This window comes from Miniopterus natalensis, chromosome X (genome assembly GCF_054644295.1).
Source record: "Miniopterus natalensis isolate mMinNat1 chromosome X, mMinNat1.hap1, whole genome shotgun sequence".
Taxonomy (NCBI): domain Eukaryota; kingdom Metazoa; phylum Chordata; class Mammalia; order Chiroptera; family Miniopteridae; genus Miniopterus; species Miniopterus natalensis.
Window position 1 is genome coordinate 43,558,511 of NC_142103.1, and position 144,179 is coordinate 43,702,689.

At 36.1% G+C, this 144,179-nt stretch overlaps 1 protein-coding gene across 1 annotated transcript; it reads right to left on the bottom strand.

Moving 5' to 3' along the window:
* Positions 1-4,145: 4,145 nt before the first annotated feature.
* Positions 4,146-99,483, bottom strand: APOOL (apolipoprotein O like). The gene is made up of 9 exons (XM_087813636.1): positions 99,454-99,483; positions 41,105-41,209; positions 32,749-32,868; positions 29,605-29,659; positions 28,087-28,185; positions 24,066-24,157; positions 11,610-11,720; positions 11,300-11,417; positions 4,146-4,680 (listed from the first exon to the last, which is right to left on the bottom strand). Exons 1-9 carry the CDS (start codon positions 99,466-99,468, stop codon positions 4,592-4,594), a joined length of 804 nt encoding a protein of 267 aa, XP_087669762.1. The 5' UTR covers positions 99,469-99,483; the 3' UTR covers positions 4,146-4,591.
* Between the last annotated feature and the right edge of the window lie 44,696 nt (positions 99,484-144,179).

Consider the following 144,179-nt stretch of genomic DNA (forward strand, 5'->3'; position numbering starts at 1 on the left):
CAAGAAAATCTCCAAGCAAGTAGAAGGAAGGAAATAATGAAGATCAGATTAGAAATTAATGACATAGAGACTAATAAAACAATACAAAAGATCAAGAAAACCAAGAGGTGTTTCTTTAAAAAGATTGATGCACCTTTAGCCACCCTGATCAAGAAACAAAGAGAGAGGACCCAAATAAATAAAAACAGAAATGAATGAGGCGATATAACAAATGACCAAACAGAAACACAAAGGATCCTGAGAAGAAACTAAGAGCAACTATATGCCAACAAACTAGACAAGATGATTGAAATGGCCAATATCCTAGAAACATTCAACCTTCCAAAGCTGAATCATGCAAGAGTAAGAAAGCCTGAATGAGCTGATAGCTACTCATTAAACTGAAGAAGTAATCAAAAAACTCCCAGCAAACAGAAGTCCAGGACTAGATGGATTTACAGTTGAGTTTTACGAAACATTCAAAGAAGAATTAATACTTATTCTCCTCAAACTATTGCAGAAAATTCAAGAGGAGGGAAAACTCTCACACTTTTTATAAAGCCAGCATCACTGTAATCCCCCAAACAGATAAAAACACTACAAAGAAAGAAAATTACAGGCCAATATCCCTGATGAACATAGATGCTAAAATCCTCATCAAAATACTAGCAAATTGTACCCAGTAATACATTAAAAAGATCATACACCATGAACAGTGGGATTTATTCCAGAGATGCAAGGCTGGTATAATATCCGCAAATCAAAAAATGTGATACATCACATAAACAAAATGATGGACAAAAATCATATGATCATATCAATAGATGCAGAAAAAGTATTTGACAAAATCCAGCCCCCATATTTGATAAAAAATCTCAGCAAAGTGGGAATAGAGGGAACATAACATAATAAAGGTCATATATGACAAACCTACAGCGAACATCATACACAATGTTCAAAAACTAAAACTATTTCACTGAAAACAGGAACAAGAAAGGGATGTCCATTTTCACCACTCTTATTCAACATAGTATTGGAAGTCCTTTCCACAGCCATCAGACAGGAAGAAAACATAAAAGGAATCCAAATTGGAAAGGAGGAAATAAAACTGGCATTATTTGCAGATGACATGATATTGTACATAGAAAACCCTAAAGGCTCCATCAAAGTACCTCTAGATTTAATAAATGAATTTGGCAAGGTAGCTGGATACAAAATTAACATCTGGAAATCGATGGCATTTTTATACACCAACAATGAACTCTCAGAAAGGGAAACTAAACAAAATAATTCCATTTATCGCTGCTAATAAAAAAATAGGATCTCTAGGAATGAACTTAACCAAGGATATAAAAACCTGTACTAGGAAAACTACAGGACACTGGAAAAAAAAATAGAGGAAGATATAAACAAGTGGAAGAATATACCATGTTCATGGATTGGAAGACTATCACTCAAATGTCCATACTACCCAAAGAAATCTATAGATTCAAAGCAATACCCATTAAAATACCAACAGCGTATTTCACAGAGCTAGGACAAATATTTCAAAACTTTATATGGAACCAAAAAAGACCCTGAATAGTCACAGCCACCTTGAGAAAGAAAACCAGAGTTGGAGGGATCATTTTACCGGATATCAAAATGTATTACAAAGCCATTGTAATCCAAACATCCTGGTATTGGTACATCAACAGACATATAGCTCAACTGAACAGAATAGAGACCCCAGAAATAGATACACACAATTATCGTCAGTTAATATTTGACAAAGGAGGCAAGAGCATACAATGGAGTAAAGACAGTCTCTTCAATAAATGGTGCTGGGAAAATTGGACAGTTACGTGCAAAAAAAGAAACTAGACCACCCACTTACACCATACACAAAAATAAACTCAAAATGGATAAAAGACTTAAATGTAAGTAATGAAACCATAAAAATCCTGGAAGGAAACATAGACAGTAAAGTCACAGACATCTCATGTAGTAGAATTTTCGCTGATAGATCTCCCAGGCCAAGAGAAACAAAAGAAAAAATAAACAAATGGGACTACATCAAACTAAAAAGCTGCGCAGCAAAAGAAATGGGCCTCAAAATGCAAAGGAAATCCACCCTATGGAAGAACATATTTGCTAAGGATGTATCTGATAAAAGGCTAATCTCTAAAGTGTATAAAGAACTCATACAACTCAACAAGAGGAAGACAGACAATCCAATTAAAAAATGGGCAAAGGACCTGAATAGATATTTCTCCAAAGAGGATATACAGATAGCCAAGAGACACATAAAAAAATGTTCAATGTTATTAATCATCAAAGATGCAAATGAAAACTACAATGAGGTATCACTTCACACCTGTAAGAATGGCTGCCATCAACAAATCAACAAATGATATGTGCGGGCGAGGATGTGGAGAATGGTGCAGCCACTATCGAAAACAGTATGGAAGTTCTTAAAAAAATTAAAAATGGAACTGCCTTTTGACCCAGGGATCCCACTTCCAGGAATGTAGCCTAAGAATCTTGAAACACTAATGAGAGAGAATATACCCGTACATTCATAGCAGCACAATTTATAATAGGTAAGATCTGGAAACAGCCCAAGTGCCCATCAGTAGATGAGTGGATAAAAAAGCTGTGGGACATTTATACCATGGAATACTATGCAGCTGTAAGGAAGAATGATGATCTCATACAGTTTGGGACAGTATGGATGGACTGGAGAATATTATGCAATGTGAAATAAGCCTGGCAGAGAAAGATAAGCATTACATGATCTCACTTATAAGTGGAATCTAAAGAACTTAATAAACTGATGAACAGAATAGATTCAATGACATAGAGGCATGGATCAGACTGAGGAATCTCAGTGGGAAGGAATGGGGGGGTGGGGGGAGAGATTAACCAAGGAATTCATATGCATATATGCATAACCCAAGGATACAGACAATGGTGGGGTAAGGGACTGGGGAAGGGGGTGAAGGGAAGAAAAACTGACATCTGTAATGTTTTGAACAATAAAAAAAGGACAGAGAAATATTGGCCCTGGCCAGTGTTGTTTCGTGGTTATAGTGCTAGTGACAGTGTAGATTCACACACCAAAGTGTCATGGGTTTCATTCCCAGTTCAGGGCACATAACCTGGGTTGCAGGTTCTGTCCCCAACCCTGGTCAAGGTGCATGGAGGAGGCAATCGATGCGTCTCTCTCACATCCACTTTGATGTTTCTGTCTTTCCCTTTCCCTCCACCCCCTCTCTTTTCCCTTCCCTTCCTCCCTGCCCCCCTTCCACTCTCTCTAAAACTCAATGGAAAAAATATCCTTGGGTGAGATTTAACAAAACAAGAAAATGAGACCAATACCAAATGAGAAAAAGACTAGGAATATAACCTGAAGGACTTAGTCATTTAAGGGATTCAGAGCAAGAGAAGAGTGAAGAATAACAAGAGAAGTAGGAATATGAGAGAGCAAAGTGAAGAAGTGTGTTTCAATGGTCGGTCAATAATGAATAATTACAGAAAATTCAAGAAGGTATAAAGGCCAGGATGTCACAACTTAGGAATTGGTAGTAAGAAAGTAAGAAAGTGACATTAATTGCTTTTATATGAAATATACTTTTTTATGAAATATAACAATTACAGAAAGGAAAAGAAAAGATGGCTCAAGAGATAGAGGCAAGGTTAGGGTAAAGGTTACTGTTGTTTTTAGATATAGGAGATCAGAAGCTATTTAGAGATTAAGGGAGAAATATAGAGTGAAAAGAGAAACCAAAGACTGAAGATATAATATGGTACTGGAAAAAACAGAAAGGAATGAGATCAGGAACACAAATAGAATTAGCCTTAGAAAAGAGGGATGGTGTGGCTGAAAAGAGGTAAGTCTTGAAGATAGATGGGAAGAAGTTGTGAATGATCATGACTAATATGTTTTTTTTCTCTATGTAATAAGATACACAGTCATCTTTGGCAGGTATAAGAGACTTGAGAATAAAAGGACTGTATTAACCTCTCCTGAGGTTAATAGAAAACCAACTAGAACCAGTAGAAGGTCTGCTAAGCAGCACTGGAGGTCCCATAGAGCACATGGTCCCCTTAAATAGTTACAAGTGTTTTTGGACATTTAAGAGGAGTCAACATTAATAAAACAAAGAGACAAAGCCAAGCCCAAGTGTCATAAAATATGGATACTTTATTTCAGCTCTGGGAAATGATAAAAGAGAAGGATAGGGAACATATCCTTCCACAATCCATTCTAATTTAGCTGACATTAATTAGAAAAAGCTAAAGCAAATATATGTGTGTATAAATATTGATATATAGACATATTTTTTCAGATCTTAGCCTCACAAGTGTTCACTCTATTTGTTATTTATAAGTCATTAAATGCATCTTAATACTACTACCTCTGCCTCTTCACCAATCATTTAATATTGTTTAGACTGTATTTGCTGTTTGTGTTTTAATCACATGTAGTTGTCAAACTATACATTAGAAGATGTAAGGGGTAAATTTGCTTTAAGTTATGCTCTATGCATCACAGTTACCCATTATATGATTTTTTTTTTCATTATTATTTGGAACTTCACACATCTTGTAATTCTCTATGTAGACTATTTCAGCTTCTAGTGCTGTACATATCTATATCTTCTGGATGGGACTGCCCGTGATCCATGAGCTTGGGGTCAGGCATAAACTGTGTAGCACCTGATAAAGTATTAAAATGAAAAAAAATTAGTCATTCATTTAACAAATTTGTTATTGGTACTAGGAATACAGCAGTGGAAAAAACGGTAAAAATCTCTGCCAACACGGACATAACATTCAAGTTGGGTGAGGCAGACAATTAATTAAAAGAAATAATATATCAGACAGCGGTAAGTGCTATGCAGAAAAATAAAACAGGGAGGGTCATATGGAGTGCCTGGGTGATTTGCAATCTTAAATAGGGTGGCCAGGAAAAGCATTCTAGAAAAGTGATAATTGAAGGAGGTGAGGGTGTGAGCCCCGTAGATATCTTAGGGAAATGCTTTATAGGAGGAGAACAGAGCAAGTATTACAGATCTGAGGCATAGTTGAGTAACCACAAAATGGCCAATATGGCTGGAACAAAGTTGGCAAGATGTGGTGATGGTGGATGCAGTGAGAGTGATAAGAGGCATGTTCAGAAAACAATGGAATGCTAGGCCACAAAGGGCTATAATAAGGCTTTTCTTTTTTATTTTAAGCAAGAAGAAAAGCTACTAGGCAGTTTTGAGCAGAGGAGTGACATATGTTGTTTTTTTAAAACATCACTCTTGGCTATGGGGAGAAGAGACTATAGGGGAACAAGTGTGAAAGAAGGGAGACCATTTAGGAAGCTATTTCATTACTCCAGGACAAAGATGCTGATGGCTTTAATGAGGGCAGTGGGAGTGGAAGTGGTGAAAAGGGACTGGATTAAGGATAAATTACTAAGGTAGAATGGACAGGATTTCCTAAATGGATTGAATATGTTGTGTGAGAGAGGCTCTAACTTGAGCAACTGCAAGAATGGAGTTGATATTTACTGAGATAGGGAAAAATGTGGGAGAAGCATATTTGGGGGAAGGCAAATGAAGTGTTAAGTTTGGGGGTATGTTAAATTTGAATTCCAAGTAGTCATCTGAGTACATATGTTGACTAAATAGCTAGCAATGTGAATCTGTAGAGTTCAGGGGAGGACTGGGCTGGCTTATAAATTTCGCAGTCCTAGCCTATATGTGGTATTTAAAATTATGGGACTACATGAGATTACCTGATTCTAGAACCTCAGAGAAGAGGTCTAAGGATTCAGCTCTTAGGATACTCCAATTTTTTGAAGTTAAGATTCGGAAAATATAGCAGAGAAGCTTAAAAGAAACAGTCAGTCAGTGAAGTAAGAGAACCAAGTGCAGGTGGTATCCCAAAGGCCAAGTGAAGAGACTGTTTCAAGGAGTAGGAAGTAATCACCTGTGTTAAAAGCTACTGATGGGCTGCATGAGGTGGGATTGAGAATGGATTCCTAGTTTTGGCAATGTGTAGACCACTGTGATTTTGATAAGGTGACTGTGTGCCAGGCAGGATGCTATGTGATTTTCATGCATTGTCTCAGAATACCACCATGAGATAGGTGATATGTTTATATTATCCTTGTTTTGCAGATAGGGAAATTTTAATTTAGAGAAGTTAAGAAACTTGACCAATGTCATTCAGCTGATAAGTGGTGGAGCCATGAATGAATCTGATCCCCAACACAACAACCTTAGCTCTTCAGTAAAATGGGGACTAGAGTAGTGTCATATAATTATTTTTAGTATTCATTATAATAATGTGCACAAAGTCCTGCATATTATACCCTATGCATACTTAGCCAAGACAGAACTTTCATATTTCCTTTTGACATCAGAAAAAAATAATTTCAGAAATTTGTTTTTATTTTAAAGGTTTTTCAAAATTTGATTCATTTTAAAATTATTACATTTGGGAAACACACTTTTCCCCATAGAGAAATTTAATTTTCAGTTTTATGATGAAAACAAAGAAATAGATTTATAGGCAATTATTTATTTTACACCTATCATTTCAGAAAATTTTTCTATTTTATAAAGTGTGATATACCTATATGTAACGTCACCAGCAAATATATTACAAACAACCAGATCATTAGTAATCACTACCCATGTAACTAATAACAGTTTTCTATAGAATACAGTGCTTAACCTTAGGGGGGTCTATGGATAGAATTTGTGTGATCTATGAACTTGGATGGGGGAAATTTATATTTACTTTCATTAACCTCTGACTAAAAATGGGCACTTCCTTCAATAATGAATGTAGGAAACAAAACACAATAGTATTAACAGTACCTTAGATTCTGTCACTAATAGAAATCACAGATATTTTCGTATTATACTGAAGTTGCAGTTATCTTGAAATATTTACACTTACCACCACTTCAAAACTATGGCCTTCATTAGATATTTTGTTAGATATTATTGTTTAAATACATTTAAGGAAGGTCATATATTATTATGTATTTTATTTTACGCATTTAAAAACTATTCTGAGAAGGGGTCCATAGCATACAAAAAACGTTAAATGGTTCTGCCTGTTTCCTTCTCAAATGTATCTTTACTGCCACTTTGTGGCAGTTTTTGCTCAGTGCCAGTGAAAAGTGTACTAGGAAATAGTTTTCTTCTTTGTCAGGCATACTATAATAAGCATGTAACAAATACTTTATATAAGTTTGAATGTGACTGATTTGCTCAAAATGCCATAAACTAAGTTCCTTAACACTTCTACTCACTTTCTTAATTTATGTTCTTGTCCAAAGTCTAGTCAAAGATTCAGCTCACACAAATTTGAAAGGCCCCTTTACCTTTAGATTGCCACTTCTCAAAATTTGTTGAAAGGCTTCGAATTTTTAATTTACCCGAAGCTTATGTCAGACATTATTAAATAGAGGAAAATACACTGAGAATTCCCTGTGGAGCTTTTCCTATAATTACCTGCTTAGAGGCCTCACATCTGGAGATTTTGATTTATAATTCTTAGTTTGAGTGAATTTTAGAAAACAGAAAACAAAAACCTCAAATAATTGTGATGTGGATCCGTCTGGTTTAGAACCACTAAGCCTAGGTAATTTTATTTCTGCCTTTTTAAAATGATTCACATCATGTTTTTCTGAGTAATTAACGCTTATATCTTTTCTTATAAATTTCTTTACCCCTTGAACTGATCAAGGGCTCTCTATCCTCCCAAAGGATTAGCCGTAATAAAACTCTTCTTGAATCTCAATCGCCTAATCATTATAATACATTTCTTTGTACTTTATTTTTTAATCTCTAATAAAAAACACTTTATGCATAAAGTTGTTTTGGAAGACATTTTTAAAAAGCTAGCATTACAACAGGAAAGGAATAAAGATGTTTAAAGTTATAAAACAGCAATGAATTATTGTCTCAAATAGCCATTAGTGGTATCTGTTGACTAATAATTTAGTTCACACATTATCTCATTTATATTACAAGAAATGGGACAGATCAGTAATAAATTACTGAGTGAAGTTAAAATAGGAATTATATTTTTGTTTCTTTTGTATAAAATTGGGATGATATCTAGCATTTAGCTTCTCAGTAACTGGAATACTTAAACATACTAGTCACTGCAAAATAGTTTCTCATACTTTGTTCTATTCTTCCCATTCTTTTTGCTCTCTCTAATTCGGTTGGGCTATTTTCTATTGACCTGTATTTGAGTTCATTACTTCTGTCCTCCCTTGTATGTATGTAGTCTTCTGTGAGTTCTTAATTTCAGGCACACATTTTTTTACTTCTAGAATATCCACTTGATTTTTTAATAGATTCCAATTTTTCTGTGAAATTCTCAATCTTTTTGTCCATTCTGCTCATCATGTTTTTTATTTAAAATATTAATCACAGTTACTTTAGAGTCCTTTTCTGCTAATTTCAACATTTGATCACCTGTGGGTCTGCTGCTATTACTTTTTCCTCTTTTGATTGTCTGACATATCTTCCTGCCTCTTTATATGATTAGCATTTCGTTTGTATGGTGGCTATTGTGTCAAAAAAATATAGAAGCTCCACATGATATCTTCTACCTGCTATGGAACCTTTTTCCTCTTTTAGGAAGGGTGAAGGACTTACCATCTCAATCCAATCAGGCACTGAACTGAGCTGCAGTTTTAGTAACTCAGTAAACCTCTGATTCCTCTCTGTTCCACAGGTATGCACTCCCAAGCTGAACTGAGAACCTGGGGAGTTTCTGTCTGCATCGCACTAAAAATCTGTAGGAAATTCGGTTTTACCCTTCAAAGGTCTTAAGATTGGTTATTTAGTCTCCTGAGCCATAAAAATTCCTGGCAAGTATCATAAGGCGGGAAATGAGTCTTGTATGTATGGCACATTTCATCCCTCTCAATCCGGAATCAGCAAACATTTTCTGCAAAGGCCAGAGCAACTATTTTCAACCATAAGGTCTCCAATGCAATCACACAACTCTTCCATTGCAGTGTGAAAATAGCCAGATAATACATAAATGAACAAATGTGGTTGTGTTCCAGTAAAATTTTATTTATGGAAAATGAGATTTGAATTTCATAGAATTTTAACTTGTCAAGAAATATTTTTGTTTTGAGTTTTCAACCATTTAAATCATATAAAAACCATTTATGGCCTGTGGAATGTACAAAAATAGGTGCTGAGCCATATTTGGCACAAGGGCCAGTTTGCCAACTTGTGCTTTAGAGGGACATTAATCCTGTGAGGTGATGAGAGATTTTACCCTGCTTTCATCAGATTTTGAAGAGGTCCATGTCACCAAATTTCCAAATTAATGATTTCCAAAATAACATAATTTTCACCATAAATGTATATGGATGATAAAAAAAAATAAACTCATATTCAGAGCCATGATATATATATATAGTTTTAGAGTTCACACAATCTATGTTGTAAGTTGATATGTGGTGGCCATAGCTAGGCTCCCCAGCTAAGTAACATGCTCCTAAAGTATGCTCAATGAAAATAAATTTGTTTATTGGAAAATGGCTAATTACTCTAGTCAAATGATAATGATACCTTCTAACAGGAAGGGATTAGTATGTGCTTGATATTGCACTTTGTGTTTTACATGCAATATTGCATTTAATTCTCATAACTATGTGAGAAACACTATTATGGTCCCCAATTTATGGATAAAGAGATTGAGGTTTGAAAATTTCAGACCCATGTCTTATTCTAAAATCTGTGTTCATAATCACTACTGTTTCTCAGGTCATAGATCTTTGGGACTGCATGTGAAAAGTAGAATGGTGAGTCATAAGGGTCTACTCTATAATCAACTTTGAATGATATGTAATAAGGATAAATGGTACTGGCATATCTCTTTCCTCTACATGTCTCCTTAGAATGCTTTTCATATATTTCATTACCCACGAGAGGCTGGTAAACGGTTTCAAAATCCAGATATGTTAAAAAAAAAAAAAGTTATTGGCTAAGGATGGATTGGTCTCACTGTTAAACCATAACATGTTTCATCTTCATAAAATACTCTGGAATTGACATTTAGAAAAATGACTGGATATATTATATACTTGAGGGAACATGGTCCACTGTGGATTACTCAGAGAGAGTGTAAAAACTGTATGTCATCTTGATTAAAAAGGAGAAATGACAGAGGAAAACTAAAAATCAAATCATGTTTGTTAGTAACAGCTTTTATAAAGATTAAATGAGAGAGGAAGAGGCTGAAATTGGAGACTAAACTCTGGTTTTAAATTAGCTACTCTGTACAAAAGGAAAGAGCCTGGACTTTGGTGTCAAGAAGATTTTGTCTATAAACACAACTCTCCTTATAAACTATGATTTTGGGAAAGTTACTTTTAAGTTCCCCGAGTCTCAGTCTCTTCATCATAAACTGATTACAGAGGTTTGTTTTGTTTTGTTTTGCTTTGTTTTTGGGTGAGGATTGACTACCACAATATATTTACAGCTCTTAGAATCACAGAGGAGGTGCTCAATAAAGGCGACCTGAATAATGAAATATTATCATTATTTCCTAATTCTTTACCTCTGAGTTGGTCCTATTTCCTTTTCAGTAAAGACAACTTAATTGGTAGTACCATTGACACTGTACAGATAGATAAATCTATATAAGCCAGTGACTGGTGAGTTTATGTGGATACATATTGAAATGGTATTAAGCACTCTGTTACCTTCTTATTGATCACAGTAAAACTATTACAGTATTTGTGTAGAAAGTATAATTGTCACTAATTGGTACCACAAAGTATTAATTGCCATTATGTAATACCAGCAAAGTTATTAGTATTATAATTGGTGTTATTTTTACAATTTGATGTTAAAAGTTCTCCCAGTATCTAAACTAAATAAAACTGATGGTGGAAGCCAAGACTGCTGATAGCGGTAAACAGAACAAGAAATGGAAAGCTAATACTTCTTCTACGTAGATGTGACTCATATTCACAGCCTGTAAATTGACAGAATACAGAAAGGTACATTTTACTCCACCTGATTAAAAAGCTCACATTTATGAAGTGATATTAAATGCTTCACTCATCCAACCGGCCAGTGTTACTTTATACCCCCATATGAAAAGATCTGTATTATGTACAATATTACAATTAGAAAAGTCCGGGGTACCTGAGTAACTCATAACCTAAAAATATATACAGAACACAGATATGAGAAAGAAAAAAATATGAAAAAAACACATAAATAAGTTCAAACTAATTATAAAATTTTAAAAGAAAGAATAAGAATAAAATTGAATTATCCAAACAAACCTGTATTTAATTCTGATTTGGTCTTCATTTCAGATTTGAGTTCTGTTGGAAAAGCCATTGAGTGTTTCAGGTCATGAGCTGTTTTTGCAGGTATTTCTATTTCAGCAGAGCTTCCGAGCTGTTTACCAAAAAGATTTTCCTCATAAGTGAATCATTTTACTAAAAGAATAAAATATCTTATAAAATTATAGCATGCAAAGGTATTATGTTCCTTCATCTTTTTCTCATTCTGTTCTTGACCTCTGTCCAGGACTCCCATTATAAGCCAACATCCACCCAAACAAACCATTTTGGTCCCTTTAAACTTGACCTTAGTTTTTTCTTTAGGTTCAGGAAGTGACTCTTTGTTGTTTTTTGTCCACAATGATTTAACTGCTTCATAAATTTGCTGGCTTGTAGCATATGCCTTTTTCCCGGTTACCTAATTAAAACAAAAAAATAAAACAAATAACCTACTTTTAAGAGTTAAAAGAACAAGCATTAAAAATTTATGTCAGGTATTTTATATTAACACCCAAATCAGAATCAATAGTAAAGATATGAATGCATTTCTAGATGATAAAACACAAAGCCTTATTTTCTAAATCTTATGTGAAAAACTATTTGCCTCATGTAAAATGCTAAAACATGTATAGTTAGTAAAACACTAAGAGTGGATCCTAATGAAAGCTGTGAATTTTGGGTGATAATGATGTGTCTGTGTAGTTCATCAATTGTAACAAATGTACAGGTCTAGTAGGGGATCAAAGGAGTCTATGCACGTGTGGGAGCAGGGATTGTACTGGAAATCTCTGTAGCTTCCCCTTAATTTTGTTATGAACCTAAAACTGTTCTAAAAAATACTTTTTTTTAAAATTTTAAAATTTTATTTTTGTTTAAAATATTACAGATGTCCCTTTTTCTCCCCAATGACCCGTTCCACCCCGTCCTATCTCCCTCCCCAGTCCCTCTCCCCACCACTGTCTGTGTCCTTGGGTTGTGCATATATGCATATAAATTCTTTGGTTACTCTCTCCCCCTCCACCCACCGGCCCTCCTCCATCACTCTGCCATTCGTCAGTCTGACCTGTGCTTCCATGTCATTGAATCTATTCTGTTCATCAGTTTATTAAGTTCTTTAGATTCCACGTATAAGTGAGATCACGTGATGTTTGTCTTTCTCTGCCTGGCTTATTTCACTTAGCATAATTTTCTCCAGGTCCATCCATAATGTCCCACAGGGTACGAGATTCCTCTTCTTTACAGCTGCGTAGTATTCCATGGTGTAAATGTCCCACAGCTTTTTTATCCACTCATCTACTGATGGGCACTTGGGCTGTTTCCAGATCTTAGCTATTGTAAACTCTGCTGCTGCGAACATACGGGTGCATATATTCTTTCTGATTAGTGTTTCAGGATTCTTAGGATACATTCCTAGGAGTGGAATCACTGGCTCAAAAGGCAGCTCCATTTTTAATTTTTTGAGGAACCTCCATACTGTTTTTCATAGTGGCTGCTCCAGTCTTCATTTCCACCAGCAGTGTACCAAGGTTCCTCTTTCTCCACATCCTCACCAGCACATGTCGTTTGTTGAAAACTGTATAGTTAGCATTCACACTGTGAATTTAAAACTATGTCAATTTAAGAGGAGTTTGAGATAATAAACAGCTGACTGGGAAAACAAGATTTTAAGATGCTACAAAGTTAATGCTTCTCCTTAAATTTTTATGTTGCTTTCTCCAGTCATGAAGAAAAAGCATCAATGTATTTCTACAGAGAACAATATTATTTTTTGTAGAAACATGAAATAAAAAGTGAACTACAAACACTAAATCAGAGTGAATTTAGGTTGCTGACTGAATTCCTGAATGTGTTAAACTTTCATTTATATCTCTTCCTGTTTAAAAATCTGATTCTTTCTTTTTATTCTCTCATCCGTATGTTCCTTATGGTTAAAGTAGTTTCAATAGCTAATGATTATTCAAGTTTTAAAGAGGTTTGGGGGAGCTTTCCAGAATTAAGATTTGTATAAACAAAATTTTAAAAACTATATTTTTCTTCCATTAAGTAGAAATATTTTTATTATGTTTGCTAAGTATATATGACCCTTAAGAAAAATCAATCCACTGGTATAAAGAAAGTCCTCTTTTTCCCCCACCATAATCTTTGTTAACAGTTGTGTGGATATTCTTCCTGAGTTTTTACTTTTATGTGTACATTATATACATACATACATAGCATTTTAAAACAAATGGAATATAGCCCAATCCAAGAAGGCAGCAGAGTAGGTAGAAGTCACACACACCTCCTCCTAGGACCAAACTGGAATTACGACTAAATTATAGAACAATCAACCTGAATAACCAAGTCAGGGTGTGTATGGGAGGCAACCAATTGATGTATCTCTCTCACATCGATGTTTTTCTCTCTCTCCTTTCAACCTCCTCTCTGAAAAGCAATGGAAAAAAAAAATTTGGGTGAGGATTTAAAAAAAAAGACTCCATTACAGCCTGGCCAGCATGGCTCAGTGGTTGAGCATCAACCTCTGATCCAGGAGGTCACAGTTCAATTCTTGGTCAGGTCACATGCCCAGGCTGCATGCTCGACCCCCAGTAGGGGGCATGTAGGAGGCAGCTTGTCAATGACTCTCGACCCCCAGCAGGGGGCATGTAGGAGACAGCTTGTCAATGACTCTCTCATCACTGATGTTTCTACCTCTTTTTTCCTCTCCCTTCCTCTCTCTGAAATCAATAAAAATATATTTTAAAAAATACTCAGTTACAAAAGGAAGGCCCACAAAACCCACACAAGGGGCATGCCTGAAGCATCCAGCTCAGGTGATCAGAGACTGCAACACTGGGTCCCAAATGAAACTTACTATATAAAGCCACCTAGCCAAGACTAAGAAACACAGGAGATCTACCTAATACATAGAAACAAACACAAAGAGGGAACTAAAATGGAAATACAAAAAAATATGCCCCAAATGAAAGAACAAAGGAAATCTCCAGAAAAAGAGCCAAATGAAATGGCAGCAAGCAATTTACCAGATACAGAGGTCAAAAAAATGGTTATTAGGATGCTCAACAAACTTAGAACCTCTGTTATAGAAGAGTAAGAAGTTAGGAAAATTCTATGGCAAGTGAATAGGGAAACTGAGGCAGATGCTTAAACAGCAGTTTGCAGCCACCTAGTAAATCCTATCTTCCCTAAACCAAGGACACTTAAGAACAAATAGTTTGCACTTCTCTCCAACTAGAGAGTAAATAGCTTAAATCACTCTACTCAGCTAATCAGTGAGACAGATAACAGAAATCCAATTAAGTGCCATTTGCCAACTACACCCAAGGACAGACAAATTAAGAGAATTAATCTCATTTTGGCACCTTGGTATACATCTGATGAATATTCTGTTGATCTGCCCCTAAGACCTCCCCTAAACAAGAAGGTACCAGCTCACTTTCCCTCTAGGAAGCAAGTGCATACCATTCCATACCCACTCTTCTTTCTCAACAAGTATGTAACCCCTAACCTCTAAGGGACCTCATGAGACTTGCAACAAGGGGAGCAATGAGCAGCAGCAGCAGCTCATTCCAGGCTAACCCCCTGAACCTATCTCCAAGGTCCCTTTTCTCTGACCTCCCAGGGACCCAACGCAGCCCAGCCCAGGCACCCTTGTTGCTTCTTCTATGTCCTTCCTGTTTCATTGCCCTAAGTGTGCTTTTGCTGTGGCCAATAAATTCTTGCTTGCTTTTATACACTTAGTTTATTGATTGAAATCTTTCCTTCAAGAAGACAAGAACCAGTCTCACTGTCTTCTCTTCCCGATAACGCTTCAACAGCATGAAAAAGGGCATAAAACTCATAAAAAAGAACCAATCAAAAATAAAGAATGCACTTTCTGAAATGAAAAATACACTAGAAGGAATAAACAGAAGATTGGATGAAGGAAAGGAATGAATCAGTGATTTGGAAGACAAGGTAGCAGAAAACACCCAATCAGAGGAGCAAAAATAAAATAAAAATTGGCAGAGGTAACTGGAAATTCAAGAAAAAGGAGAGGACCATAGTATGGCATGGCATCTGCCCCTAATTGTTAGGTTCAGACAAAAACTTAATGTTCCTGAGGGCTCACCTATCCCCTCCATGAGAAAGTAACTTTTAGATGAACTCAACAACCTGTTCGTTAAGCTTGGTGCCTCTCCACTTTCAGAAAAACCACACGCACGTCAAAAATTCCCTCCTTACACCCTATAGAGAGACTTCCTCCCAAATCATTCGGTGCTGATGCCATTTGGAGCTCAGCCCATCTGTATTCAAATGCCCTAATAAAATTGCCTTTACCTTCTCATCTGGCGTCGTGTGTTCTTCTTCGGCAAGCCTAACACTAACTACCCTCTATAAGTGATGTGGAACCCCAAAGGACTTCAGCTTCTAGACGTATTCCTAAGGCAATTCCAAGATGACCACAGGTTAACTGGAAGCTACAATGACTCTCCCAGGATTAAACAGGAGTTACATCTAAAATATATGAAAATCATCCTGAATAACCAACTGAAGACTAGCTGGAGAGAATCTTTATAACCAAGGACATAATGAGGAGGCTATATCAAGACTGATAGGAAATACGGAGGTGCAAGAGGGCTGGCTAGACTCCCACAGACAACAGTTGAAATTCTGGAGGGATATCTCAGCTGTGAGGGGTTCCCTCTGAGAAGTCTGGGGTCTAAACCCAAAGCTGTGCTCCCCAGCTCAGAAAAACAAAACCAGAAAAGGTGCCCACATAACATCTGGCTGTGAAAATGACCAGGGGTTCTGTATGGTGGGAAGAGATGGCTAGAAACACAGGCACCCTCTAACAGGGGAAACACACTAAATTTCGTGTAAAGCCACTCACCTTGGGTTCTGGCAGAGGGATAGCTGAGTGCACTAGAGCTGTGTGAAGAGAGTCTGGAGTTGGTGGCTCTGGGGATAGAGCTAAGAGGACAGCCACCAGGATCCCAATGCTGAGTCATTCCCCTATACTGCAGAAGCTATCTTTCTCAGACAGTGTTTTCCTATTAATGCAGCTTTATCCTCCAGGGAAGCAAGTGTATCACCCATTGGAAACCCTCCCGCCCCATCCTGTGGAGTTTATGCCCTGGAAAGGACTACAGCCTGGGGGTCATTAAGCGAGTGACACTAACAATGAGCTTGCAGGCAGAGGCAGATATCTGAGTTATTTGAGTCTCTGCCTGACCTGCTTCTGGGCCCGGGGCTAGGAAAAGCAGACCTTGTTGGTCAGCTTGGTCTTTTCCTCACACATTTGGCCTCAGCACAGGGAACCACAAGTGATGGATCAGTGATAGATCCAAACAGGGTAGTCAGGGCCAGTTACAAAGAGCATCTAATATTGGCCTGCACCAGAGACCTTCTGATGAAGCCCCACAGCAATAAACCAAGTGGCCAGCTTCAGACAACTACAGAGCAGCACACAAAAAGCTTCACAAGCAGTATATCCACAGGCAAATACTGGCAGGTTCCAAACCCTGCTGAGGTGAAATCCTCTTCAAGTGATAAGCACCTGCAGAGCAGCCTGAAAGCTGTGCTGGGGTTGAGCCTCACTGTCAGTCGGCCTGAGGGTTGAGCCCAAGCATGAATGGGCCAATAGCAATTAAGGCTCCATTAAACAGGAGGGCCTATGCAAACTGCACAAGGTACATTATTAGAGCACCACGGTCTGGTAAACAGGAAAACTGTGGCACTGGGTCACACAGGTTACCTACTATATAAGGCTACCATACCAAGACTGGGAGTCGTAGTAGATCTACCTAATACATATATACAAACCCAAACAGGCAGCCAAAATGGGGATACAAAGAAAGAAGCCCCAAAAGAAAGAAAAAGAGAATTCTCCCGAAGAAGAGCTAAATGATATGGAGATAAGCCATTTATAAGATATAGAGTACAGAGTAATGATTATAAGGATCCTCAACAGCATGGAAAAATTCATAAAAACTATGAAAAGCAACCAGTCAGAAATGAAGAATCTCATAGCAGAAATAAAGAATACACTGGAAGGAATAAACAGCAGATTAGAGGAAGCCTAGGTTTGGATCAGCGAATCAGAAGACAGAGTAGACAAAAATCACTCAATCAGAGAATCTAAAAGAAAAAAACAATTAAAGAAGACAGTTTAAGGGAGCTGTGGGATGTGAAACATAAAAATAACCACATCATAGGAGTGACAGAAGGAGAAGAAAGTGAGCAAGGGATAGAGAACCTATTTTAAAAAAAATAATGGCAGAAAAGTTCCCTAACCTGGTGAAGGAAAATGCCGCACAAGTTCAGAAAGCACAGAGAGTTCCAAACAAGAAGAACCCAAAGAGGCTCACGCCCAGATACATCATAATTAAAATGCCAAAATTCAAGACAAAGCAAGAATCTTAAAGGCAGTAATAGAAAGCAATTTGTTACCTACAAAAGAGCTCCCATAGGCTATCAACTGATTTTTCACAAGAAACTACAGGCCAAAAGGGAATGGCATGAAATATTCAAAGTAATGAAAAGCAAGACCTGAAACCAAGAATATTCTATCCAGCAAGGCAACCACTCAAAATAGAAGGCAAAATAAAGAAATTCACATGCAAAAACAAAACAACAAAACAAAACAAACAATAAGGTTAAAGGAGTTGATTCACACTAAACCACCATTGCAAGAAATGTAATAGGGACTACTGTAATAATAAGAAATAGAGAGAAAGAGAGAAACACAGGCATAAATAATAAAAATAGCAATAAGTGCAATAAAAACCTTATATGTAAATGGATTAAATGCTCCGATTAACAGACACAGGGTTAGCTGAGTGGATAAGAAAACATAACCCATATATATACTGTCTACAAGAGACCCACTTCATAACAAAAGACTCACACAGGATGAAAGTGAAAGGATGAAAAAAAATTTTCCATGCAAATTGAAACGAAAACAATGCAGGGGTAGCAATACTTATATCTGACTAAATAAACTTCAAAGCAAAGGCCATAAAAAGAGACAAAGAATGTCACTACATAATACAAAAGGAATCAATCCAACAAGAAGATATAACCCTGAAAAACATATATGCACCCAACATGGGAATACCTAAATATATACAAAAATCTCTTGGAGGTCTTTAAGGGAGGGAACAATAGCAACACAGTCATAGTTGAAGACTTTAATAACCCACTGACTTCACTGGATTGAATTTCCAGACAAAAAACTCAACGAGGAAGCAGTGACCCCAAATAACACACTAGGGCAGATGGGTTTAATTGACATTTAAAGAGCATTTCATCCCAAAGCTGCAGAACATACATTCTTCTCAAGTGCACATGGGACATTCTCAAAAGCAGACCACGTTAAGACAAAAAATAAATCTCTACAAGTACAAGAAGAATGAAGTCATATCTTGGATCAGTGACATGAAACTAGAAATCAAGTACCATAAAAACACTCAAAAACATTCAAACACATGGAGGCTAAATAGCATGTTATTAAACAATGAATGGATTACCAATAAGATCAAGGAAAAAACAAGAAACTTCCTGGAAAAAAATGCATATGAACACACCACCCAAAATCTATGGGACACAGCAAAAGCAGTCCTGAGAGGGAAGTTCATAGCACTACAGGCCTATGAATCATTAAAAAGTCTAAGAAACAAGAAAATGTCAAGAAACAAGGAAAACTTCTAATAAACTATCTAACTCCACAACTAAAAGAATTAGAATGAGAACAAGAAAAGCCCAAAGTAGAAGGAAGGAAATAATAAAGATCAGAGCAAAAGTAAATGACATAGAAGCTAAAAAACAATACAAAAGATCAATGAAACGATGCGCTGCTTCTTTGAAAAAATAAACAAGATTGATGAACCTTTAACCAGACTCATCAAGAAACAAAGAGAGAGGACCCCCAAAAATAAAATCAGAAACAAAAGAGGTGAAGTAACAACTGACATCACAAAAACACAAAGGTTTGTAAGAAATATTACAAGGAACTATATGCCAACAAGTTGGAACACCTATGTGAAATGGACAAATTCTTAGAAACATACAATCTTCCAAAAGTGAATCAGGAAGAATCAGAAAACCTGAGTAAGAAAATAACTGTTAGTGAAATTGAAGCAGTAAAAACAAAACAAAACAAAACACTAATATTTTTATAGTATATTTTATGACTAGATCTTCATTCCACCTGGTATTTAGTTTTGCACGATATCTGGTAAAGGTTTAAGTATTTTTCCAAAATCCCAATTATTCCAACACATCTCTTAAACATTCCAATCCTTCTTTACACACTGACCTAAAATGCCAGCTTTACCATACCCTCCTTTTCCCTACAATGTATACAAAGATGTATTCAATATAATTGGTTTTGAACATTCTCTTTTGTTCTCTTTATTTCATTGTCTATGCTGTATAGTCACTAATACATGGGAGATGGACAACAAATACTGGTTGAATTAATTTCATATTGACTCCAAATCCAGAAATTTTGTAAGAGGTGTATTAAATTTAAAATTTGGGGAACATCTGCCATTTTCTAATATTGAGTCATTTTATCCAGAAACAAAATATATCTCTAAATGTCAAGTTAAAAAAAAATGCTCTTCAGTTAGGTTTAATAGCTTTAAAAAATGGGTTTTAAAACATTATTTGATAAGTTTATTCCTAAGTGTTTTATAGTTTTCAAAGGCAAATTACTTATTATTTTACTGTGAAGGAAAATATAAACAGCAAAGAGTAATCCAATCTTGAAGTGTACTTCTAAAATGGTGACTAAATGGAGTATTACTTTTATTTCTCAAAGGATCTTCTGGATATTGTTTTGTAACTTTTCAACATCATAGACTCCTCGGAGAATCTCTTGAAAGGCATGGGACGTTTCCTTCAGAAAAATACACATACAGTAGAAGAGCTCTCCCCTGACTTCTGAGGATATTTTTTCCATTGATTTTGCAAAGAGAGTGGAAGGGAATGAGAGGGGGAGAGAGAGAGACACAAACATTGATGTGAGAGAGACACATCAATTGGTTGCTTCCTACACGTGCCCCGACCAGGGCCAAGGATCGAATCTGCGACCCAGGTATGTGCCCTTGATTGGGAATCTAACACAAGGCCTTCTGGTGCATGGGCTGATGCTCTAACCAATGAACAATACCACCTAGGGCTCACCTGACATCCTTTTAAGAGACTCATCTTATTAAAGATGTTTTAAAAATTTATAATAAATGATGTTCATAGAATGCTGAATATTCACTGCTAATGAATACTCTCCATTATGTTCAAATACTGTCTTTCACAGGTCATATGCTTACTGAAAATAAGTTTTATTTGTTTCCAAGTCTCTACATCAGTTTTACTACAATTAAACAATTTAAATGTAACAAAATATGATGAAATATGAGTGTGAAAGAATTGTTGTTGTATGTAGGGAAATTAAGCTAAATACTTTGTAAAGATTCAAAAGTGTATTACTTTCAAGTTTTATATCCCACATATGAGTGAATTCATACGGTTCTTGACTTTTTCCATCTGATTTATTTCTCTGAGCATTCTATTCTCAAGCTCCATCCATGTTGTTGCAAATGGCAGTATTTCATCTTTTCTTATGGCTGAGTAATATTCTATTGTATTTATGTTACACCTTCTTTATCCAATCATCTACTGAAGGACACTTTGGTTGTTTCCATGTCTTGGACACTGTGAATAATGCTGCAGTGAACACAGGATGCATATATTTACAAATAAATGTTTTCAAATTTTTTTGGTAGATACCTAGAAGAGGGGTTGCTGAGTCATATGGTAACTCTGTTTTTAATCTTGTGAGAAACCTCCATTCTGTTTTCCATAGTGGCTGTACCACTTTACGTTCCCACCAGCAGTGAATGAGGGTTCCATTTTTTTTCACAGCCTCTCCAACACTTGTTATTACTTGTTTTATTAATAATAGCCATTCTAGCAGGTGTGAGGTGGTATCTCACTGTAGTTTTGATTTTCATTTCCCTAATAGCTAGTGAAGTTGTTTATCTTCTTATATATCTATTGGCCATTTATATGTGTCTTCTTGAGAGAACTGTCTGTTTAGGTCTTCTGCCCATTTTTTAATTGGGTCATTGTTTTATTTGTTGTTAAGTTGCATCAGTTCTTTACATGTTTTGGATATTAATTCCTTGTTGGAGATGTTGTTTGCAGGTATCTTCTCCCATTTGGTTGGTTGCCTTTTTGTTGGCTTCCTTTATGGTTTCTTTTGCTGTGTAGCTTTTTAGTTTGATATAGTCCCATTCATTTATTTTTGCTTTTGCTTCCCTTGCCTTTAAGGTCAAATTCATGGGATTTAAAATTGAAAGCAACAAATGAACAAAAACAAACAGAAACTCATAGACACAGACAACAGTATGGTGGTTACCAGAGGAAAGGAGAGGTGGGGAATAGCAAAGTTTAAAGGAGGTCAAATATATGGTCATGGAAGGGGAACTGACTGTGGGTGGTAAACAAGCAAGGTAATATACAGATGTATTATAGAATTTTACACTTGAAACTTATATAATTTTATTAACCAATGTCACCTAATAAATCTAATTTAAAAAATTTAAAGTGAATTACTAAAAAAGGTAACTGCTGTCAAATTAGAGGTGACCAAGACAACTATAAAAGGCTAGAGAAAAAATAAAAATCTAACAGGTTTCTACTCTCATATTATTTATAAAATGTTTTAAGTACTCATTCTATTTTTTAAAATCCTAAACTGAAACAGTAGAAGACATATTACAGATATGGCTAACTATAAGAAAGATGCTATTGACCTTCAGCCAGGAGACCCATACTCATAGAAAAGCCCTACTTCAAAGACAGAAAAATGAATATACATTTATGTTTTAATTTGATATATATTTACATTATATATTTATAACTTTTAAAAAACTTCCTGTTGTAACATTTTTAATTCCTAACTACTGATCCTGATAATATCAAATTAGAAAGCATCTATTGTATACATAGAATTTTTCATATGGTCTCAGGTGGCAAGTCACAGGTTCTCTAAACTTCCTTAAAAAGCTCAGGTTAAGAACCCATGTTATATATATATTAGAATCCACCAAATGTTACATATGACATTGTTATATTACAGTTAAAATAAAAACAAGGGTCCCAACTCTAGAAATTTAAGAATTATTATTTAACCACAAAAGAACTTTTAGGAACTCATATTAATAACTCTTTGAACATAGAAATTTTTTATTTCAATATCAGTAATTCTTTTCTTTTTATTTCCTTCTGTCAAAGTAAAATTGAATTTAATACTTTATTTTTTAATTAAAAATAAGGTGCATACTATGATCCTGTTCTTATAAAACTATATCTGCCTATTCACCCATTTATTTTTCTATCTCTATGCTGGCATGCAAAAATGACTAGAATAACATTCTATGAAATTTTAACACTGATATTTTTCTAAATGGAAATATTTCAGGGGGTTAGTCTGATTTTTCCTACACTTTTTTTATAATGCTTAAATTATTTAAGGATGAGTAGGTATCAATTTTATAAAAAAACACCTGAAGTTATTATTGTAAACAAACAAAAGGATCAGTGGCAGTATCATGCACTGGGAACAGCAATGGACAGGAAAGTACAACACCTGAAGCTGAACAGAACCCTAGACAAATTAGTCACTGTGAAACTTCTCTGGGCCACAGTTTTCTTACCGTTAAAAGTTGAATATAATGAGCTCAAAAGTTTCTTTCAGTACAGATATTACATGAATTTAAGTGGCTAATTCTTGCATAAATTTTAAGAAAGATTTAAAAAACTAAATGTATCATTTTACCCAACAATTATCTCAAGTCTAACAAGATTTAATGAATAATGCTCTTTTTATTTGCTATTCGCTGTTATAATTTAATTCCATTACAAACTGCACAGGACACTATATCCTTGACATCCTCAAAATACTAAATACGCAGTTTTATCTACATCAATAATTGAAAAGAGGCCATAATGATAATACAAGTACAGGATGTCCTTTTGGTAATACTACACACTGCTTCAAGTGTGAGGAGCAAGTGTTTGTTAAATGTTAAATGTTGGTAATTAAGGGAAGAAGGAAAGGAAGAAAAAACTGCACATTCCAAAGCTCTCCTTCTCACTCTGAATATGTGTTAAAATAAAGTAAAATAGTGACACAGCTCTTAAAATTACTAGGAAAATATTTGGATTTGTAGGCAAGCTCACAAGAAAACGACAGAACAGCTATAATATGGATTTTCATGGAAAGTGTTACTTAGTTCCAGATGGTTTCAAAATTGAGTTTGTATATGTGTCTGTATTTTTTTTTTCACTTTCAGAAGCTTCTGTTATCTTGTCTGGGTACCTATCAAATGGCTGTTTCTTGCATTATGTTAATCTGTTGAACTGACAGCTGCCAGTAGGTGTAATTTTCTGTTATTTCAATTTTACGTAGCTCTACAATAGAGTGGTACTTATCCCCATAAATTCTAATTCAGTATCTCTGAACTTAATCATCAAAGAGCATGTATAATGTTGAATTACACTGAAACAAATTCATCTTATTTGTGATGGTCATATAGTTGGAAATTGCATTTACCATGCTGAGATGTTAATGTGACTCTGCCAATTTAAGAGTTGATATTAACTTTATTTCTCTGAAAATTAAATTTTGCAGGTACTATATGACATTTAAATATTGCCATACCAAGAGTTTAAATAAATACTGAAATGCAGCTTTCATTTAAAAACAACTTACCTTTGCAATTATTACAGACTGAACTGGGTAACAAACAGTTGTTCCTAAAGTGGCCAGTCCCAATGGATAAGCAATTTTCTTAAATCTAGAACCTAAGAAATTCAAACAAACTATTAAATTCCTAATGGATGCTATCAGAAACTTGATGCTTTTATAATTTTAACATTCTCTTTGTTTCCATTTAGGCCATCACCCAATGTTAAATTACCCATTAGGTAATAATACCAATCAAGATGTCCATAAGGATCACAATTCAATTAATACCCCTTAGTTGTCACATCCAATTTAAGAAAAGTATTCTCAATGTAACATAATTACATACACAAAGGGGATTGATGATTTCTTCTTTTTTTAAACTAGGTATCTTTTCATGTCCTAAGATATATTAAACTGAAATGGACTTTCTTTATATATCCTTTTATGATTAAGTGTTTAAGAAGGTAAAAGATCCAATTAAATAATCAGCTAAGGACTATAAAAAGTATATAACTCCTTCATATCATTAACTTAGGATAGTGGAGTAATAATTTAATAATTGCAAGTAACTTGAGATAATTCATTTGTAAAAGTGTCTTATATAAGCATTTAAGAGTCATTTTTCAAACTATTTTGAACAGTAAAATCCTTTTCAAAATAAATCTTAGAGATAGAATGTCAATAGAAACTTTGTATATAAAACCAATAAACTTGAAACTACTCTGGTTAGCCTGCAGGAGAAAAGCCCAGTGTTGATCCCTACCTGCATAGCTTTTCCCTTTTCCTCATACCACCCCCAAATTCCCATTGAACCCTAGGCTCTGTAGAATAGTTTGAAAGCACCACTCTAAGCCATAGCTTAGTTCCAACAGATCATTGGTACAAAACAATATGTATCTTATCAACAAGACAGGCCATAACAAGTGTTGGAGAGGTGGTGGAGAGAAAAGAGAACCTTTATTCACTGCTGTTGGGAACGTAGACTGGTATAACCACTATGGATAGAAAGCAGTCTGGTGATTCCTTAAAATATTAAGAATAGATTTACCTATGACCCAGCAATTCCTCTCCTGGGTATATACCCCAAAAACTTAAAAACATGTATTTGCAAAGATATATGCACCCCTATGTCCATTGCAGCATTATTCAAGGTAGCCAAGACATGGAAACAACCAAAGTGTCCTGAGATAGAGGACTGGATACAGAAGATGTGGGACATATATACAATGGAATACTACTCAGCCATAAGAAAAGAAGAGATACTACCATTTGTGACAATGTGGATGGACCTTGAGAATATTATGCTAGTGAAATAAGTCAGTCAGAAAAAGCTAAGAACCATATGATTTCACTCATATGTGGAATATAAAACTGAAACTTGTAGACATGAACAGTAGTGTGGTGGCTGCCAGGAGTAAGGGAATGGGGGGTGAAGGGGAACTTAACATATGGTAACAGGAGAAGATATGATTTTGAGTGGTGGGCACACAGAACAATATATAGATCTTGTAACACAGAAACTCACATCTGAAACCTATGTTTATATTGACCATTGTCACCCCTAAAAATTTAATAAAAAAAAAACAGTATGTATCTTTAAATGCTTGTCTGGGTACCTTAAGCTCTTTAAATATGATTTGGGCAATTAGGGGATGGAATTTATAACTGGGGATAAGTACTCTTATTCTCTGGAACTCTTACATTCCTTAATTTAAAAATGAAACAACCTGATATATCAGTAAAGACTAAGGTGAAAAACATCTGGCAATGTTTGCAGGCAACTTTACAGTTTAGGGAAAGTAAAAACAAGTTTAAGGACTAAAGCTAGGCAAATCAACCATAAAGTTACCTGATATCAGATTTCAGACTGGTTCAGAGCTGTGACTTCCAACCCCATGTAATTTAGTTTGGGGACAATGACTGGCAACTTAGTTGTGGACAGAGGATGAATGAAAGGTGACCAAAATGGCTACTGATAAGAGAACTGCATCAGCTTAGAAGAGGCTTGACTGAGGAGAGGAAAGAGTAATGCCTACTGAGAGAGTTTCTATAACCAGAGGTGGATGATGGGCAAATATAAAATTCACCACATACTTATGAAAGAAAGTTATTTAATGATGTGCAGAAAAAGAGTCAACAGAGTATATCCAAGACTGCCATTGTTAGAAAGGCCTGTTTGCAAGGCTGGCTCTTGGCTGGCATCTGGGAACTAAATTGGTAAGCAGTTCCTTACAATGATAGAAAACATTCCCTAATTGATAAGATTGGTACACTGTGCCTAAATTGTCTTTACAAAAAATGTGGTTTTTGATGAACAACTACTTTCCTTCTGGGAGTCTAGAATTTGGGTAGATGCTAGACAGACAGTGTGTACATGACCCGCCCCTACTAATAATCTTGGTCACTCAGTCTCTAATGAGCTTCCCTGGTTGACATCTCAGGCATATTGCCACAAGTCATTAGTGGAGGATTTAAGTGCACCTTTTATGGCTCCACTGCGAAAGGACTCTTGGTAGCTTGTACCTGGTTTCCTCTAAGCTCTGCCTCACGTGCCTTTTCCCTTTGCTGAATTACTTTGCATCCTTTCACTGTAATAAATCTTAGCCATGAATATGTCTGTAGGCTGAGTCTTCTCAGTCTTTCTAGCTAATGGAAAAACCTGGGGGTGGTCTTGGAGACCCTTTACAGAAGAAGTACAATGGGAAAGAAGGACAAATTTGTTTGAGATACAGAGTGCAAAGAGGGGGAAAAGAAATACAATATACCAAGTCTCGTGTGCTAATTGAAAGTAGTGAGTGGTCCACTTTCCAAACTCCATTTTGAGTTGGCTGATGTCAGTTCCAGCCATCTCAAGACCAGGAGGGAATACATTTTTTTCCCCTCATATGTCAGTATCTCTATCTCAAATCCTTAATATAGCTCCCAGAAAATTGGTTGTCATGACTAGGTAAGGAAAAGTAGTTTGAGTGGTTAGTATACATTTTTATATTAATATAAAACTCTCAAGACCTTTTTCTTTTAGATAGCTACTCTTAAGACCTTTAAAAAAATAGTTATCTAGAAGATAAGAAACAAAATAATAAATTACAATATTAATAAGAATAACTATATATTCTTAAAATTTTTATTTTAAAATCATCTTACTGGAACTTCTTTTTTTGGTGTACAGTTCTATCCATTTTAATATACGTATAGAGTTGTGTAACTACCACTACAATCAAGATATGGAACAGCTCTATTGCTCCTAAAAATAGTTCATGGTATTTCTTTGTATTCACACCTTCTCCCTATTCCTAACCCCTGGGAACCACAGACCTATTCTTTGTCACAATAGTTTTGTCTTTTTGAGGAAGTTATATAAACGAAATCATACAATATTAAACTTTTTTGGAATGGCTTCTTTAACTCAGACTCATCAAGATTGTTGCATGTATCAATAGTACATTCTTTTGTTGCCCAAGTCGTATTCCTTTGTATGGATGTCCCATAGTTTAGTTAATTGTTGAAAGACGTTTAGGTTGTTTCCAACTTTCAGGGATTATAAATAGAATTGCTATTAACATTTGTGTACAGGTTTTTCATTTCTCCAGAGTAAATCCCCGAGAGTGGGATTACTGGGTCTCATGGCAAATGTATGTTTAACTTTATGACTAACTTTTGACAAACTATTTTCCAGAATGACTGTACCATTCTGTATTCTCACCAGCAGTGTATGAGAGTTTCTGTTGCACTACATTCTCAAATATACTTGGTATGGTTAGTCTTTTTAATTTTAGACATTCTGATAGGTGTGTGGTGGTATCTCACTGTGGTTTTCATTTGCATTTCTAATAACTAATGATGTTGAACATCTTTTGGAATAGCTATAACCTTAAAAACAAAAAGTTTTTAATAAAAGTAATCATACTGTACTATAGAATCTAAATGTTTGAAGGTAGTCTATCCTAATAATATTCAATAAAGGATATGAGGTTTTCCTATGACAGTAAAATTCAGAATATACTGTAATTGAAAAGGACAATATATATATATTTTTAAATCCTACCTTTTCTTGCTGAAACCAAGCCTGCCAATCCTGAAACTGTAATCACTCCGACTTTTGGAAGAAAATCTCGTGGTGGATTCTTCAAATAAACATATGCATCTCAAGAAATAAGTTAAAAATTAATATAAATGACTTACTACAACTGGGCATTCTATATAGTAAGACAAAGAAAAGTTAGAGATAATAGCAAATGGTTTAAACACTCTTCCAAAGAGCTACACAAAATAATGATTTGAGCAGCAACTTAAAAAGCTAGTTATAACCGTTACAAAATTAAATCTTCCTTCTATAGCTGATTTCATATTTGCTTTCTTAACAATACAAGCTATTATTCCTCTTCAATGAAATATGATGCTAGAATCAATACCTTAATATGGATTACTATTAAAGTAAATTCTTGATTGTGTAAATACTATATATCTATAATAGAAATGATTCTGGCCTTATCTGCTCAAACGTTGGTAGGATCTGGGTAAGAACTGAAACAGATACTTTACTAGGGAACTTTAAATAGTAGTCTAGGGATATATGCAGCCACTAGATCCTGCATGCCACTACTCTCCAGTAACCTTAGAGCCAATGTTGATCTTAGTTAAAATAAAGATGATCGGGATGAGAAGTGAGCCTAGGTAAAAAGTAGATGGAGAGTGGGCACAAGTCTGGATTTCTTGGTTTTTATATATTTAAATTGTATTGGTTCTATGCAGTCCATTCCATCATTGTTCATTATTTAATGGCAATCACTTATTTAATTATATTCTTCAAGATTGATGAGAAATATAATTTGGAATTAATTCCCACAACATATATTAAATAATGATAATACATATACCAGTCGTCAATATCATGGCGACTTTTTTTTAAAATTTTAGTTGATCTTTTTGTCCTCCATACATTTATTTTGACAACTGGGTGAGGAAGATATATCTACTGCCAAACACCATTATCAAACTAAAGACTCAAACACAATTGCTTTCCAACATTAGCTTAAATATTCTAGGGTGTGACTGATTGGTATAGTGTTTCCTAACAATCATTAGCAAAATACTATGTATTTTAACAGTAAGTAGCACTTATTAAAACTAATTGATAACAATGGAGACATGTTTCTAATTTATGCTTTATGAGTATATAATATAAAACAGACCTCAGTTTGAGTGCAGGTGCTGCCACTTACTAGTTATGTGGTCTTGGTAACCTACTTAATCTTTTTAAACTCCAGTTTCCTCATCTGTAAAAGGGGAATAATTGAAATACCAATAGCCGCAAAATTGCTACAATAAAGTAAATTAGATAAATTATGTAAAATGCTTATCATAGTAACTTAGGATATAATAGTAGCCAAATAAATTGTAGATACTATTGTTTTGTTATTATTATCATAAACTGATATGCAGAGCATCTTTACAGTTGGTAAAACATGATAATGGATAACATACCCTGTTTTTCTCACATTTAAATGTTGCAAGTTAAAAAGACAATAGAACATTCTTTATTACAAATGGTTTACTCACCTACCTTTTCCAAACTGAACTGTATCCATTATTCCATTTTTCACAAAGACATAAACACCCTAAGCAAAAAGGGGGGAAAAGGATATCTGCATTTTTGGATATGTTGATAATTAGATCAAATCGTTGACATTTCTGAGATTTTATTAAAATGTTGACTTAGCATTGAACCCAAATCTAAATTTAACTTTCCTATTTATTCACTATGAGGATATTTGTTAAACTTAGCTTCTCTTCATTTCTTGCTTTTCATTCTATTTTACAAGGATAATACTTGTTTACTATTTTCCTCATATGAAATAAGTACTGCCTACAAAATAATCAGAGCAGCTCATATAAAATTTATTGCAAAAATAAAAAGATTTATCATCTGATTTTATAATGGCCTAGAAAATTGAATGGAATTTAAATAAAGCATAAAGAGAGGTATATTTCAGCTTAGAAGCAACATCTGATTAATAAAGATGTAGCAACAACATAATGATGTATGGAGAAAACAACAACAAAAGAAAAGTACTACATCTTCTACTTTTTTTAAGTGGTTAGAATGAGAAAAAAACTAATTAAGACATTTATCTCAGGATAGAAATCATCCTACACAGGCTAGTAGTGTCCATCTTGTTTATAAATAGCAACATAAATTCTCTACAAATCAAGATTAATTAACCCATGGAGGGATTAAAACTTTAAATCAAATTTTTCCTTTTACCTGTTTCCAACTAATTTATCTTAATGCAAGAAATATTGTTACACACATTTACTGAGTGATAGGTACTATCTCAACTACATCAGGAGAAAAATGAAGGCATGAAATGATTTTTCCAGAGTCATGCTGTACTCCATGGAAGGAACCAGAAAACACAATCTAAATATATGGTTTCCTTCTCTAAAGCAGCTGCTATCAAACAATGGAATAAAAACAACAAAAGAGATTTTCAAAGAAAAAAAGTAGAAATGAGTATAATAGATAGGAAAGGAATAAGTTATTGCTATTGAGATATCTTGGTTTTAGTAACTTTGTCTTAGATATTTTCATGGTGCTCAGAGGTGCACAGGTTCATTCTGTTCACCATGGTTTCAAGCTGTACAAACCAACATAGACCCTAACTGCCACCGAGTTACTTCTCTTTAGGAACTGTCCCTTGAGAAAATAACACCTTCGTATAATATCTATTGACTAGTTGACTGGGATATCATGTAACTACTGAAGAAGCAAACTAGTCACTTATTTTAGAAAATTTTCCTTAGCTGAGTTTAGGAATTCACTTTTATCATGGGGGTCACTGCTATCTAAATTTCAAAACATCATCAAGGAGTAGGAGTAGAAATTGAATTTGCCCTATATGATTCAGTTATTAATGCAGAATGTAATTTGAGTCAGAAGTAATTTTTTAAAAATATATCTTTATTGATTCCAGAGAGAGGAAGGGAGAGAGAGAGAGAGAGAGAGAGAGAGAGAGAGAGAAACATCAATGATCAGAGAGCCATTGATCGGCTGCCTCCTGCACGCCCCCAACTGGGGATCAAGCCCACAACCCAGGCATGTGCCCTGACCAGGAATCGAACTGTGATCTCCTGGATCCTAGGTCGATGCTCAACCGCTGAGCCACACCTGGCTGGGCCAGAAGTAATTTTTAAATGATATATTTTTAGAGGAAAATTAGGCAAGAAACATTATTTACATTGAAGATGAAATGCATTCAAAGTGACCTTCTTCAACCTAATTGTTTCAGCATATTAACAGAATATAAAGTTCTTCGAGTCTTAAATTGGGTGATAGTTATAATGGCAATTTAAGTATCTCTCAGGAACAATTTACCTCACTGAAAAAATAACTTTGAGAACACTATTGAAAATTAGGTCTCAGGAGACTAAAGTGTGAATCATCTAGCTGCTGGCATTATTCAGATCCTAACTAGTTAAGATATTTCACTCTGAGATTAAACTATTAAGAGTGTGCAGTACAGTAGTACTATTAGAATTCTTTCACACGTAAACATTTTCAAAAATAACAGCATATATTCATCAGATGTTTTAAATCTCATCTGGAATGACCAGAGTTCACAGATTTGGTAATTCAATCAGATCATTAGAATTTTCTTTTCAAAGAATAGATTAGAAACAAAAAGCATAAAAGTTCACAACTGGCTAGATTTGAAGCAAATCGTTGTAGGTATTAGGTCAGAATGATGCAAACAATGGTAGCAGCATTATCATTATGATACTGACGTTGGAGATGTTGATGCTAACACACCTATGTTGACGCGATGATAATGAAACATCAGTACTATATCAGCTTACTCCATCCTGCTGCTGCTGAGTAATGCTGATTGGAAGCTAAGTATTAAAATAAGGTGAATTCTATTTTGCCCTATAGCTGACTGTAGTCAAATTGGTCTAATGAGCTAAACAAACAAGTGAAAATTTTGCTCAGTCAAATAAGAAACAATTAAAAAGTAATCTCAGAACTTCATGTAAGAGGCCAAACAATGTTTTGTACATGTTAGGTTACATTACATAAATGCTCGTTGAACTACTTTAATCTATGAAGTAGTGGTATAGGAGAATAAATATGGCCACAAATTATTTGCTTCTACTTAAAGGGGTGGCATTTCCCCCGTCCCTTTAAAACTGGACTGTCCTTAGTGACTTGACTTTACAATAGAATGCTGTAGAAGTGACTTTCTTGGACATCTGAGGATAGGTAGGAAACTTGGTAAATTCTGCCTAGGGCCTCTTGTAACATTTTCTTCAGGAGCCCTGAACTGCCCATGTAAGTAATCTGGCCACCTTGCCTGAGAGGCCACATGTAGGTGCTTTAGTCAACATTCCCAGCTGAGCCCAGCCTTCTAGCATCTGTGACAAGTTGCCAGACATGAGAATGAAGCTGTCTTGGACTCTCTAGATCAGCCCATTCACCAGATGAATACCACTGAGTGACCTCTGTGAACACCACATGCAACAGAAGAATCGCCTGTCTGAACTCCAATCCAATTCCTGATTTACAAAATTATGAAATAGAATAGAATGGTTGTTGTTTAAAACCAATACGTTTGGGGGTAGTTTGTTACACATCAATGGGTAACTGGAACAAATGGTACATAATACAAATAAGAAATCCTCCAAAATTGAACTATTAGAATAGACTTACCTTGCACCAGCCAATATAACGACTAGTTGTAGTGCGGATCGAGGCAAAGCTCATTTGTAAATTACCAGGCTTCTCTTCAACATATTTAGACTGGAGAGGTGGTGAAGTATATATGGGGAGCTAGAGGCAAAAAGAAAACAAAAACAAACAAAAAATGTGATGTCAAAAATATAAAAGAGCTGAAATTACTTTTCCAACAATATGGCAGAATAGGAATCTTCATCAATATTCCTGTTAAATACAACTAAAACTACTGATTATATATATTTTTAATTGAATTTATTGGGATGACATTGGTTAATAAAATTATATAGATTTCAGGTGTACAATTCTACAATACATGATCTGTATACTGTGTGTTCGCTACACCAAGTCAAGTCTCTATCACCATTTATCCGCCTTATAACCTCTTCTAACTCCCCCCATTCCCTTTCCCTCTGGTAATCACCATGCAGCTGTGTCTATGAGTTTTGTTTTGTTTTCCTTAATTCCTTCAGTTTTTTCATGTAGCCCCTAAGCCCCCTCACCTCTGACAACTGTAAGTTTGTTTTCTGTACCTATGAGTCTGTTTCTATTTGGTTATTTTATTTTGTTCATTAGATTCCACGTATGTGTGATTCATATGGTACTTGTCTTTCTCTGACTAGCTTATTTCACTTAGCATAATGATTTCCAGGTCCACCCATGCTGTCATAAAAGGGTAAGATATCCTTCTTTTTTATAGCCTAGTAGTACTCCACTGTGTAAATGTACCACAGCCTTTTTATCCACTCATCTACTGATGGACACTTGGGCTGTTTACAGATCTTAGCTAATGTAAATAACACTGCTATGAACATGGGGGTGCACATATTCTTTCTGATTGGTGTTTTGGGCTGCTTCAGATATATTTCTAGAAGTGAAATCACTGGGTTATAAGGTATTTCCATTTTTAATTTTTTGAGGTAATTCCATACTGCTTTCCACAGTGGCTACAACAATCTGCATTTCCACTAACAGTGCATGAAGATCCCCTTTTCTCCACGTCCTCCTCAGCACTATGTTGTTTGTTGATTTATTGATAGCCATTCTGACAGGTGTGAGGTGATATCTCATTGTGATATTAATTTGAATTTCTCTGGTGATTAGAGACAGTGATCATCTTTTCTTATGACTACTGGCAATCTGTATGTCCTCTTAGAGAAGTGTATATTCAGATGCTTGGCCCATTATTTTTTTGTTTGTTAATCCTCACCTGAGGATATTTTTTCCACTGCTCTTTAGAGAAAGTGGAAGGGAGGGAGGGAGAGGGGAGACAGAAAGAGAGAGAGCGAGAGAGAAAACATCAATGTGAGAGAGACACATTGATTGGATGCCCCCTGCACTCACCCTGACCAGGGCCAGGGATCGAATCTGCAATCCAGGTGCGTGCTCTTGACCAGGAATCGAATCTGTGACCCCTCGATGCATGAGCCGACACTCTAACCACTGAGCCACACTGGCCAGGGCAAGTTTTATCCATATTTTAATTGAATTTTTTGGTGTTGAGTTGTATAATAACTTTTTAATGAATTTTGGATATTAACCTCTGATCAGATTTTTCACTGGCAGATATGCTCTCCCATTCAGTGGGTTGTCTTTTCATTTTGTTGATGGTTTTCTTTGCTGTGCAAAAACTTTTTAGTTTGACGTAGTCCCATTTGTTTATTTTTTCTTTTCTTTCCCTTGCACAAGATGATATATCACAAAAAATATTGCTACGAGAAATTCCCGAGATTTTATTGCCTATGTTTTCTTCTAAGATTTTTATGGTTTTGAGCCTAATATTTAAATCTTTAATCCATTTTGAGCTTATCTTGTGTGTGGTATAATAAGGTGGTGTGGCTTCATTTTTTTTGCATATATCTGTCCAATTTTACCAACACCATTTACTGAAGAGACTCTTCCCCATTGTATGTTTTTTCCTCCTATATCTAATATTAATTGACCATAAAGGTGTGGGTTCATTTCTGGGCTCCCCATTCTGTTCCATTGATTTATATGTCTCTTTTTATGCCAGTACCATACTGTTGTAGTATAATTTGACATCAGGTAGCATTTCTCCAACTTTGTACTTCTTTCTCAAGATTGCTATGGATATTCAGGGTCTTTTGTGGTTCCATATAAATTTTTGGAATATTTGTTCTAGTTCTGTAAAATATGCTATTGGTATCTTAATAGGAATTGAGTTGAATCTATAGATTGCTTTGGGTAGTATGGACATTTAAGTCATGTAAAAATTCTTCTTATCAATTAAAACTGTATATGCCTCTATTTATTTGTAATTTCTTTCTTCAGTCTCTTATAAATTTCTGAGTACAGGTCTTTTATATCTTTGGTGAAATATAGTCCTAGTTTTGTTTTGTTTTTTGATGCAATTTTGAATAAGACTGTTTTCTGTTTCCCTGTCTGATAGTTCATTACTGGTGTATGAAAGGAAATTGATTTCTGTATATGTATTTTGTATCCTGCTACCGTACTGAATTCATTTATCAGTTGTAGTTGTTTTCTGGTGTAATTTTTAAGGTTCTCTATGTACCGTATCATGTCATCTGCAGATAACGACAGTTTTATTTCTTCCCTTCCAATCTGGGTGCCTTTTATTTCTTCCTTTTGTCTGATTGCTATGGCAAGGACTTCCAGTACTATGTTGAATAAGGGTGGTGAAAGTGTACACCCCTGTCTTGTTCCTGTTCTTAGGGGAAATGCTTTTAGTTTTTGCCCATTGAGTATGACGTAGGCTGTGTTTGTCATATATGGTCTTTATGTTGAGGTATGATCACTCTATTCCCACCTTGCTGAGAGTTTTTATCATAAATGGGTGCTGGATTTTATCGAACGCTTTTTCTGCATCTATTGATATGATCATGTGATTTTTATGGTTCATTTTGCATATGTGGTGTATCACGTTTATTGATTTGTGGGTATTGTACCAACCCTCCATCCCCAGAATAAATCCCACTTGATCATGGTGTATGATTTTTAAATGTACTGCTGGATCTGGTTTACTAATATTCTGTTGAGGATTTTAGCACCTATTTTAATAAGAGATATTGGCCTCTAATTTTCTATCTTCGTCATGTCTTTGTCTGGTTTTGGAATTAGGATAACACTGGCCACATTAAATAAGCTTGGAAGTCTTCTCTCCTCTTGGATTTTTTTGGACTAGTTTGAGAAGGATAGGTGTTAGTTCTTTTTTGAGTGTTTGGTAAAATTTAGCTGTGAAGCCATCCAGTCCAGTACTTTTGTTTGTTGGGAGGTTATTATTATTATTGCTTCAATTTCATTAGTTGTAATCTGTCTATTCAGATTCTCTGATTCTTCCTGATTCGGTTTTGGAAGATTGTATGTTTCTAGGAATTTATCCATTTTGTCCAAATCGTTGGCCTATAGTTGTTCACAATATTTTCTTACAATCCTTTGTAATTCTTTGGTGTCAGTTCTTACTTCTCTGCTTTCATTTCTGATTTTATTTATTTGGATACTATCCCTTTTTTCTTGATGAGTTTGGTTAAAGGTTGCCAATATTGTGTACCTTTTACAAGCACCAGCTCTTGGTTTCATTAATCTTTTGTACTGATTTTTTAAACTCTACTTTATTCCTCTTCTGATCATTATAAGTTCCTTTCTTCTGTTCACTTTGGGCTTTGTTGTTCTTTTCCCAGTTCCTTTCATTGTAAAGTTAGATTTTTTAATTGAGATTTTCCTTGTTTCTTGAGGTAGGCCTGTAATGCTATGAATTTCCCTCTTAGGACTGTTTTTGCTGTATCCCATATATTTTCGGTTGTTGTATTCTCATTTCCATTTGTTTCAAGGTATCTTTGGATTTCTTGCTTGATCTCATTGTTAAGTCATTCATTGTTTGGTAGCATGTTATTTAGCATCCATGTCTCTGGGTGTTTTTCAGTTTTTTTCTTGTGATTGATTTCTACTTTTATACCACTATGGTCAGAGAAAATGCTTGATATGATTTCAATCTTCTTAAATTTATTGAGGCTTATTTTGTGTCTTAACATGTGGTCTATCTTAGAAAATGTTCCATGTGCCTTTGAAAAGAATGTATATTCTGCAGCTTTAGGGTGAAATGTTCTGAAGACATCAACTAAATCCATTTGATCTAGTGTGTTTTTTAAAGCTGCCCTTTCCTTGTTATTTTCTGTTTGGAAGATCTATTGATGTCAATGGGGTGTAAAAATCCCCTACTATGACTGCATTACTGGCAATCTCTCCCTTTATGTTCATCAAGATTTGCTTTACATATTTAGGTGCTCCTATGTTGTGTGAATAAATGTTTACAAGCGTTATATCTTCTTGTTGGACTGTTGCCTTTATAATTAGTGTCCTTTATCTGTTAGTATAGACTTTGTTTTAAAGTCTTTTTTGTCAGATATAAGTATTGCTAACCTGGCTTTTTTTCCCCTTTCCATTTATGCAAAATATCTTTTTCCATCCCTCTACTTTTAGTCTGTGTGTATCTTTTGTTCTGAGGTGGGTCTCCTGTAGACAGCATATATATGCCTTGCTTTCTTATCCATTCAGCTACACTATGCCTATTGATTGGAGTATTTAGTTCATCTACATTTAAACTGATTATTGATAGGTACATATGTATTGCCCTTTTTTATTTTAACTATGTACCTCTGTTCTTCCTCCTCTTCCTCCTTCTCTTCCTCTTCTTCTTAAAGAAGGCCCTTTACCACTTCTAGGAATATGTCCAAAGGAAATGAAATCTGGATCTCCAAGAGATAGCTGCATTTCCACATTCACTGCAACATTATTCACAGTAGCTAAGATACAGAAACAATCTAAATGCTCGTCAGCAGATTATTTGATGTGTGTGTGTGTGTGTGTGTGTGTGTTTGTATAATAGACTACCACAATTTTCGAGGTTTAAAAATGCATAGTGTATGCGTGTATACACACACAATACACATTTACATACAATGGAATATTATGCACCCTTAACAAAGGGATATCCACCAGTTTTTGAGAACAAAGATGAACCTGAAGGACATTATACTAAGTGAAATAAGCCAGACACAGAAAGAAAAATACTGTATGATCTCACTTATATGTAAAATCTGAAACAGACTCAGAAGAGGAGAGTGGAATAGTGGTTACCATGGGTGGAGTTAGAGGAAAATGAGGAGGTCAAAGAGTATACTTATGCAAGAAGAATAAGTTCCAGAGATCTAATGTACAGTATAGTGACTATAGTTAACAATACAGTATTAAACACTTAAAATTTGCTAACAGGCTAGCTCTAAGTGTTAACACACACACAATGGTAACTATGTGAGGTTACAAATATCTTAATTAGCTTGACTGTGGTGATCATTTCACAATGCATATATATGTATGTCAATGTATATATATGTCAAAATACCAAGTTGTATATACAATTCTTATTTGTCAAATATATCTCTATAAAGCTGAAAAAAAGATTTCAAGACTACTATGAGAATTCTGTCTCCACTGAGGGAAGAATAATCTCATTATATATTGTATAAGTACAACTTGCTTGTACTAGATCAAAAATTACAATTAGATTCAGTAAGCTATGAAACCACATTTAAATTAAATTGAATGAAAGTAACTAGAACTCCAAAATCAATATTCTCCCATTATTTTGGGGTGAAAACAAGCAAGTAAGAAGAAAATGAGTCAAACTCATATCATACAAATATTTTAAAAAGAAACACCCAGTGATGACTGATGAGATCTACACACAGCCTAATTGCCAGTCATTTTACAGACCTGAACACTGCAAATTTCATGGTTTAATAAACTGATCACCCCATGGCTCTCCAGAGTTTTCTAGTAAAGAGATATTCAATTATATTCACTAGATGGTATTTAATAAGGCAGGGGTATATTGATACTTTTTAAAAAAGATGCTTAACAAGAAGAATTGAACTAAAAAAAGACATTGTAGTTAGGCACAAGTTTATCAGAAGAATCAACTAACCAGAACACCTCATTCATACAGTGTTTTGGTTAGTAGAAACTTTATTATAAATAGATACAAATAGTTCCATAACTCACTTTAAACAATAAAGTACCTAGAAAAGTTGCATGCAAATCATATTTTCATTCCTTCAAAAACTGTAAGTTCCTCAAAGAATGGGTCCTGACTTTGTGAATAGTCCCTAGCACTTAGTGCAACTAGCTTTAACAAGTAATTCAATTAAATTCTATTTAAAATGTACTGGGGAAAACACTATATATCAAGGAATTCTGTGTATTCCATAATATAGTAAAGAGCACAAATTTATTTTAAAATTCAGAAATATGCAAATGCAGCTATTAGGGATAAATGCTAGTTACTTATCTTCCTACCTAGATTTTGAGGTTTCCAAAGATGGGAGTGTCAAGGTAGGCTTAAAAGTGTCATCTCTCTAAGACTAAAGGAGGAGAAAGAATACTGAGAGATAGCAAGTTTGTAGGAAAGTGAATCTATTCTAGACTGCTAATCAAAAGAATAAAAGTTTACAGTTTTATTGTTATAATACAATACTTAGAGCACAGCCGCACACACATGCAGAAGCTCAGAAAGTAATTTTTGTTAAATTTTATACATGTCAGTTTTGCAATGTATTGAAACTTTCATGCATTCTGACCTACAATTCAATTTCTAGACATTTATTCTTAGGAAATAGTTATAGATGTACATACAGCTTTATGTATAGAGTATTTCGAAAAAGCACCGTTACAGTAAACAAATTATTGGAAATATGCTAAATTTTAAAAAATTATGAAACTTGTACATTTGATAATGGCACATTCATACAAGAGAATATCTGAGACACCAATAAAAATTCTGTCCAATTTCATCCAAATAGTGGTGGCATCGAGATTCAGATTCAGACCTGTCTGATTCAAGTATAGATTTCTAAGAATGTAGATAAATCTTAGGGTAACTTAAGGCTGGAAAAGGAAAAAGTACAATGGAGACAGAATCAGTTACCACAATTAGATATCAAAAGGCTTACATGATAGACTAGATCAACAAGATGAAAATTAAACAGGTATATATATATAAAACCTGCAACTGAATCCAAAATGTCTATATGCATAAGTACAGATTGGGAAAAGACATAGCTTAGCAGTAGCCTATATAAAATAAATTTTAAGAACTACAAGTTCACTATGTCATGGTTAAAGGTAATAAGCAAGATTGATTGTGAGGACACAAAACAAATATATATATAAAAGCGAATGTGATCTTAGGCAGCTTTAATAGAAATATATTATCTAGAACAGGAGAAGTTACGAGTCTGATTCTATGGAACAGTGGTCAAAATATTTACACCCAAAGAAAACGCTAACCATCTCAAATATGTTTGTCAAAGAATGATCATGAGAGTGAAGGAACCAGCTATGGACATATGAAGAAAGCCTAAAGTTACTAATATACTTATCCAAGAAGCAAAAGTACTTAAAGTTTAATTGACATCTGAAGAGTTGTTTGGTGGAAGAGAGATGAGAATTTTTCTGTATGGTACCAATGCAAGAGATACAGGGTAAATGGGTAGAACTTATTGTGACACAGGTTTGTCTGACCTAAGGAAGGACCTTAAATTAAATGAGAGCTGCCAGTAAAGTGAATGGATTGCCTTAGGTTCTCTTATCCAGAGTTACATTCACATAGAAGATAAATGGCCACATAAGTGTACCTATTGTAGAGGGGATTACAGTAACATACAGAACTAGAAAACATACAAAGTCACTTTAAAAAATGAGAGCGCCCGGCTGGGCATGGCTCAGCGGTTGAGCATTGACCTAGGATCCAGGAGATCATGATTTGATTCCCAGTCAGAGCACATGCCCGGGTTGTGGGCTCGATCCCCAGTCAGGGCATGCAGGAGGCAGCCGATCAATGACAACTCTCTCATCATTGATGTTTCTCTCTCTCTCTCTCTCTGTATTCCTTCCTCTCTCTGAAATCAATAAAGATATATTTTAAAAAATAGCAAAATGAGATCTTAATGAGTTTCTTAAGCTAAAGCTTCCAAATATCAGATGTATCTGTATACATTTTCAAGGAAGAAAAATCAGACTGCTTAAAAGTACTAATACCCTGTACAACTCATTGATTATTCATTGAGAAAAATCACCAATTGTTTTTCCTTGGAATTAGGATGTTAAACGTTTGAGTTAAATATAATACAGTGTTTATTTCAAGACACCTTATAACTCTTTCTCTCAATTTATAAAATGTGCCTAACAAATACTTTAGAGACATTTTTGATGAGTAGGGGTAACAACAACATAATAAAAACTCATTTTATCATATTTATGTCATAAAAAATTTCACAAAAATTTACACACAAGTTACCTGCTCTGGTTTCATTAGCTGCTTTTTGGATTCCTCTTCTTTGGCTGCATGCACACTTACAGATGCAAACATCAGACTTGTAGGCATGGTTGTCAGCTTTCCCATCTGAGAAAGATATATCAAATATATATGTATGTGTATATATACATATATATATATACACACACGCGCACACACACACACATATTTATTTTTACTGTTGAGAGTATTACAGATGTTCCCCATTTTCCCTACTTTGCCCCCTTCCACTTGGCCTCCACCAGGCCTTCACCACACTATTGTCTGTGTCCATGGGCTATACATATAAGCATATAAGTTCTTTGCTTAATTTGTTCCCACCCCCCAATCCTTCCCTCTGAGATTCATCAGTCTGTTCCATGCTTACATGTCTCTGGACCTATTTTGTTCATTAGTTTATTTTGTTCTTTAGATTCCAAATATGAGTGAGATCATGTGACACTTGTCATTTTCTGATTGGCTTATTTCTCTTAGCATAATATTCTCCAGGCCCATCCATGCTGTCTCAATGGGTATGAGATCCTTCTTTTTTACAGCCTTATAGTATTCCATTGTATAAATATACCACATCTTTTTTATTCACTCATCTACTGATGAGCACTTGAGCTATTTCCATATCTTAACTATTGTACATAATGCTGCTACGAACATAGGGGTGCTTAAAAAGTTCCCCATCCTCAATTCCTTAATAAATTTTGTGGGCATCTGTGGAACACTATGGGTTTCATGTAAATTTATTTAAAACTCAAGCATTATAAATTACTTCTTCAAGCATTTTCAAGATATAATTCCTAAAATTCTCTTTTCATACTAGATAGTAGAGTATCACTTTTACCAATAAGTTACCTACCTACTTAATATGGAATATAGCAATGTAATAATTACCAGGAGGAAGTGAATATAAAATTTGAGGGATGAAGTGGGGTAGATCATGGGATTCACCGAGTCCACATTTTTTTCCTTTTTTTAAAAAATTATTCTTGTTGTTAAAAGTATTACAGATGTCCCTTTTCCCCCCACTGACCCACTCCACTCCACTCATGCCCCCCCAGGTCTTCACCATTCTATTGTCTGTGTCCATGGGTTATTGACTGAGTAACTACTATATGCCAGACCTTGGTCTCAGTGCTTAGAATACATCAGTGAACAAAACAAAGATTCCTGCTTTCATGGAGCTGACATTATAGTAGAGCAGAGACAGACAATAAATATAACAAATTGATAAATACTATGAAGAAAGTAAAGGAAAGGGTGATTTGAAGTACTGAGTGAATCAGGATACATCTTGAAATACAAATTTACATTAATAATAAAAATAATTTCCTTCCATTACAAATACTTTCTCCCTAACTTTCCCAATGCCTTCTTTCCCCCCATTTCATGCTTAGTGTAAAGCTAAAGTGATCTGTGTTTTGGATATATCTTGACTTGAATTTAAAATGCAGGAAAATTACTGGCTCTAAGAACAAAGTGTTCCAGTGTTTATTCAAGTACCAAAGTGATTCCCAAATATTATTTATTCAACAGACTAAATGAAAAGCTTTTCAGGGAACAAATTCTTTAGAAGGGAAAGGAGGCTTGCTGAAATCAACAAAAAACCTAGGAAAGAGGTCTCTTTGGCACACATACAAGTGTAGTTATGCAGAACTGGAAGAAATCCTGGCAAAAGAATTCTAAATGTTCTCTAATAGTGCCTTTATTACATTTCTGACACATTTTTCAATATTTTCTGAGCACAGTAAGGAAAGCTACAGGACCTAATTAAGCAATTTCCTGTTTAAACTAAGCATGACTCTAATTTAGATTGAGATTCCAAAATACAGGGTAAAATGAAGAGTCAACACTAATGAGAGAAAATTTGTTCACTGTTTTCCCCAAAAGACATCACTTTTTATTTCTTATACCCAGTAGGTACTCACTAATGAAATAACAAGATTTCCACTCCATACCTATGTCGTCAATAAAAAGCATATTAAAATTGATGCCAGCAAGAATTCCATGAAGCGATTATTTGAACAATGTTAATTCTTACAACATTTAAAAGCTATTTTTAAAACACCTGATTAGACCTTACTCCCTAGATATAATAAAAACACTTCTGACATACACTAATACCTGAAAAATTTTCAACAACCTAATGTTCTCAGAGTATAATCATCTTACTTTGCACAGTGTAATAATAATAAATGTAGACTATAAAAAACTCATAGGTACTGTTTGGTAATTATGATCTAGTGCTCTAGAGTCTGGATTGATTAACTGAACTGTAGCTTAAAACAATAATATAGCTTTAAAATGCCTAAGTATCTTTGCAACATTTTCTACTCAGAAGGACAGGGTTCATTCACCTTGACATTCTTTTTCTGATATTTATTTTTTAAAATAAAATTTACTGGGGTGTCACTGGTTCCAAAAATTATATAGGTTTCAAGTGTACGATTTTATGATACATCATCTGTATATTGTATTATGTGCCTTACTCCCAAAGTTAAATCTTCGGTCACCATATATTCGAACTCTTTTACCCTTTACTATGTCCCTAACTCCCTTCCCTCTGGTAACAACTTACTGTTGTCTGTGCCTATGAGTTTTTGTTTGCTTGTTTATTCGTTGCTTTCAATTATACCACATGAGTGAAATAATATGGTTCTTGACTTTTTCTGTCTGACTTATTTCACTTAGCATAATATTGTCAAGATCCGTTCATGTTGTCGCAAATGGCAGTATTTCACCTTTTCTTATAGATGAGTAGTATTCCACTGTATATATGTACCACTCCTTCTTTATCCAATCATCTATTGAAGGACACTTTGGTTGTTTACATAACCTTCTTAGATTGAATTACAAAGAACTGGAAAATCTAAACAGAAAAATCAACAGTAAGAAAATTGAAACAACCATCAAAAACTTCAGCAAAAGTAAAAGTTTAAGACCAGATGACTTCACTAGTGAATTCTACCAAACACTCAAGAATATTGGACACCTAGCTTTCTCAACACATTCAAAAAATTGAAAAAGAGGCAATATTTCCTAATACATTTTATGAGGCCAACATAAACCCAATACCAAAACCTGGTAAGGATAACACACACACACAAAAAATATCTCTGATGAATACAGATGCAAAATTCCTAAACAACATGCTAGCAAATCGAATACAAAAATATATTAAAAAACAATACATCATGATCAAGAAGGGTTCATTCCAAAGGCACAAGGATGGTTCAACATACGTAAATCAATCAATGTAACACACCATATTAATAAAAGATAAAAATCATATAATGTTATCAACAGATGCAGAAAAAGCATTTTATAAGATACAGCATCCATTTATGATTAAAACACTCAACAAGATAGGTATAAAAGAAAAGTGCCTCAACATAATAAAGGCCATAAGTGACAAACCCTCAGCTAATATCACACTCAATGGTGAAAACTCAAAGTTTTCCTCTAAGATCAAGAACAAGACAAGGACAGTCACTCCCACCACTTTTATTTACCACAGTTCTGGAAATCCTAATGAGAGCAACCAGGCAAGAGAAAGAAATAAAAGGCATCCAAATTGGGAAGAAAGAAATAAAATTGTTAGTTTTTGCAGATGACATGATTCTTTATATAGAAAATCCTCAATACTCCACTAAAAATATTAGAAACAATAAACTAATACAGTAAAGTAACAGGATACAAAATCAATGTACAAAAATCCACTGCATTCTTATATACTAAAAATAAAATTTAAGAAAAAGAAGTGGAAATAACAATTCCTTTTGTAATTGCAACAAAAAGAATAAAATACCTAGGAATAAACATAGCAGAGATGTGAAGGACCTACATACCGAAAATTGCAAAGCATTAAAAGAGATTGAAAAAGACACAATGAAATGAAAAAATATTCCGTGTTCACAGATTGGAAGACTCTAGTCAAAATGGTCATATTACCATTTAAAGTAATTTCCACTAAAATCCTAATAATATTTTTTAAAGAAATAGAACAACAAGAAAACAAAACATTAAATTTGTATGGAACCACAAAAGACCCTGAATAGCCAAAGCAATGCTGAGAAAAAAGAACAAATCCGGAGGTATCATACTACGTGAATTCAAATTATACTACACAGCAACAATAATCAAAACAAGTGTTTTAGGATTCATAGGGTATACTCCTAGAACTGGGATCGCTGGGTCAAATGGCAGTTTCTGTTTTACCATATCATAAAACAGAAACTGCCATTTGACCCATAATCAGTTTTATATTGCCAAAAAACAGACACAGAGAGTCATGGAACAGAATTGAGAGCAGAGAAAAACCCTATATGTATATGGACAATGAATTTTTGACAAAGGAGCCAAAAACACACAATGAAGAAAAGAAAGCCTCTTTAATAAACGGTGCTGGGGTCTAATCATCAGAGAGATGTAAACTGACAGTTAGGTCTCACCTCACACCTGCCAGAATTGCTACCATCAACAAGTCAACAAATGACAAGTGCTATCGAGGATGTGGAGAAAAGGATACACTAATGCACTTTTGGTGGGAATGCAGACTCATGCAGCCACTATGAAAAACAGTATAGAGCTTCCTCAAAAAATAAAAAATGAAACTGCCATTTGATCCAGTGCTCCCATTCCTAGAAATACACCCTATAAATCCTGAAACACCAATCAGAAAAAATATATGCACCTATATGTTCACAGCAGCCCATTTTACAATAGTTAATATCTGGAAACAGCCCATGTGCCCATCAGTAGAGATGAGTGGATAAAAAAGATGTGGTAAATTTACACAATGGAATACTATGCAGCTGTAAAAAAGAAGGATCTCTTACCCTCTGAGACAGCATGGAGGGACCTGGAGATAATTACGCAAAGTGAAATAAGCCAGTCAGAGAAAGACAAATATCATGTGATCTCAATTATATGTGGAATCTAATAAACAAAATAAACTGATGAAAATAGATTCAGAGATGTGGAAGCATGGAACAGACTGACCAATCTCAGAGGGAAAGGAGAGGGGAAGAGATAAACAACTTATATGCATATATGCATAACCCATGGACACAGACAATACTGTGGTGAAGGCCTGGGGTGGGGGGGGGGAGTGGAGTGGATGGGGTTAATGGGGGGAAAAAGAGGACATCTATAATACTTTCAACAATAAAGATAATTTTTTAAAAAAAATAGTGCTGGGGCACTAGTCAGTGTGGCTCAGTTTGTTGAGCATAGTCCCATGCACCAAAAGATCGCCAGTTTGATTTATATTCAGGGAACATGCCCTGGTTGCAGGTTCGGTCCCAACTATGGGTGCATGAAAGAGGCAACAGGTCAGTATTTCTTTCTCACATCTCTCTCTCTCCCTCTCTCCTTTCCCTCTCTCTAAAGTCAATAAAAAAATAAATAAATGGTGCTGGGAAAATTGGAAAGCCATATGCCAAAGAATGAAAGTAGATAACAGTTTGCCTCCATGTAAGAAAATTATCTCAGAAAGGATCAAAGACCTAAATATAAGACCTGAAACTATAAATTACATAGAGGCAAACATAGGTACTAAACTTGTGGACCTTGATCTTAGAGATTATTTTATGAATTTGACCCCAAAAGCAATGGAAGTAAAGGCAAAAATATATGAATGGGACTATATCAAACTAAAAAGTTTCTGCACAGCAAAAGAAACCAACAACAAGACAAAAAGGCAACCAACTGAATGGGAGAAGGTATTTGAAAACAGCTCTGACAAGGGGTTAATATGAAAAATATATAAAGAACTCATACAACTTAGCACCAAACAAACAATCCAATTAAAAAATGGGCAGAGGGCCTAAACACGTACCTTTCCCAAAAAGACAAACCAATGGTCAACAGATAGAAGAAAAGATGTTCAAATTCACTAGCTATTAGGGAAATGCAAATCAAAACTACAATGAGATACCACCTCATACGTTAGAATGGCAATAATCAACAAGACAAGTAGTAACAATTGTTGGAGAGGTTGTGGTGAAAATGAACCTTCATTCACTTTTGGTGGGAATGTAAACTGGTATAGCCACTATGGAAAACAGTACAGAGGCTCTTCAAAATATTAAGAACAGAGCTACCATATGACCCAGCAATCCCTCTTCTGGGTATCTACTTGAAAACTTAAAACATATATTCATAAAGATATATGTTCTCCTATGTTCACTGTAGAATTATTCACAGTGGCCAAGGTACCTTGACTTTTATTGATGAGGCAGTGTGGCACAATGGAAAAAACGAGTTTAGAAGTTGTACAAACCTGGTTTTAATTTCCAATTGTGAAATATACTGTCTAAATCTGGGTAATTTACTTAATCTCTTAGAGTTATGTTGCTCAAAATAGTACCTATTAGTTGCATGTGTTTATTTAAATTTAAATTAATGAAAATGAATAAAATTTAAAACTTAGTTCTTTAGTCAGTCACACTAGCCCCATTTCAAGTGCTCAACAGCATATCATAGAGCACAGATATACAATAATTCCATCACTAAAGAAAGTTCTATGGGACAGTGCTATCTTAGAGTATCAAGTTATATATCTGAAATAAGGGGAAATGCCTTTCTTTTTATGATTATCATGAGGATTAAATTTTTATATGAAAATAGCTCCCATTCCTTCTGATTGCTGAATAAAAATGGTAGGTTGCTGTGTTTATTCTCATTTTTCTTCTCACATGTATTTCATGTTAATCAGGCTCTAGTGAGAATTGTAACTATAAAATATATTCTTAGTGCCTCTAAAAAAAAAAAAAAAAAAAAAAAGCCAAGATTGTTATGAAAAGAAAAACAGGCACTTGGCTCATTCAAGCATTTTCAAAGCACTATTTATACTTAAAAGGAGAGGCCTCTCCCTCTCCCTTCCTTTCTCTGAAATCAATAAAGATATGTTTTAAAAAAAAAAAGCCATCACTATCAAAAGTGAGGCAGCTGATTTTATACGACACTGAAAAACTTTAGAATAGGTATTGGCAAACTACAGCTCTGGGCTAGATCTAGCCTGAAATCTGAGATAAATTTTTTAAAAAATATTTAAATACTTATAAAAACAAAAATAAATATATAAAGAAGAATGTGTGACTTTTTGTGTCCTGCAAAGTCTAATATATTTATATTATCTGGGCCTTTAGAGAAAAAAATTGCCAATCCCTGATTTAGAAAATCAAATCTGATATTTAAAAAGTATCAGATCAGAGGTATTTAAAAAACTCATAGGCTCCTAAGTCCGATAGTTAAGTAGTGTTAAAATTCAGCAGAGATGATCGTACCTTTCACAAGGTAAAACCTCAAGTTAGAATTGTTTGTAAATTCAAAATAATGACTTGACATTTCAAAATATGAATCACATTTAAAATCAATGTTATATAAAATCTGATTTCAGACTTGTAGATATAGAGAATAGACTGATGGATGAGAGAGGGGTAGGGGTTGGGAGACTGGGTTAAAAAAAGTGAAGGGATTGAGAAGTACAGACTGGTAGTTACAGAATAGTCACAGGGATGTAAAATACAGCATAAAGAGTATAGTCAATAATATTGTAATAACTATGTATGGTGCCAAGTGGGTACTGGAAATATCAGGGGCAAATACTTTATGATATATATGATTGTCTAACCACTATGCTGTATGCCTGAATCTAACGCAAAATAAAACTGAATGTAAACTGTAAAACAAGACAAAAAAAACCCCACAAAACATGGTTCTTCCAAACAATAATGTCTTCTATAAACAGAATTGTATCATACAGAGATTTAAAAATAATCAGGTTGAAGCTGAGGATCAGGTCTGCCCAATAAGGTTCAACCCTTCCAAATGCTTCTGTAATCAAAATATACTGGATTTTCATTATTTGCAGGATTTTCATTATTTTATGGAATATTTTATATTTTATGAAATATTTTATATTCCATAATATTTTATATTCCATAAAATACCCATGAATATGGATTTACAGACTATTAAACCACTGTCCCTAGCGAAAATAGAGGGTTAATTTCTTAGAAGCCTCTGGTTACATTTTTATCAACTGATCAATATATAACCTTGTTTTATATGTGTTTCTGTTTAAACACACTTTGTTTAATATGTATTATTGATTCATTAAAACTGAACTCATGTGCGGCTGGCACAGCTCAGCGGTTTGGGCATCAACTTATGATCCAGGAGATCACTGTTCGATTCAAGGTCACGGCACATGCCCCAGTTGCAGGCTTGATCCCCAGGAGGGGGCGTGGAGGAGGGAGAAGATCAATGACTCTCTCACCATTGATGTTTTTATCTTTCTCTCCCTCTCCCTTCTTCTCTCTGAAATCAATAAAGATATATTAAAAAATAAAATTCCAAAAAAAGAAAACTGAACTCACAAGGATTCCAAGATGGCGGTGGATTGAATGGAAGCTACACTGACATTCTCCCAGGACCAGTCTGGAATTACAACTAAAATATAGAAAAACTGTCCTGAATAATCAACTGAAGATTAGATGGAAAGCACCCTCATAACAAAGGACCTAAAGTGGATGTCCCAAAGAGAAGGGTAGGAAGTGTGAAGGCACCAAAGGGCTTGTTGGGCTCCCACAGGCAGCAGCTTAAGGTCAGGAGAGAAATCTCAGCTGTGGGGGATTCCCATTGAGAACTCTGGGGCTTACACCCCAAGCTAGGTTTTCCAGCCCAGAACAGTAGAACTGAGAAAGGTGCCCACACAACATCTGGCTGTGAAAAGCAGCAGGATTTCTGTCTGCCAGGGAGAGATGGTTGGAAATGCAGGTACCATCCTGAAGGGCCAATGCACAAAGTTTTGTGTGCAACCATTCACCTTGGGCTCCAGCAGAGGGAGGGTAGAGTGGACTAGAATGATGTGAAGAGAATCCAGGAGGGCAGGCTCTGAAGATAGAGCTCAGATGGCAGTCATCTGGATTCCTGTGCTGAGTCAATACCCCCATAGAGCAGAGGACATCATTCTCAGGAAGACTTTGCCACCCAGGCAGCTTTTTTCTGCCGGAGGGGGTGAGGGGAAGTAACTGCTTCACCCACTGGAAAAACTCTTGCCCCATCCTGTGGAGTTTACACCTTGCTGTGGTCTACAGCCTGAGGCTTATTAAGAGACTAAGATCAATCAGCCTACAAACAGAGGCAGACCTCTGGGTGCTTTGATGCTTTGCCTGATCTGCTTCTGGACAAAGGTCATGGAAAAGCAGACTTTGGTATGCATCCTGGTCCTGTCCAAAAGCACCCAGGCCCAGCAGAGGGAACAACAAGCCATGGGTTGTTGAAGCTCCAAACAGGGAACACTAAGCCAGTCACAAACAGCATCTAACATTGCCCTGCACAAGATGAAATCCAAAAAGACTGAGATTCCTAGCAGATCTACTTAATACATTGAAACAAACTGAAATAGGCTGCCAAAATAGGGAGACAAAAAAACAAGCCCCAAATGAAAAAACAAGAGAAATCTCCAGAAGAAGAGCTAAATGAAATGAAGATAAGCAACCTATCAGATATAGAGTTCAGAATACTGATGGTAAAGATGCTCAAAAGCATGAGAAAATTTATAAAAAATATGAAGGAAATTAAGAATGACATAGCAGAAATAAAGAATATATTGGAAGGAATAAACAGCAGATTAGAGGAAGGTGAGGACTGGATCAGCAAATTACAAGAAAGGGTAGAAAAAAATCACTCAATGAGAAATCAAAACTAAAAAAAAAAAAAATTTTAAAACAGGAAGAGAGCTAAAGGGAGCTGTGGAACAGCATAAAATACAACAATATTCACATCATAGAAGAACTAGAAGGGGAAGAGAATAAGCAAGGGATAAAGAATCTGTTTGAAGAAATTATGACAGAAAACTCCCCTAACCTGGTCAAGGAAAAAGAATCACAAGTTCATGAGGCACAGAATGTCCCGAGCAAGAAATCCAAAGAGGCTCATGCCTAAACAAATCATAATTAAAATGCCAAGAATTCAAGACAAAGACAGCAAGAGAAAAGCAATCTGTTAACAACAAAGGAGTTCCCATAAGGTTGTCATCTGACTTCTCATCAGAAACTCTACAGCCAGAAGGAAATGACATGAAATATTCAAGGTAAAGAAAAGCAAGGATCTGAAACCAAGATTACTCTATCAAGCAAGACTATCATTCAAAATACATGGTGAAATAAAGAGATTCCTGGACACACAAAAAACAGCTAAAGGAGTTTATCAGCATCAAACCAGCATCCCACGAAATGTTAAAGGGACTGTTGTAAGAACAAGCAGAAATAGAGAGAGAGAGAGAAACATAGGCATATAGAATCAAAATGGCAATAGATGAGTACCTATCAGAAATAACCTTAAATATAAATGGGTTAAATGATCCAATCAAAAACATAGGGTAAAAGGCAGGAAAGGAGGGAATTTGGCCACACTCCGACAAGAAGCAGAGTGCTCTTGCTCCCAGGCTCGGCCCAGATTTACCACTAAAATACTGCGTAACCAGCTTAGAAAAACAAGAGAAATATACCTGAGTGGACATATTTCAAAGAAGGAGCACTGAAGAAACACCATAGAGTTTATTAAGAAGGGGATGTTGAAAAGAGGAGTCCGCCCTGAAGCTAGTGCTAGGCTGAGAGGATGGAGGGTTAAAGGCTGCAGAGCTCCATCCCCCTGTGAGTGTGGACTGCCATCCAAAAGCTAGGATCTCAAACACAGAGCAGAGGAGAAGGGAAGGAGAGCCCATGCAGGGTGGGCAGAGGGAGCTAGGGGAACAGTGTGCCTGCGAGGAGGAAACGGTGCCTTCCCAGTGAAACTATGCATCTAATGGCTGCAGATGGGACAGGACACTTTCACCCTGGGTACTGACCTCAGGAAAGGATGTCCTATAGTGTGTGCCTTCCAAGTAGAAAGGGGTCAGAGGGCTGCACTTAGCAGTGACCTAAAGGAACTCTTTGCTTTCCTGTAAGGCATTGTGTAGAACCCACAAAAGCATTTAGACTGTGTGGCACGGGGAAAGGGAAGAAAGCCTTCTGGCCACCAGACAGGGACCAGAGCCACCAGCAGGGCGAATCAGGTCTGCAGCCTCCAGACCTGCCAGTAGCGCAGAGCGAGACTCCAGCCACAGAGCTGCAGGTGGGGGGAATCAGAAATATTTGACCTGCTCTGAGGGGAGCCAGGATACCAAAAGAGGAGCTGTCCCCGCTTTACTGAGATCAGGTATGCAGGGGACATGCCTGGGGCTGACTTTATGACCACATCTGCTTGGTCCCAAGGAACAAATGCCCCACAGCCTCGCAGGGTGGGATCTCTGCTTGTATGTTGCTTTGTGTTTTTTTGAATGTTGAACTGGCATCCAACTTCCTAGCTTTCATTGAGAAGAGAGACCAGCGAGGGATGGGATTTGTGATAAGTTGTGGAGAGTATGAACTGAGGGCCCTGTGAGATCAGTCAACCAGATATGGGAAAGGAGGGGCAGAGCACGCCTATCTCTCCCACAGGCTAAGAGCACCACCCCCAACAGGAAAGGGGCTAGTTCAGGTCACTGAAGCCTTAGATATCCTCCACAGGGCACAGTCCTGAGGGAGAAGGGAGAACAGCTCACAGGACAACAATACAAGAAGAAGATTCTCAGGAACAACTGTTTGGGAAATGGAGGAAAAGCTTAAAACCCCTGCTGGGGGGTAGGCAGGCAAAGAGGTCACAAAAGTCTCTTTTGATCAAAGCCACTGAGTCCAGGCCGCTGAAACTGCCCATACAGAAAAGGCAACAGACTGAATTCAATCTGAAACTGCAGGAGGATAGGGTAGAGACTGAGGAGCTGGCTGTGAAGCAGAGACTAACTTCCCCACAGTGAGTGACTGACAGAGAAACCTCTAAGTAAGGGGAGCGATAGCCCCAGCTACACCAGCTGGTATGCACCCTAAAGACTCTTCAGAAGACTCTAGAGTAAGACCAGGCAACCACAAGGGGAGGGCAAAATAGCTGACAAGTGGAGGTGGTCCACAGAGAGCCTCAGAACAGCCAACTACCTAAGAATACCAGAGCCAAAACTAGACAGCTCCTGACATTGGCTGACACAGAAGTACCTCCCAGAAGACACAAAATTAGCAAACAAAACAGTGAGTATCAGACAACATAAGCTCCCCAGACAAAACTCACTTGATACACTTTTTTTTTCTTCTTTTTTTTTTGGCAAAATATAGAAGAGAAACAAATTTCTTCTTAAATTTTTGATTTTTTTTTAATATTTTCATTTTATAGTTATTTTTTTTTGAAATTTTTATTGTCTTGCTTTGCTTGTTTTGTTTTGTTTTTTTGTTCTATTATCAAAATTTTCCTAATATTCTCTCCTTTATTGCTGGGATATTATTATTATAACCAATAAGTTTATTGCTTTTCTCTACTGAAAAGCAATATATCTTATTGGACTCCTTCCCTCATATATCTTATTGGACTCCTTCCCTTCACGTGCTTTAACTATCTCTCTCTTCCTCCATTGCTATAACTTCCTTTTTATTTTTTATTTTTCTCCTCTTTTATTTTCTGACTGTCTTTTTTTTATATATAGATATGTGACTGTCTCTTCATTTTATTTTTATTTTTTATTTTTCAACCATTTTCCTATTCTATCTGCCCTTAATTTTTTGGTTGCCCTTCTTTCCTTTCAGAATCTTCTCTCTGCCCCTTTTATCTCCCAGTGGCTTCTCTATTTTTTACATTTTATTTCATTTTACTATTAGGATTATTCTTTTTTACTACTACAAATAATAACCTTATTTCTCTCACTTTTTTTTTGCTATAGGATTTGTGCTCTCACTTCACTGTCCCAATTCTACTTTCTCAGCAGATATTTTCATTGTGGTTGTCACAATATTTTGTAAGTTACTGTTTGTTTCCTGGCAGTTTGGGCGTGTTTTGTTTTGCCCTGTCAGCACCTGTACAACAGCTCACACGATGTGGTTGTGGCTGAGCCTCAGTTAGCCAACCTAAGAGGAGGGTCCTCCCATGAATAGGTCAACAATAATCTAGACCCAATCACAACAGGAGGGCCTAAAGAAGGCCCACAAAAGGGATATACCTAGAGCAAATAACTCAGAAATATAAGGAAAACACACTTCCGTATCTCTCTGGACATACACCACAAAATCCCACACGACAAGATTGGGAAACAACAAATATAATATACAGATACAAACATTAAGAGTCCCTAAAATGGGGAGACAAAGAAACAACCCCCAAACTAAAGAAAAGGAAAAATCGCCAGAAAAAAAAACTTGACAAGAGGGAGTTAAGCAAGTTATCAGAAATAGTGTTCAGAGTAATGGTTATAAAGATGCTCAAGGAAATTAATGAGAACCACAAGACACTTAACATGAAGGTCCAGAAACTTAGTGAAAGCTTCATCAGCATGAAAAAGGATATAATATGATAAATCAGAACTAAGCTGAAATAAAGAATACTATATCTCATATAAAGAATATACTGGAGGTATTAAAAGCAGGCTCATTTAAGCAGAGGACAGAATAAGTGACTTAGAAGATACGGTAGGAAACAACACTCAATCAGAGCAGCAAAAAGAAAAAAACACTTAAAAACCATGAGGATAATTTAAGGGAACTTTGGGAAACCTTTAAACAAAACAACATTTGCATCATAGGGGTGTAGGAAGAGAAGGAAAGTCAGCAAGGGTTAGAGAACCTGGAGGAAGAAATAACGAAAAAATCTTCCCTAACCTTATGAAGGAGGAAGTCACACAAGTTCAGGAAGCACAGAGGTTTCCAAAGAAGAGGAACCCAAAGAGACACACTCCAAGACATATCTTAATTAAAATGGCAAATGCTAAGGACAAAGACAGAATATTAAGAGCAAAGAGAGAGAGACAAACAGTGACCTACAAGGGAGCCCCCATAAGGCAGACAAAAGATTTCTCAACAGAAACACTTCAGGCCAAAAGGGATTGGCATGAAGTACTCAAGGTGAGGAAAAGGAAGAACCTGCAACCAAGACTGCATTATCTGGCAAGGCTATCACTTAAAATTGAAGGTAAAATAAAGAGCTTCCCAGACAAAAGCAGGCTAAAGGAGTTCAGTACCACCAAACCAGCACTGCAAGAAATGATAATAGGACTGCTTTAAGAAAAAGAAGGAACACTGAGAGAAAGGCATAAAGGGGAAAATGGCATTAAATTAGTATATATCAACAATAAACTTAAATGTAAATAGATTAAATGCTCCAATCAAAAGACATAAGGTAGCTGAATGGATAAGAAAACAGGACCCAAAATATGCTGTGTTCAAAAGACCCACCTGAGAGCAAAACATTCACATAGGCTGAAAGTGAAAGAATGGAAAAAAAATATTTCATGCAAATAGAAACAAAAAAATGCTGGAGTAGCAATAATTATTTTGACAAAAAGACTTCAAAATAAAGACTGTAACAAGGACAAAGAAGGTCACTACATAACACTACAGGGATCGATCCAACAGGAGAAAATAAGCCTTATAAATATATATGCACCCAATATAGGAACACCTAAATATATAAAATATATCTTGGTGGACTTTAACGGGGAGATTGTCAGCAACACAATTATAGTGGGGACTTTATCATCCCTCTGACATCACTGGACAGATCATCAAGACAAAAAATCAACAGGGAAACACAGACCTTAAATGACTCAATAGACCCAATGGATGTAATTGGCATTTACAGAAGATTTCACCCCAAAGCAGCAGAATACACATTCTTCTCAAGTGCACATGGAACATTCTCAAAAATAGGCCACATGTTAGGGCACAAATTCAAGAAGACGGAATTCATATCAAGCATCTTCTCAGATCACAATGGCATGAAACTAGAAATCAATCACTATACAAAAATTCAAAAATATTCAAACACATGAAGGCTAAATAGCATGCTATTAAAAAATGAATGGGTTACCAATAACATCAAGGATGAAATAAAAAACTTCCTGGAAAAAAACGAACATGAACAGACAACAACCACAAATCTATGGGACACAGTGAAAGCAGTCCTCAAAGGATAGCTCATAGCAGTGCAGGCATACCTCAAGAAACAAGAAAAACCTCTAATAAACCATCTAACACAACAATTAAAAGAATTAGAAAGAGAACAGCAAGAAAAGCCCAGAGGAAGTACAATAAATGAATTAATAAAGATCAGAGCAGAAATTAAAGATATAGAAACTAAAAAAACAATACAAAAGATCAATAAAACCAAGAGATGGTTCTTTGAAAAGATAAACAAGATTGATGAACCTTTAGCCAGACTCACCAAGAAACAGAGAGGACCCAAATAAATAAAATCAGAAATGAATGAAATAACAACTGACCAACTGAAATACAAAGGAATACAAAAAATACTATGAGAAACTATATGCAGACAAACTAGACAACCTGAGTGAAATGGACAAATTCCTAGAAGCATACAATCTTCCAAATCTGAATCAAGAAGAATCAGAAAACTTGAACAGGCTAATAACAAGTAATTAAACTGGAGTAATAAAAGAAGAACTCCAAGAAAACAAAAGTCTAGGCCAGATGGGTTTACAGGTGAGTTTTACCTAACATTGAAAACAGAATTAACATGTATTCTCAAAATTTTCCAGAAAATTCAAGAGGAAGGAAAACTTCCATGCTCTTTTATGAGGCCAGCATCATACTAATCACAAAATCAAATAAAGACACTACAAAGAAGGAAACTTAGAGGCCAATATCCTTGATGAAAATAGATGTTAAAATCCTCAACAAAATACTGTCATGCTAGATCCAGAAATATATCAAAAAGATCATAAAACATGACCAAGTGGGATTTATGCTGGGGATGTAAGGCTGCTCCAATATTTGCAGATCAATAAATGTGACACATCACATAAACAAAATAAAGAACAGAAATTATATGACTGTATCAATAGATGCAGAAAAAGCATTCAACAAAATCCAGTACCCATTTTTCATAAAAAACTCTCAGGAAAATGGGAATAGAGGGAACACGCCTCACGATAATAAAGACTATATATGACAAGCCGACAGCCAACATCATACTCAGTGGTCAAAAACTAAAACCAATTTCCCTAAAAATCCGAACAAGACAGGGTTGTCTGCTTTCATCACTCTTACTCAACAAAGTACTGGAAGTTGTTGCCATAGCCATCATACAGAAAGAAAACAAAAAATGTACCCAAATTTGAAAGGAGAAAGTAAAACTGTCATTATTTGCAGATGACAATATTGTACATAGAAAACCCTAAACACTCTATTAAAGTAGTACTAGATTTGATAAATGAATTTGACAAGGTATCTGGATACACAATTAACATCCTAAAATCGACTGCATTTTTACACACCAATAATGAACTGTGACAGAAAGAAACTAAAAAAATAATACCATTTACCATTGCAAGTAAAAAAAATAAGATACCTTGGAATAAACTTAACAAAGGATGTAAAAGACCTGTACTCAGAAAACTATAGGATGTTGAATAAAGAGATAGAGGAAGATATAAAAAAATGGAAGAATATAACATGTTCATGGATTTGAAGAATATCTTTAAAATGTCCATACTACCAAAAACAACCTATACATTCAATGCAATTCCTATTAAAATAACAAAAGCATATTTCAAAGAGTTAGAATAAATACTCCAGCCCAGCCCAGGCAGGCATGGCTCAGCAGTTAAGCATCAACCTAGAATCCAGGAGATCGCAGTTCAATTCCTGGTCAGGGCACATGCCCGGGTTTGTGGGCTCCATCCCCAGTCGGTGCTTGCAGGAGGCAACCAGTCATGACTCATCACTGATGTTTCTATTTCTCTCTCCCTCTCCCTTCCTCTCTGTGAAATCAATACAGATATATTTTTTAAAAAAAAGAATAAATATTCCAAAAATTTATATGAAACCAAAAGAGACCCTGAATAGATGCATCAATCTTGAGAAAGAAGAACAGAGTGGGAGGATCACTTTACTGAACATCAAAGTATACTACAAAGCCATTGTATTCAAAACAGCCTGGTACTGCTAAAACCATAGAAATAGAGATCAATGGAATAGAACATAGACCCCAGAAATAGACCCAAGATATTATGGTCAGTTAATATTTGACAAAGGAGGCAAGAGCATAAAATGGAGTAAAGACAATCTCTTCAATAAATGAAGTTGGGAAAATTGGACAGGTATATGCAAAAAACTGAAACTAGATCACCAGATTACTCCATACACAAGAATAAATTCAAAATGGATAAAAGATTTAAATGTAACTTGTGAAACCATAAAAATCCTGGAAACAGCCCAAGTGCCCATCAGTAGATGAGTGGATAAAAAAGCTGTGGGACATTTACACCATGGAATACTACGCAGCTGTAAAGAAGAAGAATCTCGTACCCTTTGGGACAGTATGGATGGACCTGGAGAATATTATGCTAAGTGAAATAAGCCAGGCAGCGAAAGACAAACATCACATGATTTCGCGTATACATGGAATCTAAAGAACTTGATAAACTGATGAACAGAATAGATTCAATGACATGGACGCATAGATGAGACTGATGAATGTCAGAAGGATGGAGGAGGGCGGGTGGGTGGAGGGGGAGAGAGTAACCAAAGAATTTATATGCATATATACACAACCCAAGGACATGGACAATGGTGGGGAGAGGGACTGGGCAGGGGGAAGGAACGGGGTGGAACGGGTCATTGGGGAGAAAAAGGGACATCTGTAATATTTTAAACAATAATAAAACTTAAAAAAAATAAAGTGGATGAAACCTAAAAAAAAAAAAAATCTTGGAAGAAAACATAGGCAGTAAAGTCACAGACATCAAACATATTGGAATTCCCACCAATACGCCTCCTAGGGCAATAGAAACAAAAGAAAATATAAACAACTGGGACTACATCAAACTAAAAAGCTTCTGCACAGAAAAGAAAGCAGCCTCAAAATACAAAAAAACCCCACAGTATGGGAGAATATATATGCAAAGGGTGCATCTGATAATGGGCTATTTTCCAAAGTATACGCAGAACACATACAACTCAACAAGAGGAAGACAATCCAATTAAAAAACGGGAAAAGGACCTCAATAGACACCTCTACAAAGAGAACATACAGATGGCCAAGGGACATATGAAAAAATGCTCAAAATCACTAACCATTAGAGATGCAAATTAAAACCATAATGAGGTTCCACTTCACACCTGTCAGAATGGCTATCATCAAGAAATCAACAAATAATATGTGCTGGTGAGGATGTGAATAAAGGGGCACCCTGGTACACTGCTGGTGGGAATGCAGACTGGTGCAGCCACTATAGAAAACAATATGGAGGTTCCTGAAAATATTAAAAACGGAACTGCCTTTTGACCCAGTGATCCCAGTTCTAGGAATATATCCTAAGAATCCTGAAACACTAATCAGAAAGAATAAATGCACCCCTATGTTTAAAGCAGAGTAGTTTACAATAGCTAAAATCTGGAAGAGTCCATGTGTCCATCAGTAGATGAGTGGATAAAAAAGCTGTGGGACATTTACACCATGGAATACTATGCAGGTATAAATAAGAAGGATCTCATACCCTTTGGGACAGTATGGATAGAACTGGGGAATATTATGCTAACTGAAACTAGCCAGACATAGGAAGACAAACACCACATGATTTCAGTTATATGTGTAATCTAAAGAACTTAATAAACTGATGAACAAAATAGATTCAGTGACATGAAAGCACAGATCAGACTGACAAATATTAGAGGGAAGGTCGGGGTGGTGGATGGGGCGGAAAGATTAACCAAAGAATTTATATGCATATATGCATAACCCTCGGACACAGACAATAGTCTGGTGAAGGCTTGGGGAGAGCAGTGGGTGGAAGGGGTCAATGGGGAAAAAGGGGGACATTTGTAATATTTTGAACAACAACAACAAAAAGATTCCGGATACACATGAGTAGATAAGAAAACATGACCCATATATATGCTGTCTACAAGACACCCACCTCAGAACAAAAGAGTCACATAGGATGAGAGTGAAGGGATGGAAAAAAATTGTCCAAGCAAATAGAAATGAAAATAAACCTGAGATAGCAATATTCATATCAGACAAAATAGACTTCAAAATGAAGACCATAATGAGAGACAAGAAACGGCACTACAGAATACTAAAGGGATTGATCCAACAAAAGGATAAAATGCTGATGAACATATATGCACTCAATATAGGTGCACCCAAATATATATATAAATAAATAAATAACTTATGGAGAACTTTAAGAGAGATCTCATCAGCAATATAGTCATAGTAGGGGACTTTAACACCAATCTGAGTTCACTAGATAAGTTTTCCAGACAAAAAAATCAAGAAGGAAACAGTGACCCTAAATGACACACTAGAGCAGATCGATTTAATTGACATTTACAGAACATTCCACCCCAAAGCTGCGGAATATACATTCTTCTAAAGACCACAGGAGACACTGTCTAAGACAGACCACATGTTAGCAGAAAAAAACAAGTCTCTACAAGTTCAAGAAGACTGATATCATATCAAACATCTCTGATCAGAATGGCATGAAATTAGAAGTTAAATACAATAAAAACACTAAAAAATATTCAAACACATGGAGGCTAAATGACATGTTATTAAACAATGCATAGGTTAAGAGGTCAAGGAAGAAATCAAAAATTGTCCTGGAAACAAATGAAAATGCACACACAACAACCCAAAATCTATGGGACACGATGAACACAGAGGGAAGTTCATAGCACTACAGGCCTACCTCAAAAAACAAGAAAATCTAATACAATACCTAACCTTACAACTTAAAGACTTAGAAAGAGAACAATAAGAAATTCCCAGACTAAGTAAAAGTAAGGACATAATAAAGATCATAGAAGATATAAATTACATAGTGTTGGGAGCCAGTGACGTGTCTGGACATGGTCCACGCCACCTGAGGGTCTGGAGTCAGGGACGCGACCCTCCCCACAATTACCCTTGATATTGAGAGCCCTCTACGTGTCTGGGCATGGTCCACGTAGCCTGAGGCTCTGAAGCCAAGGATTCAATCCTCCCCAAAAGTTCCCATTAGAAGCCGAGATAAGGATAATTACTAAGGTCTGAGCTCACGCAGGAGGCAGGGTGTTTACTCTGAAAGAGCGTTCATGCAGCCTTGAAGGAACTACTTTGTATCACCCTCACCTCATTATTAATTGTTTGTTACTCACTATATAATAAAGGCTTTGAAGCCATTTGGTGCTGCACCTCATTGCAGTGCAGCCCTCCTGATCCCGTAACTTTGTCTGTCTCTTTAATTCCCACCGCTCAAACTCAGGTTTGTTCGTCTTTCAGGCTGGTTCCTGACAACATAGAGACTAAAAAAAAAATACCAAAAAAAAAAATCAATGAAACCAAGAGCTGGTTATTTGAAAAGATAAACAATATTGATGAATCTGTAGCCAGACTCATCAAGAAACAAAGAGAGAGGACACAAAGATACAAAATCAGAAATGAAAAGGGGGAAGTAAGAACTGACCCAACAGAAACACAAAGAAGTGTAAGAAAATAATATGAAAACTGTGTTAACAAGCTGGAAACCTGGACGAAATGGACAAATTCTTAGAAAAATACACATTCCAAAATTCAATCATAAAGACTCAGAAAACCTGAATAGGCCAATAACTACCGATGAAGTGGAAGCAGTACACAAAAAAATCCCAGCACATCAAAGCCCTGGTCTGGAGAGCTTCACAGGGGAGTTTTATCAAGCATTCAAAGAAGAATTAACAGCTATCCTCCTCAAAATATTACAAAAAATCCAAGGGGACAGAAAACCTCCAAGATCTTTTTAGGAGGCTGGCATGACCCTAATTCCGAAACCAGATGAAGAAAGAGAATTAAAAGCCAATAACCCTGATAAACACATGAGCCAAAATCCTCAACAAAATATTAGCAAATTGGATCCAGCAATATATTAAAAAAGATCATACATCATGACTAAGAATATACCGTGTTGATGGATTCATAGAATTAGCATCGTTAAAATGTCCACACTACCAAAAGCAATCTATAAATTCAATGCAATCCCTATTAAAATACCAATGTCATACTTCATAGATCTAGAACACACACTACAAAAATTTACATGGAATCAAAAAAGACCCCAAATAGCCACAGCAATCTTGGGTAAAAAGAACAAAGTTGGAGGGATCACAATACCAGGTATCAAGTTATATTACAAAGCCAGTGTAATCAAAACAGCCTGGTACTGGCACAAGAACAGAAATGTACATCAGTTGAAAAGAACAGAGAATCCAGAAATTGACCCAAGCCATTACACTCAATATTTCACAAAGGAGGCAAGAATATACAATGGAGTAAAGACAGCCTCTTCAACAAATGGTGCTGGGAAAATTGGACAGGTACACCCCAAAAAAGAAACTTGACCACCAACTTACACCATATATAAAAATAAACACAAAATGGATAAAAGACTTAGATGTAAGATATGCAACTATAAAAATCCTAGAGGAATACATAGGCAGCAAAATCTCAGACATCTCTGGTAGCAGTATGTTTGCCAATACATCTCCTAGGGCAAGAGAAACAAAGGAGAAAGTAAAGGGAACTACATCAAAATAAAAAGCTTCTGCACAGCAAAAGAAACCATCAACAAAACAAAAAAGAAGCCCACTGTATGGGAGAACATATTTGCCAACGACGCATCTGATAAAGGGTTAATATCCAAAATATGTAAGGAACTCATACAACTTAATAAAAGGAAGACAAACAATCCAATTAAAAAATGGGCCAAGGACCTGAATAGACACTTCTCCAAAGAGGACATACGGATGGCCAAGAGACATATGAAAAAATGCTCAAAGTCACTAATAATCAAAGAGATGCAAATTAAAATGACAGTGAGGTATCACCTCACTCCTTTCAGAATGGCTACCATCAATAAATCAACAAATGACAAGTGCTGGCGAAGATGTGGAGAATAGGGAACCCTTGTACACTGCTGGTGGGAATGCAGACTGGTACAGTCACTATAGAAAACAGTATGGAGTTTCCTCCAAAAATTAAATATGGAACTACCATTTGACCCAGTGATCCCACTTCTATGAATATGTCCTAAGAAACCCAAAACACCAATCATAAAGAACTTATGCAGCTTTATGTTCAGGGCAGTGCAATTTACAACAGCTAAGATCTGGAAATAGCCCAAAGTACCCATCAGCAGATGAGTGGATAAAAAAGAAGTGGTATATTTACACCATGGAATACTATGCAGCTCTAAAATAGAAAGATCTTATCCTTTTGGACAGCATGGATGGAACTGGAGAGTATTATGCTAAGCGAAATAAGCCAGTCAGAGAAATACGAGTATCACATGATCTCCCTCATATGTGGAATATAATGAACAAAATAAACTCATGAACAAAACAGATCCAGAGATATTGAAACACTCAACAGGTGGACCTATCTCAGACAAAAGTGGGGGAGGGAAGGAAGAGATTTATCAGAGAACTTACATGCATATATGCATAGCCCATGGACATATGATGGTGTGGAGAGGGTTTGGGGTAAGGGTGGGAGTAGGGTGGAGGGGGCTAAAGAGGGGGAAGAGGGACATCTGTGATATTTTCAACAATAAAGATTAAACTTATTTTAAAAAAAAGGAGAGAGGTTTTACCCTTCTACAGGAACGGTTCTGAAAGATGAGCTAAATCTATAAATCAGAGAACACTCATAAAATCATAAAAACAAACTTATAATGTACATTTTATTTACATTTTTCCCATTTGTTAAAGAAATATTTTTCAAACACTATGCTAGGTACTAGGAATAAAAACAAAAATTTTAAACATATGCTCCCACTTCCCCCAAGCCCCATTTGTAAGAAAATTCACCATAACTTTTCTAGCTTGTTTCTGTTTGCTACTCCCCTTCAGGAATTCTTTAATATAGCTAAACTCAACTGGTTGCCTGCCTCCATGTCATTACCCTCTGGAATACCCATCGCCCTACTAAAATCTTGGCCATTCTTAAGAACTACTAGATATAACGCTCTACTTTTAATTTTTTCAATTACAGCTCATGTAATCTTTCCTAACCCTATAATTAATTTGTTTTCTCACTATAATTTGAATTCCACAGATCGCATTTTCCTTGAAGACAATAATTATATCTTGGCAGTGTTATACCCACTTTACGTCTACCTTGTATCAAGTACATGCATTATTATAAATTAATGATAGATCATCAGGTCAAAGTAACCTATCCTTGGACAAATGTAAGAACCAAGGTCTAAAATATGAATTGCTCAGTTGGTGTGGCTCAGCAGTTGAGCATCAACCTATGATCCAGGAGATCACAGTTCAATTCCTGGTCAGGGCACATGCCTGGGTTGCTGGATCGATCCCGGGGAGGGGGGGTGGGGGGGTGCGGGAGGCAGCAGATCAATGACTCTCTCATCACTGATGTTCCTATCTCTCTCTCCCACTACCTTCTTCTCTCTGAAATCAATAATAATATATACATTTTTAAAAAGAAAATTTAAAAAAATAATAAAATAAAATATGAAGTAATCATATCATCTTTATTCATTCTTCAAATTTGCATTTGAACTACAAATCATCACCACTTTTCTGAAGTGTTAAATCTTAGAGAAGGGGTTAAAAATCAGATATTCAGGATAACCTCTCTGTTTCTACAGTATTATGTATTATTCCATAGGCTTAACATTGGAATATGGCCAACTTTATGCCTCAAACAGGTCTTTATGCCTTGAAATCTGATATGGGATGAAACACAAAGCTTACAAAATACAAACATGATTAAATTTATTAATGGTCATTAAAATTCTACAGATTAAACCAAAATCTATTAGAGACCATTTGCTGACTTGACATTAAAACTGTCAAATCATATATTTGCTTATTTTTTCCTCAGCCCTGAACTAACATTTTTATTAAAAACATAAAAAGTACCAACTGGGAAAAATTATGAAGTCTGTTGTTTGTACTATAAACAAGATTGCTTTCTGTGATTGTTATCAACTGTCACCCAGTGTTTTGCAAAAATCATATTTATTAAAATAGCTCATTAGCAGTCTTATTACTTCTAGTCTAACAACATTATGGGGGACACACGATGATCAAGTACAATTCCAAAGTGAAAAAAGGAGGGGGAGACATTCAGCAAAAAACAATTTTTCCCATTGACATCAAACTTGACTAATTATGATTTTTTAAATTTAAATATGTACATGATATTACGGATTGAATATACGTATCCCTCAAATTCGTATGTTGAGGCCTTATCCTCTAATGTAATATGTGATGGTTTTAGAAGCTGGTGCCTTTGGGTGATGATTAGGGTTAGAGAAGTCACACGGATGGATTCTCCATAATAGGATTAATATTTTTATAAAAGAAGAAGAGACATGAGAGCTCTTTTTCTTTCTTCAGTGCAAGCACACAGAAGACTCATGTGAACACACAGCTTGATAGAGGCAGTCTGCAAGCCAGAAAGAGAACCCTCATCAAGAACCAGTTCTGCTAGCACCTTGATCTTAGACTTCCAAGCCTCCAGGACTGGGAGATTTAAATGTCTGTTGTTTAAGCCATCTGGTCTATGGTATTTTATTATAACAGCTGAAGCAAAGACACATGGTGTGACTCCAAAGTAAGAAGATTAATTTTTCTGCTTATTATAAGGTACAATATGATCTTAGCTATCTAGAACTTTTGGGTACCTAGAGGACTTCTAAAACCTGGGGAGGGGGAAAGAAACAAGACTTCATATTTCAGAATCTCTTGTGGCCAAACAGCTGTCCCTGAACATCCAGCAACCAACAAGAAGGAGAACCAAAGAGATGCATATTATAGGCAAGGGTATTCCAATTGACTACCTGTGTTTACAAAAGGTTAGATTTATCATACAAAAGCTAAAAAAGGGAAGAAGTAACAAGAAATACAAGAGATAAGAGAATGAAAGCAGAATGAGAGTAGCAGAACATACACTTATACACTATGGCTGGGAATGAAATAGAACCAGCAATTAAGTTACACATGGATAATAAAACAGTTCTGCAATCTGGTAATGATGCCTGTGCTTTACTTTAATATACTAATGTCACTGAAAACATAGGGATCTCTGAGACAGGGTGTTCTGTGTTTAAGGATCATTTACTATGTGCCAGGTGCCTTATCTACATTGAATCTTTTAATCTTCACAACGATCCAATATAGTAATCATCATTTTGATGCTGTTGGTTAAAATTTTCAAATCCCCAACTCAAACTGGCTTCAACAATGGAAAAGCATTATTCTCTCACATAACAGAAAGTTCAGAAGTAGGCAGAACTTCAAAACTGATTGACTCAGTGACTTATCAAGAACCCAAGTTCTTCCATCTCTCTGCTTTGTTGCACACATTTAAAGTGCTATTTTAAATACTGCATAGCACCTGGTCTTTTCTTGGAAATTAAATATTAAGGAATACAAAGAGAAAGTAGTGACCTGTATGTAGCATGCCTACAAAAGTGAAATAATGTGAAGATGAATGTGGTGACTAAATAATACTTGTGCTCACTACATCACTAACAAGAATAGGGTAAATAATATTTTTGAATGCCTATTATGAATCAGAAAAGTATTTTATATTAATGGTCCAGAAAACATACATAATATTTTCAATGGGGAAGACAAGTAAAAGGACACAAGCATCAGCAGTGACCTTTGCAGGGCAGAAAAACACTTGGAAAAAGGCTGCTTTTGGAGCATGTACATGGCCCACAAAGCAAAGAAGTTAGATATGTTTTATTTCACATTTATGAGAAAAAGCAAATGACACAGGAAACGTGTTCAAGATAGCATATTCTAAGGTTATTTCTGTGTTTAAAATCCTTTCGTTTCGCTATACATAAATATTTGCGTCTTCATTAAAAATAACAGCTACAGCCCGGCCGGCGTGGCTCAGAGGCTGAGCATCAACCTATGATCCAGGAGATTGTGGTTCAACACCTGGTCAGGGCACATGTCCGGGTTGTGGTCTTGATCCCCAGTGGGGGACGTGCAGGAGGCAACCGATCAATGACTCTCTCATCATTGATATTTCCATTTCTCCCTCTCCCTTCCTCTCTCTGAAGTCAATAAAGATACATTTTTAAAAAAAAGAATAACAGCCGAGCCCGGGCATGGCTCAGGGGTTGAGCATCCGCCTAGGGTCCAGGAGATCGCGGTTCGATTCCCGGTCAGGGCACATGCCCAGACTGCGGGCTCCACCCCCAGTCGGGGGCCTGCAGGAGGCAGCCGATCAATGACTCTCTCATCATTGAAGTTTCTATCTCTCCCTCTCCCTTTCTCTTTCTGAAATCAATAAAGATATATTTAAAAATAAATAAAAAAAAAAGAATAACAGCTATAGCATATTACAATTGTCAAAGTTAAATAAATAAAGGCACTGAATGATGAACATTGATTTAAACTCCCTGGTTTAAGATAGATGGTCAGTACATGGTACATCTGAGATATAATCTTCATCAAAATTAAAGCTTCAGCACTTAAAAGGCCAATTTTAAATTAGCCAAAGTAAGTAATTGCCCAGCCCAGTGTGGCTTGGATAGATAGGGTTTTTACTGTATTTTTAAATTAGAGAACATTAATATTAAAGCATTCCAAGCACAAAGTGCATTTATTTATGATATATGAAAGAACAAAATTATTTTGGAATTTCTGAACACTCAACAACTGTGATGTGATTATTACAAACACCAGAAAGTGTCAAAAGTTTATCTTAGATAAGCAAAAATTTAAGAATTAGAAAATTAAAAATAAAAACATATGTATGGAATATAGCAGTTACATAAATAAACATTTTAAAAATCAGAAATGACACAACAGATTGGTATAATTCAACTTTAGACAGTTTATGAGGATCAGGGTCAGACAAAATCAGAAATTGAATTACAAAAACACCTAACAGCTCCCTCTTACACACACAGCTATCTATAGGAAAGAAATTAGGTGATATCTACCGTGTGGGGATATTGAGAGTATTTTATTTACTTGACAAGACAGTAACACTTCAGTAACAGATGATTTTCAAAGTGTTGTCAGTTTAGAATTCAGTTGCTACTGAGTTTCAAAACAGAATTAAACCAACTATACAGGAAAGCTAAATTAATCTTTTTTTTTTCCTTTTAATTGAAATTAATCCTTCTAAAATACTGCTTTGTTGTCCCATCTCAACGAATAATTAACCTCACTCTACTCCTCTCTATACACCCTCTGGCTCTAGCCAAATTAATCTTCCTAGGCCCCAAATATGTAAAGCACATTCCTCTAAAAGTGCCTTCACTCACTTCATTTTCCCTGCTAGATTGTCCTCCCCTTTCCTGCACCTAACAGTGCCTGGAACATAGCAGGTAATCAAAAACTATTTGTTGGATGAATACACTTACCTAAACCGTGCCTTTCATTGAGGGCCTAGCTCAAGTTCCACTACCTCATTCATAGCCATCTCTCTCAATTCATATAGCTCTTATCTGTATGAAGCACTAACTTGGTATTAAACAAGTATAATACTATATCATTATTTACCATTTAAAAAGTATGGTGCCTATTTTTCTACTAAAAGGTAAGCTCCTTGTAAATAAGTTATGCTTCTTAGTATCCAAAGGGCCTTGTAGGACTAAGGACCTCAAAATTAAGTCATAAAATAATCCACAGGTTTAAATAAAGCATATACATAGGTAATGTAACAAGTTCTTCTATGTAACATATTGAATGCCTATGTGCCAAGCATTTGTGGAGGCAAATAACTAAAGGTCCTAAAACTAATTGAAATTGTAAGACATATTCAGTAGTCTTAGCTTTTTGAGAATGTAATGAAAATTATGAACTACAGTTCCCCAAAATATAGTTATTCTGATAATTCTGAACATCCTTGCAGGCTCTTTCATACTCTCTGAAGCATTTGAAGACCCAATTCATCCACATCCACCACAACTAAAATTTATCACAAATACATTTTATCTTGATACACAAATAAATACCTTAGAGAATATTTCTCTTTTTATCAAAAATTCTCACAGGAATGTTCTAAGAATCAAACACTGTAACAGACAAAAAATTTATAAACTGTTTACTGCTAGATAAATAGAAGATAGTATCCTTATAGAACACATTTCTTAATTAAACTTCAACCATCTAAAGACTATATCTGAGAAGAAAACAGAGCAAGCCTGATACTTTCTTGCTAGAAATTGCATTCTACTTGCTTGTACATGACAAAAAATTCTTGGTCAAAGTAATGTGATGGTTATACTGTATGAAACACTTTTAATTTAATGCTTTCTATCTAATTGATGCATTTTTAGCTAAAATGGTCAATAACACCGTGATTAAGGAATCCATTAGGTTAAATATTCCTTTAAATTACAATTGTTTAAATATATATTTTAAAGGCCTCATTTGTAGATATCAGAAGATCTAAAAATAGAAGGAGTTGGAAACATATGAAAAGCAGTTTCCATTTCAGATTGGAGTTGGGGTCTGAAGATCTGTTCAAAAGGAAAATCTTATCATCACAGGGCTGTTTATGACTCTAGATCACTACTCTTGAATGGGGAAGAGAGGAAAGTTATAATCTATCACCCTTGGTAAAGGAAAAAGTAGCATACCCACCTCAAATTGCTTTCAATTTTTCCTCTTTCTTCTCCTCACCTCTTTTCTCCCAACCCTTCATTTTTTTCAGCACTATTTGTGCCAATTAATAGTATTCCATTTTATAATATTGTTATAACTATGTATGGTGCCAATTTTTTTTCAATCCTTATTTTACCTTTACTGTCTTTTTCTTCTTTCTCCTTTTTTTTCCCTTTGGTAGATAAGAAGGGCTAATAGTTTGCCTTACCAGCAGGGAAGGAACTGTGACTGACTACATCAGGACTGTTCTTTCTGGGTGATTGCATTTGTCCACAGACCTTATGTACAAATACTCCTCAGGAAAACAAACACAGTGGAATAAATATGCAACTGATAAAGTTAATCTATTATGAAATTATCAGGTAAGAGTTAGGAGGGATACAAATTGACATGAAAGATCAAGCACTGCTTCTTTTTTATTTATTTATTTATTTTTATTTTTTAAGTTTCTTTCTCCTTATTGTTGAAAATATTACAGATGTCTCCTTTTTATCCCCATTGATCCCCTCAACCCTGCATCCAACCCACCCCCAGGCTTTCGCCATACCAATGTCTGTGTCCATGGGTTATGCTTATAAATATGTAAATTCTTTGATTAATCTCTCCCCACTCCCGCCCCCCTCCCTACCTTACCTCTGAGATCCCTCAGACTTTTCCATGCTTCTATGCCTCTGGATCCATTCTGTTCATCAGTTTATTTTGTTTATTATATTCCACAAATATCCGTGAGATCAAGTGGTATTTGTCTTTCTCTGACTAGCTTATTTCACTTAGCATAAAACTTTCTAGTTCCCTCCATGCTGTGCCAAAGGATAAAAGATCCTTCTTTTTTACAGCCCCATAGTATTCCATGGTGTAAATGTGCCACAGCTTTGTTATCCACTCATCTGATGGGCACTTGGGCTGTTTCCAGATCTTAGCTATTGTAAATTGTGCTGCTATGAACACAGGGGTGCATAAGTTCTTTGTGATGGGTATTTCCGGTTCCTTAGGATATATTCCTAGAAGTGGGATCACTGGGTCAAATGGCAGGTCAATTTTTAATCTTTTGAGGAAACTCCATACTGCTTTCCACAGTGGCTGCACCAGTCTGCATTTCCACCAAAAGTGTACTAGGGTGCCCTTTTCTCCACACCCTAGCCAACAATTGTAGTTCACTGATTTGTTGATGGTAGCCATTCTGAAAGGTGTGAAGTGATACCTGATTGTGGTTTTAATTTGCATCTCTCTGATGATTAGCGATGTTGAGCATTTTTTCATGTCTCTTAGCCATTTCTATGTCCTCTTTGGAGAAATGTTTATCTAAGTCCTTGGCCCATTTTTTATTGGATTGTTTGTCTTCCTTTTGTTAAATTGTATGAGTTCCTTATATATTCTGGATATTAACCCTTTATCAGATGTGTCATTGGCAAATATGTTCTCCCATACAGTGGGCCCCCTTTTTCTTTTGTTGATGGTTTCCTTTGTTGTGCAGAAGCTTTTTTATTTTGATGCAGCCCCATTTGTTTATTTTGTCCTTAGTTTCCTTTTCCCTAGGAGATGTATCAGCAAACATATTGCTATGAGAGATGTCTGAGACTTTGTTGTCTATGTTTTCCTCTAGGATTTTTATGGTTTCATGTCTTACAGTTATGTCGTTTATCCATTTTGAATTTACTTTTTTCTATGGTGTAAGCTGGTGGTCGAGTTTCATTTTTGTTGCATGTACCAGTCCAATTTTCCCAAAATCATTTATTGAAAAGACTATCTTTACTCCATTGTGTGTTCTTGCCTCCTTTGTCAAATATTAATTGACTATAATGGCATGAGTTAATTTCTATGGTCTCTGTTCTATTCCACTGATCTATATGTCAGATTTTATGCCAGTACCAGGCTGTTTTGATTGCAGTGGCTTTGTAGTACAACTTGATATCCGGTATTGTGATCCCTTCAACTTTGTTCTTCTTTCTCATGATTGCTGTGGCTATTCAGGTGTTCTTTGGTTCCATATAAATTTTCGAAGTGTTTGTTCTAGATCTGTGAAATATGCTGTTGGTATTTTAATAGGGATTGCATTGAATTTATAGATTACTTTGGGTAATATGGACATTTTAATGAGGTTAATTCTTTCAATCAGTGAACAAGGTATATTTTTCCACTTGTTTATATCTTCTTCTATTTCTTTTTTCAGTGCCCCGTACTGTTCCGAGTAAAGGTCTTTTACATCTTTAGTTAAGTTTATTCCTAGGTATCTTATTTTTTAGTTGCAATGGTAAATGGGAGTGTTGTTTTAATTTCTCTTTCTGACAGATCATTATTGGTGTATAGAAATGCTATTGATTTCTGGGTGTTAATTTTCTATCCTGCTACATTGCTGAATTCGTTTATTAAATCTAGTACTTTTATGGAGGACTCTTTAGGATTCTCTATGTACAATCTCATGTCATCTGCAAATAATGACAGTTTTGTTTCCTCCTTTCCAATTTGGATGCCTTTTATGTTTTCTTCTTGTCTGATCACTCTAGTTAGGACTTCCAGTACTATGTTGAATGAGTGGTGAAAATGGACACCAGTCTTTTTCCTGTTCTTAGGGGAAATGGTTTTAGTTTTTGCCCATTAAGTATGGTGTTGGCTGTAGGTTTGCCATATGTGGCTTTTATTATGTTGAGGTATGTTCCCTCTACTCCCACTTTAATGGGAAATTTTATCAAAAATGGGTGTTGGATTTTATCAAATGCTTTTTCTGTATCTACTGATATGATCATGTGATTTTTGTCTTTCAATTTGTTTATGTGATATATCATGTTTATTGATTTGCAAATATTGTACCAGTCTTGCATCCACGGACCAAATCCCACTTGGTCATGTGTATGACCTTTTTAATATATTGCTGGATCCGATTTGTTAATATTGTGTTGAGGAGTTTAGCATCTATGTTCACCAGGGATACTGGTTTGCAACTCTCCTTGTAGTGTCTTTATCTGGTTTTGGAATTACAATAATACTGACCTCATAAAAAGAGCTTGGAAGTGTTCCTTCCTCTTCGATTTTTTGAAATAGTGTGAGGAGAATAGGTAAATTCTTCTTTGAATGTTTGGTAAAACTACCCTTTGAAGCCATTTGGCAGGGACTTTGATGTGCTGGGAGCCCTTAGATTACTCCTTCAACTTCATCAGCAGTTACTGGCCTATTCAGGCTTTCTGATTTTTCCTGAGTTTTGGAAGGTTGTATTTTTCTAGGAATTTATCCATTTCATCCAGTTTGTCCAGCTTGGTGGCATATATTTCTTCATAGTATTTTCTTACATACCTTTGTATTTCTGTTAGGTCACTTGTTTCTTCACCTCTTTCATTTCTGATTTTATTTGGGTCCTCTCTCTTTGTTTCTTGATGAGTCTGACTAAAGGTTCATCAATCTTGTTTATCTTTTCAAAGAACCAGCTCTTGGTTTCATTGGCCTTTTGCATTGTTTTTTTAGTCTCTATGTCATTTATTTCTGCTCTGATCTTTATTATTTCATTCCTTCTACTTATTCTTGGCTTTTCTTCTTGTTCTCTAAGTTTTTAAGTTGTAGGGTTAGTGAGTCTATTAGAAGTTTTTCTTGTTTTGGGGGGTAGGCTTGTAGTGATATGAACTTCCCTCTCAGGACTGCTTTCATTGTGTCCCATAAATTTGGAATTGTTGTGTGTTCACTTTCATTCATTTCCGGGAAGTTTTTTCTTTCTTTCTTGATCTCTTCGGTAACCCATTCATTGTTTAAAAACATGCTTTTCAGCCTCCATGTGTTTAAATGTTTTTTAATGTTTTTATTTTAGTTCATTTCTAATTTCGTGCCCCTGTGATCCAAGAAGATGCTTGATATGATTTCAATGTTCTTGAACTTGTAGAGACTTGTTTTGTTTCCTAATATGTGGTCTATCTTTGAGAATGTCCCATGTGCACTTGAGAAGTATGTATATTCTGCAGCATTGGGGTAGAATGTTCTGTAAATGTCAATTAAATCCATCTGATCTAGTGTGTCATTTAGGGTCACTGTTTCCTTGTTGAATATTTTGTCTGGAAGACCTATCTAGTGAAGTCAGTGGGGTATTAAATTCCCCGAGTATGACTGTATTGTTGTCGATCTCTCCCTTAAAGTCCTCTAGAAGGTTTTTTATAAATTTAGGTGCTCTTACATTGGGTGCATATCTCTTTTTCATGGTTATATCTTCTTGTTGGATTGACCCCTTTAGTAAAATGTAATGACCTTTTTGTCTCTTGTTATGGTATTCACTTTGAAGTCTATTTTGTCCAATATGAGTATTGCTACCCCAGCTGGTTTTTCATTTCCATTTCCATGGAAAAATTTTTTCCATCCCTTCACTCTCATCCTGTGTGAGACTTTTGTTCTGAGGTGGGTCTCTTGTAGAGAGCATATATTTGGGTCATGTTTTCTTATCCATTCAGCCACCGTGTTTCTTTTTATTGGGACATTTAATCCATTTACATTTAAGGCTATTATTGAAAGACACTTATCTACTGCCACTTTGTTTCCTTATGCCAATGTTTCTCATTCTCTTTATTTCTACTTCTAATTACAGTAGTCCCTTTAATATTTCCTGTAATGCTCGTTTTGTAGTGATAATGTCTTTTAGCCTTTTTTGTCTGAGAAGCTCTTTATTTCACTATCTATCTTGATTGATCATCTTGCTGGATATATTAGTCTTGGTTTCAGATCCTCGTTTTGCATTACCTTTAATATTTCATGCCATTCCCTTTTGGCCTGTAGAGTTTCTGATGAGAAGTCTGATAACAGCCTTATGGGGGCTCCTTTGTAGGTAACAGATTGTTTTTCTCTAGCTTCCTTTAAGATTCTTTCTTTGTCATGAATTCTTGGCATTTTAATTATGATGTGTCTGCACATGGGCGTCTTTGGATTTTTCTTGCTTGAGACTCTCTGTGTCTCCTGACCTTGTGTGACTGTTTCAAAATATAAGGCTGTGTTTCAGTCATATCACTTTCTTTGTACTTGAGTTTTAGTCTTAGAATGCAAAGGGACCTTAAAGACCTTTTAACCATTCCTGATACGAGAATTCCTTCTATAACACATTACCAAGTAACCCTTGAGTGTATGTAAAATCCCCTTCAACAACGGGAAACTCCACTAATACATCATTCCATCTTTTTTACAACTCTATGACAATCTTCTTCCATAAATTGAACTGAAACACATGTCCACATAATTTTTACTGGTTCTGGTTCCACTTCTTTGGGTCGTATAGCACAGGTCCAGCCACTCTTGCCCATGAAAAAATATTTTACTTCTTCTTTACTGACATGAAATGCACCCCGGTGTCTCCTGTACTACTTACCAATGGTAATAAAGTTTCTGAAACTGTCAACTACCATTAAACCCATCTTCTGCTTTAACAAAAATACTACTGTATTTTTCCCCCACTAAAATCAAAACTAGAAAAGTTGCTAATAACATCATTTTGTAGTTATAGTCTAAGAGCTATTTATTGAAAGCAACATAAAAGTCTTACAAAGAGTGCTCACTTTTAGAGGAATAACCAGTCAGCTACTAAGACAAGATCTGTATATATCATGGTGCTTATTTTCTTCAGAAAATAATGAGTGGGTGAATCAACCCTAAGAGAATAAGCTATCACTAAATATACCGAGAACAGGAGAGTCTACCAGCTATGGCTCTATTTATTATGATGGTACTTGGAAAGCACATACTTTGCTGAAATAGGAAATTTTAAAACTTACCCTATTCTGTTTCACAAATAATAGTGGTACTGAAGAACAAATAATCAAACTACAGAAACATACCTATATAATATGGGTTTTCCATGTCAACATTTCAAATAGTCTATTTCAGAAGACTGAAATGCTAAGATCAAAAATAAAGAACCTGTGGAAAAGCTATAGGAATAAAAGCCTTTAGTATCTCAATCCTCAAAGCTTTAGGACTCTATTATGCCTTATACTCTCTTATCAGTTATGCTTTCACAGAATATCAATGAAAATAGTACTCTCATTCACACTCACTAGAATTTTACCTCTTTCAATTTGAATTATTATTAAACTATTTTTAAGTCATGAAAACTATTTTATGTTTCACAGGATATTTTTCAAGTGAAGAATCTCTACAATAACCTCTGCATTCAAATTTCTAGCTTCCTTGTGTTTGAACAAGGAAGAAAGGGGGAAATTTTATACATAATGGATATGGTTACCAAATGAACACATTATACTTTATATTTTTAAAGATTATTTATGTCATTAAAAATGTGAATAACCACTGAGGGTCTGACAGAAATAAAAATAACTAAGAAGAAACAAGACTGAACATAAATATTAATTTTAATAAAAATTGATAATATAACACATGTTCACTGTCATGAGCAACAGGTTATCAGTTCACTAGCATGAAGGAGGTGTGACTAAAATTGGGATCAGAAGGTCAGAAGTAATATGGCATTACTCTAGATGCTGGAAATATAAAGATTCTTTTAAATATTAAGAATAACAACAATAAATAAAAATTATTGGACTTTTGCTATATATCCTAGGCATAGGGTTGTGCACATATGTTACCTACTTAGTATTTTGTGGTATAAAACCCTAGGAAATAAGTACTATTCTTATCTTAATTGTTCAGATAAGAAAACTGAGGTTTCGACAGGTTAGACAATTTATTGCCCAAAGCCATACAACTAGTATATGGCAGAGCAAGGAAACTCTCACATGAGTCCAAGAAGTCTTGCATATGATTGTTCATAACAGCATTATTTATAATAGCAAAATGAGTGCTGGAAGTGACCACAAGAAACATTGAGAATGGAGAAATAACTGTGCTATATTCATACAACAGAAGAGTATGCACAGTGAAAATGAATTAACTAGAACTACATGTATGAACATGAGTGAATATCACAAACTGCCAATTGATAAAAACAATAGGCAGAAGAAAAATGCAGCAAAAGTAAAATTTACATAAAGCTTAAAAGCAGACAAAGCAGTAGTGTATAAAATTGAGGAACACATGCATATATAATAAAAGTCTAAAATCATGTATAAATGTTAAATACAAAAGTCAGGAGAGTGGCTACAGGCGGTGATTCAGGGAGCAAGGGGAATGCAATTAGAATTAGAGGGATACATAGGAAGTTTCAACTGCATTTGCAGTGTTCATTAATACTTTTTTGTATATCTGTAATATTTTAGATTCAATTTTTTAAAAATCATAAATCATTTTTGGATTTGTTTCAATGGCCTCTGCTGCCTTCAAAATAAAATTTCAATTTATCCTAGCATTCAAACACTTCACCATCTTGCTGTTTCTAATCCAATCTTATCTTCTATAAGTAAAGCCCAAAGTAACCTTTCTGATTTGGCCAGCCTAATTGCCTTAAGTTTCTAGAATACATCACAGTGTTCAACCCTGAACTACTGCTGACAAGCAAACTCTTCATTCTTGATAATCTAAATGCTATCATCAAGGTCTGAGAGGACTTAAGCTATAATAATATACACAGGTCACTTCTTGAATTGCTAAGGATTTATTATTTATATTACATGTTATAATATTTAAATACATGCTTTCTAATAATAGTGTCCATTGCTTGGGAATACATTCTCTTTGTGGATATAAGTTCCTTCAGAGCAGAAATAATGCCATAGAATTTATGTGATTCTGTACTGCACTTGGTGTGTAATCAATACATTTTAAATTGTTGAAAGAGAACTTGAAGCATATTATAGAGTTAGAATCCTCAAATATTTCAGGCCTTACTGCAATAAGGAATTCCTATATACAAGTTAATGAATTCAGGGCAAATCAAACACTGTGTCTTGGAAAGGTATTAAAGATACAATCCTAAAAAAAGTAATTACATGCCACTATTTGAACACAAAAAAGCTGTAGTGTGAATAAAATGATATAAAATCCAGTATAGATCACAATTAAATATTTATTTTACCAGTATAAGGTGAGGATTTTGGAGTTGGATTATTTTTGTTTTTAAAGATGAGAAGCTTTAATTGCTCAAAAGAAAAGCAAGTAAGAAGCATAAATTAACAATTCTGAGTCACAGCTGCAATCACAAAGAATACTCTCCTACAGAAACATTATCTAGTTTATGTAGTTTCTGAGAAATATGCTGCAAGTCTCACCTCTATTCCTCTTTACGTAAAGTGTCTTCTCTGGCTCTTCTACGTTTTTCTCTAAATTTTTCAGCAGTGTGGAAATGATGTGTACAAGTATGTGGGATGCCTATGTGTATGGTATTTAACCTACTTGGCGTTCTCTCGACTTCTCAGAGCTCTGATTTGATATGTGTCATTATTTTTAGAAAATTCTGTCCTTGTTTTTTCAAATATTTATTCTGTCTTGCAGAAATATTATAAATAAGTATGAATAAAGGTTCAAACTTCAAGTCACTAGTAAGAGTCATTTTAAAATGTTTTTATTGATTTCAGAGAGAAATAAGCTGGAGAGGGAGAGATAGAAACGTCAGTGATGACAGAGAATCATCGAATGGCTGCCTCTTGCATGCCCCCTACTGGAGATTGAGCATGGACTCCAGGCGTGTGGCTTTACCAGGAATCGAACCGTAACCTCCAGGTTCATGGGTCGATGCTCAGCAACTAAGAACACCAGCCAGGCAAGAGCCATTTACTTTTCTTATTTATTTATTTATTTTTTTATATCTCTTTATTGATTTCAGAGAGAGGAAAGAAGAGGGAGAGAGAGAGACAGAAACGTCAATGATGAGAGAGCCATTGATTGAGCCCACAACCCGGGCATGTGCCCCGACCGGGAATCGAACCCCGATCGCCTGGATCCTAGGTAGACGCTCAACCACTGAGCCACGCCCGGCCGGGCTACTTTTAAATTTATCTTTACTGTTGACAGTATTACAGATGTTCCCTTTCCACCTCCCACTGACCCCCTCCACCCTGCTCCCGCCCACTCCCAAGGCTTTCACCACATTATTGTCTGAGTCCAAGGGTTTTGCATATACACATAAAAGTACTTTGGTTAAGCTTTTCCCACTCCCTACCATTTCCCTGTGAGATATGTCAATTTGTTGCATGCTTCCATGTCTCTGGGTCTATTTTGTGCAACAGTTTATTTTGTTCATTGGCTTTTTCTTAAAGAAGACCCTTCAACATTTCATGTAATACTGGGTTAGTGATGATGAACTCCTTTAGCTTCTTCTTGTCTGGGAAGCACTTTATCTGACCTTCAATTCTAAATGATAGCTTTGCTGTGTAGAGGAATCTTGCTTGTAAGTCCTTGCTTTTCATCACGTTGAGTATTTCTTGCCACTCCCTTCTGGCCTGCAAAGTTTCTGTTGAGAAATCAGCTGACAGTACTATGGGTGCTCCCTTGTAGGTAACTAACTGCTTTTCTCTTGCTGCTTTTAAGAGTCTTTGTCTTTAACCTTTTGCATTTTAATGATGATGTGTTTTGGTGTGGGCCTCTTTAGGTTCCTCTTGTTTGGAACTCGGAGCTTCCTGAACTTATAAGTCTATTTCTTTCACCAGGTAGGGGAGGTTTTCTGTCATCATTTTTTCAAATAGGTTTTTAATTTCTTGCTCTCTCTCTTCTCCTTCTGGCACCCCAATAATATGAATGTAGGGCCTCTTGAAGTTGTCCCAGAGGCTCCTTACAGTGTATTCATATTTTTGTATTCCTTTTTCTTTTTGCTCTTCTGATTGGGTGTTTTTTGCGTCCTTATATTCCAAATCTCTGATTTGATTCTCGGTGTCCTTTACTGTGGATTCCCTATAAATTATTCTTCACTTCAGTTAGTGTATTCTTCATTTCTAACTGGTCCTTTTTATGTTGTCGATGCTCTCACCAATTTCCCTAAAATTCTCATTAAGTTCCCTGAGCAATCCTTATAAACATTTTTTCTGAACTCTGTATCTAGTAATTTGCTTTCTTTGATTTCACTTAGTTCTTTTTCTGGAGATATCTTGTTCTTTCATTTGTGGAGGTTCTTTTGTCTCCACATTTTGGCTGCTTCTCTGTGTTTGTTTCTATGTATTAGATAGAGCTTCTATGTCTCTTGGAATTGGTAGAGCGGCCTTGTGTAGTACGTGTCCTGTAGGGTTCAATGGCTCAGCCTTCCAGTCACCTGATCTGGGCACTTTAAGTGCTCTCCCATGAGAGTTGTGTGCACTGTCCTGTTATAGTTGAGCTTTGATTGCTGTTGGTGTCACTGAGAGGAGTTGAACCCCAGGCCAATCTGCTGTGAGGACCAGCTGCAACTACAGCTGAAGAGCTGGTGTGCAAGAGCCAACTCTATGGAGCAGGACTTTCTTCAGTAGGGCTTTGGTGTTCACCAAGTCTGCCCCTTGAGTGTGCTACTCATGGATGGGGTAGGGTTGTAATCTAGCATGGTCAAAGCTGACCGCTTGGCACAGTGTCTCTGGGGCCTCCTGGGAGGTGCAAAATCAGCCTCTGCCTGTGCCCTACTCAGGGGCAACCAGCATGAGCTACACAGCAATCTGTAAGTGCCTGCTACTTGTATTGGGCTTGAGGGTGCCCAGGAGAGGCCAAGCTATGATCCAATGCAGGCTGCCACTAGTGCAGGGCCTGAGGCCACTTATGGAGAGGTATAGGGCATCCTGAGGCCAGCTGCTATTTGTTTGAGAGATTTTAGGAAAGTCCAAAGCATGAGGCAAGAGAGGCCAGTTGTACGGAAAAGCCACTGGAAATGGCTTGGATGAGCCTGCAAGTAGGGAGGTGCAGGGTCTCAAGGAATCTCCGGAACAGGGCAAAAAGTGTGAGATGCGTTGATAGATATTCAGATGGCACCTGCCTGTGAGTTCTGTTGCAAGGAAGGCTCAGCAAAGGAGCAATGGCCTCTGCCAGCACTTCTGTCTGTGAGAAAGCTGCCCCTCCAGCTCTAGCCCTGATTTCAGGCAAGTTAGTTCCTCCCTGAATGTCCCAGATTCCTTTCAAGCTGCTGCCCCAACCCTGGGGCTCAGAAGGAGGGAGTCAGAGTAAATCTGTGTGTTGGCCCTTCAAGGAGAACTGCCTATGTCTCCAGCAGCTTCCATGTGACTCAGTCACAATCCCAGCTGGTTTTTATAGCCAGAAGTTGTGGGGACTTGTCTTCAAAGTACTTGAACCATGGGCTGGGGGGCCTGATGTGGGGCTGGGAACCTTCACTCCTTCGAGAAACCTCCACAGCTGATATATCCCTTTTGATTTTAAACAGCCACGCATGGGTGTGGGACCATGATTCCACCCCGGGTCTCTGCCCCTCTACGAGTCTCGATGTACTTCTTCTTTAATTCCCTTGCTGTAGGACTTCCTTTCAGCTAGATTTCAAGAGGTTCTGAATGATGGTTGTTCTTATTTTAGTTGTAATTTTGATATGGGAGGTGGCGAGTACCCCACTTACCTATACTGCCATCTTCAATGATCTCTGAGTCACCTTTAATGGTAGTTGTTTTCAAGTGAAATTTTGAAAAAATATGTATTTCATGCTAACATTACCTTTTCTAGTAATATACTTTAAAATATATTTGATAAATTTCCCTCTAAATATATTTAAATATAAGTACTTAAACATAAAAATTTAAATCTATTTGTGTACATGGGCATCACAAAATGTACTCATTCATTCATTCAACAACCATTCAAGTATCTATTACATACTATATCTCAAGAGACTGTGCAACTTGTGATATAAATGTAAATAAAACACTGTCTTTGTTTTTAAGGAAACTCTCAGTTTAATGAGGGAGGAAAAAAAAAATAAATGCAATGCTTGGTTATAAGCAGTATAGCAGAGGCGTGAATAGTGGGAAGCAGAGATAAGAAATATGTCCTCATTTTCAGGTTTTTCAAAGAGATGGAAAAATTTACCTCCAAAGGACATGAATTATCCAGTCTATAAAACCCGGGATAATTTAAAATTTAACCATGTACTATTTCCAACTATTATTTAATTAACATTTCTCCAACTGGGATACTTTTTTCTTAAGGCAAAAAGTTTAAAAGTTATTCAAAGTTTTAACTTGGTCAACAAACACCTCTGAAACAAACACTATGCTCTAGACAGGTGCTATCTTAGCCCATGAAGAATATAACTACGCAAAGATATTGTTTCTGCCTTTAAGTACTGAATAATCTCTCATGTGGGAGTCAGACAAGGACATGATGGAGGATTTCTTCTTCTGGAAGGATGGAGTAGATATATTTTTCCTAATTCCTTCCATTAAATAAAGCTCAAAACCCTGGATATTATATAAAAATAAGTATAAGAAGACTCTGAAAGATGAAGAGAAGATTGCAGACCAGTTAGGTACCTCAGGACCTGAGGAATAGCATGGCAGTGAGGTCCCTGGGTTTCTTCTTATTTTATATTATCTTGGACTGGGTGCTGGAGAAGCCAGTGACATAGAAATGGCAACTGGTGCAGACAAAGGAAACAAAAGTGTGCTTTCTCCAGTCAAAAGATGAGGAAAGGAGTGTTCTATCAAGACATAAAACTTTTAAGCAGTAGTGACTTGACTATAGCCAAACACAACAGACAAAACTGAGACAATTTACTCTCTCTCTCTCTCTCTCTCTCTCTCACACACACACACACACACACACACACACACACACACACACAAAGCCTCAGGGGAGAGCCAACACTTTTTAACTCTGGCTAGGTTGAAATAAGGCATTCTAACACTCTCTATCCCACCAGTGTGGTGTTAGGGAAAGTGGAAATTTTATCCCCACCAGGCAGTAATGAGGTCTGGCCCCCAAGATATCAGTAGAGGCCACATGCAGAAACTTGATATCTGTCATCACCTGATGGTAAGAAGACACCCCTCCACTTCCCTACCGAGATGATAACCAAAAAGGCCTAGTGAAGAGTCAAGATATTCACCATCATCAGGCGATAACAAGGTCACCCTCCCAATGGTGATGTTACTTGAGGCCATATGGGGAGCAATAACAAGGTGCTCCTACCACACACAGAGTGATAAGAGCAGGGAACCTTAACTTCTACCCGTCACCTGGTAGCAACAAAGCAATACTGCCCTTTCCCTTGCCAAAGTTGTGTTAGAGAAAGCTAACTAAAACTGAAGTTTTGAATATGATCTAGAGCATTATATCATAATACCAAAATATATAGATATCATTTGGAAAGTACTCACCATAACAAGAACCAGGAAATCTCAAATTGAACAAAAAAGGGACAACAGATATCAGTATTGAGTTCAGAGATGTTAGGATTACCTGACAAAGATTTTAAAGCATCCATCACAAAAAATGCTTCAACAAGCAATTCTGAACATACCTGAAGCAAATTAAAAATCAGAAAGTCTCAGCAAAGAAATATAAGACATAAAGAAAAACTAAATGGAAAATTTAGAACTGAATAATATAATGAATGAATTTTTTAAAAATTCAGTGTATGAACCCAACAGCAAGATGGAGGTGACAGAAGAAGTAATGGCTGACAACTTCCCAAATTCGGCAAAATATATAAAACCCACTGATACAAGAATCTGAGCAAGTCCCCAAATATAATAAACCCAAAGAAATTCACAGCAAAACACATCAGATTTGAACTTCTGAAAACTACAGAAAAATAATAATCTTGAAAACAGCAAAAGAGAAGCAACACCTTACTTACAGAGGAAAAACTGATTCAAATGACTGTGTCAGAAAATAAAATGATTATGGTACACTCAATAACATCACCCCTCCCAAAGATTTTGAGATCTGAATACGCAGAAGCTGTGAATATGTCCCCTAACATGGAAAAATAAACTCTACAGATGTGATTAAATTATGGATTTTGAGATAAAGAGATTTTGGTGAATTATCAGGGTGGCCCCAATGCAATCATGACTATCCTTATAAGAAGGCTTAAGGAGGTTTAACTATGGAAGAGGAGTATCAAATACAGCCAGTGAAAGAATTAACCAGCCATTGCTGGGTTTCAATATGAAGCAAGTGGTCATGAGACAAGGAACACAGGTGGTCTCTAGAAGCTAGAAAAGGCAAGAATCTCCAGAAGGAATGTGGGCCTGCCAAAACCTTGATTTCATTCCAGTGAAACTGATTTTGGACTTCTGTGCTCCAGAACTATAAGGTAATAAATTTGTGTTACTTTTACCACTGAGTCTGTGGTAATTTGTTACATTAGCAATAGGCAATCAATACAAGGATCAATCCACTAAGAATTTTTTTTAACTTAACATAATTACCATAGGACCCACAGTCACACATCTGGTAATTTATTCTAGTGAAATGAAAACTTATATTCAAATAAAATACTATACACAGCTGTTCACAGCACCTTTATTTGTAACAGCTCCAAACTGGAAACTTGCATTTGGATTTGAATGGCAGCGTGACAAGCTTGGAGAGAGACATCTATTAAACTAGTCAAATTAGCAAATTCTCTGAATATGAGTCAAAGGGCTTACAACAAATTGAGATGTACGTGTTGAACGAAATCTATAAAGCTTGGTAAGAAAAGTGGGAAGTAGTCGCATTCAAATTAGAACCCTCACCCACCCACCTCCAAGTGTTAATTACCACCTTCCACAGATCCCTGAGCTAAAAAAGGTATTCTAGGTGGATATGGCAGCTGGTGAAAACTGGCAGATACCATATCCACTGAGTTCTAATCCTTAGAGAAGATTCAAGAAAGTAGTGGCTCAAAATTCCAGTATCCTATTCCCTCACATCATTGTGTTGCCCAAGAGCTTAGTTTAGATACTCACAGATACTGACTGAAATCTCCTGTTATTTCCAAGGTTAGTGGTGCAAAAGAGCTATTCCAGGTACATTTCACAGGGCTTGTACTGAGAGAATAATCAACACAAGCCTCAAAGACTGGCAACACCCTACTGCTGCAAGGGCTTATACTTTATCTGGACCACACTGTGGGGTGACTTACTACCCAGGGTGTTGTCAAAAACAACATAACTATCAGCTGGCAATCAGGGGAGATTAACAACTTGGCATGATACCATTGGAAAAAAGAGCCAGAACTTTATTGAAGATATCATAGAAAGAGACAAAGAGAGCCCTGCTAAAACCTAATCATCCCCAGTGGTCCGGTATTCTGGACACATATCTAAGGATGCACTGTCTGAAGAGTGACTGAAAAGTACTGAGCCGGAGTCTCTGCCTGAATACCAAGCAAACTCCTAAACTCCCTGATGTGAAAGTAGTATATAAGTCTCAAACAGGATAACTGGTGAACAGTAAAACACTTAGCAGTTTAAGGTGCTTAAACAAAACTTCTAACCAACTTGGCCTATCATTAAGCAGTGCTGACACAAGGGCATCCTCTAGGAATCTAGGCTTAAAGATAAAAATAGAAAAAGCATCTGGGCAGGGATATCTGAGATTTGCACACTATGGGGGTAAAACAGACATCACAAACTCAGTCCAGAAAAGCCACTAAACAAATAAGTGAACAAACAAGCAACAACAATAAAAAGCACCTCCCAAGGGGGTAGAAATCAAGAGTTCCTATATTACTTAAAATGTACAGTCTACAACAAAAGACTGTAAAAACTGCAAAGAAATAGGAAGAAAAAAAACAGGTATAGACTGTCTTTTTTTGATTCCATTCAAAGTGAGGGGAGGAATAGAGACTGTCTTAGAGTCAACCCGGATGATTGACACAACAAAGAAAAATTTAGAAGCTGCTATTCTAAATCTATTGAGAAAACTACAGGAAACCATTTTGAAGGACTTAAAAGAAGGTATGATACCTCATGAAATAGAGAACATTAGTAAAGATATGGAAATTATTTTTGAAAAACACCCCAAAATCAAAAAGGAATTCTGGAATTGAGATGTACAATAACTGATATTTAAAAAATCATTTGAGTGACTCAACAGTAGATTTGAGAGGGCAGAAGAAAGAATCAGTGAACTTTAAGATAGAGCAATAAGATTGCTATCTTAAGAAGAGAGAAAAAAAATGAAGTAAAAATGAACATAGACTTAGAGAAATGGAGGTCAGCATTAAGTGCACAAACATGCATGATGAGAATACCAGAAAGAAATGAAAGAAGAAATGTTCAAGTACTATAAAATTTTTAAAAACTTCCTAAATTTGATAAAAACTACACATGTAAGAAATCCAATGAACTCTAAGTAAGATAAGAAAAAAGATATCTAAACCCAGACACATTTTACTCAAAATGCTCATAGAAAAAGACAAAGGGAGAGCCTTAAAAACAGCAAGAGAAAAATGACTCATCACATAAAGGAAATTCAACAAGATTAACAGCTGACTTTTAATCAGAAAGAAAGAAGTCAGAAGGCATAGGGATGACATATTCAAAGTGTTGCAAGGAAAAACAACTCAACCAAGAAACATATGCAGGAAAATTACCTTTAAAAAAATGAAAGCAAACCCAACTTACATCATACACAAGAACAAACTCAAAATGGATAAAAAACTTAAATGTAAGTCACGATAACATAAAAATCCTAGAAGAAAATGTAGGAAGCAAAATCTCAGACATCTCTCCTAGCAATGTTTGCGAATACATTACCTAGGGCAAGGGAAACAAAACAGAAAATAAACAAATGGGGCTACAGCAAAGGAAACCATCAACAAAATGCAAAGGGAACCCACTGTATGGGAGAGCATATTTGCCAATGACACATCTGATAAAGGGTTAATATCCAGAATATATAAGGAACTCATACAACTTAACAAAAAGAAGACAATCCAATTAAAAAATGGGCAAATGACCTAAATAGACACTTCTCCAAAGAGGACATACAGATGGCCAAGAGACATATGAAAAAAAATGCTCAAAGTCACTAATCATTAGAGAGATGCAAATTAAAACAACAATGAGGTATCACCTCACTCCTATCAGAACGGCTACCATCAACAAATGACAAGTGCTCTCAAGGATGTGGAGAAAGGGGAACCCTAGTACACTGCTGATGGGAATGCAGACTGGTGCAGCCACTATGGAAAACATGTGGAGTTTCCTTAAAAAATTAAAACTGGAACTGCCATTTGATCCAGTTATCCCACTCCTTAGAATATATCTTAAGAAACCCAAAACACCAGTTTGAAAGAATATATGAATCCCTATGTTCATAGCAGCACAATTTACAATATCTAAGATCTAGAAACAGCCCAAATGCCCATCAATAGATGAGTGGATAAAAAAGACATGATACATTTACACCATGGAATACTATGCAGCTGTGAGAAAGAAGGATCTCTTACCCTTTGGGACAGTATGGATGGACCTAGACAGTATTGTGCTAAGTGAAATAAGCCAGTCAGAGAAAGACAAGTATCACATGATCTCGCTCATATGTGGAATCTAATGAACAAAGTAAACAGATGAACAAAACAGATCCAGAGATATTGGACACAATAGACAGACATATCTCAGAGGGAAGGGAGAAGGACATATTTATTGAAGAACATATATGCATATATGCATAGCCCATGGACAAATGGTGGTATGGGGAGGGTCTGGTGTGGAGGGAGTCAACGGAGAGTGGGGGATATCTGTGATACTTTGAACAATAAAGATTAAATCTATTTAAAAAATAAAAAATAAAATAGATGAAAGCAAAATAAAGACATTCTCAGATAGATAAAAGCAGAGAATTTGTCGTTAGTGTACCAAATTATATTTTACAAAATGAAAGCAAAATACATTCGCAGATCAATAAAAACTGAAAGAATGTGTTGTTAGTGTACTTTATAAGAATAATAAAGGAAGATCTTCAAGCTCAAAGCAGTGACATCAAGACAGAATGCTTAAGCCACAGTGGAAAAAGAAAAGAGCAACAGGTAATTATAAAAGACAACATAATTACATATTTCTTCTTCTTTCTTCTCTTAACTGATTTTTAAAAAAACAATACCTATAAAATTGTTTCCGTGGGTATACAACATATATCAACTTACTATATTTGACAATAAAAACACAAGGGAGGAGTAGAATTAAGATACATTAGAGTAAAAAAATGACACCAGATGGTAACTTGAATCCACAGCAAAAAATTATGAGAATCAAAATGGTTACATAAGAAGATATGTATATGTGTGTGGGGGGGTACATGTTTGTGTATTTATGTACACACTCTATACAAAATATCTGTGCTCTCTTAGCTGCTTTAAAAGACATTAGATAATATAAAACAAAAATGGCGATAAAAAGAAAGGGAAGGAACAGAGCTCTAAAAGAGAATTTCTATATCTCACAGGCATTAAGGTAGTAAAAATGTGAAGTAGAGTCTAATAAATTAAAATGTATGTTGTATGCCCTAGAGCACCTAACAACAGAGCCACAAAATACCTGAAAGAAAACTGACAGAGCTGAAGAGAAAAAAATAATAGAAATAATAATATTCAATAATAATAGAAAGTTCAACACCTCACTTTCAATAATAGATATAACTAAACAGAAAATCAGCAAGAAAATAGAAGACTTGAACAATAGTATAAATTAAGTAGATCTAACAGGCTTCCATGACACACTACACCCAATAATAGTAGAATACATCTTCTCATCAAGTGCATATGGAACATTCTACAGGATAGACCACATAGTAGGCCATAGGATAGGTCCGAAAAGATCTGAAATTGTACAAAAAAAGTATGTTCCCTAACAACAAAAGTAGTAAATCAGATATGAACAACGAAAGCTCTGGGAAATACGCAAATATTTGAAGAGCAGTTAAAAAAAAACCACACACTTCTAAATAACCACAGATCAAAGGAAAAAAAGTCACAAGAAAAATTAGAATATACTTTAAGTTGAATGAAAAAAAAAAAAAAAAAAAGATGCCAAAACTTATGGCTGAAATGAAAACAGTGCTGAGAAGGATATTTTTACATACATACATACATACTGTAAATGTTATACTAAAAAACAGTATCTCAAATCAATAATCTCCTTATTTGCCTTAGGAAACTAGGAAAGCAAACTCAATCCCAAAGCAAGCTGAAGGAAGGAAACAGTAAAGATTAGAAAGAAAAGAAAGTCAATCCAGAAAATCAACACATCCAAAAGTCACTTCTTTAAAATGACCAACAAAACTGACAAAACTCTGATATGGTGACCAAGAAGATAAAAGAAAAAAAAAGACTCAAATTACTAAAATCAATAATTAAAGAGAAAACATCACATATTGGCCTTCTAGAAATAAAAAGCATTATAAATTAATACTATGAACAATAGTACAACAACAATTAGTTAACTCAGACGAAATGGACAAATTCCTAGAAAGATACAAATTACCAAAAAGACTCAAGAGAAATGGAAATTCTGAATATACTTATATAACCTGTATCGAGATTATCTTCCCAAACAGAAAGCCCAGGTACAGGCTGTTTCAGGATAAATTCTACCTAAAGTTTAAAGAAGAATTAACACCAAGCTTTCAAAAATTTTCCAAAAAATAGCAGGCAGAAAATACTTTCCTACTCATTCTATGAGGCCAGTATTTCCCTGGCACCAAAACCAGACAAAGATATCAAAAGAAATCTACAGACCACTATTTCATATGATCAAGTGGGATATATACCAAGAATGCAAGGTTAGTCCAATATATGTAAATTAATTGACATAATATACCATATTAATAAAATGAACAAAAAACATGACTATCTCAATAGACACAGAAAAATCATTTGACAAATACCAATATTCTTCCATGATTTAAAAAAAAAAAAAAAACTCAACTAACTAGGAATAGAAAAGAATTTCCTTAACCTGATAAATGGAGCTACAAAAATCCCACAGCTAATATACTTCATGGTGAAAGGCTGAAAGCTTTCCCACTATTATCAAGAACAAGAACAGAATGTTCGTTACTAATTCTATTCAACATTGTACTATATGTTCTAGCCAGGGAAAATAGACAAATAAAAGAAATAAAAGGCATGCAGATTAGAAAGCAAGAAGTGAAACTCTATATAGATAACATAATCTTCTATGCAGAAAATCCTAAGGAATATACACACATACACATGTACATGTGTGTACTCAATTATTAGGACTAATAAACTCAGCAAGGTTACAAGGAACACAGGATACAGATCAATATACAAAAATATATTTTATTCCTATATGCCAGCAATGAATAAGGTGAAAATGAAATTACAAAAATGACTTCATTTACAATGACATTAAGAATAAAATAGAGATCCAAGGTGGCGGCGGACTGAGTGGAAGCTACACTGACACTCTCCCAGGATCAATCTGGATTTACAACTAAAACATAGAAAACCCATACTGAAAACCAACTGAAGACTAGCTGGAGAGCACCCTCATAACCAAGGAGGAAAAGTGGAGACCACACAGAGGCTGGTAGGAACTGCTGATGTGAGAGGGCTGGCTGGGATCCCACAGACAACAGCTGAAGGTCCAGAGGGATATCTCAGCTGTGGGGGGTTCCCATTGAGGACTCCGGTGCATAAACCCCAGGCTGGGCTTCCCAGCCAAGACCACCAGAACTGAGAAAGGTGCCCACACAACATCTGGCTGTGAAAAGCAACAGGGTTTCTGTCTGCCAGGGAGAAGCAGCTGGAACTGCAGGCACCCTTTTAAAGAGCCAACACACAAAGTTTTGTGTGCAGCCACTCACCTTGGGCTCTGGTACAGGGGGAGTGGAGTGGACTGGAGCTGTGTGGGTAGAGTCTGGGGAGAGTCATTTCCCCAGACTGCGGGGGACATCTTTCTCAGGCTGTGAATTTTGGGCTTTTCCCTGAGGAAGGAAGCCTCTCACCCTGCCCAGAGGAGTTTCTACAGCCTGAGGCTTGTTAAGAGACTGATAACGATCAGTCACCCCACACAGTAGAGATTCTACAGCCCGAGGCTCATTATGAGAATCAGGTTAATCAGTCTGTAGGCAGAGGCAGACCTCAGGGTGCTTTGAGTATTTGCCTGATTTGTTTTGGGACCCCGGCCTCAGCAAAGCAGACTTTGCTGTGAATCTTGGTCCTGTCCAAATGCACCCAACCCCAGCCTCAAGCCTGGGGTTGTTGATAGCCCCAAACAGGGTACTCAGGGCCAGTCACAAACTGCGTCTGACTTTGGCCTGTAGCAGAGACCCTCTAAAAAGACTGAGAATCCTAGCAGATTTACCTAACACTTAAAAACAAAGCTAAAAAAGTAGACAAAATGGGGAGGCCAAAAAACAAGCCCCAAATGAAGCAACAAGAGAAGTCTCTAGAAAAAGAGCCAAATGAAATGGAGATAAGCAATCTCTCAGATATAGAGCTCAGAATACTGAGTATAAGGATGCTCAACAGCATGAAAGATGATATGGAAACTATGAAAAATGACCAGTCAGAAATGAAGAATGACATCAGAAATGAAGAATACATTGGAAGGAATAAGCAGCAGATTAGAGGAAGCTGAGGATCGGATCAGTGAATTAGAAGACAGGGTAGAAAATATCACTCAGTCAGAGATCAAAAAACAAAAAAAAACAATTAAAAAACAGGAGGACAGTCTAAGGGAGCTGGGTGACAGCATAAAACGTAACAATATTCGTATTATAGAAGTGCCAGAGGAGGAGTTAGAGAACCTGTTTGAAGAAATAATGGCAGAAAACTTCCCTAACCTGGTCAAGGGAAAAGGCACACAAGTTCTGGAGGCACAGAGAGTCCTAAGCAAGAAGAATCCAAAGGGACCCACGCCTAGACACATCATAATTAAAATGTCAAGAATCCAAGACAGAGAATCCTAAAGGAAGCTAGAGAAAAGCAATCTGTTACCTACAAAGGAGCCCCCATTAGGCTATCAGCTGACTTCTCATCAGAAACTCTACAGGCCAGAGTGAATGGCATGAAGTATTCCAGGTAATGCAAAACACGGATCTGAAATCAAGACTTTTCTATCCAGCAAGACTATCATTCAAGATAGATGGTGAAATAAAGAGCTTCTCAGACAAAAAAAAGGCTAAAGGAGTTTATCAACACAAAACCAGCATTGCAGGAAATGTTAAAGGAACTGCTGTAATTAGAAGTAGAAATAGAGAAACATAGGTAAAAAGAATTAAAATGGCAAAAGTATCTATTAATAATAACTTTAAATGTAAATGGATTAAATGCCCCAATAAAAAGACATAGTGTGGCTGAATGGATAAGAAAACGTGACCCAAGTATATGCTTTCTACAAAAGACCTACCTCAGAACAAAAGACTCACACAGGATGAGAGTGAAGGGATGGAAAAAAATTTCCATGCAAATGGAAATGAAAAAAACAGCTGGGGTAGCAATACTCATATCAGACAAAACGGACTTTAAAACAAAGACCATAAGAGACAAGAAGGTCATTACATAATACTAAAGGGATTAATCCAACAAGAGGATATAACCCTGATAAACATATATGCACCCAATATAGGAGCACCTAAATTTATAAAAAAAGACTTCTAGAGGACTTTAAGGGACAGATCGACAGCAATAGTCATACTGGTGGACTTTAACACCCCACTGACTTCCCTCTTCCAGACAAAAAATTAACAAGGAAACAGTGACCCTAAATGATACACTAGATCAGATGGATTTAATTGACAAATACAGAACCTTCTACCCCAATGCTGCAGAATATACAATCTCCTAAAGTGCACATGGAACATTCTCAAAGAGAGACCACATGTTAGGAAACAAAACAAGTCTCTAAAAGTTGAAGAAGACTGAAATCATGTCAAGCATCTTCTTAGACCACAATGGCATGAAATTAGAAATCAACTACAATAAAAACAAAAAATACTCAAACACCTGAAGGCTAAATAGCATTTTTTAAAAAAATGAATAGGTTACCAAAGAGATCAAGAAAGAAATAAAAAATTTCCTGGTAACAAATGAAAATGAACACACAACAACTCCAAATCTAAGGGATACAATGAAAGCAGTCCTGAGAGGGAAGTTCACAGCACTTACAAGCCTACCTCAAAAAACAAGGAAAACTTCAAATAGACTCTCTAACCCTACAACTTAAAAACTTAGAAAGAGAACAACAAAAAAGCCCACACTGAGTAGAAGGAAGGAAATAATAAAGATCAGAGCAAAAATAAATTACATCAAGACTAAAAAAATACAAAAGATCAATGAAACCAAGAGCTGGTTCTTTGAAAGATAAACAAGATTGATGAACCTTTAGCCAGACTGATCAAGAAACAAAGAGTGAGGGCCCAAATAAACGAAATCATAAAGGAAAAAGGTGAAATAACAACTGACCCAACAGAAATACAAAATACTATAAGAAAATACTATGAACAACTATATCACCAAGCTGGACAGCCTGGATGAAATGGACAAATTACTAGAAAACTACAACCTTCCAAAGCTCAATCACAACGAGTCAGAAAACCTGAACAGTCCAATAACTGCTGATGAAGTTGAAGCAGTAATCAAAGGGCTCCTAGCACACAAAAGCCCTGGCCTGGATGGCTTCACAGGGGAGTTTTACCAAACATTCAAAGAATTAACTCCTACCCTCCTCAAACCATTTCAAAAAATCCAAGAGGAAGGAATACATCCAAGCTCTTTCTACGAGGCCAGCATTAGCCTAATTCCAAAAGCAGATAAAGATGCTACAAAGGAAAAGAATTACAGGTGAATATCCCTGATGAAGATAGATGCTAAAATCCTCAGCAAAATATTAGCAAATCGGATACAGCAATATATTAAAAAGATCATACGCCATGACCAAGTGAAATTTTTTTCAGAAATGTAAGGCTGGGACAATATTTGCAAATCAATAAACATGATACTTCACAGAAACAAACTGAAAGACAAAAATCACATGATCATATCAGCAGATGCAGAAAAAGCATTTGATAAAATCCAACAACCATTTTTGATAAAAACTCTCAGCAAAGTGGGAATAGATATCTCAACATAATAAAGGCCATATATGACAAACCTACAGCCAACATCATACCCAATGGGCAAAAACTAAAACCATTTCCCCTAAGAACCAGAACAAGACAGGGGTGTCCACTTTCACCACTCTCATTCAACATAGTACTGGAAGTCCTAGCCACAGCGATGAGACAGGAAGAAAACATAAATGGTATCCACATTGGAAAGGAGGAAGTAAAACTGTCATTATTTGCAGATGACATGATATTGTACATAGAGAATCCTAAAGACTCCACCAAAAAACTACTGGATTTAATAAATGAATTAGGCAAGGTAGCAGGATACAAAATTAACACCCAGAAATCAATGGCCTTTTTATACACCAATAATGATCTCTCAGAAAGAGAAACTTAAAAAACAATCCCATTTACCACTGCAAGAAAAAAATTTAGATACTTAGGAATAAAGTTAACAAAGATGGTAAAAGACCTGTACTAGGAAAACTACAGGACGTTGCATAGAGATAGAAAAAGATATAAACAAATGGAAGAATATATCATGTTCATAGATTGGAAGAATTAACTTCATTAAAATGTCCATACTACCAATCTATAAATTCAATTCAATCCCTATTAAAATACCAATAGCATATTTCACAGATCTAGAACAAACACTTCGAAAATTTATATGGAACCAAAAAAGACCCCGAATAGCCATGGCAATCTTGAGAAAGAAAAACAAAGTTGGAGGGATCACAATACCAGATATCAAGTTACACAACAAAGCCATTGTAATCAAAATAGCCTGGTCCTTAAAAATTCCTGGAAGAAAACATAGGCAGTAAAGTCACAGACATTCCATGTAGTGGAATTTTCACTGATACATCTCCTAGGGAAAGAGAAACAAAAGGAAAAATAAACATATAGGACTACATCAAACTAAAAAGCTTCTGCGCAGCAAAAGAAAACAGCCTCAAAATACAAAGGAACCCCACGGTCTGGGAAAACATATTTGCCAAGGATGTATCTGATAAGGGGCTAATTTCCAAAGTGTACAAAGAACTCATAGCACTCAGCAAGAGGAAGACAAACAACCCAATTAAGAAATGGGCAAAGGGCCTAAATAGACACTTCTCCAGAGAAAACATACAGATGGCCAAGAGACATACAAAAAAATGCTCAAAGTCACTAATCATCAGAGAGATGAAAATTAAAACCACAATGAGGTATCACTTCACACCTGTCAGAACGGCTGCCATCAACAAATCAACAAAGGACTTGTGCTGGCGAGGATGTGGAGAAACGGGAACCCTAGTACACTGCTGGTGGGAATGCAGACTGCTGCAGCCACTATGGAAAACAGTATGGAGTGTCCTCAAAAAATTAAAAATTGACCTGTCATTTGACCCAGTGATCCCACTTCTAGGAATATATCCTGAGAAACCCGAGACACCAATTAGAGAGAACTTATGTACCTCTACGTTCATAGCAGCGCAATTTGCAATAGCTAAGATCTGGAAACATCCCAAGTTCCCATCAGTAGATGAGTGGAGAAAAAAGCTGTGGCACATTTACAGCATGGAATACTATGCGGCTGTAAAAAAGAAGGATCTCTTTCTTTTGGGACAGCATGGATGGACCTAGAGAGTATTATGCTGAGCAAAATAAGCCAGTCAGAGAAAGACAATTACCACATTATCTCACTTATATGTGGAATGTAATAAACAAAATAAACTGATGAACAAAATAGATCCAGAGCTGTAGAAGCATGGAACAGACTGAGAGATCTCAGAGGGAACATGGAGATGAGGAAGTGGGTGGGGAAAGATTAATCAAAGACCTTATATGTTTATAACCATAACCCATTGACACAGACATTGGTGTGGGAAGACCTGGGGATGGGGTGGATGTGGGGTGGAAGGGATCCATGGAGGAAAAAAGGGGACATCTGTAATACTTTCAACAATAAAGATAAAATTTTTAAAAAAGACTCACACACAGAGAAAAAAAAAAAAAAAAAAAAATATATATATATATATATATATATACACACACACACACACACATACATATCCTCGGGTGAGGAATAAAAAAAAGAAGAAAATAAAAAAGGGATAGATTCAATTAAAAGAAAAAAAAAAAGATCACCCAGGCAAGTATAGAACCCATCCATCTGGCACCATACATAGTTATTACAATATTATTGACTATATTTCCTATGTTGTACTTTATATCATCACGGCTATTTTGTAACTGCCAATTTGTACTTCTTAATCCTTTCACCTACCTTAAAAATTTTTAAACACTCACATATGTATATAAAAGGAAATACTACGCAGTCATAAAAAAGATGAAATACTGCTATTTGTGTCAACATGGATGGATCTTGAGAGTATTATGCTAAGTAAAATAAGTCAAACAGAAAAAGATAAGATTTCACTCATATGTGGGCTATAAAATGAAAAGCAACAAATGAACAAACAAAACAAATATACAAACAAGGAAACAAACTCATTGATACAGACAATAGAATGGTGGTTACTAAAAGGGAAGGTGGTTAGGGGTGGACAAAGACAGAAAAGGGAGTCAAATACACCGTGAAGGAAGGAGACCAGGTGGTGAGTACACGATTCAGATGTCATGAAGTTGTACACCTTAAATTTATATAATGTTATTAACCAATGATACCCTATTAAATTGAATGAGAAAAATTCTACTAATATCTAATAAGACAACAATTTTTTTTAAAAGAAGTCAGCAGGAGGGATCAGCACAGTTCTTGTTCCTTAACGTTAATTTCACATGAATTTCCACCATCACATGGGCTCAACAATCTCTTTCTTATATTTCAAGCTGTATGTAAACTTTTTTCAAAGTTATCTACCAACCTTCAGGAATCTTCTCTACCTTACTGTTTGTATTAGGTCTTCAAAATTAACACAGATCACCTTTTTGGTACCTTGGCCTCAGAGGTGCTTCCTCAAGCTTAAATCCCATGATCTGGACTCAGATCATGCAACTTCAGATCCAGGTCTACTATATACTACTGTGTGACTGTGGGTAAGTTACTCAACCTTCCTAAGCTTCAGTTTCCTTTAACTGTAAAATGCTCATAATAACAGTACTTACACATGGGGCCATTGTGAAACATAAATGAGAAAATTCACATAAAATGCTTAGCATAATGCTCAGCCTATTAAGTGTTCAATAACATAGCTGAGATTACTATTACTATCTTTCCTCTATACTAGTTCTTGGCACAGTTCCCCTTGTCTCCAAATCTGCTCAGGTCTCCTGACTCCCCCCCCCCCCCCCAGTTTAATTGAGACATAATTGACATACAGTATCCTGACTTTTTTAAATGAAAAGACATTTTTTTTCTGGAATTTGCTACCCCTTCTCAAGATTTCTTTCTTTCCATTCACCACAACACTTCTCTGAGGAGTAATATGTAGACCACCCTTTCAGGAGCAAGATTAGTGGAAATACCATGGATTTTAGAGACAAATATATGTGAGTTTGAACCTAGCTCTTCCACTTACGAGCTGTATGACTTAGAGCAAGCACTTTTTCTAAGCCTAAGTTTTTTTCCTATGTAAAATGGGGATGCTACCCATCTCTTAGGATTATCAAGATAATTAAACTGAAATAACATATGTAAAGCAGCTGGCTGGCGAAAGTAGGTGCTAAATGAATGCCAGTTACCCACACCTTATCCTTTCCTTAACTCCTTACAATTTAGGCCCTCCCTCTACCATTTTACTCATAACTCTTTATCTCACTTCAGCTCTCATTAGCATTATAACTTTGGGCAATTTAATTAACTTTTTTAAGCCTCAGTTTTTCATTTGTAAACTGGTGATCATAATAGCCACAACATAAAGATGTGTTGAGAATTAAGTGAAATAACATATGTAAAGTAATTTAGCATGGTGCCTGGCCTTGTGGTAAGCACTTGATAAATGGAACTAATTAATGGCCAAATCAAAAGACTGTTCAACTCTCTCCTCTAGGCTTCAGTGACAGTGCACTATTTTGGTTTGCTCCTGAGGCAAGGCAATTACCTTACTTCAAATCAGTCATTTGTGTTACATGTTGCATCTTCACTGCTTACTTTAATGTCTCTTATCTTCATTGTCTGGCACTTATTTATTCATGTAGAATTTACTGAGTACCTAATATAAGTCATACATGTGCTAAGTACTAAGGATACAAAAATTAATGTTGTAATTACTGTCCTCAAGCAGCTTATTGTTTAAAAGGATATAACAGACAAGTAAATAGTCTATTACTTGCAATGTGATAAGTCCTAAGGTAAGAGTATTCCCAGGGTCTTCTTGGAGCACAAAGAGGAGTTATTTAAATTAGTCTGGAGGTCCTGGCTGGTGGTTCATTTGGTTAGATTTGGTTAGAGCACTGTCCGGATACACCAAGGTTGTGGATTCGATCTCCGGTCAGGGCACTTAAGAATCAACCAGTGAATGCATAAATAAGTGGAATAACAAATCGATGTCTTGATGTCTCTGTTTCTCTCTCTCCCTCTCCTCTCTCTCAAATCAATCAATAAATAAATTTAAATTAAACTGGAGAGGTTCAGTTCACTATCTTGTAAAAGGCATTTTGCACTTAGCATACGTGGAGGAAACACACAATTATTTGTTAAATGAGTGAATGCACTATGAACAGAAACTACCTAGATGAGGATGGGAAATAGCACGTCAGGCCCAGAGAAAGAGAAGGGGAAAAGGCTTGGAGTACAAATGTTAGGAGAGTTCCTGAGAGACAGGAGGTGAAGCTCTAAAGCCAAGGCAGGGTGCTCTAGACACAGGAGTCTGACCTTGACCCCAGAGGGCAGATAATGGAATGCCAATAACAGTTTTTAAGTAGGGGAGGGATATAATCAGATTTGCATTTTAATGGAAGTACTACTCTGCCAGTGCAGGGGAAAATGGATTCCATGAGACAGAGTAGAGACAGAGTCCAGTTAAAAGGGTGTCCTGACAACTCAGCTAATTATGAGAGACAATTGCAGAAATGGAGTGAGAATGGGGAATCAAGACGGATACTGAGCCAATTTAAACACTGCCTGAAGTGAATTATTCATATTTGTATCTCCTAAAGCAGTTCACTTAACACTACAACCCACTTCAAATCATACATGCATATATATATATTACTCAACTACGTTACTGACACTTAAACCTACTTAGGGAACTGAAGCTAGCAGTCAGCCGAGTCACTTCCTGTACACAGATTCCTAAGTAGTACCATTTCCCACACAGAACTCAAAAGAAAAAGGCTTGTAATTCAAACCTGGAGATCAACAACAGAAATACAAACCCGTGCACTTCAGAAAGACTCTGAGACGTGCCTATCCTGGTCTCTTTCACCCCAAATAAGGTTTGAACAAAGTCCTTCAAAGGGTCATGAGGCCCGGTCCCGTGCACCTAGACAAATGCCCAAGATTCTTTCTTCTTTGTTTCATATCAAGACCCAAACGTCAGCTGCTGCTCGTCGCCCAGCCGGGCATTTTCACCCAGCGGTTCCTCCGTTTTCACTGTGCCGCTGTATAAACAGTCAAACACAGGGGATTCGGGAAACAGTGCTCCCAGGCCGAGGAACCTCTGAAGAGGAGAGGCGGGTGTCTTCCAGCTTCAAACATTAAACATCCCCTGACCTTGCCAATTCTCTCACAACCCCACCTCAACCTCACCTCTTGCTGTGGGGCACCCTTCAGAAATATAGTTACTAGAATGCTATCTGCCCCCAAAGAAACAAAGCAAGCGGGTTTTTTTAACTTACCCTTCCGGCAGCCATGTCTCTAACCCTCTCCACCCAAGTTTTCCTACGGAGAGCAAAGACGGACAAAACACCTCAACTCAGCTACGCCCACTGAGCGCCGCCCGGTTACGCCCCTTGTTTGCCCGCTCCCGCCCTTTCTCCGCCCTCCTAGGGATTCTCCCGGAAGCTGCTGCACAATTGGTCCGCTGTCTTCCGGAGACCGGGTTTATCCCCGTGGGAGACAGTCTGTAACCTCATAAAGCCTTTCAGAATCTTCTCCACAGTCTAGTCTGAAGTTAATTTGTTGAGTACAGAACTTTTCATTATTTTCCTTGTGTCAGGCTTATGTAATTTATCTAGATAAAGATTTAAAACTAAAATCCGGCTGCCTTAGTAAATTACTATAGTCACAAAGAAAACATTACCTCTGCGATAGATGGGCAAGTTCATACGTTTTAAAACTATATCACTGAGCGCCTATGATATGCCAGGCACTTGTTCAAGGTACAGAACAAAGTCAAGAGTACCACAAAATTTGTTTAGAACTTAGACCGATAAAAAGGTTTTCTGTGGGAGGAATATTTTATCACTGACATTGTTTAGAATTGTCAGCACGTGGTGAGAATAAAAAGCTGACTAATTTTATTTTGTTTTAAAATTAATTTTAAATTAGCTAAAGATAATCCGTCTCCTAGTTCCTGCACTCAGATATAACTACTCCCAATCCTGCCCATGGGACACCACAGCCTGTCATTGTTCTATATACTCGATATGAAGCAATGAACAAAACAAACATACTCTCTGGTCTGGTAGAGCTTAATTGTAAATTTTTGATCAAGAAAATTTAAAAAAAGAAAGGAACAAGATCGTTGTGAATAGTGATAAATACTATAGAAGATGAGTGGGATGGAGTGGGAAATTATTTTAATTTGGAAGAACAGAGAATACTTCTGCAAGAAGACATTTGAGCTGAGACTCGAGTAGCACAAGGGTCTGGACAGAGGGAACAACAAATGCAAAAACCTTGAGGTGGAAACAAACTTACTGGAGCACCTTGAGGGAGAAAGAAAGTGGTAGAAGAGTAGGACAGGAGCCAGATCACATGTAAATAATTTTGTTTTTCTTTAAAAAAATAATTCAAATATTATTTAAATATTGTTTGATTTGTTACTATAGATTTACCAATTGCTACTGATTGCTCTGGGCACAAAAGGCAGATTCATGTAATGGAAAGTATTAGTATCAAGATAAAATCTTGGCCTCTGAAATCGAAGTCTTATAAAATAAAGGAGTTGAACTAAGGCAGAGGTTCTGAAAGGTAGTGTACAAAAGAATCATTTGGAAATTTCATGAATGAAGATTACTGCATGTTACTATTCATTTGTTCTGATATAAAGGAATTTTGCAAAAGAAGTACCTCAGTTGTTTCTAATGTGAGTATTCCTTTGGTCCACACTTTGAGAAACTAATCAAGTACAGTTAGATGGACTAGATGACTTACAGTGCTATGTAACTTCTGGCACTGGCATTCTACAATTCTATCAGGGCTTTTATCTAATAGAATTTCATGACTCTGGGTAACTTCGGCATTCTTCTGGATACATGATATCCTCATATCCAGTAAATTTTACTCCCACTCCAAGTCAGCCATCCACAATAATGGCCATACTCTTGACTTTGTTATCATTTTCACCTCTAAATTTTAAATTCAAACATTCTCTTTCCTGACCACAACTATTATCCTTCAAGCTCTTTGACACACACTTTTTTTTGTTTTGTTTTGTTTTATCAAGATCTCTAGGCCTTGATGTCTGTAATATCCCTCTATGGCTACATAACAATTTACCCCAAATTTATAAGTCCAAAAAAACAACAACATTGTCACAGTTTCTGTGGATCAAGAATTTAGAAGTAGCTTAGCTGTGTGATTCTGCCTCTAGGTCTTTTATGAGGCCTTCATTATGTTGAGGTACTTTCTTGCTATACCCATTTTATTAAATGTTTTAATCATAAATGGATGTTGTATCTTGTCAAATGTTTTTCTGCATCTGTTGATATGATCATTTGATTTTTATCCTTTATTTTGTTAATGTGTTTTAACACCTTGATTCATTTGCTTATGTTGAATCATCCTTGTGCCCCTGGAATGAACCCCACTTCATTGTGATGTTTTTTTTTAATCCTCACCCAAAGACATGCTATAGAGGAAGGAAGAGAGACAGAGACAGAGAAACACCGATGAGAGAGAAAAACATCAATAGGTTGCCTTCTGTATACACCTCGACCAGGGACCGAACCCACAACCCAGACATGTGCCCTTACCAGGAAAGGAAACAGCAATTTTTGGTGGACATGATGACACTCAACCAACTGAGCCACTCCAGCCAGACTGTGATGCTTTTTTTTTTTTTTTTTATGTACTGCTTTTTCTACTTGCTAGTATTTTGTTTAAAAGTTTTGCATCTGTATTCATCAGAGATATTGTAGTTTCCTTTTTTTGTGTAATCCTTGACAGGTTTTGTTATCAGGATTATGTTGGCCTCATAAAATGTGTTAGGAAGTATTAGCTCTTCTATTTTTTGGAAGAATTTAAGAAGGATAAGAATCCAATATTCTTTGAACATTTGGTAGAATTCACTAGTGAAGCTATCCAGTCTTGGGCTTTTACTTTTGGGAGGTGTTTGATGGTTGTTTCAATTTCCTGGGTTGGTCAATCTATTTAGATTTTCCAGTTCATGATTCAGTCTAGGAAGATTATATAGTCACTAAGAACCTGTCCATTTCTTCTAGGTTATTGAATTTGGTGGCATATAGTCTTTCATCGTATTCATGTGTGATCCTTTGTAATTCTGTGATGTCTGTGGTAATGTCTCTTTCATTTTTAATTTGTTTATTTCAGTCTTTTCTCTTTTTTCCTTGGTAAGTCCAACAAGGGGTTTGTTAATTTTATTAATCTTTTCAAAGAACCAGCTCTTTGTTGTATTAATTTTTTGTATAGTCTTTTTGTTTTCTATTTCATTCAATTGTGCTCTAATTTTTATGATTTCCTTTCTTCTGCTGACTTTGGGCTGCTTTTGTTCTTCTTTTTGTAACTTGTTAAGATATAATGTTAGGTTGTTTACTTGGGATTTCTCTGGTTTCTTGAGATAGGCCTCTATTGATATAAACTTCCCTCTTATTACTGCTTTTGTGTATCTCAGAAGTTTTGATATGCTGTATTGTCATTCTCATTTGCCTCTTTATATCTTTTGATCTGATCTTTTATTTCTTCTTTGACCCAGTTGCTTTTTAGTAGCATGTTGTTTAATCTCCACATATTTGTGGAGTTTTTTGCTTCCTTGTTGCAGTTGATTTCTAATTTCAAAGCATTGTGGTCAGAGAATATGCCTGGTATAATTTCAGTCTTCTTAAATTTGTCAATGCTAGTTTTGTGTCCCAACATATGGTCTATCCTTGAGAATGTTCCATGTGCCCTTGAGAAGAATGTATAATCTGATGTTCTGGGATGAAAGATTCTGTAAATGTCAATTATGTCCATTTGGCCTAATGTATCATTTCTATTTTTTAGTTTAGTTTTGTTTGGATGATCTATCTAGAGCTGTCAATGGAGTATTAAAATCAACAACTATAATTGTGTTTTTGTTAGTTTCTCCCTTTAGGTCTCTTAGTAGTTGCTTTATAAATTGCAGTGCTCCCTGGTTGAATGAATATATATTGAGAAGTGTTATGTTTTCTTGATGTAGTTCCCCCTTTATAATTATAAAATGTTCATCTTTGTCTCTTGTTACCTTTGTTGTCTTGAAATCTATTTTATCAGATTTAAGTATGGCTACACCTCCCTTTTTTGTGGATGTTATTTGCTTGGAGAATCATTTCCCACCCTTACACTTTGAGTCTATATTTGTCTTTATAGCTTAAATGTGTCTCCTGAAGGCAGCATATGGTTGGGTTTTGCTTGTCTTTTTATCCACTCTGCTCCTCTGTGACTTTTTATTGGTGAATTTAGTACATTTACATTTAAGGCAGTTATTGATGTGTAAGATTTCCAATAGCTATTTTATCTTTTATTTTCTGGTAGCTCTGTGCCTCTATTGGTTCTCTTCTTTTGTGCTTCTGTCTGTTGTTTTTGTTTGGTGGTATTCTATAATTTTTCATTTTGTTTCCTCTGTTTTTAATTTATGGGTCTCAGTTTTGTTTTTCTCACATGTGGTTACTGTTAGATTTATGCAAAAGAATGTTCCATACACACAATATTACTTTTTCTTCTAAATGTTTCTAATTTCCATCCCCCTTTGCAAATTCAGCCCCTGACCCACTCCACTTTTTTATTTTTCATGTGACAAATTATCCCTATATACTCTGTGAGTTCATTTCTGAATTGCATTAGCTATTCTTGTTTTCCTCTTTTTTAATGTTATTTCTCCCTTTAATCTTTATGTGATATTTAAGTGTATAGTACCATATTCTAAAAAAAAAACATTGTAATATCATACCACTGTCTGCTTGTTGGTGATCTTACTCATACTTTGTGACCTTTTAGTCCTTGTTTCAGGTAGAATAACACCGTTAAATATCTCCTGCAGTAGAGGTCTTCTGATAGTAAATTTCCTCAGCCTCTGTATGTCTGGAAAGTCTTTATTTCTCCTTCATATCTAAAGGATAACTTCGCTGGATATATTATAATTGGCTGGTAATTTCTTTCTTTCAATTGTTTGAATATTTGGCTCCACTCTCTCCTAGTTTGTAGGCTTTCTGCTGAGAAATTCGAACATATTCTAATCCTTTGAAAATTACTGTCCTCTTTTCCTGGGCTGTCTTGAGAATTCTTTCTTTGTTGTTAATTTTTGAAAGTTTTAATACAATGTACCTGGAGAAAGCCTTTTGGATTAAGAGAATTAGGCATTCTTTTTGCTTCTTCAATTACAAGATCTAGGTCTTTCCATAGGTTTGGGAAGTTCTCATCAACTATTTGTTTGAATAGGTTCTCTGTTCCTTTCTCCTTCTTTTCTTGTTCTGGCATGCCTATTATTCTTACATTGCTCTTTGTGATGGAGTCAGATAGTTTTTGTAGAGTTATTTTTTTCATGCTCAAGTCTCTTCTTCTCTCTGTGTCATTAGTAGATTTCTATCTTTGATATCTCTAATTATTTCCTTCACCTGGTTTGCTCTATTTCCTAGAGTCACTAGTTTATTCTTTATCTCTTGTAATGAGTTCTCCACCTCCAGAATTTCTATTTGGTTCTTTTTTAAAGTTTCAATACCTTCGTAAAGTACTCATTTTGTTAACTGATTTTATTCTGAGTTTATTAAACTGCCTATCTGTGTTTTCTTGTAACTTGGTGAGTTTTTTCGGAACTGCAATCTTGAATTCTCTGTCAAGTCACATATTTCCATGTCTTTAAACTTACTTTCTGGAGATTTTTCATTTTGATTATGAGCTGCCTTGTTACCTTGATTGTTCATGTTATTTGATGGATTTCTTCTCTGTCTAGGCATCTATATGTGAGTGGACTTCACTAATAGATTGATAAGAAGAAGTCTTTCTATTGGTTTTCTAGTAGGTGGTGCTGAAGCACAAATTTTTTATTTCTCTTGCACGTCTTTGACTTTGCGGATGTCAAAGAAGGGTGGTGGAAGATGTCCTGTTTTCCCTGAGAAGGTGGGTATCACTTCTGTGTTCAGGTCACCTGGATCTCACAGGACCAAATTCACTGGGGAATGTAGTGGGTGATGGGGTTCCAAATCCATGAAATCCCAGTGCTCTCCAATGTAGCCAGAGGCAACAAGCAATGCAGCCATGTTGGTTGGTGGGGAATAAGCTAGGGAAGACTGCCAGTGCTTTTGTTGCTGTGTTCTCCCAGTAATGGTAACTGGTAGACCTCAGTGGCCTCCTTTCTGTATTTCTACCAAACCCTGGGATTGGTCAAAGTGCACTTGTCCTTGGAGAAAAAATGTTTCTGTAGTACCAGCTCTTGCATTTGCAGATAATGTGCTCTGCAACCCGACACTGCTACAGCTTCTTCTGGGGCCTGCTGCTAGTTCTGGGAGAGTTAGGGAAGGTAAGATTTGGGAGTGTGAGGGTAGGTGGCCAGGCTCTGTGTCTTTGTGTTCTGTCTGGAATGCTGATTGCCAGACAACCTAAGCCACACCTCTGCACTTCATCCCTGCCCAGGTCACTGGGTTCAGAGCAGCACATAATGACTACTCCTGTAGGAATGCTCACTGTATCTCTCTGCTCCTTCCGGCTGAAGAGAGTGTCAGCAACAACCTTGTTTCTCTCCTCTCCAGGCTGAGCCCCACAGTGAGTTCCATGCTGCAAGCCCTGGGCTGCATTCCTGGCACAATCGTAGCTCTTCTTTCTTCCCACCTCCCCAGTTCACTCCTGCTTGCCCACCTTTAGATGCTTCTATCCACAGACCTCTCAGAAGTGTTTGTGTTGAACAGGGAATCCTTTGTTTGAAGTTCCAAGTGTTGAAACTTAAAGGGAGAGACCAAGGGGATCTCTCACACTACAATTCCTCTGACAGCACCTCCATATTAAAGAATTCTTAAAAAGTGGATGACTATGCCCTGGCCTGTATGGCTCAGTTATTTGAGTGTCGTCCAGTGCACTGAGGGGTTGCTGTTTTGATTCCTGGTCAGGGCACATGCCCGGGTTGTGGGCTAGGTGCCCAAGAAGGGGCATGCAGGAGGTAGGCAATTGATGTTTCTCTCTCATCAATATTTCTCTTTCTCTCTTCCTTCCTCTCTCTCTAAAACTCAAGAAAGACATATTTAAAAAATAATTTTTTAAAGAATAAATGACTAGGATATCATTAACCAATCTACCAACTCAAACAGTTTATACCACCTTAAGTACATGTGTTTGGGGGGCTTCTACAGCTCCTTCCCTCTTCTACTTAAGTTTGTGGGTGTTCTGGGAAATTTAAAAAAAGAAATGTTCACATGGAGCAAATCATACAGTAAGAAAAGAAGTCTTGGCCCATAGAGTTGTGTGATTCTTGCTAGGTAGTAACTGGATGCTGATGAAGTTAAATCCTTACCAGATGCCACTGGGAGGATTAGGCAACCTAGTCTCTAGTTGTAAATGATCAGTAAGTAGTTGTTGCTTAGTTGAAGACTGGAATGTCTCTGAGCATTAACTCCTATGCTCTGGGAACTGTAATAATATCTCTCTGTGTTTCTTACCTACAGACACTCAGTATTTTACGGATTGTGGGCCTGCTCCTTTCTTGGAAAACTTCCCTGGAGCTATCTTTCAGATTCAGGAACTTGTTATGGAGACCCTTATTCTTTCACAGCACCCTCTTCCTTTTATGACCTACTTTTTCATTTAAGTATTTAAGCTTTATTTAAATACTTCTTTATTAATTTCAGAGAGAGGAAGGGAGAGGGAGAGAGAGAGATAGAAACATCAATAATGAGAGAGTCAATGATCAGTTGCCTCCTGCATGACCGCCACTTGGGATCAAGCCCACAACCCAGGCATGTGCCCTGCCCATGAATTGAACCATGATCTCCTGGATCATAGGTCGATGTCAACTGCTGAGGCACGCCGGATAGGCAGTATTTAAGCTTTATTTAGGTATACTTAAAATACAAAAAGTTATGCATATTTAATTTATACATTTTGTGAGTTTGGACTTTTGCATGTGCATATGATACTGTGACCACAATCAAAATAATAAACATATCATATCCAGCCCCTCCAAAAAATTTCTTGGGTCTCTTTGCTTTCTTATATTTGTGTTAAGAGCACTTAACATGAGATCTATTCTCTTAACAAATTTTAGGTGTACAACACTGTATTTTAAACTATAAGCACTTTATTGTACAAGAGATTTTTAGAAGTTATTTATCTTGTATAACTATAACTTTATAACCAATGAACAACTTTCAATTTTCCCTGCCCTTCATTCCCTAGGAAAACCATTCTATTCTCTGCTTCTATGATTTTGACTATTTTGGATACATCATATAAGTGCAATCATTCATTATTTATCCTTCTGTAACTGACATTTCACTTAGCATAATATCTTCCAGGCCCATCCTTGTTGTTGAAAGTGGTAATATTTCTTTCTACTTGAAGGCTAAAAGACATTTTATTGCATGTCAGTGCCAAGTGTTCTTTATCTATTTGTCTGTCAATGGACATTTGGGCGGTTTTAATGTCTTGATCATTGTGAATATTGCTTCAATAAACATGACAGTGCAGATATCTTTTTAAGGTCCTGATTTTAATTATTTTGGATTGAAATATGCAGTGGTGGGATTTGTGGATTATACAGTAGTTCTATTTTTAATTCTTTGAGAAATCCTTATACATTTTTCCATAGTAGCAGCAGTGTACAAGGGTTCCAGTATTTTTCATGCCCTTGCCAACATTTGTTTTATTTTTTTTTGTTCCCTTATATATTTTGGAAATTATTCCTTTATTAGATATATGATTTGCAAATATTTTCTCCCATTCTATAGGTTGTATGACACCAAAAGCAGAAACAAAATAAGCAAAATGGTCAAGTGGAACTACATCAGTTATTTAAGATTTTAAAATTGAAGTATAACTTATTTGTAGAAAAAAGTATATCAACATGAATTATCATACAGTACAACCATTCATGTAATAGCACACAGAAATAAAACATTGCTAGCACTCCAGAAGTCTCTTTCTGCTCACCTGCAGTCAGTATCTACCCTCCTATTCAAAGATAATCACTACTCTGTCTTCTAACATCATATATCAATTTTGCCAGTATTTGAACTTTATATAAGTGGAATTCTACAATAGATATTTGTTGGTATTTTACTTCTTTTTCAATTTCTTAAATTTTTTTGTTGTTGAGAGAATTACAGATGTCCTCCATTCTCCCTCCCCCTTTGTTTCCTTCCATGTGGCTCCCGCTCCACCCCAGGCCTTCTATCAAATTTTTAATCTATTATACTTTGATGGGTGAATTGTTTTGAGTTTTTAAATATTGCAATTAATGTTGATATTTAACATTCTTGCACATGTCTTTTGATGCACCTGTGTATGTGATTCATTGGTATTTCCTTAGGGTGGGTTCCTGAAAAAACTGAGTCTGAGAAGAAAGCTTAAGTGCTATTACTTCATTAGGGATCAAATTCTCAAGGTGATTAAGTCTCACAAGAAGGGAGAGTCAGCACAATGGTGTGTTACTGAGCTGACCACTACTTGGAGCAAAAATAACTGATAGGTTATTTTGCTCAACCTCAAAATCAATCTCATCTTTGTGAGGTGACATGGACTGTCTCAGGACAGTCTGGCTGTGGGAAGAAAGGGAAAATTATTTATCCATTGGTTCTTATCATCTGTTCACTAAAGATACATGCCACAGAATGTTATTGCCCTCAAATCCGAGGCTGCACATGTATAGGTGCTGGGTGGGTCTATAGCATTGTATGTCAGCAAGGGGAGCCCTGGAGTGCAAGGTAAGGAGTATAACTTGAGCATAAGGCAAGGCACCATCAGATTGCCTCTGATCAATTCAATGTGGATTCATGTACAGCTATTTTTTGCCTTGGCAGCAGGCACATAAAAATTGACCAAAAGACAGAAGGCAGAAGTGGAACTACTGAATCATAGTGTATGCATTTGTTCAACTTTAATATATATAGCCAACAGTTTTCCAAAGTGATTGTACCAAATTACATTTTTACCAATAGTGTTTGAAGGCTCAACATCTTCATCAACTATTGTTATTATTTTTTGCATTTTAACCATTCTGTGTCATGTTAGTTCATCAAATTTTAATTTACATTTTCTTGATGTCTAATGAAATTGTTCACCATTTCATATTTTAGTTGACAATATGGATATTACCTTTCATTAAGTACTTGTTAAGTTTTTTGTTCACCTTTTCTATTGTGCTGTCCACTTTTTTCATTTAGTTGTAGGTGCTCTTTATAAGGCCATATACAAGCAGTTTGCAAGTTAAATGTAACTCAATACAACTTGATAACAAAAAAAATATTCAATCAAAAAATGAGAAGAGGACATGAAGAGACGTTCTCCAAGGAAGACCTACAAATGGCCAACAGACATGAAAAGATGTTCAGCATCACTAATCTTCAGGGAAATTCAAATCAAAACCACAATGAGATACCACCTCACACCAGTCAGAATGGCTGTTATCAAAAAGTCAACAAATAACAAGTGTTGGTGAGGATGTAGAGAAAAGAAAACCCTTGACCACTGCTAGTGGGAGTAAAAATTGATGCAACCACTATAGAAAATAATATGTATATTTGTCAAAAAACAAAAATAGAATTACCATACAATCAAGCAATTTCACTTGTGGGTATATATCGAAAGAAAACAAAAACATCAAAAAGATATATACACCTTTATGTTCAGTGCAGCATGATTTACAACAATTAGGGTATGAAAGCAACCTAGGTGTCCATCAATAAATGAAAGGATAAAGGGGGTCACACACACACACACACACACACATACACACACACACACACACACACACGCACACACACACACACAAGAATATTACTTAGCAATAAAGAAGAATAAAATCTTGCCACTTGAGCCAACATTGATGGACCTAGAGGGTATTATGCTAAGTGAAATAAGTCAGAGAAAGACAAAAACCAAATGGTTTCACTTATATGTGGAATCTAAAAACAAAACAAACAAGCAAAACAAAACAAAAACAGACTCATAGAAACAGATTAAACTGATGGTGGCCACAGGGGAGAAGGGGAAGGGATTGGTGAAAAAAATCAAGGGGAATATAATCAATAATATTATGATAAGTTTGCTTGTTGACAGATGATTACTAGATTTAGTGTGGTGATCACATTAAGGTATATAAACATCAAATTACTATACTGTATACCTGAAACTAATATAATGTACACCAAATATAATTAAATTAAAAAAGTTATAGCTGTTCATTAGATTCCACATATAAGTGAGATCATGTGATAGGACAAACAAAATAGATGCAGAGACATGGAAGCATGCAACAGGCTCACAATTCCCAGAGGGAAGGGGTGGGGGCGGGAAAAGATTAACCAAAGAACATATATACATATATGCATAACTCATGGACACAGACAATAGTATGGTGAAGGCCTGGGGAAGGGGCAGGAATGGGGAAGAGGGAGTCAATGAGTGGAAAAGGGGACATCTGTAATACTTCCAACAATAAAGATAAATTTAAAAATAAATAAATAAACAAACAAACAAACAAATAAATAATAAAAAAAATAAGATGGTAAAAAAAAAAAAAAAGTTACAGCTGAGCACCCATTTATGACAGAATCCTGGGATGTAATGGAAGTTTTTGTTTCTCAGAAACCCTGAGGCTGTTTGAAAAACTTTGTTTACATACAATTAAGTCAAATAATCAAGTACTCAATATTTAAAGTAGTACCATCAAACTTGCTTGACAATTTTTTAAATGACTGGACGATTTTGTGTGAAGTATTGCTTTTAAATTTTTGAGCACTCAAATAGTTAGCTCTATTATTATCTGTCTTACATTAAAGATATCTGAATTAGCGATGTCTATAACACTATGAAAAGTATTTCTAATAGAAACAAAAAAGAAAACTCAATATTTAAATGCAGATGACACCGTTTATTGAAATCTAAATTTACAAAGAAGTTCATAAAGCAAACGACAAGTTTGATTTAGGAAGAAATATATTCCTTTCACTACTGGGCTGTCACTCCCAACAGAAGTGTCTCAACAAAGAGGCGAATAAGCAGGGAGGCCTTGTGCAAAGACAGCTCACCACTCCGTATTGCCTAGAGCAGACATTTAAATCCACTGTCCTATATATATTAGGCAAATTAAAGTGTTAGAAAAAAACTAACATTTTTGCAGTGCACCTTACACATGATTGTAATATATTGGAAATATATGCCTAATGAGGACAACACAATGACATTTATCATCAATAAATTTTACCAGATACAAAATATTAACAAGGTAACATGGCAGAAATATGATAGGAAAAATGGGATCAATTACAGTCAGTATCACAATTTACTTTAAGAGACGGAGGAGAAAAAATAATTCAGCTTATATAACCTAGAGTATAAGTCTCAACATGGTATAATACAAACTGAAAATATTTAAGAGAAACAATATTATTCAGGAGTTGAAATTTGGTTTTAAAGATATGAGAAGGTAATTAATTTCTATTTCAGTAGTACCTAACATTTCTAGTGTTTTAGTTTATAAGGTTTCTAATCAAGTTTGTGTTAGAGTTAAGAGTTCAACTTGTGAAAAAAGAAAAACTGAACTTTAGATGAGATTTTGTATATAAATTAAGCACATGAAACACACAAAACCAACCAAGGTTTTCAATGTATAAGTCTGAAGATTAGTTATACTTTCTATTTTTATTCATATTTGATTAGGACACAAAAGTCAACATTTGAAATACCTCTTCCCTGGCTTGTCAACTTAGCAGACCAAAGTTAAGAACCACAAGTTTATATTATGAATGCAGATGAAGTAATTAAAAGTTGAATAATTTGGGACAATTAGTCTCTCGTAAAATAAAAAATAATATTTTGGGGTGCTAAGAAAAATACATTGTGTTGTCAATACTGTCAATTATTAAAGAAAGTGTAATAACAATGTATGCATTTCTCTCCAAATCTCCTTGTTTCTCTGACTGATATGTGTGCATGCACACACACACACACACACACGCACACACTCACAAAGAAAAATCCCCAAGTTGAAAATGTCCACATTGGCATTATCTTGAACAAATCACCACAGGGTAGAGGCAGCAGGTATATCAATCAGCAGGTGCAGAAGTAATTTTGGTTTTGTCTGTTTTTGCAAACAGCCCTAATGAATGTTGTGTGAATTTTGCTACAGAAATATGATTAATTTAATAATTAAGATTTTAAATCATTGTAATATTCTGTATTAGAATTTTAACTTAGTAAAATATTAAAATATCTGTTGTAAGCTTTTCAAGCTTAGGGTAATCTCAGACTGAGCACCAGCAATTCTAGAGACTAGAGCTGTGATAATTCAATCCCTGAGTAAATAAATGAATCACATCAATCTACACCACACCTTAAAGATACAATATAGGCCAAAACACACATATCATAATACATTAGAATTTCACCTTGAATGGTACAATGTTTAAACATATTACAGTAGATACTTAATAAATGAGACAAAATTCAACAATGGCTAGCAATTAATGGCAATACATATTTTTAAAAATGTAAACACAGCATGAGCGTAAAATGGAAAGTGTTTCACAATACCAGTGTACTTTACTGTCTTCCTTTTCTTTGAAAATAGAACCAAGTCAGATGCTTCATTTTCAAAAAGAGGACATTTTAAATCCATAATGAATACTTAAACCATAAGCTTTGTATCAGCTCTCTCTGATTTCCTTGGAGCATTTGAGGGCTGTTATTTTTCCCCCCACTTAAGGACAGATTTGTTCTTTAATCACTGGTGATAAATGTAGCAAAAGAGAAATATGGTTACTTGCTTAAACATACTGGACTTAGTCACAACAAACTAGAACACTTGGTCTGAGAGCTTGATGGGTTTAAAGCTTTGAGAAGGTGTAATGTGTAGAGGTGTTATTACCAAATTTTTAAAGTAATGGGTATTTCCAAATCAATAACACTTTTTAAATTAATTTTTCTTCCTCATAGACTTTCAAATCCCTCCAAGTACTGCAGATGTATTAGCAATAATTCTTATTACATTAGCACTGGAAGGTTTAAAGAATGAACTTTGGCCATTATAATTCTGAAGTTTTAAAATCATCAAATTGATATGTATTTTTGAATGACTAGGTATATTTCTGAAGGAATTATGAAAATTTGTTAATATCTTCAAGATTTTTGGGCTTTTGGGATAAATCAGTACTATTAACTGCTGATATGTCAAACACTGTTTAATATTATATTAACTATAATTTTGAATGTCACTGCATTTTAAAGTGAATTTTATTTTAAAGATAACCTTTTAACTTTATTCTAATGTTTGTATAATAATAGAGATCTTGGTTTCTAGATGGATATTGGTTGCATAAGATAATAACATTTACTAGAGGTGAGTCAGCTTAAAAAATAAAATTTTAAAATATTACTTTTCAATAACAAAAATACGCTTTGGTAAATGTACAAAATGCATATTTTATCCTTTTTCATTAACATATTTTACAGTTTAGATTAAGAAATTGGTGGTATAAATCTGTTCATTTACTCAAAGAGCATAAAATGAGTACTTCTTTAGGTGAGAGGTATTTTTATAGTATATGAAAGAAGGAAAAAATCTACAGGTCTTTTAAAAATCATTCAAAATTAAAAAAAAAAAGCTGAACGGGTTTTCAAATCACATTTATATGTTTTTATAATCTTTGAAAGGCTGGCATAAACCAGTCTATTTTCCTCATTAAGAATTTATTTTGGGGCTAAATGGTAGGCAGGCCTCCATATTTTGACAAAATCATTTTGACTATCTGAGTTAATATCATAAATGTTATAACTTGGGATATCTTGACATTCTGGAAAAATACAACTATGAAGTTTTATTTTAATAGACATCTTTACTTCACTTATGGTCTTCACATTAGTCTTTATTCTATCCTTTCTCTGAAGGTCAAGATTGAAGGAGAGTTTAAGATTGGGGTGGAGTTGCAAGGTCAAAGATGTGGTGATGCTTGGAATGTGTGAGGTCAAAGGTGGGGTGAGGGTTGGAATGAGTTTCAGGAATAGGCTGAGGTAAAGGGTGATAATAAGGAATATGGTGGTGTGTATAAGGAGGTGGAGACCAGGGATAGGGTGTGAGCTTAGAATGAGGTGGGAAGAGAAAAAAATGGGGAATGGCGTGAGGGTAAGAGATGGAGAAGATATCCAGAATGAAGTAGGGTGAGGTAAGGGTAAGAGAAGGATTAAGTGGGGATGAGGTATGAAGGGTATGGAGAAGAGGTCAAAGATGGGGTAGAGGCTGGGGGTGGAAATATGGTGAAGGATGGATTGGAATGAGGGTTGTGATGAAGAACATATATAAGGGGTGAGAATTAATTGGAATATTAAGGATAGTATAAAATTTCGAGATGTAAATGAGAAATTTGAATAATTTTAAGGCTTATTGTTCATATTAATAAAGAAGAAAATGACAACCTTTGAAAGAGCATAAAAGGAAGAAAAATCCTTCAGGTAATATTTTTAAGAAAACATCATTTATTTTAAAAGCTACAGTTTTATTCTGGTGTTTCTGTTTCTCTTTTCTTTGTCTCCCTTTCCACTAGACTGTCACGCACATCGGTGAGGCTCTCTGCTCTTGAAATATAAACAAGGCACATGTACTTTACACACTATAACTTCCTATAATCTATTAAAAGTACTTTGCTATATTTTGAATTTTCACTTCTAAAACATACTTAAAATATAATCATTAGATACAAATATCACATGCAATTAATGAAGCTTTCTTACCAATGGATTTTAGAAAAAATAATGCATATTACATATATTTGCTTTATTCTTAAACAGAGATACCATTATACATTCATCTCCTATTACATTAATTATCAAAAAGAATTCCCTTGCCTGGATTTTCTTGAGGTTAAATATTTTTTCTGTAGTTGTATGTTTTAATTTCATAACTCTTGATACTTGTTTTTCTGAAATAAAAATTTCAATACATATATTTCTCTGTTTATTCTTCAATTCTCCATTTTACTTTTTAATGATGGACACAATTTTGTCAGAATTTAAAATTTAACATAATTTTTCATCATTAGCCAAAATTCAGTTTCCTTATGTTGTTCTTAATATAAAAGATATTTTATTTCTCAGCCAGCTCATTTCATGCACAAAGTGGTCACTGTGCTTTATTAGTTGGACAACAGAAATTTTCTTATGTGTTATGTCTCACTTTTGGTAAACTTCAACTTTAAGTAACAGAAGGTCGATCAATATAAAAATGAACATTTCTACTTTATATGAGTTTTAAATTTATTGTCCTTATTCAGTAAGAATTAAATTGGTTTTTATGGCTATTACAAATTTTAATTATAGACAGATCATTTCAAAGTTTTTTAAAAAATATATTTTGCAAACTGTTGAAGTTCCTATATTCTAAGGTTCTTGTTATGGTTATGAAAAGATGAATTCACTACTCAGAATCCTTCAAAAATACTCAATTCAATAATGTGAGAAACATTTTTCTAGCTTTATTTTGATTGAAATGAAGGTGGCAGTTATGTGATTTGAATACCATATTTTTGTTGGTTCTTAGGTGTTTTTGTGATAGTTTTTCCCTTAGCTCCATCTTATTAACCATTGAAAATATTTTTTCATTTGGTTACTTTTAAAAATTTAAACAGAAGTAAACAAAACTTTATTTACTAAGAAAAACATTTTTTTAATTTTTCAAGTTAGAATTGCTAAGTAATTTGTGAATTAAATATCATTTGGACTTGTCCAAATGCACACTGTGCAATTTAATTTAAAAATGAATATCAATTTGATATAAATCCCTAATCGGGGGATTTGATGTAAAAATAATTGGTAAAGTTAGGAGAATTAATCTCCTACTCACACTGAGTACGGCACACTTTATAGTTTTCTAGAACCTTGGAGGAAAATTGTCTAGGATAGTTATGCTAACTATATACTATTATTGCTTTCTGATTAACTGTCTTTTCTTGCAAAATACAATATGAAGGACAATTTTATTTTATTTTTAATATCTCTTTTTTTTTTTATTTCAGAGAGAGGGAGAGGGAGAAAGAGAAATAGAAACATCAATGATGAGTCATTGATCGGCTGCCTCCTGCACGCCCCCTACTGGGGATCAGCCCGCAAACCGGGCATGTGACTTGACAGGGAATAGAACTCGATCTCCTGGATCTTAGGTCAATGCTCAACCGCTGAGCCATGCCCTACAGGGCATGAAGAAAAATTTTAGAGTTATTTCTCCAACTTTATGCCATCATAGGTTTTAGCAAGTAATTTTTTTTTATTTTATAGGGGCTATATTTTAATATATAGAATATATATGAAAGTTAATTTTATCTTTTCTTCGGTAAGAGCAAGATAGAAATGGTCATCATTTTCTTTCTTCAACACTACACAGTTAGATCTGCAATTTTAATTTTTTTAATGAAAACCTTAGATCCAGTTTGTGTGAAATTTGTGATGAAGTTTTCTTGTTCAATATATTACATGCTCTGCTCTTTATTTACTTTTTTGTAGAATTGTGATGATTACTGATTGACTTCAGATAACTTACTTGACATAGATAACCCTAAAACAAGGCACAATCTTTGCAGATAACTATGTGTCACTGTAAGTTTTGCATTGCTCAGTTCTGAACTAACAATATTTAGCAGAGTAAAAACAATGCTATAAGTAAGTTTCTTTAGAAGATTGATAATTATTTTCTAAGACTATCTTCATATTTGATTTTTACCAAACTTAGTTTCATTCAATTTCTTAAAATTGTACCATGAAGAAGCAGTTGACCATCTTACATATAATTTTTATATTTAAATTTTAAGCCACCAAATACAATTATCAAAAATTATAAGGATTGTAAAAATGAGGAATAACACTCGCATAGCAGGGTTTCTTTTTTTTGTTTTTTTGGTTATTCTTAATGATGGTGTTTCCTTTAGTTTTAGTAAACATCTTCAACTATATATCAGTGTCATATATAGTTGAATATGTAATTTTTTTGCTGTCCTACCTTTCCTTGCTGGTTTTAGTAAATATTACTTCTTAATAAGTCATTTCTCAGATTTCACCTTAATGTACTCTTTTTGCACTCACAAGGTGATTCCCTTTGAAGATTAGAAATATAATAGTTCAGTTTCACAAAATCAGTGTTTCAATAGAGCATATAATGTAGACTATCTGTTAAACAAGGTGAACTGTCAGTTTGGTTTTTCTCAGTCAGGAGTATGGCAGCCTATATTCTTCCATTACTTCTGTGGTTTTGCCACCCCATACAAGATTCAGGTTATTATAGTCTGAAATGGTACCCAACCTTCTGAATCGGTGAGTAGGAGAAAGAAACCTCACTACATTTCCTTTTCTTCTGAGGCCAAGGCTCTAGTTCAGTAACCACTCTGAACTAGAGGGGAGTGAAAGAGGGAGGCTAGCTAGCCTCTTTACCTCCTTCCTCATAGGCCAAATGAAACCTGTGAGTGGACAAAAGTTTTCACTCAGACCACAGATTACCACCCCTTGCACTATGTGGTAAGGCACACAATAAGGGGTTAGGTGGTTTTTGTAAATACAACACACAGATACCATATTCAGGAAAGTTGAAAATTTAAATGTACAAACTGATTAGTGATCCATATGCCCGAAAACTTTGGACAAAATTTATATTATGTATGAATATAAAATAAGAGATTATTTACCCATGTAGTTTGTGGAGTGTGTCTCATTACTGTACAGTCATACCTTATCAATCTTGAGAGATTTGTGAAATAATTTTTAAAAACAAAATTTTATAGATAACTATATTTGTGTGATTTGAATACAATGCTAATCATTTAGGACAATGAAAAGTGGTAAAGTGGTCCTTTTTTCTCTAAGAAAGGAATCTTGCTCCATAATTTAATAAAAATATTTCAATATTTTCTCCCTTCTGTCTTGTATCATTTTATGCCAAAATAATTTAGTAGTTGGGAAAGAATAAATAAAATTAATTTCTTAAAGAAAAATATTGTTTTAGCACGCAATATTTTAGGCATCCTGTGGTACTGTTATTTTTTTTCCTACTCATATTTTTCACATCAGAACCATGTATACTATTTACAGTTCTACAGTTGTCTCCCTGTATTTTTAAGGTGTCCAGTAAATATTTACAATTTTGTCAGATATGTGTCACAAAAAATAAATATGTATTTTTAAAGACTCTTGTTAGTGAGCTTTCTTCAGAGGTCCTATCTGGACATCTCAGAGAAGCACTGTATTCAACAATCTTGTGCTGAATCTTCTGGACCCTTAACTTTCAATCAAGAAGTTTATTGAACACTTAGTTGGGCTCTTCCAGTTAACTTAATAACTATGCGATCACTTTCATTTTCCCATCAATATATCCAAGGAAACCTGAAGTTTTTGAAACTATGAGATGTATGGTATTATTTGGAAGTTAGTTGTTATTTTGTTTAATCATAAAGATACTGTATCTCTACTAAATATAAATATAGGCTTGATGAATTAAGCATGTTACTACTCCACAACTCACCACCTCCTCAAACAAAGTATCATACAGATTAATAAATGGTTGCCATTCGGAGTAAACTAGCAAGTAGACTTAAATTTAGTTTCAAAAATTGTGATAAGACATTCATAATAAATGTACTTATATATTCATTTATGTTTTTTGAATTTAGGTTTTTCATTTACTCTTTTGGATTGGAAGATTTGGTACAGCTGTTTTTATGTTTAGTGTCTTGGTATATTTATTTAACCATCAAGACTATTTTGTAAGGTGTCAGTTTTTATAATCTGTGTTAACCTATCTATTGAGAGCTCAATAAGTGGACAGCATACAACACATCTGGAAGTTCCAACATTATTCCTGAAGGATTCAACATTACCCATAAGAATTCTAATACCATGGTGCCTGGGAATTCCACCATTGCCTCTAGAAACTTCAAGATTACCCATGGGCACTCCACCACTGCCCTTGGGAACTCCAAAATTATCCAAGGTAACTGCAGCGTTATCCATGAGAATCCCATCATTATCTATGGAAGCCCCAACATTACCCATGGGAATACCAACATTAACCATGGGAATAACATTATCTGTGGGAACTCTAACATTGCCCTTGGGGTGTCTACCATTGTCTCCAGGAATTCCAAGCTTACCCTCATTGCAGTAGAATTCTCAATGCTGGGGTTGATAGAATGATCTCCAGAAGCTGAAAAACTGGCCTTTTGCCAAGCCTCTTTGTTGCTGTCTTTTTCCTTTGCATTTTCTGAAAATAAAAGTTGCTTTTAAATTATTGAAGACTGAATTGTTTTGAGAAGACATTCTATAAATTAGAATGACATACAAATATGTCTAAATTTGATCCCAATCCAATAACCTTTACCGTTTAAAATCACATGGTATGGCACCACCATGTATAACCTTTGCTTAGCAAAATATCTTCATAAGCTGTTTTGGCTGTGAAAGATAAACAGTAAAAAAAAAAAAAAAAAAATTCTGGCTAAATATTCCCACACAATTACCAGAAATTTGGAGGTAATGGAAAATATAAGAGTGGGGGAAAGGAGAGGGAGAGAGAGGATGAGCAACATTTAGTGGGAGGATGACTGCAGCAGGATGTTAGCCAATGAGAAATTATAGTGGTGATGACTGAAGAGTATTTAATGGTATTTCTTTTGTAGTATGAGAAATTAATGAGATTAAGAATTCAGTGGTAACATGAAGTCAGAGAGGGGGTAACTATAAGAATGGAAACACCCCAAAAGTTCAGAAATCTTGAGGATGGGATTGGATGTAAGATTGGGGTTGAGCCAATTTCATAAATATTTCAAGGGATGAAGTGATCTCATCTGGCTTTAGGTTATACTTGAATTTCAGCTGCTGATAGTTTATCAAAGCACTAAATTTGTGTAGGGAAAGAAACAAACTACATAATGGCCAGATTATGATTTTCTAACAAAGTATGGGCTAGATTCCAGATACTTATCTCAAACTACTTCCAGTTGTTTGGTGGACCTACTTCTAAGAAAGATTTCTAATTGATGACACCATTCTCAGGAAGTTCTGGTGACAGGCTACTAACATGGGTTAGAATTAAAAATTCCTAATACTATTTGGTATCCATAGTAGCATTTTTGTATATGTTTAAATAGCTGTAACGATGAAAACACAAATGTTGCCTTATAGTTAATAGCAAACATCAATCTAGGATTTAAAAATATGTTTTAACTAAATTATAAAATACATTATAAATACTTCTATTAATGTTATCTTTAAGCAGGCACAGGTTATAACATTAATCATTAATTCATCAATTAATATTTTTCTAGCCACTAAGGAGTTCACATACAGGAGAAAATGGAGAATTTACTTCTTATTCCCTCTCTCTCTCTTTTTTTAAATCAGCAGGGTCAGGTCTATTAACCTCTTCATTTTCTAATCTAAGCATCTATTATTTAGCTACTGGGTGATGGGTGTGCTAGAAGATAAAATTTTCCATTCTATGGCTTAAAAACTAATAGAGTTAGGACCTGTCATTTTCTCAAGATTACCCACTGATCTGTAAGTTTTTTTTAAGAAGAAAATATGCATTTAAAACTTCTGATGTTATAACAAGTCCGTATATTTTAAGGTTTTATTTTCAAATACAAGCCTTGAAACTGTAGGACAGGATGGTAACCAATTCTCCTAGAATAAGCTAGTTTTTTATGGGATAGAAAGAAATAGATTTCTAGGTAATGAATTTGAAAATAAATTTACTGATGAAAGTCTACTTGTCTGAAAAATTATATGTAATTTATCAAAGGAGTATAGCAAGTTCAAATTTTTACCTCATATAAACAAAGTATGAGCACTTGGTAAGAAGTGTGCCTCCTCTGGGTTTACTTTTAACACAGGTGCATTTAGGTTTTGACTTCTGATATCGCTGTTTCGTGGCAAGTTGTAACTGCACTGCCTCCACAGCTTGGTATGCTGGAGTAAAAATGGGAAAGGGCCTTGCAAAGTATGGAGACGGTGACTCCTGAGTGAGGTGGTTGCTTGATTCTCCTCAAGCAACTGGTAGCAGCTGAAAGTAGCCAATCTCTCTCTTCTGCAGGAATAGTTTGGAGAATGTGGATTCCTTCACTGTTTAGCAGTGCCTCTAAGAGTTCTTCCCAGGAACACTGGATGATGGGTTTTTCTCTAAAAGGGTACATGCTTCTTGCCATTTTAAGGTCATCACTTCCTGGGGATTCTGCCATGAGTGACTGTGTTCTGAGGATGGTAAATATTTATTTATTAAAGCTGCCAGGTGTATAAGGCCGGTGATTTTCAAAGCTGGAATTTCTGTATCATCTAGCTCATTTCCAGGCACACCGGCAATAAGTATTGCAGTGCCTTTCCCCTTTGCTCTGGACTGGCAATTCCTGTAATTTCTAAGAGTTGAGATTTTGGGACACCTGGAGATTTAACTGGCATTTTCTCTAGGCAAAGAAGCCCTGAAGTCTTTGGTCTTATAAGGGCAGTGCTCGTTAACTCTGGTTAGTGGGGGTGGGGGGGTTTCCATAACCATTTGACTTATAATGCCCAAGTCCCTCTGATAAATACCTTCTCTAGTGTGTTGATGGGAGGCCATGTTTGGTTTCTGTTGTTTTTGTCTTTTGGTCTCTTCCTGAACTTATGCATTGATAGGACGAAAATAGATGAACTCATCAGGAACATCTTGACCATGTCTGTGTCGGAAGTTTGGACTCACAGAAACAATCTGAAAGAAAATTCAAGTTCAAAACATTACACAACAGTAAAAAGCATGTTATTAAGAATCCTAAAACATTAATCAGGAAGAATATATGTATCCTGATGTTCATAGCAGCACAGTTTACAATAGCTAAGATCTGGAAACAACCCAAGTGCCCATCAATAGATGAGTGGATTAAAAAGCAATAGTACATTTATACCACAGAATACTATGCAGCTGTAAAGAAGAAGAATCTTGTACCCTTTGGGACAGTATGGATGGACTTGGAGAATATTATGCTAAGTGAAATAAGCCAGGCAGCGAAAGACAAAAGTCACATGATCTCGCTTATACGTGGATTCTAAAGAACTTAACAAACTGATGAAAAGAATAGAGTCAGTGACATGGAAGCATAGATGAGACTGCTGAATGTCAGAGGGATGGAGGAGGGCGGGTGGGTGGAGGGGGAGAGAGTAACCAAAGAATTTCTATGCATATATGCACAACCCAAGGACACGGACAACGGTGGGGAGAGGGACTGGGGAGGGGGAAGGGACGGGGTGGAGCGGATCATTGGGGAGAAAAAGGGACATCTGTAATATTTTAAACAAAAATAAAATTTTTAAAAAAATTGTTAAATAATGTTGAAAAGCAGACGATAAACTTTTTCACTATCTAAAAATAGATATTCATTGCATTATATCAACACATTTAGTAGTCTTGTCTTGTTTTTTACACATTCTATCCTAGATCTGTGAGTCTAGTATAACACTAAAATAGATACTATAAACACACTCAGATTCATCCAAATACAATCCCCAAAAGAATTACTTTTTCTCTTCAAGGAATAAATTATTCTAATCTGGTATTTCCCAAAGTGTATTTCCTAAAACCTTAGTCTTACGAAAAGCTCCAACACACACACACACACACACACACACACACACACACACACAAGATTTCTTGTCTAATAATTTGGAAAATGATATATATTCTGTCTTCACAATGTACTGGAGTCTATTAAAGGCTCTGAGAAGTCTTTTTTATTGATATGCTCTTCACTGTATAAACCACGTGTTCTATTTTCTGTTTTCTGATGCTTGGACATCTGGGCATTGCTGACTCTAGAGCGATTGTCTCTCCCAGGGACAGCTAATTCCTAGAGATAGTAAATAACTCGCTCCAGAGCAAGCCTTTCATATGCAAACCAACCAATACAGAGCCCACATTTCAACCACATCCTTTATCAGGCTCTCACACTTTGGGCCGCTATCTACCTGCCTTAAACATCTCATGGGCAGGTACCAGACAACTAGAGTCAGCTCTTATGTCCCAGAGCCCACTGTAATTATACAAAGTAGTCAATTTTAAACCTGCTTACTTGGCCTCGTCTGTTTCTGTGGAAACCACAATGAAGTCTCTTTCCCAGTTTCCTTTTCCCCCTCTGCCTCCTGACCAACCTTAGTGATTTCTTATGTGGATTTCCAGAGGGAAGTTGCCCCCTGCCCTTAGGATCTGTGAGTATAATAAACTATCTTTTCAATGGCAATCATCTCCTGATTTGTTGGCTTTATCATACCTAAATAATAAAACTTATATTAAAATAACTGGCACAGTGATCAGGGTGGTTTGACTTCAGACTGAAATGATATGCCATTAGATTGTTCTTGACTTATTGACTGGTTCCACTAGACTGCCTGGGACACTATCTCTGCCTGCTGGGGTGCTAACACTTGTGCTATGGCTGTGACTACTGTTCCTTTTGCTGGGTATTGCCATGAGTTCCTAGATTAAATTCAGAATTCAAAAGCTGAGTCCTCCTCAAATTCTGGTCTGAGCTGAGTTGATTGCCTAGATTCCTAGACAATGCTCTTGGGAGCACCTCTTAATATTGACTAGCTAAGCTTGTGGAAGGCTCTTCTGAAGGGAGCCAGGTGCAACTTCTCTCTAAATGCTGTGGGAAGGAGCTGATTAGTTGAGTCAACACTGACACGTGGTGGAACAAACTAGGTTGCTTTTTCCCCATACATTTCTGCTTTCCCTGTTGAGTAGAGGGAGAGTGCTCTTCAGAGGTGCCCACATGTTGTGAGGCACACAGAGTCAATGTAAAAACATTCACCTTACAGACTATGGCATTACACCACAAATAAAGGTGTTGTTCTGGGTATAAACTCTTGTGTTACTGCTTGCCTTGCTGCTTTTGCAATTAGTCATCCGACCAAGTGGGGTACAAGGATATTTGTCACTCTTTGAGATAAATGGCACAATGCATAATGAGAAAAGAGTGAGGGGCCACTTTATTCCTGCCCCACCTAACACCCTTGAGGAGTATATAAAATGATTTACTGAGTACTGCTCCTTACCAGCATGCATAGGTTCTGCTCGATACCTAAGACTCAGAAATACTGATAGGGCCACTATCACTCTCTTATTGTTATAACATAGTAAAACCTGGGAAAAAGCAGGACAAGCAGAATAGGGAAGCTGAGACAGACTGTTAAAAAGCAGTTTTCAGAGGAAAGAAGATGGTGGTGTAGGTGACAGCTGCACCCGCTGCCTCCCACAATCACATCAAAATTACAACTAAAATACAGAACCACCATCACTCAGATTCTCCTGAAATCTGGCTGAACAGAAGCCCTACAAGGAGGGAAGTGAAGGAGCAATGAGACCAGTAGGAGAGGCGGAGACGCGGGTGAACTGGGGCTGAGTCCCAGAGACACGGTCGCGGGCCCACACCCGGTGCTGCAGTTTAAACCCGGGAGAGATGTCTCGGTGATGGAGGTTTCCCGGAGGAGTGAGGGGTCTCAGCCCCACATCAGGCCCCCAGTCCAGGGCTCTAGGGCCAAAAAGATAAAACCCCACAACTTCAGGCTGTGAAAACCAGCGGGGCCTGAGGCTGAGGGTGGCAGAAGCTGCGGGAGCCCCAGCAGCTCCTCTTAAAGGGCCCGGCACGGACTCACTCAGACCCACTCCCTCTGAGCCCGAGCGCCGGGCAGCAGCTTGAAAGGAACCTGGGACACTCGGGGAGGAACTAACCTGCCTGAAATTGGGGCGAGAGGTGGGGCGGCAGCTTCCTCCCAGGCAGAAGAGCTAGCAGAGGCCATTGCTCCTTTGGCGAGCCCTCCCTGCACAGCTGGCAGGCAGGCACCATATTTGATTCTCCAGCACCTGACTCACATCTTTGGCCCCACCCTGGTGATTCCCAGAGACCCTGTCCCTCTTACCTTCAAGCTCATCCAGGCCATTTCCAGGGGCTTTTCTGTGCAAATGGCCTCTTGAGGCTTACGCTTAGGACTTTCCTAAAATCTTTCAAACAAGCAGCAGCGGGCCCCATACGGCTTGATAAGTGGCCCCAGGCCTGGCACTAGCAGCAGCCTGCATTGGCTCATAGCTTGGCCTCTCCTGGACACCTCCAAGCCCAGCACAAGTAGCAGCCAACTACGGTTTGCTGTGTAGCTCATGCTGGGTGGCCCTGGGCAAGGCACTGGCAGAGGCTGACTTTGCACTTCCAGGGAGGCCCCAGAGACAGTGCACCTGGTGGTCAGACTCGACCATGCTGGATTACAACCCTACCACATCCACGAGTGACACTCAAGGGGCACACTTGGCGAACACCAAAGCTCCACTGAAGTAAATCCTGCTTCAAAGGGGGTGTCTCCAGCAAAGCAGTTCTTTGGCTGTGGTTGCAGCTGGTCCTCACAGCTGATTGGCTGGGGGGGGGGTGTCAATTTCTCCCAGTGACACCAACAGCAATGAAGGCTCAACTACAATAGGACAGTGCACACAGCCCACACAGGGGAGCATCTAGAAGGCCCAGCTCAGGTGACTGGGGATGCTTAGCCACTGGACCCTACAGGACACCTACTACACAAAGCCACTCTACCAATTCTAGGAGACCTAGCAGCTCTACCTAATACATAGAAACAAACACCTGGAAGCAGCCAAAATGTGGAGGCAAAGAAACATGTCACAAAGGAAAGAAAAGAAATCTCTAGAAAAGGAACTAAATGAAATAGATCCAAGCAAGCTAACAGATACAGAGTTCAGAACTTTGTTTATAAGGATGCTCAGGCATATTATTACAAAAACAACTGAGAAAATCAATGACGTAATATAGTACCAATTTGAAATGAAGGCTACATGAACTGAAATGAAGAATAATTTATAGGGAATCAATAGTAGAGTAGAGAAAGCTGAGAATCAAATTAGCAATTTGGAACACGAGGAAACAAAAAACAACCAATCAGAAGAGCAAAAATAAAAAAGAATCCAGAAATGTGAAGATAGTATAAGGAGCCTCTGGGACAACTTCAAAAGGCCCAACATTTGTATTATTGGGATACCAGAAGGAGGAGAAAGAGACCAAGGAATTGAAAACCTAGTTTAAAAAATGACAGAAAACTTCTACCCCACTACCTGGGGAAAGAAATAGACTTACAAGTCCAGGAAGTCCCAAACAAGAGGAACCCAAAGAGGCCCACAGCAAGACACATCATAGTCAAAATGCCAAAGGTTAAAGACAAAGAGAGAATCTTAAAAGCAGCAAGAGAAAAACAATTAGTTACCTACAAGGGAACACCCATACGACTGTCAACTGATTTCTCAACAGAAACTTTGCAGGCCAGAAGGGAGTGGCAAGAAATATTCAAAGTGATGAAAAACATGGAACTACAACCAAGATTGCTCTACCAAGCAAAGCTATCATTTAGAACTGAAGGTCAGATAAAGAGCTTCACAGATAAGAAAAACCTAAAGGAGTTCATCACCACCAGACTAGCACTACAGGAAAAGTTGAAGGGTCTTCTTTAAGGAAAGGCTAATGAGCAAAAGAATCTGATGAACTAAATACATCCAGAGACATTGACACATGCAACAGATGATCATATTTCAGAGGAAAGAGGGAACAGGGGTAGAGGGTGGGAAGAGATTAACCAAAGAAGTTATATGCATATATTCATAACCCATGGACACAGTCAATAATGGGATGAAGGCCTGGGGAGAGGGTGGGAACGAAGTGGAGGGGGTGAATTGGGGGGGAAAATAGGACACCTGTAATACTTTCAACAATAAAGATAAATTAAAAAAAAAAAAAGTTTGCAGCCACCTAGTAAATCCTACCTCCCCTAAACCAAGGACACTTGAGAGTAAATGGTTTGTTAGATGGGCCAGGTACAGAAACCCAGGTCCAGAAATTAGGGTACAGAAACTCACCAGGGCAAGAAGCCCCAGATGCTTAGCAAGGAGTGAAACTGGGAAAACAAGAACTTTGTCCCCAGGGTAATCTATCCTCCCATAGCATATAGCTGGTTCATGTGGTTTATACCACCTGAGCATTTGTCCCTAAAGATAACATCTCGGTGTCAGTTGTATTTCAGCTCCAGACCCAGAAAAGCAGTTAAACCAGACAGGTGACTCTGTGGCTGCCTCAAGACCAGCTACATTGACTAATGACCTCCTTCCCTGGCACTGACCAATCAGTGGAGACCACAACCCTAAAAGAGCACACCAGGAAAGCTGATGAATATTCTATTGTTGAGACACTCCCCTAAGACTCCTAAGATTTCCTGCCTGCAAGAAAGATAAATAAGTTCAGGACAAAGGACCCTGGGTGCTCTCCCCTCCCCCAGGGGAGCATGCCAGTGCCATTTTCTTTCTCCCTTCCAAGGGGACCCCACGAGACTTGCAACCAGGGGAACAATGGGCAGTGGCAGCTTGTCCTGGGCTTACTCCCTGAACCTGTCTCCAAGGTCGCCAAACCTTTCCCTTTCTATCTCTCTTTTCTGTCTCTCTGACATTCCAGTGAGCCAAAGCGGCCCAGCCTAGGGCTTTCCTATTTCTTCTTCTATTCACCTTTCTTGTTTCACTGTCTTAAGTGTATTTTTGCTAAGGCCAATAAATTCTTGCTGTTTCCAAGGTTCCTGAACCTGTCCTCCCCTCTCTCTGACTTCTCAGTGAGCTAAAGCATCCCAGCCTAGGCTCTCCTGTTGCTTCTTCTAAGCCCTTCCTTGTTTCATTGTCCTAAATATATTTTTGCTGTGGCCAATAAATTCTTGCTTTTTTCCTTACACTTTGTCGCTTGATTGAAATCTTTCTCTCAAGAAGACAAGAACTGAGGTCTCCTCATGATCTCTCTGGTAACACTGTAAGTGGATCCAGACACATCAGATGTCAATTGGGACACCCTAGAGTGGCCTATTAAAATGGATTAAAAGAAAGGATTAAAAGAAAACAGTTGAGTAAATATTAGAGATAAAAAGGAAGAGAGAAAAATAATAGAAAAAAAGAGAAATAAAGAAATTTCATCTGCCTAAAGATACAAGCTATTTGAAAAGATTTTGTTCAAAAAGGTAAAGAAAAAGGACTAATAATACTTCAGACAAGGCTAACTGAGCTGTCCCAAGGAGAGGTTACTGTGGCTCTCTGGGTTCACACTCTAATCCCTGGCAAGTGGACTGAGAAATGTTGAAAAAAGAAACTACTGCCTAGAGGCAGGCCACTGAATCCTTTCTCCCTCCTCCCTTTTCCTGTAACTACCTAGAAGGCCCACACTAAGAGTTATTAGCCAGAGACAGAAGTAAGAATTATAGTTTTAGGCATCTAGAAGCCCAATTTAAAAAAATAAACACAGAAAAACAAGCAAATAAAACATCTACATACAGGTGTAGAAAATTTTAAGAAGTAAATAAATAAATACAAATATATAATAAATTATAATTATCTCTTGATCTACCTATGTAATACAAATTTTCATAATTTGATTCAATTGGAAATACAAAATTTACTAAAAGGGTCTATATGAAATATAAAAGGGCACTGTGGGATTTTCTGCCTCTACAACATAGGTTCTAAACACTGACGTTTGTTAAAATATACCAATTGACGTAATGTAGTGGACTTAATCATTACTTGATGTTAAATAATAGCTTTACAAGGATCCCATTAAATGTAAACATTACATTTCTTATGAGCTTGAAAAAGTAACTATAAAATAGATGAAAAATAAGTATGCCTAACTTTAATTATAGTTTTGCCTAAATTTTCTAAAGTTATAGTACTTATTATCCTAAAATGTCCCATAGTGGGCATAAACACCCTAACATACTGATAAAATGAATGCAAATTAAATTAACTCTTTGGCACTTACAAGTTGGTGTCATAAAATGGTACCCCATGGATGCCATTTGAAATACTTTATATGGCCTTATATAAGCTAAAATAGGGCATTTAAATTTAAAGGTTAAAACTTATTATGTAAAACATAATGGGGTGATTATATTTACTGTTTCTTCATTTGAAAGCTTGATTCTTCAGGTTCTTACACCTGGAATAATAAATGATACCTCATGGTGGATTACTACAACTTTAATGCTGTGGTACCATCCACTAAGTTCTCCACACTAAACAAAAAATATTTAAATTACTAATACCAGAATTCCAATTTCTGGTTCTGCATGTGAGAAGCTTAGAAGTTACCACTCCATCCTAACAATAAATAAATAGCTGAACAGACTGAAAAATCAACAAAACTTCTTGGATCCTAGTAGAAAGGAGGATGTAAGGCAACCTGTTGCACCAAAGATGAGAGAGAGAGAGACAGGCAAATACAGGGAGTTGGATTACCGGAGCAGAGTGTTGTCATGTCCCTCGTGACTCCTTCCCTCCAGGCTGAGTGGGAAGGGAGGAGGGGATTGGAGAAAAGACAGAGACAGAAAGTGGGATCAGGAGATTCACCACATGCGGATGGCATACAGGTAACTCCAAACAGGCTTTGCAGCTTTATTTTATACACCACTCGTTTATCACTAAATCATTCTTGGGACAGCATATCATTGTTCTTGTTCTGCCTGGCCGCAGCCACAGTTCCCCTAGATTGCCCCCAAGCGAGGGCAAACCTGTTTGATCATATCTAGGAATGTATTAGTCAGAGTTTCCAATTATTGGGGAAAGAGGTTTGGCCCATTGCTGCGCCTTTGGGTCTGTGAGGGCCTTACCAGCTCACAGCCCACTACCCACATCTGAGTAGACAATACCCTGGGGAAATGAGGCTTGACCAGTGGTCCCACCTCTGGGTCTGTAAGGGCCGTGCAAGCTTACAGCTCGCTCCCCAGAATGTCACAAGCAGAAACCAGCAATGGAACAAGGGACAGAGTAGGAAAATCAGAACTGTAATTCATAAATTGCTGCAGGCTCACTGTGGACAACTCTTAGAGTTATAAGACTCCAGAGACACCCAGTTATGGGAAAGTTATATTGTGATATTTACATCCAGGAGTTCAACCAGTTTCTCAAAGGAAATTTCGAAGAAAATTCACCTCTTACTCATGTCAAGGGAAGGGGAAAATGAACCATTTTGAAATATGCCACAGCACTCTGTCTTAACAAGGCCTGCCCTCAGGATAAACTAGTTAACCAGAGCTTAACCTGTGAGGTATAATCAGAGCTTAACTGATAATACAAAACTCCAGTCAGCTCTAGCCTTCCATATGATATCTCTATTCCACACCACTCTATATATCCTGTCCACTTAAGGGAGTAGAAAAAACTGGGAAACACTTATGGAGTTTACAGTCCAGAGGCACACATTCACTAAAACACTGAGATCTGATCATAGGGCTATAGAACATTCCCCTCCCCTCACACCTCAGCACCACATTAGTAAAGGCCTATTTACAGCAGTTTCTTATACTTGTTGCATCATGTCCAGCTATCAATAAAAAAATTGCAAAACATACTAAAAGGAAAAATTCCACACAATTTGAAGAGACAGAGCAAACATCAGAAACAGACATGGCAGGGATGTCGGAGTTATCAGACTTGGAATTTAAAACAACTATGATTAACATGCTAAGAGCTCTAATGGATAAAGCAGACATCATGCAAGAACAAATAGGCAATGTAAGTAGAGAGATGGAAATTTTAAGAAAGAACCAAAAAGGAATGTTAGAGATCAAAAACATTATAATAGAAATGAAGAATGCCTTTGATGGGCTTATTAGTCAAATGGAGAAGTCTGAGGAAAGAATCTCTGAGCTAGAACATATGTCAATATAAACATCCAAACATGAAAAGCAAAGAGGACAAAGACTGGGGGGGGGGGGGGGGGGAGCAAAGAAGACCCCACAGAACAAAATATCTGTGGCACAACAATAAAAATGGTAACATATATGTAATGGGAAAACAAGTTAGAGAAGAAAGAGAGAAAGAAACAGAGGCAATAATGACTGAAAATTTCCCCAAATTGATGTCAGACACCAAACCACAGATTCAGAAAGGTCAGAGAATACCAAGCAGGACAAATGCAAACAAAACAATACAATACAAAACAAAACAAAAACACTCCACGTAAGTATATTATTTTCAAAATACACAAAATTAAAGGTAAAGGTAAAATCCTAAAAGAAGTCATAGGGACAATACACCTTACCTATAGAGGAACAAAAATAAGAATTATCTTTCTGAGTTATCCTCAGAAACCATGTGACCAAGAGAGTAGGGTGAAATGTTTACAGTGTTGAGAGGAAAAAAAGCCACCGGCCTAGAATTCTGTACTCTGCAAAAATATCCTTCAAAAATGAAGGTGAAATAAAGCTTTTCTCACAAACATTTAGTGAATGTATTACCAATAGAACTGCCTGCAAGAATGTTACAAGTAATTCTTCAGAGTGAAGGAAATAATATAGGTCAGAAACTCCAATCTACACAAAGAAAGGAAGAGCATCAAAGAAAGAATTAGTGGAAAACTTTTATTTTTTCTATTCTCAACTTGTCTAACAGATAACCATTTGTTAAAAATAATAACAATATATTCAATAATGTATCAAATATGTATACGTATATATGCTTATGTATGCTTATATAGAGGTAAAAGAAATGTCAGCAATGATACAAGAGATAGGAGGCAGAAATTAGATTTATTTTGTTATTTTAAGGCACTCACAACTACCTGTGAAGTGGTATAGTGTTATTTGAAAATGGAAGTGGATTACTTGTAAATGTATAAAGTCATGTGTCACTTAAAGGTGGTGATATTGTCTAAGAAATACATCATTAGGCAATTTCATTTTCTGCAAACATCATAGAGTGTACCTATACAAACCTAGATGGTATAGGCGACTACATACCTAGGCTATGTGGTCTAGCCTGTTCCTCTAGGCTACAAATCTGCAAAGCATTTTACTGTACTGAATACTGTTGGCAATTATAAGACAGTTTAAGTATTTGTGTATCCAAACATATCTAAACATAAAAAAGGTACAAAGAAAAGGTACAGAAAAAATACAGTGTAAAATATTTGTTTAAAATGATACACCTATATAAAGCACTTGCCGTGAATGGAGTCTGCAGGACTGAATGCTGCTCTGAGTGAGTCAGTGAGTGAGTGGTGAAGGCATGTTAAGATCTATAACATTACTATGCATTATGGTAAGTTTTATAAATACTGTGCATTTGGGTTACACTAAATTTATAAAACAACACAAAAGTAAATCAAGCACGAGAGAAAATGATACAATAAGAGATGCTGTAAACATGAGATGTATGAGGTTACTGACAACGTAACAGCATACTATTTTAAAGCAAGCTTTTCTATGAATAGAAAAATAACACAAAAACGGTAAAAAGTATCGTAAATACATAGACAATTAACATAGTAATTTATTATTATTGTCAAGTATTATGTACTATATACAGTGATGTGTGCTATATTTTTATATGACTGGGAGTGCAGTAGGTTTGTTTACATATCAGCATCACCAGAAATATGTGAGTAATTCATTGTGCCATGATATTATGAGGACTGTGATGTCACCTGCCGATAGGAATTTTTTCAGCCCTATTATAATCTTATAATCACTGTCATATATGTGGTCCATCATTGACTGAAAAATCATTATGTGATGTATGACTATATTGCAAACTCTAGGTTGACCACTAAGGAAAGTTTAAAAAATAAGGCCTTGATGTCAGAGCAATGGTGGCATGAGAGATACATTTGGCCTCTCCCCCTGAAATTTCAATAAATTAATCAACTATAATTCAACAAAGAATTCCTTACTCAACACAGAGGCACACCTGAGAGACCTGAGCATCAAAACATCTAAAAGTGGGCAACAGGGAATAAGCTGGAAGACCAGAAGGGAGGAAAGCACAGAGGGCCTGCAGATGTAGCCCGGAAGCCTGGAGCTCCTGGCTCAGCGTGGCTGGAAGAGGGGTGGAAGCCAAAGGCTGCAGATTCTTCTTTCATCCTGAAGAGAGGAACAGAGAGCTGCAGGAGGCATTCCAGCAGGGCAAGCTGAGAGAACAGTGACTGCATCAGCAGATGCCTGACAGAGTGCAGGGTTCTGCAGAAGGACTCTCCACTGTCGAGCAGGGGTATTTCTGACAAAGAAAGGGAACCACAGAGCCCTACGGCGCCTTGAACTCCCCAAATTTACCTTCTGTTGCCCTTGGTGTCAGGTCTAGGAACATTTAGTCTTTAAACCAAGAATTATTGCAGTGGAAACTCTGTGTCCCTCTGACTGACCCCTGGATTTGGTGCATGTGGTGGGACCCCACAGAGGTCAGGAGCGTCTACTAAGGTGAGTGAAAAACAAACCCCACCCCCAAGAAGCAAGGCTGTACTGGTTGGTAGAAACCATGGAGGTCAAGTCCTGGAGATCAAAAAGGTAAAAAATAAATATTGTGATTCAGTGCCATCTACTGGAAAATAGTGGAAAGACTTCTTCAGACAATGCCGTTGTAGAAGGAGATACTTATGCCTAGAAAGAGGACTGTAACAAATACCATGAATAACCACAGTAACGAGGATGATCAGAAAGAAAATAAAAAATCCCCAGAAAGGAAGCTGGAACACATGGAAATATGTGATATAAATGAGAGAGGTTTCAAGATTGCAGTTCTGAAAATACTCAATGAGATGCGAGAAAATACAGACAGGCAATTCAGTGCACTCAGAAAACAAATCAATGAACAAAATGAGTATTTAAAAAAAGAGATGGAAGCTTTAAAAGAGAACCATTCAGAAATCCTGAAAATTAAGTATGCAATTAAGGAGATTAAGAATGAGCTACTTCCCGGCCGGGCGTGGCTCAGCAGTTGAGCATCAACCTAGGATCCAGGTGATCGGGGTTCGATTCCAGATCAGGGCACATGCCCAGTTGTGGGCTTGATCAATGACTCATCATTGATGTTTCTATCTCTGTCTCTCCCCTCCTTTCCTCTCTCTGAAATCAACAAAGATATATTTAAAAAAAAAAAAAAAAAAAAGAATGAGCTACTGAGCATAGAAAACAGAGCCAACCACATGGAGGAAATATTAGTGATATTGAAGATAGGAATCTAGAAATGATGCAGAGGGAAGAAGAGAGAGACCTGAGCATAAAGTAAAATGAAAGAGTTCTATGAGAACTATCTGACATCATCAGAAAAACCAATATAGGCATCTAGAAGAAGAAGAGAAGGAGAAAGGAAAAGAGAGTCTATTAAAAAAAATAGCGCATGAGAACTTCCCAAACCTATGGAAAGAACTAAATCCTCGAATTCAAGAAGCAAGCAGAAACCTAGTTACTTCAATCCAAAGAGGCCCTCTCCAATGCAAATTGTATTAAAAATGTCAAAACTTAATCACACACACACAAAATTCTCAAAGCAGCCAGGGAAAAGAAATAAGTGACCTGTAAAGGAAAACCCATCATTTCATCCAACTTCTCAGCAGAAACTCTACAAGCCAGAAGAGAGTGGAACCAAATATTCACACATCAAAAAGAGAGAAATTACTAACCACGAATAATATATCCAGCAAAACTATACTTTAAATATGAAGGAGAAATAAAGACATTCCCAGGCATACAGAAGTTGAGAGATTTTATCAACTGAAAGCCTCCATTGTAGGAAATATTCAAGAGTTATTTTACCTGACACAAAGAACATAAGGTCACACCATACAAGTAAGATCACCAAAAAGGCCAGACAGAAGTACAAAGAAAAAGAACCAATGGAGGCACAGAACTACCAGAAAACAAGAAAAAAAGCCTATAGGAAATCTTAATACATCAATAATTACCCTAAATGTAAATGGTATGAATTCACCAATAAAGAGGCAGAGAGTAGCAGAGTGGATCAAAAAAGAAAATCCAACCATATTTTGCAGTGTCAAAGTTAGACTCAAAGCGAAAGGGTTGAAAATGATTCTCCAAGCAAATTGCATCCACAGAAAAGCAGGTGTAGCCATACTTATATCTGATAAAGTAGATTTCAAGATAACAAATGTAACAAGACACAAAGATGAATGCTTTATAATGATAAAGGGGATGATGTATCAAAAATACATAGGTTATCAATTTATATGCACCTAATCAGGGAGCACTGAAATATATAAAGCAACTACTAACAGAACTAAAGGGATAAACAAACATAAACACAATCAGCCCTAGCAGGTTTAGCTCAGTGGTTAAAGTGTCAGCCCTCGAATGAAGGGTCTCAGGTTGAATTCCAGTCAAGGACATGTACCGCTCATGCAGGCTCGATCCCCAGGCCCAGTCAGGGCACATGTGGGAAGCAACCAATCAACGTGCCTCTCTCACATTGATGTTTCTCTTTCTCTCTCTCTGAAAAGCAATGGAAAAAATACCTTTGGGTGATGGTTAAAACAAAAACAAAAAACACACAATCATAGTTGGTGTTCTTAGTACAGTGGTACCTCAGTACTCCAACGTCTCCATTGAGGAACATTTTGGTTTACGAATGCTGTAAACCTGGAAGGAAATGCTTCGGTTTTCAAACACGCCTCGGAAGTCGAACACGCCACATGGCTTCTGCTGAGGGCAAAATCCTGAGGCTTAGCTGTGGGCTGTTGATCCTTTGGTTTTTGAAGGTTTCAGAACTCGAATGGTCTTCTGGAATGGATTACATTAGAAAACCAAGGTACCACTGTACTATATTGACAGCTCTAGAAAGATCATCCAAACAGAAAATCAATAATGAAATATAGGCCTTAAAAGACACATTAGAACAAATGGACCTACTTGACATTTACAGAGCCTTTCATCTCAGAACATCAGATTATACATTCTTCTCCAGTGCACATGGAACATTCTCAAGGATAGACCATATGATGGGTCACAAAACTAGCCTCAACAAATTCAAGAAAATTAAAATTACACAAAGCATAATCTATGACAACAATGCTTTGAAATCAGAAATTAACTGCAACAACGAAGGAAACCCATACATATGTGGAGATTTAACAACACTCTACTAAAAAAATGATTGGGTAAAGAAGAAATAAAAGGTGAGATCAAAGGATATATAGAGACAAATGAAAATGACAAGACAACATATCAAAGCTTCTGGGATGTAGCAAAAGCAGTAATAAGAGGAAAGTTTATATCATTACAGGCTTACACCCAAAAAACAAAGAAATCCCAAGTAAACCTAGTATTACATCTTTTTTTATTGAATTTATTGGGGTGATATTGATTCCAAACCATACAGGTTTCAAGTGTACAGCTTAAAAAAAAACATCATGTGCACACTGCATCGTGCACCCATTGTTCCAAGTAAAGTCTCTTTCTGTCCCTATTTTCCCTCTCTTTGCCCACCTCCACCAACTCGCACCCCGCTTTCTCTCTAATACCACACTGTTGTTTGTGGCTACGTGTGTGTGTGTGTGTGTGTGTGTGTGTATATATATATATATATATATATATATATATATGTGTGTGTGTGTGTGTGTGTATTTGATTTTATATATATATATATGTGTGTGTGTGTGTATTTGATTATATATATATATATATATATATATATATATATATATATATATATATATATTTGCTTAATCCCTTCACCTTCTTTCATCTAGCCCTCCAATTCCCCTTCTATCTGACAGTTGTCAGTTTGTTCCAGCTAACATATTACCTTAAAGGACTAGAAAAAAAAGAACAAAGCAACTCAAAGTCAGTAGAAGAAAAGAAATAATAAGGATTAGAGCAGAATTGAATAAAATAAAGAACAAAAAGGACTATACAAAAAAATAATATAAAAAAGAACGGTTCTCTGAAAAGATGAATAAAATGGACAAATACCTGGCTAGACTCACTAAGGAAAAAAGAGAAATGAAAGAGAAGTTACCCCAGACATCACAGATATACAAATGATCACACTAGAATACTATGAAAGACTATGCCACCAAATTCAATAACCTAGATGAAATGGATAAGTTCCTAGAAATAGATAACCTTCTTAGACTGTATCATGAAGAACTGGAAAATCTAAATAGACAAATCAACAGTGAGAAAATTGAAATGAGCTCCAAAAATCTTCTAAAAAATAAAGTCCAAGGCCAGGTGGATTCACTAATGAATTCTACCAAACATTCAAAGATTTGACACCTATTCTTCTCAAATCCTTCCTAAAAATTGAAGAAGAGGCAATGCTTCCTAACACATTTTATGAGGCTAATATAATCCTAATACCAAAACCTGAAAAAGATAACACAAAAAAAGAAAACAACAGGCCAATATCTCTGATGAATACAGATCCAAAAATCCTAAACAAAATACTAGCAAATTGAATAAAACAAAACTTTAAATAAAGAATACATCATGACAAAGTGAGGTTCATTCTAGGGCACAAGAATGGTTCAACATATGGAAATTGATTAATATAATACACCACATTAACAAAACCAAGCATACAATTAATATGATCTTATCAATAGATAAATAGAAAGCATTTCATAAGATACAATATCTATTTATGATTATAACACTCAATAAAATGGGTATAAAAGGAATATACCTCAATATAATAAAGGCCATTTGTGGCAAACCCTCAGCCACTATTATATTCAATGGCGAAAAACTGATACCTTTTTCTCTAAAATCAGGAACAGGACAAGTATGCCCACTCTCACTACTCTTATTCAACATAGTTCTGGAAATGCTATCCAGAGCAATAAGGCAATAAAAAATAATAAAAAGCATTGAAATTGGGAATGAAGAAGTAAAAGTGCCACTCTTTGCAGATGACATGATTCTGTATATAGAAAACACTAAAGACCCCATCAAAAAACTATTAGAAACAATAAACAAATACAGTAAAGTTGCAGGATACAAAATCAATGTAGAAAAATCTGCTGTTTTCTTATGTACTAACAATGAAACTTCAGAAAAAGAAATGAAAAAAACACACAATTCATTTTGCAGTTGCAACACAAAGAATAAAATACCTAGGAATAAATTTAACAAAGGATGTGAAGGACATACATGCTGAAAATTACAAAGCATTATTAAAAGAGATTGAAAAAGACAACAAAATGAAAAAATATTCCATGTTTATGGATTAGAAGAATCAACACAGTTAAAATGGCCATATTACCCAAATCAATATACAGATTTAATGCAATCCTCATCAAAATTCCAATGTCATTTTTCAAAGAAATAGAACAAAAAATAATCACAATTATATGAAACCACACAAAAAAAAAACCCTAAATAACCAAAACAATCCTCAGAAAAAGAATGAAGCCAGTAATATCATGCTACCTGCTTTCAAATTATACTACAGAGCTACAATAATCAAAACAGTATGGTATTGGAAGAAAAACAGACACACTGACCAAAGGAAGATAATTGAGAGCCCAGAAATAAAACCACATGTATATAGGCAAATGATTTTTGACAAAGGACCCAAAAACACACAATGGAGAAGAGAAAGCCTCTTCCATAAATGGTGCTGGAAAAATTGGAAAGCCACATACAAAAGAATGAAACTAGATTATAATTCAAAATGAATTATAGACCTAAATATAAGATCTGAAATAAATTACATAGAAGAAAAGATAGGTATTAAACTTCTGTACTTTGGTCTTAGAGAATATTTTACAAGCTTGGCCCCAAAGGCAAGGGAAGTAAAGACCAAAATAAATGAATGTGACTATATCAAACTAAAAAGCTTCTGCACAGCATAAGAAACCAACAACAAAACAAAGAGGCAACCAGCTGAATGGGAGAAGGTATTTACACACAACAGCCCTGACAGGGGCTTAATATTCAAAATCTATAAAGAACTCATACAATTCAATACCAAAGAAACAAACAATCCAATCAAAAATGGGCAGAGGACCTGAACAGACATCTTTCCCAAAAAGACATAGAAATGGCCAAGAGATATATAAAAAGATGTTCAACTTCACCAGCTATTAGGGAAATGCAAATCAAAACTACAATGAGATACCACCGCACAGTTGTTAGAATGGCTATAATCAAGACAGGTAATAACAACTGTTGGAGAGGTTGTGGAGAAAAAAGAACCCTCATTCACTGCTGGTGGGAATGTAGACTGGCTCAACCACTGTGGAAAGCAGTCTAGCGGTTCCTCAAAGAATTCAGAATAGAATTACCATGTAAACCAACAACACCCTTTCTGGGTATTTACCCAAAAAAATTGAACATGTATTTGCAAAGACATATGCATCCCTATGTTCATTGCAGCATTATTCACAGTGGCCAACACGTGGAAACAACCAAAGTGTTCCATAATAGAGGACTGGATAAAGAAGATGTGGTACATATTTACAGTGGAATACTACTCACACATAAGAAAGGATGAAATATTGCCATTTGTTACAACTTGGATGGACTTTAAGAATATTATGCTAAGTGAAATAAGCCAGTCAGAAAAAGCTAATAACCATATAATTTCTCTCATTTGTGGGATATAAAACTGAAAGTCATAGACACAGATAACAGTATGATGGCTATCAGAGGGAAGGGGTGGGAGGTGGTAGTAAATGATAACTGGGAAAAAATATATGGTGACAGAAGATGATTTGACTTTAGGTGGTGGGCACACAATGTAATATACAGATCATGTATCATAGAAATGTGCACTTGAAATTTATATAATCTTATTAGAATGTCTATAATCAACAAGACAGGTAATAACTGATGTGTTTCAGAGGGAAGCTGGTGGGGTAGGAAGAGATTAACCAATGAAGTTATATGCATACATGCATAGCCCATGGACAGACAATAGTGCAGGGAAGGCCTGATGGAAGGCAGGAGCAAGATGGAAGGAGGTCAATGGGGAGAAAAAAGGGGACATCTGTAATACTTTCAACAATGAAGATAAATTAAAAAAAACAAACATACAGGCTTATTAGCAAGTGAAAGAAGTCAATCTGAAAAGACTACTTATGATAATTACTTAGTATGATTCCAAAAATATCACATTCTAAAAAAGGCAATATTATGGAGATAGTCAAAGAATCAGTGGTTGTTAGGGGTTGGGAACAAGGAAGGATGAAGAGGCAGACCACAAAAAGTTGTTAGGGCAGTGAAAATATTCTGTATGATAGTATAATGATGGATATGTGTTATTATACACTTGAACAGACCCATAGAATGTATGACAATAAGAATCATCCATAATGTAAACTATGGACTTTGGGTAATGATAGTCTGTCAATGCAGATTCATTAATTATAGCAAATGCACCACTTGGCTTAGGATGTTCACAATGGGGGAGGTTATATATATTTGTAGGAACAGGAAAATATGAGAAATCACTGTAATTTCCTCTCAATTTTTGTTGTGAATCTCAGACTGCTCTAAAAAATAAAAATCTTCAAGTGTACAGCTCAGTGGTCAGGCAATCATATACTTTACAAAGTATTCCCCCTGATATTCCCAGTACCCACCTGGTGTCATACACAGTTATTACAATACTATTCTTGACTATATTCCCTTTACATCCCAGTGACTACATTATAACTACCAATTTGTACTTAATTCCTTCACCTTTTTCACCCAATCTCCCAAACTCCTCACCTGTGGTAACCACCAGTTGTCTCTCTATATCTATAAGTCTGTTTCTATTCACTTATTTCTTTTCTTCTTTAGAGTCCACATACAAAATAATGTTGAATGTAAACTGCAATTGAAAAATACAATTTAAATTAAAAAAAATAAAAGTCTTAAATAACTATTAATTCCACTCAAACAACAAATGGTAAATATTTTGCTATTATAGATTTGGCTCACATGGTCTATGCAGTGCCTATTGCAGCAGGCTCTCAGTCATAGTTTGCCTTCATTTCTGAAGGGACATAAGGCAAGTTTTCAAGGCAACCCTTGTGGTATCTTAAAAACTTTATTATTGAATACAATCTTTGTTGACAAAATCTTAACTATATCTACCTTTCTTCAGGAGTAAAGGTATAATATCCTTCTTTAAGGAGCTTCACTTGACACATTCATGGACACACAAGTCCAATATCTTTTATTCCTTTTTGGGTTCTGGTGGTGACACAGTTTTCATTTACAAATTATATGTAATCTTACTGATACTTACAAATCAGCTCACCTTAAATAGTTTTATTTCAAACAAAAGGCTCTAAATTATGTCCAAATTAAAATCAAGAGGCATTCCTGTTAGTCCTCTCAGAAACTTCTTCACTGTGGAAACTTTGGCAATGCCTTTCATGCCTCCTGGGGACTCTGGACACCTGTAATGGCCATAGCTTCCCAAGGGCTTCTGATGCAAAAAATTGCCCCTCTTGGTCTCATGCTATACACCATTAAAACAAAATTGCTGGCTACATACTGGACTCTACTGGAAATAGAGGTTGTCACAGACCCTGGACATATAAATTTCCATACCTAGCTGCTCATTATGTTTGGGTCATGGAAACAGCACTCAACAAGCTAGTCAGGTTACTGAGGCCTCCTTAACAAATAAAACCAAACCTAGGCCCTTGGATATATTCTATCTAAAGGAAGTGGTTGTCTCCCTTGTCCAAATTCCCTTGGTGCTAGAAAAGATTACCTATGCCCCAAAGCCCCCGGTTACCTGTGGTGTCCCTTGGCATTAACCGAGGGAACTGTATGAGGAATTTATAGATTGTGTGAATCATACTGTCACTATCATAGAAAACATGGAGCGCAGCAAAGTGTTCCTTCTTTTCATTCCTTAGCGTGGGATGTTCCTGATAAAGGATGGGACCTAAAGAGGAACACATTGGGCCAAACTTCAGGCAGTCATCTAAGCACGTGGTCCCCTAGTTAACACATGGCTTTATATTCACATTTATTACAATAAATGTACCATTGTTTTAGAATTTTCCCTTCGGGGTAAAAAATTCTAGTCTTTTTTTTTACAAATACCTAAAATACATGCAAAACAAGGATCTGAAACCAACACTACTTTATCCAGCAAGATTATCAATCAAGATAGATGCTGAAATAAAGAGCTTTCAGAGACAGAAAAAAAAAAGACTTTATCACTACAAAACCAGCACTACAGGAAATGTTAAAGGGACTGCTATAGATAGAAGTAGAAATAAAGAGAATGAGAAACATAGCTATAAAAAAACAAAATGTCAGTAGATAAGTATCATTCAACAATAACCTTAAATGTAAATGGATTAAATGCCCCAATAAAAAGAAATAAGGTGGCTGAATGGATAAGAAAACATGACCCAAATATATGCTGTTTACAAGAGACCCACCTCAGAACAAAGACACATACAGGATGTGAGTGAAGGGATGGAAAAAAATTTTCCATGCAAATGGAAATGAAAAAAAAGCTGAAGTAGCAATACTTATATAGGACAAAATAAACTTCAAAATGAAAACCATAATGAGAGACAAGAACGGCCATTACATAATACTCAAGGGATCAATCCAGCAAGAGGATATAACCCTGAAAAATATATATGCACCCAATGTAGGAGCACCTAAATTTATCAAAAACCTTCTAGAGGACTTTAAGGGAGAGATTGACAGCAGTACAGTCATACTAAGGGACTTTACACCCCACTGACTTCACTGGATAGGTCTTTCAGACAAAAAATCAACAAGAAAACAGTGACCCTAAATGACACACTAGATCAGATGGATTTAACTGACATTTATGGAACATTCTACCCCAAAGCTGCAGAATATATATTCTTCTCAAGTGCACACTGGGCATTCTCAAAGACAGACCACATGTTGAAGCACACAACTAGTCTCTATAGGTTCAAGAAGACTGAAATCATATCAGGCATCTTCTCGGATCACAATGGCATGAAATTAGAAATCAATTACAATGAAAACACTAAAAACATTTAAACACATGGAGACTGAAAAGTATATTTTTAAACAATGAATGGGTTACCAAAGAGATCAAGAAAGAAATTAGAAACTTCCTGAAAACAAATGAAAATGAACACACAACAACTCCAAATCTATAGGACACAATGAAAGCAGTCTTCAGAGGGAAGTTCATAGCACTACAAGCCTACCCTGAAAACAAGAAAAACTTCTGATAGACTCACTAACCCTACAACTTAAAAACTTAGAAAGAGAACAACAAGAAAAGCCCAGAGTAAGTAGAAGAAAAGAAATAATAAATATCAGAGCAGAAATAAATGACATAGAGACTAAAAAACAATACTAAACATCAATGAAACCAAGAGCTGGTTCTTTGAAAAGAAAAACAAGATTGATGAACCTTTAACTAGACTCATCAAGAAACAAAGAGAGAGGACCCAAATAAAGAAAATAAGAGATGAAAGAGGTGAAATAACAACTGACTCAACAGAAATACAAAGGATTGTAAGAAAATACTATGAACAACTATATGCCACCAAGCTGGACAACCTGGATGAAATGGAATAATTCCTAGAAAAATATAACCTTCCAAACTCAATCAGGAAGAGTCAGAAAGGTTAAATAGGCCAATAACTACTGATGAAGCTTAAGCAGTAATCAAAGGGCTCCCAGAACTCAAAAGCCCTACCCTGGGTGGCTTCGCAGGGGAGTTTTACCAAACATTCAAAGAAGAATTAACACTTATCCTCCTCAAACTATTTTTAAAAATCCAAGAGGAAGGAACATTTCCAAACCCTTTTTACAAGGCCAGCACTAGCCTAATTCCAAAACCATATAAAGACACTACAAAGAAAGATAATTACAGGTCAATATCCTAGATGAACATAGATGCTAAAATCCTGAACAAAATATTAGCAAATCGGATCCAGCAATATATTAAAAAGATCATACACAATGACCAAGTGGGATACATTCCAGGAATGCAAGGCTGGTACAATATTCACAAATCAATAAACATGATACATCACATAAACAAATTGAAAGATAAAAATCACATGATCATATCAGTAGATGCAGAAAAAGCATTTGATAAAATCCAACGCCCATTTTTGATAAAAACTCTCAGCAAAGTGGAAATAGAGGAATCATACCTCAACATAATAAAGGCCATATATGACAAACCTACAGCCAACATCATACTCAATGGGCACAAAGT

Excerpts from the sequence above, each read along its gene's own strand:
- APOOL (XM_087813636.1), bottom strand. Across the intron at positions 32,869-41,104 it reads AGCTAATGAAACCAGAGCAG|CTCCCCATATATACTTCACC; the intron begins GTAACTTGTGTG and ends TTTTGCCTCTAG. Across the intron at positions 11,721-24,065 it reads AGTCTGTAATAATTGCAAAG|GTAACCGGGAAAAAGGCATA; the intron begins GTAAGTTGTTTT and ends TGTTTTAATTAG.